The sequence below is a fragment of the Diabrotica virgifera genome, chromosome 2, assembly GCF_917563875.1.
Source record: "Diabrotica virgifera virgifera chromosome 2, PGI_DIABVI_V3a".
Taxonomy (NCBI): Eukaryota; Metazoa; Arthropoda; class Insecta; order Coleoptera; family Chrysomelidae; genus Diabrotica; species Diabrotica virgifera.
Genome location: NC_065444.1, coordinates 39,033,514 through 39,171,676, shown reverse-complemented (window position 1 = coordinate 39,171,676; position 138,163 = coordinate 39,033,514). Strand labels below are relative to the sequence as shown.

The window sequence follows — 138,163 nt, the reverse complement described above, 5'->3', positions numbered from 1 at the left end:
ACAATCTTTCATCATCATCATCATCATCATCATTGGCTTGACAGCCCTTTCTGGGTCTTGGCCTGTTCCAGGATTCTTCTCCACTCTGATCTGTTTCGTGCTTTTTTTGTCCAGTTTTTTATTTTTAAGGTTTTTATATCATTTTCTATTTGTTCTAAATATCTCAGATTCGGTCTTCCTGTTGTCCTTTTTCCTGCTGGTATCTGTTTGAATATTTTGTTTGGCATTTCGCCTTCTTCCATTCTTTCTACATGTCCCATCCAACGTAGCCGTCCTATTTTAATGAATGTTATGATATCCGGATCCTGGTATATTTCGTATAGTTCAAAGTTGTACCTTCTTCGCCAAATTCCATTTTCTTTTGTGCCCTTATATATGGGTCGCAAGATTTTTCTTTCAAAAGTGGCTAGCAATGTTTCCTCTTTTAGTGAGTGTCCAGGTTTCTGAGCCGTATATGAGTACCGGTCTTATTAAGGTTTTGTATATTTGACATTTTGTTTTCCTTGCGACGTTGTCTAATCTTAGTTGCCGAATTAAGCCATGGTAACTTTTATTGGCAATAAATATTCGCCTCTTCACTTCCTCTGCTACGTTATTATAAGATGTGACTAGGGATCCCAAGTATGTAAAGTTTTTTACCCCCTCAATGTTGTATTCTCCTATTGTTATATTTTGTGGCTGCCTTATTTCTGTGTTTTTACTTACCTGCATATATTTTGTTTTGTTCTGGTTGATTTTAAGGCCACTATTTTGTGCAGCTCGTTCTATTTGATTTGATTGCCACAATCTTTCTCTTGGTATAAAAGTAAAAATGATGAGATGTTACGTCTTCTCTGTCTTTTTTATGGTGTTGAATCATGGACCTTGAACGAGGATATGTGCCGAAAATTGGAAGCCTTTGAGATGTGGCTATATCGGCGAATTCTTAAAATCCCATGGACTTATCGGGTCACAAATGAGGAGGTTCTTAGAAGAATGGGGAAGAACCGAGAAGTACTAACCACCATCAAATCTCGAAAGTTGAAATACTTTCCACATTATGCGAAATAAATCCAGATATGCCCTCCTACAAGCCATCCTGCAAGGAAAAATATTTGGAAAGCGAGGTCCAAGAAGAAGAAGAACATCCTGGTTAAAGAACCTCAGAACCTGGTTCAACACAAAATCTGTGCAGCTTTTCCGCGTTGCTTCAGATAAAGTGAAGATTGCCATGATGATCGTCAACATTCGTCACGGATAGGCATATCAAGAAGAAGACCAATGCTAGGTTCACTATAAAGACAGCAAAGATTTAAATTAGAGCGCCTATGCTATAATCACCTTATTCAAAACAACCTAAACGTTCTTCATCGCTTTTTATCATTGCCCTCGTTTCTGATAGGCAAGTGAGTACGAATTTGATAAGAGTTCTGGGACATCTTGGATATTAAAGCACCCTATGTAACGCACAGCCGGCACAGCTGAATGATGCTGATTTTTTATGTTTGTGCGTCGCAGTGTTGCCATGCTGTTTTCTATATATTTCTTTCATAATTTCAATCAATGTTAAATGTACCTACAAGAATAATCTAATAATAATATTTACTTCTCCGTCATTATACTAGGTATAATGACAAATGAGGTGTCAAATTAAAGCTTATAATCCAAGGATAGTACTAAAGGTGAGAAATTAGACCTAGGTTGTCTGTCCGTCTGTCTGTCTGACCGCGGGCCAGTGATCAAGACGGACGGACGGACAGACGGACGTGGACAATTCAATGTTTTCACATTTTTTCAAAATTGGTGAAAACAACAACATAATAAACTTTACTTAATTGGTGTTTCAAAACTACTTACTTTTAACACATTACACAATATTACAAGGTTTCTAGCAAGTTAAACGTCACAATGATTTAAAATAATCAAGTAAAAACCTACATATACATAACATATTAGAATATACCCAAAAATACACAAAAATGATACATTTCACACACAAATATAATGTCACAAAAAATTGTAACGTATGAAAAAATAGAGGATAGGGCAACGGTGTTACATGTGACGGCCGGACCGGGTCGCTCCAATGCCAATATCTTACACAGACATATTAGGGTGCTTTAATAGCCAAAATGTCCGAGTTCTGTATATTTTTGTTCTTTTTGTAGTGCGTTTCTACCTACACTGTCATAAGCACATGTAAAAGCCACAAGCAAATGACGAGTATCAATTCCATACTCATATGTTCTTCCGAGCTTGGCTTACAAGAAGAATTTGATGGATAGTTAATTTTTCCTATTACTTTTTAGTAAGATTTTTTTATGACCACAAGATTTAAGTACCTACTTTGCTGTATATTTGACGTCATTAAAGTCTAAAATATGGATATTTTTATACACAGTGTGTACAGCATTATAGAGTATAATGTACAAATATGTAAATAAATGTTTATTGTAAATAAAAAAAACATTGAAAAAGCTATATGCGCTTAGATCGCTAGAATGAGAATTTTTGTGCCAATAAAAGGATTTAAAAATTTAAACCTATGTGATGATGATTATGATGTGTATCTACAGATCTTACTTGAATAAGAATATGTTACTATTAATCTCTCTCTCTCTCTCTCTCTCTCTCTCTCTCGCTCTCTCTCTCTCTCTCTCTCTCTCTCTCTCTCTCTCTCTCTCTCTCTCTCTCTCTCTCTCTCTCTCTCTCTCTCTCTCTCTCTCTCTCTCTCTCTCTCTCTCTCTCTTGTCGTTTCCCCATTACGGAGGATCGTGATTTCTTCCAATATTCCTAACAATGTTTCTCCATTGGTCTCTATCTTCAGCTGCTCTAAGAGCTTCGCAGAATGAGTTTCCAGCTGAATGATTTATTTGGTCAGACCATCTAGTTGGTGATCGTCCGCATCCTCTTGATCTTCTCCCCGGAACGTTTAAAAAAACAATTATTAATCTCTCCAAACTGTTGTCACCTCTGAGAACTACGTGACCAAAGAATTGCAGAATTCGTTGCAGACATATGGTGGACAGCCTTTTTTTAATATTGAGTTGGTTTAGAATAGAAACGTTTGTCCTATGAGCTGTCCAAGGTATGCGCAGCATTCTTCTCCAGCACCACATACCACATCTCAAAAGCAACAATTTTTTGGCGCTCGCATGCGCGAAGAATCCAAGTCTCTTATCCCTATAGAAATATTGAGAATACAAGGGCATTCATCAGTCTCATCTTGAAATTTTGAGAGATAGATCTGTCTTTCCAAACTTTAGTTAGACGACTCATCGCATTTTTTGCCATACCAATACATCTCCGAACTTCTGCTTCACAGTTAGCATCGTTAGTTATACTAGACCCGAGATAGATAAAGGTGTTTACTATCTGGTATTCCTGTAACATGTTAGTCAGTTGACTAGTGTCGAATCTGTCGACCACCATTATATTTGTCTTAGCTTTATTGATTTTCAGACCAACTTTATTGCTTTCGTACTCAACTCTTCGTAGAAGATCAAACATTTCTTGCTCATTTGCTGCTATAAGTGTGGTGTTATCAGCAAATCTTAAATTGGAGATTTTCCTACCAGCTTTTTCTCCACAGGCCCATTCTTCTAAAACCTTCCTCATGACATGTTCACCATAAATGTTAAATAAGTCAAGTGACAACACGCATCCTTCTCTAACAACTCTCTCGGTCTTGAATTGGTTTGAGAACTTCTGATCTAGTCGTACTGTCGCTATATTAGACTGGTACAGATTTTTAATAGTGTCACCAGGTGCATTGGTGCGCCCATTGCCATTAAAATTGACCACAGATTTATCCAGCTTACACAATCAAATGCCTTTTGGTGGTCAACGAAGCATATAATCATAGGTACTTGAAAATTCTCTAAACTTTTCAATGAGTTATCTCAGGTTCAGGATTTGTTCCCTTGTACCTTTACCCTTTACAAACCCCGCTTGTTCCTGAAGTAGTTGGTAATGTAGATAGGTTTTTAATCTGTTTGTGATGATATTATGCAACAAGATTTATCTAGCTATTATTGCTATTAATAGAAACGTATTTTAACAAAATATCTTAAGGTGAAACAGTAGCGATCAACAGGTAGCGAAAACGCGTTCCAATATTGCGGCTGTAATTTTGAATATTTTTTCGAGATATTTGGCACATGTATTCGTAATATAATAAAGAATGGCGGTACAGAGCCCAATTTGAAAAATATATTAATATGTGGAAAATACTCTGTAATTAAATACAATATTAAAAAAACGAGCCTGTACCGCCATTAAGAAGAACAAAAAATACACTTTTTCAAATAAACTTTTTTATCCGATAACTAGATTTTGTGTCATTTTGGAACTACTAATGAAATAAAAAATTTTAGTCAATACCGCCATTCTTTATTATATTACGTATACGTGTGCCAAATATCTCGAAAAAATATTTAAAATTAGAGCCACAATCTTGGAACGCGTTTTTGCTACCTGTTGATCGCTACTGTTTCCTCTCAAGTTGTGCATTATTTTAATTAGTATAATTTATTAACAAAATGCCAATGCTCTTAACAATATCTACAAAACTATGAATTTAAAAAATGGTACATATATTTGATCGCTGAACAGCGAGGCGTATACTACATAAGAGATTTGCAAAGAGTCATCCAGTGGAAGTTACTATAATTTAGAAGCATCGACAGATTAAATCCATCGTATGATTTAGCAGGAGAAAATTTAAAAAAAAATCAATTTATACAGTCTTGTGCAAATCCTTTTATTGGCTTTAATTTACATTGTAAATAGCACTAAATTATTATGGTAGGGGAGCAAAGTATGCTAAATGTGTAATCACTCGAGCGATATGGGGACCTATTGGGTTGTGAAGAGTAGGTCCTAAATCGAAAAAAGGTTAAGTAAAGTTTTCGATTTTAGTGGGGACTTTCGATTTTAAATTTAATTTTCCATTTCCGACAATCGTTTTTTAGATTATAGCGCCATCTATCCATAATTCGAAAAAATGTCTCGAATAAAAGTTACTTATTTTTACGCAAGGAATCCAAATCTGCATTATAAAATGGGGGCTCCTATTTAAGATTTTAAAATAACCCCCCACCCCACCTCTGTGGGGGGTGGCGTTTGGTACTGCGACAGATGTTTCAAAAATGAATAAGTGTATTTTTCAGTTTTTCGATATGATGTTCATTTCGCAAAATATCGCGGGATTCGTATTTAAAATTTTAAATTTACCCCCCACCCTTCTCGTGGGTGGGGGGTAAATGGCACCATTCGATAGATCTTTGAAAAATATTGAGCACGTATTTTTTAGTTTTTCGATATGTCATTATTTCGCGAAATATTCGCTTTTTTCTTGTGAAACTTTGGGACTGACCAATTTCCTTACGCTCCCGCTCAAATCGTCAGATTTTTGACGTTTGAGTTACACTGTTTCGCATGTACTTAACTTATCTTATCTTAATCTGAAGATTTCGAGTTTTTGTATGGATAGATTTTTTTTTCGGACTCCCCCCTTAACGAACTCCTTTGCATTAAGAGCCAATATATGGTAGAGGTACATTTTCAGGGTGTACAAGGTTTCTGCCCATGTAATAATCTGACGTGGCTGGACTAACTGCAAAAATCCCCGCTTGGGCTCCCCTACCATTACATTATATTTAACAAATTTTATTGTATAAATGTTATATATAGGGGAGGGCATATAGATTTTCACTTCGGAAAAAATCAAACAAGATAGAACTTTTTGTAATTTCATTAAGAAAGTTCTACTCGAGAAGTGGGTCCTTCATTTTTTATTAAACAAATGAACTGCGAAATTAGATGTTTTTTTAAATAACTCAGAAAATATAAACTTTAAAAAAAAACTGACTTGACCATTGAAAAATTCAGAAAATTTTCGAAAAAAACCATGTATAAATATTTTTCTAAAGTTGGATGGATCTGTAGCTTCTATAATTTTTTATTTATAACACTAAAGTAGAGAAGTGCAGGGTTGAGTTATTTTAACGTAATTCTTTAACTAATCGATCAAATGAAATTTTACAAATTGGACATGAAAGAAGAATAATTAAGCTATCTCATGGTTATATCAAAAATAAATAAAATTTATGGGTATAAGTACGGTGTTGGCGGAAAGTGAGACTTATATGAATTTTGTTTAAAAAATATTTAAAAATATGTAACTAATACAATGTTTCTTATAAAACTCTCAATTTTGCAAAACTTACCTTTTAAACATCTTCCTAGAAGATGTTTCATTCAAAAAAAATCTCAAACATTTATTTCAAATGATACGACGTCTCAAAATGTAATTTTTGAAAACTTCGAAGTTTTACGGAATTACCCCCAATTTAAGATAGTATTACTCAAGTTTGAACATATTTATTACAGCTTTATAGGTATTTTTTTAAATCTTAGGATGTGATCTTTCAAATTCACTAAATTATTTTACTTTAGATATGAAATAAACTATTTCTTTTTGAGAAAATTAAGAAAGATAACAAAAATGTGACACAAAAACCGAAAATTACCAGCTAAAAAAATGTTTATACAAAGTGATCAAAACTTTTTTCTGTAAAACTTACTTAAAATACATTTAATAATAAGCTTCAACAATAATAAATGTTCAGCAAAAAAAATTTTTTAGCTCTTATACAGTATGTCTGCTTAACTTGGGACCTATTAATAACTTTTTTTATTATCAGTTTTACGAAAAAAGTTATTCTTTATAAAATACTCTGCATGGAATATAATCTAAGATGCAATCATCAGATATCAAATTTTATTAATCTTATACGAGGTATGTCAAAAAATATGAATTTCACTTAAGAGTAAAGTACCTTTATATTTCACAATATCGAAAGTTGTTATTAAGAAAAGTTGTTTGGAATTAAAAATATGTTTCAGTGTTCAATTACATCCTTCTAATTAAAATATTGTGAACAATAAAGGCACTTAACTCTTAAGAAAAATTTATATTTTTTACATACCTCGTATAAAATTAAAAAAGTTTGATATATGATGGTTGTATCTAAGATTGATCAGTTAGAGCATTTGATGAAGAATAACTTTTTTCGTAAAATTAATAATAAAATAGTTTTTTTTTTCTGAAAAATGGCTTTGGCAGAGCCAATTAGCCAGACTTGTTTCTGATTGATTGCAGATTCATAGTCATAAATTTCTTATAACATAAGTACATTCTACAATTTTATTTTTATAGATACATTGGTACATTGTGTAGCTTAGATAAAATAGTTATCATAATTGTAATAAAATGATGATGGGTATCCGTAATTTGAGAAAAAATTGAAATTTATCTTTTTCGATTAGAATAGTGTAATTGTAACATAGTTTTTAACCCGGCACCTGCCACGTGGCTTTTCAAGGCGTCAACTGCCACGTGGGGTGCTCACAGCACCCCTTAAAAATTTTCTGTGATCTACTTGTTTAAAAAACAAAATAATGTGTTCAGTAACACAAGAATATAAAAAAACATGTTTGATTAACTTATTAGCCACTAACATATTATAAAAGTTAAAAAATAAAATGAAAAAGGTGTTATAAGCAAATCAGCAAGTACCAAGCCATAATAAATAAAGTCAAGTAAAATATCTAAAAAAAATAAGATTTAGTGTGTATAGAGTCGACATTAATAACTTAAATCAGTAATTTCAATAAAAAATGTAAATTTGATCTGTTTATCAAAAATACAAAAAAAATTTAAAACTTAAAGTGCCAGATGATGACACCCAAATTCGACTTTAGAGCTACAAGTTCAGAATAACACTAAATAACCACTTCAAACGCTAACACATCTATGCTATATAATATTATAGAAAGCTACTATGACGCACAGCACGGTTACCAAATTTGAAATACCAAATATTTGATAAGAATGTGTTATGGGGTGCTGGTAGCACCCCACGTGGCAGGTGCCGGGTTAATTTCAAACAACTTTTCATAATAGCATTTTTTGATATTCTGGAATATAAAGGTTCTTTACTTTTTAACGAAATTCATATTTTTGGCATAACTCGTATAAAACTGATAAAATTTGATATCTGATGGTTGAGTTTTAGATTTTTGATTATTCAGAGCATTTTATAAAGAATAACTTTTTTTCGTAAAATTGATAATAAAAAAGTTGTCCATGTGTGTCCTTCCAAACATTTAATCAAAGTAAAATAATGAATTTAACGATATTTTTAAAATAATTTATATAAAACAATTGTTATTGTTTAAACAATTAATAAACAATTAGCTGCCAAATCTGCGAGTAGAACTTTTTACTATAACATGTATATAAACTAACAAAAAAAGTTTTAGAAAAATATAAGCTTGTTTGAATTTTTCCGAAGCAATGCATGTTTTCGTTCTAATTGAACTTCCCTATTATTTGTTTGACGTTTACCTCTAAACAAAGTTTTAAAATATTCTATTATTGATCCGGATAAAAAGAATAATATGTTTTGGATATGATGAAGTTGACGAATTAAGGTAGGTAAGCGCGCATTTGTCCAAATCGGCCTGTGACAGAACGAACCGCTACAGGCTGTAATTAAATGCTGTAACACACATTTATCGGCAAAATCACGTCAGCTCAGTCAGTGGATTTACATATTTCACGGAAGATAGATCCAAAAATGATTATTGGAAATGGATGCTTGACATTTGTAAAAGCTAAATACGGAAAGTGACTTTGCTACATACTGTATTTCCCTATTTAAGTGACCATGAAGGCAAATTTTATCGATACTTTAGAAGAAATTTCGAAAATATCATGTAGCTAGTCGTGTTTTTTAAATTAACTAACTCAAATGTGCGTGACAGACTGATACGCACAGGTAAAGATAAGAAACAAAACATCGCTGCCATTTAGTAACACAATTCAGAATGTCACCAGAATTTTGTTTTCAAATTTCGTTTTCAAGGTAAGAAATCTTTTGGTCTTTGGTTCTTTAGAACTCTTTTTTTTTAAGGGATATCTCTATTGTGTCCATTAGCAAATTATTTTATGTTAATATGCTTATAGACCAGGGCGCATCTGTAAAAATATTAGTAGATTTGGACGTTGAGAGGTGACTCAAATTTTTTTGCAGAAATTGTTTGAAAATAACTCAAATAATAATACTTGAGTTATCCTCCTCAAAAAGGTCCGGAATATTGTTTAAATAATCAAAATGTAAAAAATTGAAGGAAAAATTCGATTTTTTTCTTCGTATTTTTTAATAATTACTTTAAAAGTATTCATTTCCGAGAAAAGTTCTACTGACATAAAAGTTGCGTAATTAAATTCTCTACAATATAGAATTGGTTAAAAATTTAAAAAATAGTCACCCGTGTTGCAAAATAGCAATAATTGCAAAAAGAAACGTACAAAAACAAGTATTCGCATTTTACGTTTTTCAACCATTTATGCTACACTTAGGACCTTCATGTTTTACCCAGAAAAGATTTATGATACAGTAAAACAATACTGTAAATTTCATTAAGATCGGTTCAACAGATTTTGCAAAATAAATTTTGAAATCCAGCTTTCGCAAAAAAAATTCATTTTTTCAAAATATTACAGGAATAAAAATAAAGCAGATAGCAAGTTACAATTTTTTTTCCTTATAGAAGGGCATTGTACCTTTAATTTTCAATTTAAAAAACTGAAATAGATTAACTACCACGGCGTCAGGATTTTTTTTAAATAAACATTAATTATTGGTGCTACGCGCAGGACAGCGGATAGTTTGTTTGCTCTGATTGGGCATTCGAATGACCTTTGATAATGATTGAAACATTATAATTTTTATTACATTTCGATATAAATAAATAAATTTGTTTATTGCAAAATAAAAACACATACTCTATCCTTTGAAATAACACTTTTCTCAGCAAAAACTTTCTTTATTCATATATTTTAACTTAGAGAATAAAAGTTTATTATTTTTAAACATATGCAATTGTTTAAACAATATTTCACAAACAATAATAAAATTAGTTTAATTTTTGTGGAATTAAAATATTAAAATACAAAAAAATATAGAGTCAGAAAATAATATATTAGATAAATATTGGAAGAAATTTTGGTGGAAATCAACAAAGAGAACACCGCTGTCCTGCGCGTAGCACCAAAAATTAAAGTTTATTAAAAAAATTTCGTGACGCCGTGGTAATTAATCGATTTTAATTTTGCAAATTGCAAATGAAAGGCACAGTACACTTCTATAAGCAAAAAAAACTCAACTTTAATTCAAATATTATTATTTGAGTTATTTTCAAGCCATTTCTGCAAAAAAATTTGAGTCACCTCTCAACGTCTATCTCAAAACAGATGCGCTTTGGACTATTACTAAACAGTTGAGTTTCGTTTTGGTTCAGAGCACACCACTGGCCGTTCTGATGAATACAAGAGTAGGAAACATAAGTAAACTAATGGTGTTGATCTCTAAAGCAGAAGAATTAAATCTGAACTTTGTTTCATTTCATTATTATTTATTTATTTCAGTTATTTTTCAGTATCATACACGTTTCAGCAATGATTCTTTCCAAAAGGATTTAACAATGTTACTGAACCACTTTCATATTTGATATCTGCCTAGTACTCTAAATAAAGGTGAAATGAAGACTTTCAAGCATTTGTAAAGTACATGCATTAAAACTTTGATTTTAGAAAACGTTTAAGACAACAAAAAACTCAAAAATTTGTTTAAAAAAATAAATGTAATACCTACACCAGTGTCTATCATGTTTTTTACCAAAATAGTTAAGAAAAACATTGTTGTAAAGAAAATTTAATGTTAACAGATGTAAATTCCTTGTAAATAACACTTTTGAAGTCGAATGTTTGCATAAAAATCTGTAAAATATACATAAACAAAACAACTTAGAATGCTTAGAATGTCACGTTCTTATTTCTACAGAATATGAAAATTGGATGTCACTGATGAAAAAAACCTATTAAGGAACGGAGATAAATGCAAACTTTTGAGGCATGTCAAAATTTTCAATGTGTCTTAAATATAATATTTATTTTTATTTACTCTATCTCGTAAAAGTTTTTAGATTGTGGAAACTGTCATTATAGATAGCAGTGCGTGAAGTATTCAAAGTGTGCGTGAAGTAACAATGTATTTTAAGTGGGATTTACTGTTTCGCAGTGTTTTTTGGCACACTTTCATATAATCAAATATCCTTAATTTACGCGTTGTCATGGTGATGATATATGGGCAATAATTACAACAAAAGTTTTGACAGTTTTGGGGTTTCAAAGAAGTTAGAATTTTTAAATGTAAAAGTTCTAAAAATTGTAGAATAGAAATGAATTCGTAGATAAAATATTGTATGAAACTGTGCGTGAAGTACTTTTTGCGAACTAACGCGATGTATAGCACTCGCTTCGCTGTCGCTCGTGCTCTAAACATCGCGTGTGTTTCCAAAAAGCATACTTCACGAACTGTTTCATAAATAAATATTTTCGAATCTTGAGAATATTTTTGAAAAATTTAAGCGCCGAATGAAAGATTACATTATTACTGAGGGCCTAAAATCCCTGAAAACTTCTATAATGTTTACTTTAATAAGTTACAGGGGTGAAAATAAAATAGAAAATTTAATGTGATTTTAATTGCAAATATTTCATTCAAAAGAAACTTAATACTTATTCTAAGGGATTTTCGGCCCTCAGTCTTTCATTCTGCGTTTAAATTTTTTAAAAATACTAATTAGCTTTAAATGAGACTTTACGAGACTGGAATGATGCCACAGATATGGTTAGAGTCTACATTTATTCCACTCCCAATAAAACCTAATACATCATCATGTAAAGACTTTAGACTAATTAGTCTCATGAGCCACTCTCTCAAGCTACTTCTTAAGATAATTCTTAATAGAATCAAGCAGAAATGTGAAGAGACAATGGGAAACAAACAATTCGGTTTCAGAGAAGGATTGGGAACAAGGGAAGCTTTGTTCTCAATGTTAACATTACTTCAACGATCATGGGAAGTACAGAAACCAATTTACGTCTGCTTTATAGATTTTGAGAAGGCGTTTGATAGAGTTCAACATGATAGGTTGTTTCAATATCTAGAAATGATTGGAATAGATGATAAAGATCTGAGACTTTTACAACATCTATATTGGAATCAATAAGCTTCTATTCTGGTAGGCGGCAAAGAAACAGACAAAATTTGCATTAAAAGAGGTGTTAGATAGGGTTGTGTGTTATCCCCAACTTTGTTTAACGTATACTCAGAAATAATTTTTAATGAAGCCTTGGAAGGACAATGTGGAGTTTGAATCGGGGGAGAAACTATTAACAACATCAGATATGCAGACGACACCGCGATCATGGCTGAAAATATCGAAGATCTTCAATTCCTTATTGATCGAGTCACTAGAGAATGCTCCAATAACGGACTTAACATAAATGCAACAAAGACAAAGTTACTTGTGGTTAGTAAACAAGACGTCGGCCCTATGCAACTAATTGTCAGTGATGAATCAATAACAAAAGTTAACCATTTTAAATACCAAGGATGTTGGATAAACGAGACACTAAATCCGGATGTAGAAATAAAAACTCGTATAGAAATTGCAAGAGGAGCATTTATGAAACTTAGATCTATTCTGAGCAACTCTCAGCTGAACTTACAACTAAGAATCAAGTTCCTAAAATGTTATGTGTATCCTGTATTACTATATGGATGTGAAACCTGGATCATGAAGGTTAACATGATGAACAAATTAGAAGCCTTTGAGATGTGGTCATATCGTAGAATGCTCAGAATATCTTGGGTTCAACGCATTTCTAACAGAGAAGACTTAAACAGAGTAGGTCAAGGCGAAGGTGACTTAATGAAGATGATAAAAAAGAGAAAACTTGAATATCTGGGGCATATAATGAGAGGTAGCAGATACAGGATGCTGCAGTTAATACTCAATGGAAAGATCGACGGAAAAAGAGGAATTGGTCGAAAGAAATATTCATGGCTCCGAAACCTTCGTCAATGGACTGGCTTATCGGCAGATCAATTGTTACATGCCGCACAAGATCGAGAACGATATCGGCAAATTGTTATGGAAGCTACCCACGCCTAAAAATTTGAGCACGGTACTTAAAGAAGAAGAAGCTTTAAAAAATTAATACATTTAAAACACATTGAAAATTTTGACATGCGTCAAAATTTTGCATTTTCCTCCGTTCTTTAATAAAAAAATAAAATAACAGAGAGAACAAATTATAAAAATTCCTAACCAAGCAAAAGTGGAGATACTTACAAAATAAAAATTACCAAAGTATTTTGGGTAGTATTTTTGTAAATATTTATGTTCTACTAACACTCTTAAACTGTAAAGATTACATCGAAAATTGATTAGTTGTATCAAAGACACTCAATGAGTGCAGTAGGTACAGGTACAGTTGCAACCTTTATGAGTTCCTGATATTTCACTAGTGTTTACGTTTGCTAATATTAGTACATATTATATTAGATTACTATTGTTGTATCTGTTTTTTATGTTTTAAAGTCCTTTTTAATGCGCAAAGAGTTGTTTTAAAATCATCTTGTGAACTAAAACGTGACAACTACATAGTTTTACACTTGTTATTGTATTTTTAATTATATTTTTTGTGATATATATGTTTTAATTGTAAAAAAAGAGAAATAAATTTCCTTGCGTTGAAAAAATGGTTTTAATATTTTTTCTACTCGTATATTCTTTATCGATGGTAGCCATAGAAGAAGACATTTGGATAAGACATTTCGAGGAATTATATAAAGCAACAGGTGAGATGACACAGGAAGGGGACATAATAAGGATAAGACAGGACGCGGAGGAATACAACGAACCTACATACGAAGAAGTAGCAGAAAGTATCAAGAAAATCAAGAACAGAAAAGCAGCGGGTTATGACCACATAAACGGAGAACTCATCAAATATGGTGAAGAAGCTCTAATTAGAAAAATACATGAATTCATTTTAACGATTTGGAAAGCGGAAAGAATGCCAGAAGCCTGGAAAACGGGAATAATTATAACGATACCCAAAAATGGAGACCAAAAAATATGCAAAAACTATAGAGGAATCACCTTGCTAAATGTGACATATAAGGTCATGACGGGAATAATAAAGAACAGACTAGCAGAGCATACGGAAAAAATCATAGGAAATTACCAATATGAATTCAGAAAAGAAAAATCGACGATAGACGCTATCTACATAAGACAAATCACGGAAAAAGCATATGAACACAACACGGAACTGCATATGCTTTTTGTGGATTTTAAGCAGACCTTCGATAAACTAAAAAGAGGAGAACTAATACAAGATCTAACACGCATAATAATACCAGGCAAATTAATACAATTAATAAAAATGACAATGAAAGAAGGTCCATGTCACCAGCCCCCCCTTTTTCGATTTGAGGGTCAAAAAAAGCTCATTCGTTTGTATTGGGTTAGTACTGGATTGTATCACCCTTCATTCGTTTGTACTGCCCCCACCCTTTTAAATCTGCCTGGAGGGGCTGGTGACATGCCATCCCCCCCTTTTTCGATTTGAGGGTCAAAAAAAAGCTCATTCGTTTGTATTGCGTTAGTACTGGATTGTATCACCCTTCATTCGTTTGTACTGCCCCCACCCATTTAAATCTGCCTGGAGGGGCTGGTAACATGCCATCCCCCCCTTTTCGATCTGGGGGTCCGGGATGGGTATGTTCGTTTGTACTGCGTTAGTATGGGATTGTATCGCCCTTATTTTGTTTGTACTGCCCCCACCCGTCTAGATTGGCCTGGGGGGGCCAGTGACATGCTACCCTCTACTCTGCACTTTTTGCCTTCTGAATGTCGAAAATAGACTATTTCGTTTGTACTGCGTTAGTACTGGATTGTATCACACTTCATTCGTTTGTACTGCCTCCACCCTTTTAAATCTGCCTGGAGGGGCTGGTGACATGCCATCCCCCCTTTTTCGATATGGGGGTCCGGGATGGGTATGTTCGTTTGTACTACGTTAGTAACGGATTGTATCGCCCTTATTTTGTTTGTACCGCCCCCACCCGTCTAGATTGGCCTGGGGGACCAGTGACATGCTACCCCTCTACTATGCATTCTTTGCCATCTGAATGTCAAAAATAGGCTATTTCGTTTGTACTGCTTTAGTACTGGATTGTACCGCCCTTATTTTGGTTGTGCTACCCCTACCCTTCTACATTTAAAACAGAGAAGGATTAGTGCTAGGATTAAGGACACAAAATCAGCCAAACCTTGCACATAGTAACACCGCAGGTGTAAAATTTGGTAAATTCGTCAAAAATGAAACGAATTAAATTTTGAAACTGAAAAACAGGCTTGCAAGCCACTCTCCACTCTCCATGGGGAATGGAAATTTACCCCCTCAGATGGATCTCGGAGTAGTAGCGATATGAAAAATGGTACATGTATTTGTTGGAGATGTTATGAACACCATTTTCAATCAGAAATCAGAGCAGCGACCTTGTCTTTTCCTACTAGGAAGAAATTTATCCATCCGCTCAATAAATTTTACAGTTTCAGACGCTATCGATATGAAAATCAAAGATCTTATGCGGCGCATTCCGAAATGCACTCTTCGTTGTACAATTTCAACCTCTCTGGATAACTGATTAACTGAAACATACATACGGCAGAATTCATTGGAATCGAAAATTATTAAAAGTATTTGGAAAACTAAATGAAAAATTCCCAAAATCAATATCTTTCTTACCATCTAATGTCAGAGACCAGATAACAATAATTGCCGCTGCTATGCAAATGGTAATTTGTTTTCTAGAAAGGCTTGTATTGTTCGTTTATGACTGCAATAAGATTCAGAATTTCCGTATTTCATTTGTAAAATAAATATAGTGTCAAAAACTTGCTTATACATTTGACGCACTGTCCGTCAACGTGTTAATTGACTCTACAGATTCAGTGCCAAAACGAGACATTTTTATAGAAAAATATTTGCAAGTATATTAAATGCCAAACTAACCTATTAAATAAACAATGACATTGCAATTTTCGATTTCTACCATGGAATTATCGCTGTATAGACCAGGACGGATCTGTTTTGAGGTGGATGTGAGAGGTGGCATTCCGATTTTTGCAGATAAAATTAGGTGACAACTTCAGTAATTATAATTGACTTATGCTCCTTCTCAAATATGTTTGGAACATTATTAAAAAAATTTAAATATTTAAAAATTTCGAAAAACATCGATTTTTTTCAACTTTCATTGCTTGTAACGATTCATTTTGGAACAAAGTCATAGGGAAATAAAATAAAGATAATTGAATTTTGTATGATATACGACACGACTGGTATAAAATATCTTAAATGATTATCCTTTCTGCAAAATAGCAATAAATACAAAATAAGAGGGCAAAATAAGCCTCTTTTTATTCAATGTTTTTCAACCATTTTGGTTGCACTTAGAAACTTCGTATTTTACTTAAAAAATTCTTACAACATACTCAATCCGTCCACCAAATTTCATTGAAATCGACATAATAGATTTTGCATAATAATTTTGCAATCTAAATTTTTTAAGAAAAAGTTCAAATTTTTTAAAAACTTTCTGAACAAAAAGTCGACCTGTTAGAAGTTTGCTAATTTTTTTACATATCGAGAGGTACTTTACCAATCAAATACACTTTACAAAATTAAAATCGGATTATTTAAGCGGCCTCAGCACTGTTTTAAGGATATAAACAATTTTTTTGCTTATAAACAAATATAGTGAGGACGTTTGAGTTGGAATAAATTCATTTTCTCGAGAATGGGCAACTCTGGAGGTAAATCCCTAAACAGGTCGATTTTTATATTTAAATTATAATTTTTGGGATATCTATCATACTACTAACGTCATCCATCTGGGTGTGATGACGTAATCGATGATTTTTTTAAATGAAAATATGGGTCGTGTGCTAGCTTATTTGAAAGATTATTCAATTCTCTATTTATTACATAATTATTTATACAGGGTGCCCAAATTTTTTTTAATTAATTGAAACAAACACAAAAAGTATTTAATTTAGTTAATTCGAGATACATTTTACTGTTGTCCTAAAACAGAAAAAAATGTTTATTTGATAAATAACAGAAAAATGAATTTATTCGTATTTATTAACTCAAACGTCCTCACTGTACTTGTTTATAAGCCAAAAAATTGTGTATAATTTTAAAACATTGCTGAGGCCGATTAAATAAACCAACTTAAGTTCTGTAAAGTGTGTTAGATAGGTAGGGCGTATCTTTATATGTAAAAAATTAGGAAACTTCTAAATAATGGTCTACTTTTTGTTCAGAAAGCTTATAAAAAATTTTAATTTTTTAAAAAAAATTTAGATTGAAAATTTATTATGCAAAATCTATTAAGTGTATTTTATAGTCGTAGGTATATCATAAAAAATTAAATTATCTTTATTTTATTTCCCTACGACTTTTTTCCAAAATGAATCGTTTTAAAAACGATTGAAACGTTGAAGAAAATCGATGTTTTTGGAAATTTTTAAATATCTGAATGTTTTTATTAATATTCCGGACATATTTAAGAAGGAGCATAAGCCAATTATAATTACTGAAGTTGTCACCTAATTTTATCTGCAAAAATCGGAATGCCACCTCTCACATCCACTTCAAAACAGATCCGCCCTGGTCTATACAGCGATAATGCCATAGTAAAAAAATCGAAAATTGCACTGTCATTGTTTATTTAATAGCTTAGTTTGGCATTTCATATATTTGCAAATATTTTTCTATAAAAATGTCTCGTTTTGGCACTGAATCTGTAGAGTCAATTAACACGTTGACGGACAGTGCGTCAAATGTATAAGCAAGTTTTTGACACTATATTTATTTTGCAAATGGAATACGGAAATTCTGAATCTCATTGCAGTCATAAATGAACAATACAAACCTTTCTAGAAAACAAATTACCATAACATAGCAACGGCAATTGTTGTTATCTGGTCTTTCGCATTAGATGGTAGGAAAGACATTGATTGTGGGAATTTTTCATTTAATGTTCCAAATACTTTTAATAATTTTCATTTCCAATGAATTCTGCCGTATGTATGTTTCAGTTAATTAGTTATCCAGAGAGGTTGAAATTGTACAATGAAGAGTGCATTTCGGAATGCGCCGCATGAGATCTTTGATTTTCATATCGATAGCGTGTAAAACTGTAAAATTTATTGAGGGGATGGATAAATTTTTTCCTAGTAGGAAAAGGCAAGGTCGCTCTTCTGATTTCTGATCGAAAATGGTGTTCAAAATATCTCCAACAAATACATGTACCATTTTTCGAATCGGTAGCGTAGAACTACTCCGAGATCCATCTAAGGGTGTAACTTTCCATTCCCCATGGAGAGTGGCTTGCAAGCCTGTTTTTCAGTTTCAAAATGTAATTCGTTACATTTTTGACGAATTTACCAAATTTTACACCCGTGGTGTTACTATAATAGTTTTGGCTAATTTTGTGTCCTTACTGCTAGCATTAATCCTCCCTTGTTTTAAATGTAGAAGGGTAGCATGTCACTGGCCCCCCAGGCCAATCTAGACGGGTGGGGGCGGTACAAACAAAATAAGGGCGATACAATCCGATACTAACGCAGTACAAACGAACATACCCATCCCGGACCACCATATCGAAAAAGGGGGGATGACATGTCACCAGCCCCTCCAGGCAGATTTAAAAGGGTGGAGGCAGTACAAAAGAATGAAGGGTGATACAATCCAGTACTAACGCAGTACAAACGAAATAGCCTATTTTCGACATTCAGAAGGCAAAAAGTGCAGAGTAGAGGGTAGCATGTCACTGCCCCCCCCCCAGGCCAATCTAGACGTGTGGGGGCAGTACAAACAAAATAAGGACGATACAATCCGATACTAACGCAGTACAAACGAACATACCCATCCCGGACCTTCAGATCGAAAAAGGGGGGGATGGCATGTCACCAGCCCCTCCAGGCAGATTTAAAAGGGTGGGGGCAGTACAAACGAATGAAGGTTGATACAATCCAGTACTAACGCAATACAAACGAATGAGCTTTTTTTTGACCCTCAAATCGAAAAAGGGGGGATGGCATGTCACCAGCCCCTCCAGGCAGATTTAAAAGGGTGGGGGCAGTACAAACGAATGAAGGGTGATACAATCCAGTACTAACGCAATACAAACGAATGAGCTTTTTTTGACCCTCAAATTGAAAAAGGGGGGGCTGGTGACATGGACCTAATGAAAGAGGCACAAGCAGTAATAGATTTAGGTCAAAAGACAACAGAGAAGATTAGGGTCCAAAACGGAGTCAGACAAGGGGATGCCCTGTCAACTGAGTTATTCATTACAGCTCTAGATTGTGCAACAAAAGAAGCAACAAATAACGGAATAATTAATAAAAATGCAGTACAAATAGTAGGTTATGCAAATGATATCGTTATAATAGCCCGGGACAAAAGATCATTAATTAAGGCACTCTCTGAAATAGAAAAAGGAGCAAAAAGAAGAGGAATAGATATAAATATGGAAAAAACAAAGTACATGAACGCAAGCAGATTCAAGAAAACAAGACTAACACAAATGGTAATAGATAATTAAAGATTTGAGGAAGTAGTGAAGTAGAGGAAGTAGTAATGAAAGAATAGACCTGAAACAGAAACTACGAGCAGGAAATAGAGCTTACCACAAAAAAAAATAATAAAAGATAAAAAATTAAGCAGAAATACAAAGATGCAAATATATAAGACTACCATAAGGCCAGTGGTAATTTATGCCATAGAAACCAACACCCTAACGTTAGAAGAAGATGAACAGCTGAAAGTATTTGAAAGAAAAATAATACGCAACATTCTGGGACCAAAAGTAATAAATGAAAACGAAAGAAGACCCTGGATGAACCACGAAATATAACAATGGATGGAAGGAGAAAACATAGTGAAAGAAGTAAAATCACGAAGAATAAGGTGGTATGGTCATATAAGTAGAAAAAGTGAAGATGATTCCATTAAAGTTATTACCAACTGGATACCCCAGAGACAAGAGCACGAGGCAGACCAAAAGCAAGATGGAAACAGCAAGTCGAAAACGACTTAAGAGTTATGGGAATTCGAAACTTGAAAAAAAATACTGAGAACCGAAATGAGTGGAGAAAAGTGGTGACGGAAACGAAGACACACCAGAAGCTTTGAGGAGATAGATTAGAAGGATAATGGACTGATCCCCCATGTCTTAACGGATCATTAAAGTGAAAAACAGCTATAACTTTCACGGGAGTGTACAGCTTATATACATATACATATACATATTATTTATACTATCTGTACTCAATTTTATACTGATAGTCCTTTGCTTGACACTTTTAAAAAAAACATAGAAATCCCACCGGAGTTACAACCAAACAATACTAAACCTATACACTCGTCAATTTTTCCATTTAAGAAAGAAACCACACTTGCATCCTACAGTGAAAAAAGAAATGACTGTCATATTACCCTTTACAGAGCATTCTGATGATTTTGTAGATGAAAAAGCATATCAGAAAAAATACTATTTTACAATAAAACAAAAGGGATAATATTTATGTACTCGACCAAATGTGCAGCAATTACACTGTCAGAAGACAAACTAGGCGATGGTCACTGGTAGTGTTTTATGAGCTTCAATGAAGGAATGTATATTACTGGAATAAATTCCAATACCTATTTTATTATTTAACACCGCTAATTGCGATAAGGCCCTAAGTCACAAACATTTTGTAAAACATTTAGTGGTCTTTCTAATGGCAACTTATTCGCAAGAGAAAGCAAATATTACCAACCTATCTGTGGGAATCAAAAGTTACTTATAGACGGAGAGGCAACGCTGAAAAATCTCTTTGAATTTACTAACGCTAAATTTTTCACCGTTAATTACTTTGATTGTGTAGAGTAACATACTGCGGTCGGTCAAGCGAAACGTAGAACACGGTTTACTGAGAGGGTATCAAAGTTGCTTTCCTACGAAGGTAATTAAATTCATTTACTATGGCTGAAAATCAGTACACACATTCTAAATTGAATATAAATAAAAGTTATTATAGTGGGTCAGCTGTATGACGGGACAGAGCCGGTCGGTCGGCCCCAATGAATGTACAGGGTTATTCACTATAATTTGACCCCCTTGTAAACTGCTTTATTTACAGAATTAGAAAAAAAATATGAAATACAAAAGTTATTCGATTTTTAAGTTATGATTTTTTGACAGATATATCGTACTAGTGACGTCATCCATCTGGGCGTGATGACGTAATCGACTATTTTTTTAAATGAGAATAGGTGTCGTCGGCTAGCTCATTTGGAAGGTTATTCAATTCTCTATACAGTACTATAAACATTAAGATCATTATTTATACAGGGTGTCCAAAAACAATTTTTGAATTATTAATTAAACAATTAATTTAATTTAAAAAATGTTTTTTGGACACCTTATATAATTAATCATGTTAATGTATATATTACTAAATATGGAATTAAATAATCTTTCAAATGAGCTAACACTCGACCCCTGTTTTTATTTAAAAAAAATAGTCGATTACGTCATCACGCCCAAATGGATAACGTCACTAGTAAGATGTATATGTCAAAAAATCATAATTAAAAAAAAACGAATACCTTTTGTATTTTACATTTTTTTTTAATTCTGTAAATAAAGCAGTTTACAAGGGGGTCAAAATATAGTGAATAACCCTGTAAATTCACTGACCGAAAAGCTCTGTCCCGTCATACAGCTGACCGACTATAATAACTTTTATTTATATTTAATTTGGAATGTGTGTACTGATTTTCAGCCTTAGTAAATGGATTTACTTACCTTCGTAGGAAAGCAACTTTGATACCCTCTCAGTAACCCCTGTTCTACGTTTTCTTGACCGACCGCAGTATGTTTCTCTACACAATTACAGTAATCAACTGTGAAAAATCTAGCTTTAGTACATTCAAAGAGATTTTTTAGCGCTTCCTCTTGGACTATTAGCTCCATACTAGAGTTCCGATTTGAAGTGAAAACTCCAAAACTACCCGAAACCAAACACAAGATGAACATTTGTTCAGTCTGGTCGAAAAAAAAAATAGAGCAACCACAATAAAGTGCCAAAGATGCAATAAACCAGCATGTAATTACTACAGATATTTGCTTAGAATGTACGCATCAAAAAATCACAGAGAAAGTCCTTAAAAAATTTATTTTTGTATCTTTTTATGTTCATTGAATAATTCTTTTTTATTTTTGTATTTAATACCTTATTAGGTTTTTTACATAAAATATGTGTTTATTTATTCACATATATTTAAAACACGTAGAATGTTAACTTAAATATCCCTATATTTTTGCCTGGCGTAAAAAATACGCTTAGCGGTCGCCGGCTACTTGTGTAAAGCTAGCGAGCACTTATGGCTAGCCACTTAGCGATCACAATTTTAATTGACTGTTTTCTTTCAAAAGTGACTATAAACTCCACTTAAGGTATGATTCCGACAACGACTGCAGACGGCAGACGTCAGTTGCAGTTGTCGCCGTGATAGACGTCACTACTTTGCACTATTAATTTGTAAGAGAATGATTCCGACATCTGACTGCTACTGCTGTCTGGCACAACGTCAGTTGCTAATAATTATATACAAGGTGTCCCAAAAGTAGTGGAACGGTCGAATATTTCGCGAACTAAACATCGGATCGAAAAACTGAAAAATACGTGTTCAATCATTTTCAAAAATCTATCCAATGACACCAAACACTAACCCCCACTACACCCCCTGGAGGTGGGGTGGAGGATAACTTTAAAATCTCAAATAGAAACCCCTAGTTTTTCTTGCAGATTTGGATTATTTACGTAAAAGTAAGCAACTTTTATTCAAGAAATTTTTTCGAACTGTGGATAGATGGCGCTATAATTGGAAAAAACGATTGATCCTGATACCATAGGTAAATTATAGAAACGGTCTAATATCACGAGAAATACACTTCCAAATGAGAAACCAAAAAGAAGGTTTTTATTACTTTTCGAAAACCTATCGAATAACACTAAACATGACCCTCCAACCCACCCCCTGGAGGTGGGGTGGGGGATAACTTTAAAATCTTAAATAGACATTTAAGACCCCCACTTTTTATTACAGATTCGGATTCGTAATGAAAAATTAAGCAATATTTATTCGAAACATTTTTTAGAATTGTTGATAGATGGCGCTTTAATTGGAAAAATACAATTTATTAGCGCCATCTATCAGCAATTTTAAAAAATGTTTCGAATAAATGTTGCTTAATTTTTCATGACGAATTCGAATCTGCAATAAAAAGTGGGGGTTGCTATTTAAGATTTTAAATTTACCCCCCATCCCGTCTCCAGGGGGTGGGTTGGAGGGTCATTTTTGGTGTTTGTTGATAGGTTTTCGAAAAAGATTAAAAATTTGTTTTTTGGTTTCTCATTTGGAAGTGTATTTCTCGAGATATTAGACCGTTTCTATAATTTACCTATGGTATCAGGATAAATCGTTTTTCCCAATTATAGCGCCATCTATCCACAGTTCGAAAAAATGTCTTGAATAAAAGTTGCTTACTTTTACGTAACGAATCGAAATCTGCAAGAAAAACTAGGGGTTTCCATTTGAGATTTTAAAGTTACCCCCCACCCCACCTCCAGGGGGTGTAGTGGGGGTTGGTGTTTGGTGTCGTTGGATAGATTTTTGAAAATGATTGAACACGTATTTTTCAGTTTTTCGATCCGATGTTTAGTTGGCGAAATATTCGACCGTTCCACTACTTTTGGGACACCCTATATAATAATATGTATATTATACAGGGTGTCCCAAAAGGGTTGGTCATAAATTATACCACAGGTTCTGGGGTCAAAAATAGGTTGATTGGACCTCACTTACCTATATACAATAGTGTACACAAAAAAAGTTACAGCCCTTTGAAGTTACAAAATGAAACTCGAATTTTTTTCATATATCGAAAACTCGATAGAGTTCGATAGAATCGATAGAATCGAGATTTTTATTGAAAATGGACATGTGGCATTTTTATGACAGCAACATCTTAAAAAAAAATTAAAGTGAAATTTGTGCACCCCATATAAATTTTATGGGGGTTTTGTTCTTTTAAACCCCCCCAAACTTTTCTGTACGTTCCAATTAAATTATTATTGTGGCACCATTAGTTAAATACAATGGTTTTAAAACTTTTTTGTCTCTTAGTACTTTTTCGATAAACCAGTGTTTATCGACATATTTTGAATATTTGTCGAATCCACCACATATTTGTATGTCTATGGTTAAGTACGATTATAGAGACCTGTTAATAATATGAAAATTTATTTATAATTTACATTTTTAGGTATATTTTGGAAAAGAAGCCATATCTCGATAAAAAGTGACTTGTCAAAAAAAGACTAAGAAGCAAAACAGTTTTAAAAATACTGTGTTTAACTAATGGTACCGCAGTAATAGTTTAATTGGAACGTACACAAACATTTGGGGGGTTTAAAGGAGCAAAACTCCCATAAAAATTTTATGTAAATATATTAAAAAAGAACCGCATCTCGATAAAAACTGGTTTATCGAAAAAATATTTAGAAACAAAAAAGTTTTAAAAACGTTGTGTTTAACTTATGGTACCACAATAATAAATTAATTGGAACTTACACAAAAGTTTGGGGGGCTTTAAGGGAACAAAACTCCCATAAATTTTTTATGGGGTGGACAAACTTCACTATAATTATGTATTTTTTATGGGAAATAAGCCACAATATTACTAAAAAATGAATTTATTAACGTTTCGAAGCCCAAATCGGGTTTCGTTGTCAAAATACAAAATACTATTAAAATAAAACAAACATGTTGTTGCTAAGTAAAAAAATTCTTCTAATAATTTATTTAATCTGACTCATTTATATTGGCAATTCAGACGTATATTATACATTTTAAAGTAGAAGACTTTAAAATGATATCGCCAATATTTATGAGTTGCGTTCCTGGGACGACTTTACTAAAAGATAGTTCATTCGATTATATGAAATCAATCCAACTCAAGAATATCCGTCGCAAAAAAATCATAGCATGTGATCTGTCTTTAAAAAGACAACCAAATGCAACGATGACAGTAAAATTCTCGCGTTAGAGATTCCATAGTAAATCACGAGGGAAAACCAGGAAAAAACCTCGTGATACTATCCCGACATCGTAAGTATTTGGTCTTACATTTAATCTACCTTCAAAAAAAAAACTAATACCAAATTCTGACTTTAATATGTTTAAATTATAAATAATATTAATATTACATAGATATACAATAAGTAATACTAAAATATAAAATTTGTACTAACTCGATATGTTATTGACTTACTAATCGTGGTATTTTCTTTCTATTGACTTCCTCTTTCAGTATGGGTAACCACATCCTACTGCATTCTACCGAGTAATTTGCGACACAATTGGTTTCATTAAGCATAATTAGAGCCGCTTCTTTGATTTTTCTCTTTTTACTATCTGATTCTTTCAAGACTATACTTGAATCCCTCCACTGAACTCTATGTTCATTATCCCATGCGTGTTGACATATCTGAGATCTATCAAATTCTCTGTTTTTAATATAAGACTGATGTTCACTTATTCTAACGTTTAATGGTCTTGATGTTTCACCTAAATAAAATTGTTCGCATTCACAAGGTATTCTATAAATGCAATTCTTTGTTCTTTCTTGTTCATTGTTTGGTTTAGTTTTAGATAGAATAGATCTCAATGTGTTTGTTGTTTTGAATGTTGTTGAAATGTTGAATTTATTTCCTATCGATTGAAGTTTCTCGGATAGTCCTTTTATATATGGTATTGTTATTTTACCAAATACTTACGATGTCGGGATAGTATCACGAGGTTTTTTCCTGGTTTTCCCTCGTGATTTACTATGGAATCTCTAACGCGAGAATTTTACTGTCATCGTTGCATTTGGTTGTCTTTTTAAAGACAGATCACATGCTATGATTTTTTTGCGACGGATATTCTTGAGTTGGATTGATTTCATGTAATCGAATGAACTATCTTTTAGTAAAGTCGTCCCAGGAACGCAACTCATAAATATTGGCGATATCATTTTAAAGTCTTCTACTTTAAAATGTATAATATACGTCTGAATTGCCAATATAAATGAGTCAGATTAAATAAATTATTAGAAGAATTTTTTTACTTAGCAACAACATGTTTGTTTTATTTTAATAGTATTTTGTATTTTGACAACGAAACCCGATTTGGGCTTCGAAACGTTAATAAATTCATTTTTTAGTAATATTGTGGCTTATTTCCCATAAAAAATACATAATTATAAAAATGCCACAAGGAAATAGCTTCAGAACAACTTCACTATAATTTTGTTTTAAGATGTTCCTGTCATATGAATGATACATGTCCATTTTCAATAAAAAATCTCTAACAGTTTTCGATATATTAAAAAAAAATCGATTTTCATTTTGTAACTTCAAAGGGCTATAACTTTTTTTATGAGCACATTTGTACTAAGGTAAGTTACGTTCAATCGAACTATTTTTGACACCAGAATGTGTGGTATAATTTATGACCAATCTTTTCGGGACACCCTGTATAATAATTTGTATACAAATTAATAGCGCAAAGTATAATGACGATTTTCAAGGCTCAAAAACATAAGTAAAAAATATCATTTTTAAAATTACCAAGTACATACCTAAATTCAAGTTCAAACCTTATTCTATCAGTTATTGATAAGTAATTCGGACTTATTTCATCTTAAACATTGTCTTTTAGTTGTTTTTTTTTATTTTTGGCTCAGATTTACCGTCATACTGCTAGACACATAAGGAATAAAAGTTATACAAAACAGGTTTAAAACAAAGGTAACAACTAAAAGGTATTAAGTAACAGTAAGCTTAACGCTAAAACAACTAACTACCAAAGGTAAAAATGGTTAAGGGAATTATAATGATAATTTGTTGTCTTTTAAAAAGTTAATTAAAGAGTTGTATATATCTACAGAGCCAAGTGATAATAAATATAGTATATTCCAAGGTGCTGCTACTTTACATTTTAATAAATCAGGCATTAATTTAGATGAGGTTAGTGCAGCCCGATCGTCCATCGTCCCATAAAGAACATTCCTCAATAAAAATTAAATATTAAAAAAATATATTTTAAAATAAAACATGGCAAAAATTCTTACAGTAACCTGATATAAGAAGGTTTTTTAACTTGAATTTAGGTACTTGATTATTACAAAAATAATATTTTTACTTATGCTTTGAAGTCTTGAAAATAGTCACTTTTCGTTTTTTTTTTTAGTTTAAAATTGATTATAACTCGAAAACCATCTACTTAAGAGAAAATTTATAAAAGACCTTTTTTTAGAATGATCCAAAAAACGTAAAATAATATCTTCTTTGGCCGAAAAAGTTTTTTAATTTATAAAAAAAAATCATGTTTTAATTATTAATTAATTATAGCCAGGACAAAAATATATCGGGCATTCCTTGTTTTTTATAATTTTTAACAAACTTAATTACATATCAAATAATTTTTATAGAATAAACATATCGATGCAAAAAATGGATCTTATGCCATTATTTATTTCCATCAAAAGTCAATGTTATTTGAATTTTCAGCCATCTAATTCATTCATAAAATATTAACTAGAAGAACAATTCCGTATCCCCAAGCGAATAAACAAATAAATAATGAACTCGAAAAATACAGAAACTTATACAAAACATGTTTTTAATCTAACTCTATATACAAAGTTCGCAAAATATTATAATTAAAACAAACTTTAACTTTTTAACGGCAATTTTACCGTCCTTGCCAGCAAACTTATTTGCTTGACGTCATGAAACTACACAATTTTTCTTCAGCTTTGACCAATTACCAGATAGACCCACAGAGCTATAAAATGTTTACACTTCGAGTTTAGTCAGGAGATTGGCTAATTGATAAATTAGCAATTAAGGGATATGCTATTAATTATTCAGTAGGTATTTGCGTTGGGAATATTAGACCAGATCGAGCGATGAATTGAGTGAAGCCACAAATTTTCGTTAATGGCGTGGATGTGGGTAATGCGGATCTCAAATATTACGGTGGGTGATCAGATTTCTTGATGCATCTCTTAAAGTACACGTATTTTGTTTATTTTCTTCTCAAAGTGTTGTACGCACTTAACATTTATTAGATTTTAGTCCTTTTTCTTCTTCTCTTAATATGTCTTTTTTTGGGTCTTCCTATGGATTGCTTGGTGTTGATCTTCTGTGGCTTCACCCATTTCGCCATACGTTCATGATCCAGCCGATAGAATAGAATAGAAATATGCTTTATTGTCACTGAAAATTATACAAATTTTATGGACAAATCTTAATTAAAGTCAGAAAAAATAAATAAATAATATCTAATAATAACAATAACAAATACAATTTTCTGAAATTTGATAAATCGTCAATATAAAAAAAATATACATAAATACAAAATATAAGTTAATAAAGTAAAGAAAAAAAAACAAAATCGATATATTGCAACAATTTATAGAAATTGCAAAATGAACATACAACAAAGTAAACTATTTATATACATAGGAACTAATAAGTTTAAGCTGCTGCATGTGACGCCCAAATATAGATAAGTTTGGTTACTTGTACATTACTGTAATTTCTTAGTTAGTCATTAAGAAACTCTTCTACTGAATAATATGGTCTTTTAGATAGATGAGCTTTTGTCATTTTACGGAACTTGGGGAAAGATGTTGCAGATTTGAGTTGTAAAGGAAGATGGTTGTATAGTTTTCTTGCGGAATATAATATAGATTTCTTTACTAACTCAGAGGACGGAATCGGTAAATAGACATCAAAATTTGAATTTCTGGTAGAGTAGTCATGACGAGGCCTTGCTGGAAAGACATGCATGTGTTTACGAATTAAGCAAACAGTTTCTAAAATATATAAAGATGTAAGGGTTAAAATTCCGTGATCTCTGAAGTAACTTCTGCAATGTGTTGTTCTTCTGAGGCCAAACAGATACCTTATTGCTCTTTTTTGTAATTTAAAAATAACATCTAATTGGGCAGCTGTACTAGAACCCCAAAAAGGAAGACCATATCGAAGATGAGACTCGAACAAGGAAAAATATGTTAGTTTAGAAGATGCTAAATTGAGTTCTTTCGAAACAGATCTTATAGCATAGCAGGCTGAGGCGAGTTTCTTACTTAACAAATCGATATGAAGGGACCATTTGAGGTTGCTGTCTAAAAAAATACCAAGAAATTTTACAGAATCAACGGTAGAGATCTGGCTGTTATTAACAAGCAGGGGTTGAAGGGCACTTTTATAGGATAATGCTACTGTCTTATCCACGTTAAAAGAGAGTAAATTAGAGTCAGAACAGGTTTTTATCTTAAGCAAATCAGAAGTTATAGTTGCATGAAGAGATGCAATAGTTGAGTTGCTCCAAGTGATACTGGTATCATCAGCAAAATGAAAAATTTTTCCATCGATTTTTAAGTTAGTGATGTCATTTATAAAGATAAGGAACAGTAGAGGACCCAATACTGAACCTTGTGGTTCTCCACATACAATGTTTTTGAGACTAGAGTCAGTATCATTTGCTCTAACTAGTTGTTTCCTATTATTCAAGTAAGATTGGAACCAATTCAAAGAAATACCTCGAATCCCATAGAAATTTAGTTTTTTAATCAAAATGCCGTGATTTACACAATCAAAAGTTTTGGCATAGTCACAGAAAACAGTGGCAGTATAAAGATTATTGTTGAGTGCTTGGTAAACCTCATGAAGCACAGAAAACAAGGCATCAGTGGTACATTTATTATTTAAAAAGCCGCTGATTTTGGGATAAGATGTTGTTATCAATGAGAAAGGATATAAGACGGGTTTTTATGAGTCTCTCAATAATTTTTGAAAGTAGCGGTAGTAAGGCAATAGGTCTATAGTTGCAAGCATTAGATTTTTTACCACCCTTATGAAGGGGAATAATAATGGCTATCTTTAGGCACTCTGGGAATTTGCTTCTTTCAAAGGAATCATTAATTAGTGAGACGAGGATTTCCAACACATTTTCTGTGAGATTTGAGAAGATTTTTATGGATAGTCCATCAGTACTACAGGATGATTTGCTTTTGATACTATTGATAGTTTGGATCAATTCAGATGTATCGATTGGTCTTAAAAAAAATGAATTCGAGAACACTCCTGAATTGGGGAGATAGAAAATGGGATCTTTTTGTGGCAAAATAGTAGAAGTTATATTTTTACTCACATTAACGAAATATTCGTTTAGATTTTCCGGGTCTGGAAGGGCAAATGTTTGAACTGCGTGAGTTCTATTTCGAAGATCGTTTATTATGGACCAAGTTTCTTTTGCAACACTTTTAGAGCTTTCCATACGATTTTGATAGTAGGCTTTTTTAGCTGATTTGATGAGTTTTAGATAGGTTACCCTGTATTTGGTGATATATTGAGTGACAGAGACCTTGGTAGCAAATTTCTTGATATACAATAGTGAGCGCATATTTTTGGCTGATATGCGGATACCTTTGGTAGCCCAGGGTTTGTGATGTTTTGGCTTAATTGAAATTAAAGGAAATGCCTTATTGAAGATAGAGACAAGCTTTTCTATAAAAATCGTTGAAATTATAGTCCACGTCCGCAGAAGGAAAATGCCACTCAGAAGTTAAGCATAAATTTTGAAATTTATGAAAATTCCGAGCGGAAAAAATCCTACCTAAACGTCGGGTTTTCGAGGAGGGTTTGCTGAAGATGTTAAACTTCGTAAATACTGCTTCATGATCTGATAATCCCGCATTAATAATTGTAGAGCAGACATCAAGGGGTGAGAAATCTGAGACAATATAGTCAATTATGGTAGATGAAGTTCTTGTAATCCTTGTAGGAGAATTAACGTGCATTGAGAGACCATATGATTCAAATATGTTGACCAAGGACATTTGGGTAGCACAAGCAGCATCATAATTAATGTTGAAGTCCCCGCATAGAATTTTTCTGCTTCTATGAGGCAAGTCATCTAACAAATTTAGCAGGTTCTGAAAAAATAGTTCCACAGGAGAGTCAGGTGATCTATAGATGCAAATAATGTAAAGATTAAGATTTTTATTATAAACTAGGGAAAACTCAAAGAAGTCTTCATTTAACAGAAAGTCATATTTTGTAATCAGAGAAAAATCATTATTTCTAGAAAGAATCAGGGTGCCTCCATGAGCTGAACTTGGACGATCATACCTAGCAATTGTGGTATATTTTTCTACAAAAAAAGGCTCGTTGACTTCAAGCCAGTGCTCTGTAACCGCAACTATTGGGGGAAATCCTAATTCCTCCAGAAACAAAAATAATTCGTCAGTTTTATTTCTTATAGAACGAATATTAATCAGAACCATACTAAAGTTGTCATCACTAAAATTATTCGAGGTTTCTAGTTCCTCAGAACACGTCGTGTTATTTAAAAATTTCGTCTTGAAGAGCTAGTAGAATAATAATTTCGGTGACATTCCCTTGATTTTTGTAGATGTATGCTATAAGCAGCAAGATCAGCTTCCACCTTAGCTGGACCAATTCCATAGGCATCATTAAATTCTAGAAGAATTTTTCTTAGTTCCTCAGTCTTGGTAGGTAGTCCTTCGGAAGCCAAAAATAGTTTTACACTGGTGTTGATATATCCATCACAAAATACTGAGGCAGGCTGGTCGTGTAGGAAAGCAAGATGTAGCTTAATTGCTTTTAATATATCCGGTTCCCTTAATCTTGCTAGAACATATCGACTGTTTGAGTTATTGGTTAATCTAACTCTTGGTGGTGTTAAAGGATCCAAATTTATGGATGGTTCCAAAGTATCTTTCTTAATGAAATTAATTTGGGAACGGAACGGATCTTTAGATTTGCAAATTTCGATGGCCTGCTTGTCAGTAAGTATATTTGTGTTTTGAACTTCATTTTTGTTTTTACTTGGAATGGTAATTGGATTTTCCAAGCTAACTGGGCTTCTGATGTGCTTCGGTTTCATATTTGCCTCAGATGAATTTGTTGGTTCGGAGCGTAAGGATTCTGTAGACCATTTAATGTTTACACCAGGTGGCCAAATTTCCTTATTAAATAATAAGTCAATAGATGTTTTAGACTTAATACCTATTTTGAATGAGGACCCTGTTGTTGTGTTGGCATCTTTAAGAAGGGCATAACATCTTATATATTCCTTGATACCTAGCTTCTCTTTAATGTAGTGAACTACTTGAATAGTAAATTGAGGTTAAGTTGCTAATAACGACAAAGTGGCATTTATCTTCTGTACTTTTTGATTTTGTGACTGGACTAGCTTCGAAATGTTGAGTGTCTTCGGTTTGAATACTTGAAGTGGCATACACAATGTCTCTCTTCGGTACATCTTTCTTCGTTGGTATAGCAGGTAGTTTATTTGAAAGATTACTCATTTGATTAGATATTTCACTTACGTTTGAAGAGAGCCTATCTAGTCCCAATTTTATCTCAGATGAATTTGAATCTTGGACTTGCACCTTAATCGTGTCATTGGAACAGCCGAAAAAAACTGACGATATATTGAAAATATCTTGTTCCATCTGCCTTATCGATTTTAAAAGATATTCAGGATTTAGCAGGTTATTTAATTTATGTAACTCGTCAATTTTTTTTTTCTACTTGGTCTCTCCACGTGTAGAGAACTACAGAAAACATAAATAGGTATATTTATAAAACAGAAATCACTTTTTTTTATTCATATTTGTACTTATTACCTCGAGCTATGATTTAACAATTTATCATCCTCATCATCAGTGGCGTTACAGCTCTTTATGAGCCAAAGCCTACTTCAGAACAATCCTCCATTCGCCCCTGTCTCTGACAACTCTTCTCCAGTCCCTAATTCCGATAGATTTTAAATAATTTTCTAGGTTGTCTTGGTACCTAAGTCTCGGTCTTCCTCTTGCTCGTTGTCCTTTCAGCCCTCTTCGGTCAAAATCTTTTCTGACTATGGCATCTTCCTCTCTCCTGATTACATGACATATCCATCTAAGGCGTGCTACCTTAAAGAATTTTACGTCAGGTTCTCAAAAACCTCTATACAACTCAAAGTTGTAACGCCTGCGCCACAAAGCTTGTTCTTTTAGGCCTCCATATATTCGTCTTAGAATTTTTCGCTCAAAACTTTTAACTCTCCGTTAGTCGCTAGGATAAACGGAGCATCAAAAGTCGCTACGGTGTCAGAGACCGACAATTTAAAAAAATAGTTATTGCTATAAAATTCATACAAATAATTTTATATTGTGTATAGTATAGGAATGACTGAAAAATATTTTGGAAAATGTTTTATTGAGAAAACAACAGATATAAAATGAAAAAACCTACTATAACAGTATACATATTGTTAATTGTAACATTTCCCACAATTCCAACAAACGTTTTTGTTCGGCTTCAAAGGACATCTATAAATAAGATTTGACCAAAACTTACCGATAAAATGCAATAATAAGATGCTAAATCTTTACCTGAACTGCAAGTTATGCCAATAAAGTAATAACCACACCGTTAGTCGCTACGGAATCTTGCACCGAAAATAGCTATAAAACTCGCACAACTGTACCCAAGTAGGTAAAAATGTATACTAACACGTGGTTAGTTGATAGAAAGAGGTGCAGAAAGTGGCGATAGAAAAAACCAGTTATTTTGTAAATCCCGAATGAATAATTCTGTCGTCGGTGTGTGACACCGATAGCGACTAACGGAGGGTTAAGCAGTTCTTGGTCATTCTGTGTAAGTAACCAAGATGCTGGACCATATGTTAGCAGTGGTGTTATTAGTGTTTTGTAGAGTCAATTTAATTTTTCTAGGTATTTTTGAGGCCATCTGTCTTCTTAAGCCATAGTAACACTTATTGGCGAGCACTATTCTTCTTTTAATTTCTTCGCTTAGATTGTTATCTTTAGTTAGCAGTGTAGTGAGCCTAAGTATATGAAGGTGTCGACACCTTCCAGTTTTAGGTCGTCAATTATTATTATTGTAGGTGTCGGGCTGCTTGACCTAGTGCAACACATATGTTTGGTCTTTTGATCATTTATATTTAAACATAAAATCCTTTATAAAAGGTATATTTGTTAAAATCCCTATACAGGGCTACATCAAAGACAGAACTAGTTTTCGATCGGTTGACCGATCATCATCAGTGTAATCCTAAAATGTGCACAACCAGATAAAATGATGCAAAATATTTAAAATGTTGACTAAGGTTATAGAAGATATAGGTTATACTCACTTAGAATCTACATGCTAACCACCAAAGTAAAAATATTTGTGTAAAAACCCTTTACAATTGATCCGTCATAGGAACATATGAAGAAGATGTGATTTATAACATGGATGCGTAAAATATCCAATGTTTTATGCCCGAGGTACCAATGAGCTCAATCTGACAAGTTCACATCATGGCTGTATGGAAGCAAGTGATTTTGATAACGGAAATTCTGAATGGTGACAGAACAGGAATGACATTTCCACAGGAAGTTATAATTTCCCTGTTGTTTTGTGGTATTTATTGTAAAATGTGTTAATTTAATAACAATAAAAACAGTCGTTCCCACTGTGGTAAATAGTCTATTAAAATGGAAATACACTTGATGTAAAGGTTAAAATATTGTAATGAAAGAAGTAGGCAAACCACATTACACATAATACGGAAAACTTAATAAACGTTATCAAACCCTTTATATGTGATATCTAGGGCTTAGAAAAGAAGTTGTATGTTTATGTAAAGTTGTCAGTTATATTAGAATAATTGGAAGTTGTTATAGTATGTTGAAGTACCATAAAAAATCACTGTGTGGGTGACAGAGGTGTAGAACTGTTTTCTGATCTGGGAGGGATATATAATACAAGCTAAGATACATGCGACCATGTCTCAAAATCCCTGCATACCGCCTGGAACTCTAAGGGTTCGACAAAACAAACCAGTGTTTATATTTAGTCCCATTTTCTGTGCAGATGCTCTTAACGACCGAAATGCTTCATTCAGAGTTTCTGTGGGTCTACCTATGATGTCTATGTCATCTGCGTATCCAATAATTTGTACTGCTTTGTTAAAGATATATATATATATATATATATATATATATATATATATATATATATATATATATATATATATATATATATGATTGGTTTAGAACGTCTTGCGGCGTTGTCCGATTCCCAAATTCCATTCCTTCCTATTTTGCCACAGGTCATCCCTGAGGTCTCGCGCGCTCATCGCTTTCCGGATGCCGGTGGTCCAATTAACTTTCGGTCTCCCTCGCTTCCGATGTTCAGGAGGTTGCCATTCCAGACATTGTTTTGGAAGTCTCTCGTCATTCATTCTATTTACGTGTCCATACCAGATCAGTTGTCTTCTCTCTATATCTTTCATTATTGTTCCTTCTATTCCCATTCGATTTTTAATGTCTTCATTTCTGATATGTTCTCTTCTGGATATACGTAATGACCTTCTGATTGCATCCATTTCCACTACTTCAATTTTGTTTTTGTTTTTTTCTGTAAGCCTCCAAGTTTCAGCATCATATAATAAACTACTCTTAATCATAGTCTCGTAGATATTAAATTTTCTCTTATTCGATATTTGAGTACTCCAAAGAATATTATTGAGGCATCGGATTGCTCTTTTTGCTTGTATAATTCTGGAAGTAATTTCTTTGTCATCAGTTCCAGTTCTATCAAATGTTACTCCTAGATATTTATAATCTTGGCAGGCTTTAATTTTTTGATTATTTTCCATAGTAAGATGAATATCGTTCTCTTCTGAACCAACACATAAGTACTTTGTTTTATCTATATTGACGTCCAATCCCCATCTTGAATATTCCTCGACCAACTTACGCATCATGTATTCTATGTCTTCCCTGTCGTTTGCTATTACGACCTGGTCGTCCGCGAACTGGGGCGTGTAGAGGCATGTATTGTTTAGCTCGATGCCCACTCCATTTACTTTCCTCTTCCAACCTTTAAGTGCTGCTGCAACGTAGATTTTAAACAGGGTCGGAATGCAACATCCTTGTCTAAGTCCCTTAGTTACTGGAAAGCTGTTAGTAAGTGAGTTTCCTATCTTTACTCGTGAACGTGATCCTGCATACAGATTTTTTAATGCATTGGTGAGAGTGTAGCTTACTGGTGAAGCATGTAGAACTTCCCACATCTTATTTAAGGGTATGTTATCATAAGCTTTTTGTAAGTCAACGAATGTCAGGTGCACTTCTCTGTTTCTGGCTGTTTTTTTCTCTATAATTTGTTTTAAACTAAATACGTTGTCTGTACAGGAGCGGCCAGCTCTAAAGCCCCCTTGTTCTTCTTCTTCATATTGGCTATATTCGGACTCTATTAGGTCTCTCAGTATTCTACCATACAGTCTACTGAGTGTGCTGGTCACCGAAATTCCCCTGTAGTTTTCGCAATTTCGCTTATCTCCTTTCTTATGGATGGATGAGATATAAGCCATTTTCCATTCATGAGGCACTGGATTTCCATTTAAGAATTCGACGAAGACTTTTGTTAGCATTCGAAATAGCTTAGCTGTTCCATTTTTAAAAGGATATTAAAGGATGTTAAAGAATATTAAAGATACTATTTGTATTAATTTGGGACTCTCGAATTATTTTTTCTAATGCCAGGTTAAATAAGAGACCTTCACCATAGTCCATCACCCTGTCTTAGTCCATTTTTGCAATGGAAAGGTCTTGATAAATCATTTTGGATTTTTACCATTCTCTCTGCTGCTGTGAGTATAAGTTCAGTTAATTGGACAAGATGAAGCGGTATTTGAAATTCTTAAATAACAAGTAGAAATTTACCTCTATTAACTGAGTCGTATGATTTAACAATACAATAAAATAAAAACACATATTTATTGGTTACTATATCGTCATTCCCAAGAATGTGGAAATAAAATTTTCCCGAAGTACTGCAGCTATAAGGGATGAAGTTATGTGTGAGAATAAGGCAGACGGGGCGACGCGTTTTCTAAAAGACGTTTTAATCTTCGAAAATAGAACTTAAGAAAGACATTAGACGCTAGACCCTTTATTGGAGTTGTACTTAGCAGAAATATACGTGACTACGAGACTATTAAGAAAATTAAGGGTTTCCTAGCCGGAAATGGTATATGATATGCGCTTTATTACTCTTTCAACAATTCTCTGCTGAAAGTAATGCCGCCTTTAGATTCGATAAGAATGATTTCTGATTTCTTTTTTTTTATTAAAAAGACAAAGTCGCACCCACCCAAAGGTTATTAGCGACATTTCTGTAACATTTGTAACAATATTAAATCAAAAATTGGTAAAAATGAATTACAATTTGTATACAATTAAACCTTTGGAGCAATAATTGGATTTCACGCACTATCACTTTATTTTTGGAATGAACTTTTAGATCGCTAGCGACACTCCGACACTCTCTTTCTGATGCATCATTAGTGATAGCGTTACGCGCACTAGTATCTGTTTGTTCATATTTCCTTCAATGCCTATGTGGGATGGTATCCACAGGAAGACGATTCTTCTGAAACTTTCTTGAGCTTCCATTAGTTCGGCCTTGGTTCTTTTCTCAATGGGGTGTTTATGGTATATATTTTGCACAGCTTTGACTGTGCTAAGAGAGTCGGAAAGGACTGGGCAACAAGGGAGGTTTTTAATATATACATAGTTTGATGTCTTTAAACAAACCAAAGAGCTCTGTAGTATAGATGCTGGAATTCAGAGAAAGATGTAGGAGCATAACAAGGCGATGAAAAATTCCATCAATATTCTTTTGAAGTAGAAACTTGAATCTTAATGTTGGCTTAATTGAGATGTGTCACTTTCCCAGTCTGACGCCTCACTGCCAAGATAACGATGAATTTTTGAATTTTTTTCTTTGGACGTGAATTTTCGTTTTATGGATCTTTCCTTTAAATGGGGGTAAACTAGGCTGAGCATATGGGACAAAGCTGATAGGTCTGTGGTATATTCTTGAATTGTGGTTATAGGATCTGTTGATCCCGTGATATTCATTAGGAGCATGTTAAGTTGATCAAAGTTTAGAGGGAAAGGTAGAGGGTGATTTTCTATGAAGTTTGTGGCAGGGTCAAGTAAGAGAGAAAATGAGCATTCAGAAGTGCTTGCTGAACTAATTTTAGCTTTTTTAGATTTTGCTTGGACTTTAGGTGATGGAGAAATGTTACAGTCTTTTGAAGATGGATCTGCTTCAGGTGAAATAATTTCATCAAAGTTACGTTTTGGTTGATTAATTATGTGACTGTCCTTATTTGATGCATCTTCTTTGTTCGGTATCTCCGGGACATTGGAAATAGACATTTATTCACACTGAGAAGGGTTTGTATCATTGGATGCGTGCAAAGATTATATATTTGTTGCGCTGGATACCGATGCTTCATTGTTTTGGTTGGGGTTTAGTTGAGCTAGTGGTTCGGAGCACTGTGATGCAATGTGACCTGGCTTCTTGCATCTAAAGCAAACTAAACTGTCTTGAGAGATGAATATTCTATATATCGTGTTGTCAAAAATAAGAGTAAATGACTCTGGTAGTGTTAGACTGTGAGGACTGATATAGATTTGTCTTCGAAAACTAAGTATGTGATTGAACTCAGGCATAGAAGCACTAATTTTGAGGAATGTCATGGGGGAGACAGGAACTATGCCGATTTTTTGTAACTCATTGATTAGCAAGTCGTGCGGTATTGAAGAACATACGCCGGAGAGCACAAGTCGTTCCGCTGGTGTAACTAACCTTCTTGATCTGACAATTTCACCTTGTATTTCTATTTGACCATGATTATTCATAAAATCATCCAGTATTTGTTTATTGGATAAATACATACATATGCGATTATTAGATAATCTAGAAGAGAAGATTATATTTTTCGGTTGAATTATATTTCCAAGTGGGAGAAGGTAGTCTTAAAGTTTGGTGTTTTCTAAGGCACTAAAGATAATTGCTTGGGACTTAAAAGGAAACTGCACTCTCGACGCTGCCAAAGAGTATGACTGTGATGCGTTTACTTGACTTTGATGGTCTTGTATTTTAGAACTGTTGTGGGATTCCATGTTTGAATTCATTTCGATAAACGTTAAGTGAAAAGTAAGTCCGACCCTGTACACCTGCTAAAACAGGTATATCGGTCTTTACTAAAAGCGGTTATTTTGCTGGTAAAACTGTATTTGTGTATTGACAACAATAACAAATAATTGCAATTTGCTGAGTTTAATGCTAATTTTACGGGATATTATGTAAAGGGTTTGTACATTTACAGTTTATTTCAATATATCACTGAGATTCACAATTTATAACTTATATTAAACTTTGTTGATATTAAAAATATTCGGAGCCCACATTGAATACAACATTATAGTTATCGATGCAGGATCGGTCTCCCTTGAATCTGAATTGTATGTATAAATAAATCAATGTATAATATTATATATTAATATTATAAACAATATATTGTAAAAATATAAATATGTATATGTTACGGTAAGTATGATTATTTGGAAATTATTAATAATTACCGGTGACTATTAATACAAACCGAATAGCTAGGTAAAAGTAATAAATATGCCAGAATTAATCATATCGACCGGTAATTATTAATAAATCCCGGATTAGAACGGTAAATGTGATAAATTGCAATACTCTTAAGTGCGTAGATTGGTAGAAGCTTGCGGAGTGTAGGGAGGTTTATTAGTCATTGTGACATACCCAATTTAAATACGGCGCATTGACAGTGTTAGTCAATCTGTAGTCGGAAGCGGCCACTGTGTAATACACTAATCTATTAAGGTTGATATAAACCGTTAATTAATTTGTTTCTGATCCTAGAGATGGCTCTACTGTAGCATGTTACTGTGGTACATACATAAGGCTAAAGTAGGATTAAAACATCCTTACCTCCTGGTACTTCATCCGAAATCAGAAGAAGATTTAGAAGCGACAATAGCAGATCATTCTGATGACGCTGATGATGGAGAAAAGCATCCTGGTGATATGGAACTCAACAGTTTAACCAAGGATTCCCAGTTAGCGAATATTGAAGATACAGATAACACTAACAGTCCAATCGAACTTAATGCGTGTTCGATAATTGCTGTCAATGAGGAAGACAATGCCAGTATTGGCGTTAATGAAAATGAGTAGACGAAGAACATAGCACTGTAATTGACACAATTTCAAAAGCAAGTTCAGAAGACCCGGCATCTTGATAAACAGTCACTTGTAAAAGAATCTGACAGAATGTTAAGGCATTCTATAATAATAGATTCCCTGTTGAAAAAGTAGGTCAAATGTTAGAGTGCGAATTCCAGAAGTTGATAGAGCTAAAGCCGATAGCCGAACGTTATTGCCATTATTATTTCAGTTATCGATGAAAAGCTATACAAGCTAGGCAATAAGCATGGTATTTTAAACCAACTTCAAGCAAGAAACGAATTTACCACCTGCAAGGAAACACTTATTTCAATCAATGAACCGCCTGAAACTCAGAAAAGTCTCAGGGAATGCGTTCGTAAAGATTCGAATTTAGGCAGTCAATGATTCCGTCACTACAATTGTAGTAACCAATGCAATTAAAAATGCTGCAAACGCAAAAAATTAAGCGTTTTTTGTAATTCTAAGTGCCACAACAGCCTTTCCTATAAAAACAAGTAATTATAGTCTAGTAATTTAAAGCCTAATGCGTGTGTATCAGTTTGTTTTTACTTATAAGGTGTCTAGTTGAGTTTTTTATTAATAAATTTTGTTTAAGTGTTTAACTTTATTATCAAATTTTATAAATAACTAGTGAAGCCCAAAATGCGTTTTTATTACATTAACCAGAATTGTTAGGAAAGTATTAATAATAACCGTATTAAGTAACAATATTAATCACATTGACCAGCTGCTACGGTTATTATTAATATTTACCGGTAATTATTAATACAGACAGGATTTATCACATGAACCGTATCATATATATAAAATACTTTAAAATTCTTGCATTTTAAAGTATTAGTCTAAGAGCTAGTGAACTCTCCGAGTAACGGTCTTTCTGTAAGGCTATAAATTTGTATAGTGATAATTCATAACACTCCAATGCTAAAATCCATGACCTGACAGGCATCAGCTCTGCACATGTATCTATCAGGTGAATCGAAAAGTGCATAGTTTAGAGGAAAAATAAACTTTCTCCTGTAAAGTTTAAATTTAAGTATGTGTTTGAGTAAGTCATTTAGAAGAAATGTGTACAATGACAGGCGATTCTGAACAGCATAAGACCTTGCAAGGCGAGGGGAAAAATTAGGGTTTTTTCCTAAAATTATTTTTTTTGCATCGCACAAAGTTTTTTGGGTTTTTTATATCATTCCAAACAGAAAAGGTATTTAGTGACTTTTCTCTTAGGTTAATAGTTTTTGACATATAAGCGATTAAATCGGCGAATTAAATTGCGAAATCGGCCATTTTTAACCCTGAATCGGACATTTACCTGAAAATTTCAATGTTGCCAAGGTAGGTACGTATTCTTTAAACATCTATTGATGAAATCCCGAAGAGTTTTTTGCAATACAATATCGAAATCCCCTTTGTTTTTTAATTGCTATTCAAGCGGGCGCAACACTGTATGAGGATGTTTGAGTCTGCATAAATTTATTATCTCTGACAGGTCGATTTTTATTTTTAAATAAGGGTTAAAACGATTCAGGGTTAAAAATGGCCGATTTCGAAATTTTTTAATTTTTAATCGCTTATAATATGTCAAAAACTTTTAACCTAAGAGAAAAGTCATTAAAGACCTTTTCTGTTTGGAATGATTCAGAAAACCTAAAAACAACTTTGTGCGATGCAAAAAAAATAATTTTAGGGAAACACCCGAATCTTTCCCCTCGTCTGGCAAGGTCTTGTGCTGTTCAGAATTGCCTGTCATTGTACACATTTTTTCTAAGTGACTTACTCAAACACATACATAAATTTAAACTTTACAGGAGAAAGCTTATTTTTCCTCTAAACTATGCACTTTTCGATTCACCTGGTAGATACATGTGCAGAGCTGATGCCTGTCAGGTCAAGGAATTTGGTCTTGGTGTGCTATGAATAATTTTAGGGCCGGCAGACTAAAGCATATAAGTCAAAAAAAACCGATTTTTCTTTTTGTACATGCACATGTCCATATATTTTTTCTCCACGGACTAACTCAAGCACATACGTCATACACGTTTATTTCACATTGATTTTAAGTAGCTTACTTTTTCAACCTTTCAATTACTATAAATCTTTAGACGTTATAAAGAACATAAGTTGACTTATGTGAAAAAGTACAACTGATATGTTCAGTTTTGCCGATTTATAAGCATGACTTAAGTTATTAGGTACATCAAGTACTTGACGTTATCGTCTTCCTTGTTTAAGAATATACAGATATTTAACTTTAGGTACCTACCTAAAACATGGCTAAGAGAGAAGCTATATTCAATGAATATTGGGTAAAGTATATATGTACAAAAAAAGGTCTGCTTAGATGTCATCATTAATAGAGATTGTAGAAAAAGCTTCTCAAAGACAACGCGAAATAGACCCTGAAAACAGAAATTTCGTATGAAGACGTATAAATATTTTGTTGTAATAGATGTTCTTTACACGTATCCAGTAACTGGCGCCAGTCTCACTGGAATGCGAGTGCTTGACTAAGACAGCGCTGGATAGGTTCGTTTACACGTATCCAGTAACTGGCTCCAATCTCTCTGGCACTCTTATTAAAAATCCTAATACGGCCACTGAAACCACAGGTACGACAGCGCCAGCGACTGGAACGCTGTGTTTACACGTGTCTACAACCACTGGCACGGGGTTAGAGGGGACGCGGACGAGTGCCACTGGCACGAAAAATAGACCAGCCTTCTATTCGAGACAGCGCTGGCAGACAGCGCTGGACTGGAACAAAAAAGCGTTTACATGATGCCAGCACTGTCGTTCCAGTGCGACTGGCGCCAGTTACTGGATACATGTAAACGCGCCTTTAAGCTATTTGTAGAGTCGGAAAAATGAAAGAATACCCATGAACGAACATATAAAACACGCTGTATTTTCCTGTCACCGTGTCACAAAGAAAATTGTCCAGTACAAGTACATGTAACAATAATTATTACATGTACTTGCGCTGGCCAATTTTTTGTGTGACACGGTGACAGGAAAATAAAGCGTGTTTTATATGTTCGTTTATTGGTATTCTTTCATTTTTCCTACTGTAGGGGGTGGCAATGAAAGAAACGGTCTTCAGTAGGTGGTACAAAAATTAATGATATGCGTAGAACAACTGTATCTAAAAATAAAATATCAGAGGACAAAAGGAAGGAAATAAAAACCATATCTTGTCTCTTCCGTCGTAAGAAAGTCACTACACCAAAAGAGTACATCAAAGAAGTATTTGCCTTCCCTTCTAACAATCACCAAAATATGTCAACTATTTGTCTATCAAACCTCCTTCAGACCAGATCAAACCAGATCAAGCTTACGAATCTAAAAAAAAAACGACACACAGATGTATCAAAATGATAGTACCGTACAAGTGCATAAAATACATGTGATTTACAACAGTGTTTACCGACTCCATCATTGATTTCTTATGTAGCTTTTTATAAACGTCAATTGTTGACGTTCAATTTGACCGCACATGACAATAAGACTAGAAAAGCTTTATGATAATATGTGTGGTATGAATCTACTACTGCTCGAGGAGCGAATCAGATTGCATCTTGTCTCTTTAAACATCTTCAAACAAACCTACCGAATAACACAAGAAGTATAATATTTTACTCTGATACCTGTGGAGGTCAGAATAGAAATTCTCACGTGGGTTATATGTTTACGTGGGCTGTACATAACTTACAGTAGAGAGAATCAACCATCAATTTATGGTTACCGAACATAGCCATTTAGAAGTTAAACAGTTCATGGAATAATAGAAAGAAAAAAGAAAACAGAAATCCAAATATATCTTCCTCATGACTGGAGGCAACTTATTAGGCCAGCAGTAACAAATTTCAAGTTGTGGAAATACTGACTTTTTGGATTTTTTGACTTTTACTTTGGTATTAAGAAATAAAGATGTAGATGGAAAGCAGTTTAAATGGTTGGACAAAAGGTGGCTCCGCTATGATACGGAATTTATAATGGTATCTTACAAAGACACCTTACAAATGGAATCAAATTTTTACAAGATACATTTAAGACGGAGGGCATCCTTTATGGGTCGCCCCCAAAATCTCAACTATCATCAACACGCCTAATTTCACGCGCAACTTCGATACATCATTGATTCAATTTCTATAATATTCTAAATATTTATTTTTCTTAATATTATGTATCCCAGTTGCTGTGAATATGATAGGTCGTATCCAACTTGGGGCATATGCTTTTTGGATATATCAAAGTTGCACGTGAAGTTAAGCGTGTTGATGACAGTTAATCTTTTGGGCCGCACCCATCCTTTATACCTAATATCATTCCAATTATATCACTATTGCCTTTAACTATATCAAAAGACAAAAAGATGACTTAGTTTCTCTACTAACAATAATACCAAATTAATGTTTTCCATAAATTTTATATAGATTTGCCTAGTAAGGAAAATGTAGCTAATGTGGATTGATGGAAGAAAATATTGTGTTGTAACAAACTAAAATTCCTAGTTGTGCTGTTAGACATAAGTCATATATACTTGTGTTCTTTTTAACATAAGTCAGGAAAAACAATTTTCCATACTTTTTTATAGAGTCATACTTAGCTACAAGTGAGGATGTTATACACACTCTCATAAAATGCAATAAATGTTTTTAAGAAATATTGAATTATTTTTTTATACAGTTTCATTCGATTTCTGAAAATCTATAGTTTTTGATCAAGTATATTCAAATGGGAAATAAGCCACAATTTTACCTAAAAATGATTTTATTAACGTTTCGACGATTTTATTAACGATTTTCTAACGCGAGAATTTCAGTACCATCGTTGCATTTGGTTGTCTTTTTAAAGACAGATCACATGCTATGATTTTTTGTGGCGGATATTCTTGAGTTGGGATTGATTTCATGTAATCGAATGAACTATCTTTTAGTAAAGTCGTCCCAGGAACGCAACTCATCAATATTGGCAATATCATTTTAAAGTCGTCTACTTTAAAATGTATAATACGTGTCTGAATTGCCGATATAAATGAGTCGGATTAAATAAATTATTAGAAGAATTTTTTACTAAGCAACAACATTTTTGTTTATTTAGTATTATTTTGTATTTTGACAACGACACCCGACTTGGGCGTCGAAACGTTAATAAAATCATTTTTAGGTAAAATTGTGGCTTATTTCCCATTTGAATATACTTGATTATAAAAATGCCACAAGAAAATAGCTTCAGAACAACATTATAGTTTTTGACTTATGTGCTTGAGTTTTCCGACCCTATAATTATCACTATACAAATTTATAACCGTACAGGAAAACCGTTACTCGGAGGGTTCACCAGCTCTTAGACTATATGACGTCGTACTCATATAGGTACTTAAAACGTAAACTACAAAATTGTTAAGCACTTCAACAAACTGATTCGACCGGAAAAATTAAAAAATAATAAAAAAAAAAATCCTAGTTAGGCGAGGCAATGAAGCCATAAACCTAAAAATTGTTTTAATTGGATGGATCTCAATAAAACTTGTTGCATTTGATTCGTAATATCGTTACGATATTTCGTGTACCTACTAAAGTAGTCATATCGAAATAAAAATTGCAATATTGATTAATTGTTATTGGGAAATAATTGACGGAAACGGGTTCAATATTACCACTCGGGAGTTTTTCTGCTCGCTGCATACTAATATGATGACAGCCATAGACTCCTCTATGGCGTACCTCTAGCCTAGGAAGGGCTTTGTCTGGAGTTTTATGGAAATTCTATATAAATTCAGTGCAATCTCATTACTCATGGGTTTTGAGGTTTCCAATTACGAATATCATGATCGCGGTAATCTCCGACGTCCAGGAGGAAACTCATCTTCTAGAGTTTTATCGAAATTCGATGTCAAATCAATTCATCCTTGGCACTAGATGCGTCAGAGACCAGCACGGTCATGATACTGGTGGTCAGGGACCCCAAAAACCCCCCAGGTAACGAGCACGAACACGAATATTATGTACCCCGAGTAAACCACCGAGTGACGAATGAACACTAATATCGTGTCGGCGATGATTTTCGAGGCACCTGGTGCTCAAAACGATCCTCGTCTCCTGTAATTTTCAAATCAACATCTATTTCGGGGTTTTTTAGGTTTTCTGAGCACTAAAATCATATCGGCGATGAAATACGAATCACATTGTTCCCAGGACGAGCTGATTTTATATCGAATTTCTATAAATCTCTAGGAAACAATTCCCCTCCCTATTATAATTATCAGATACTAATATTACATATTGTAAATATTAAAATTTAAAAATGTTGTAACATGAAGTCGATGTTAGAGGATTTAATTTAAAGTAAACATACAAATCCCTGTTTGAAAAAAGCACATTATAGACCTACGGACCAAAGCTGCTAACTTAAGAGTTAGCTGCTTTTGTTAAAACTACTCAAAACTGTTTAACCCTTATCCGGGCAAGGTGGGTCCAACTTGCCCGAGGCGCCAATTATTTTATCATAAACTGATAAAAAAATTTTATTGAATTTTATGCATCACTGAATTTGTTTAGAAGTATGTTTCCTTCAACATAGTGATGACCTATTCAAAATATTCATTATCATTTTTTAAATTATTGCGTCGAAAGAATTTTGTCACGTAAAGGGGCAACACGGGCCCATCGGACCCTATTTGTATTTATACCCAAAGTCTAAATCTTTGTACAGAAGTTAATCTGGCAGTCAGGTAATGTTTTTGTGAATTATCTAAACGACTTTTATGATTCCGGAAATCTATTAATAAAGTCTAAACGTGCTGCAAGCAATGTAAACATATCTTTGATGCGAACATCAAAGAGATGCGTACAATATTTGTTATATCTATTCTAAATGAATTTTAAGAACTAATAATCATTGTTGGAATGCAATAATATTGTTAGGTAGGTACTTATACATACTTTGAAATAAATAATGCATCTGCTATCAGTCGTTTGATATCGATGTTAGTGTCGACAACTAAGCTCCTAAAACTATATTGAATTACAGTGAAAGTAGATAGTGTGAATAAAATGTCCCGAAAACTATTATCAGCTGCAGAACTGCAAGATATTGATAATAATTTATTGGATTCCGATGACGAAGAATCTCCTGAAGGAGATTGAAAGTGACTCTGAAATTGAAGATCATCTTTCGGAAGCAAATGAAGAGGATGATCAGCAAGTAGTATTGGGTGATAATGAAGAAAAATGTGTAGCTACAAGTTTTCAGATTTCAGAGTGTGTACTTTTTGAAACTAAGGACTGAATTAACTGGAAGAGTTAACCACAACTGACAGGACGTATGCAATGCTGCGACATAATAAAAAGCAAAGGGCACAAAGTAATTTTCGCCACTGCTCAAAGTGTAGATGATCCTGTTGATTCCATTTGTTCGTTTGTGGTCGAAAAAGTTGTGAACAAAATAGTGAAGTATACAAATAAAGAAGCCGAAAAAGTCCTGGGCATAGAGAGCCGGAAATATTGCGATTCTAGAGAGATATATGCCTTTATTGGACTAGGTACTACTAACTTCAGGTAGATCGCACTCTCGAGGTAGACCGCATACAAGAGTAGCACCTTTTTTAATCTAGACAATTTAAATTTAACTTTAATAAAAAATCAAAAAATAATATTAGAAATATTCTGTAAATATGAATAGTACATTCAATAACAGTGGTGGGCCCAACGGACCCGAGTTGCCCGGATACGTAAGTAAAATCTGTTGCCCGGATAAGGGTTAAAGTCGATCAAAGGACTTGGATATTATATATATTAACTTAACATCGCTATAACGTAATTAATTTCTGGTAAAACTATTAGCGACGTTATGTCATCTCACTAAAAAAACTTCCTGCGAAACATTTTCTTTGACTTGTGTTGTAAATTAAGTCCATATTTAATTTTCCTGGCCTTCCGTGCCTAAGAAATCTTCTATTGCTTTCACTTCTGTGGATGTTGAAGCTTTGTATAGAAAGTCTAGACATTTTGTCCTCATAGACTGCTAGTCTACCTTTTTTATGGTTATGAATCCTTTTAAAGTAGTTTCTTTTATTTCTCTTTTGTTTATATGTTTCAACTTTATGTACGTGGAACACCTTTGATGATTATAGGAATGCATTTTATAAGGACTTCACACTATACATATTATAAAAAAACTAATAACTTATAATAAAATAAATAAATATATTCATTTGTCATTTACAAAAATATAAACACACAATATACACACACTACTCTCAAGCCTTCTGACTTATCCCATTACTATACACATCTTCTCTAACCAAGTTGAAATTTTCATCTATGTCCACAAAAAACGTCTTCAGTTTTCCATGCTTGCCCTTGACTTGAATGTTACCCCTTTCGGTACACTTATATCCAAGCTTCTGTATGACTTCTGCGGTCTGCTCCAACACTTGAATACGGTCTGGAATACCAGTGCTGTCCATTCTGGATGCCATGTTAACTGGGTCGCCCCAAATATCATACAAGGGTTTTTTGCTACCGACCACGCCTGCTGCAATTGGTCCGTGGCTTATACCTGGAATAAAATAATATGTTAGATTATGACGTATCTTTTTTGTTTTGCATACTAGATCAAATTAATATAGATGCTATAAGTCGAAGCTTGTCACAAGTAACCATTGTCAATTTTAGGTCTCAACACATGTGAAAAATTAAATCAGGTTCAAAGAGTATACTGGCTAGGATTTGAATAACCCTTATCAGATCCTAACATAGTCAGACCTGGATCCCGCGTACCAAAAAAAAGTTGATTAATAGCAAGCTGAAAATGTGTTAATAGCTTAACGGTGTCTAGTCGGACAAACTTTAATGTATGGGAACACTGGAACAGGGGAAGTTTTAATTGTGGAATAGGTTAAAAATTTGGAATATCAGACTACGACAGCGATTCTCAACCTGTGGGGCGCGCCCCCTAGGAGGGCGCGCTTTTAGTAATGGGGGGTCGTGAGCATATAAAAAAATACACCAACATCATTAACTAATTTACTAAAATCAAAGCAAAACAAAATTCTGACAAAATAAAAAACACATGAACACTGAATAGGACTTATAATCTTAAAGAGCACTCAATACTAAAAAGTAAAATTTTACTGTTTTTTTGTCAAAATTATTGAACGAGGGGGGGCGCGTTGAAAATAGTTATTAAAGATTGGGTCGCAAAGGGTAAAAGGTTGAGAAACGCTGGACTACGAAAACATTCCATGTTTTTTGTCGCACAGAACTTCCAATTGATTTGTTACCATTTCATTAAACTCACATGCAAAAATTAGACTGGTTTTTATTACCGACTGGGCATTTTAATGAGTGGAACACGAAGAACATGTCAAATGACAGGAATCATGTTAGTTAGTAATATCAGTCTGATTTTTGCATGGGAGCTTAATGAAAGGGTAACAAATCAATTGGATGTTCTGTCCGACAAAATACATGGGACGTTTTCGTAATCTGACGTTCCAAATTTTTAAACTGTTCCACAATTAAAACTTCCCCTGTTCCAGTGTTCCCGTACATCAAAGTTTCTCTGACTAGACACCGTTAAGGTATTAACAAATTTTCGGCTTGCTATTAATCAACTTTTTTTTGGTACGAGGGATCCAGGCCTAAGTCATTCAAAGACAACAAAGTGACTAAATTCTTAAAGAAACCATGGATTTCTGTGAAACTAGCATGTGGTTCAATAATATAAATCAGGACCAGAAACGCAAAACATTTTTCCAGATAAAATATGATCTATTTTGTATTACTACGAAAAAATAATTATTCCAAGGTCGTTAAAATCAATAATTGCCAAAGTCCACAACAGTGCTATTCGTGTTATTGAGAAATATAAGAGAAATCTTCGCCAGGTTTGAGTTCTGATGGTCATTCTGATAGTCTGAAGCCAGGTCATTTTGTTGTTTAGAAGTGTAAAATATGCCTAAAATATCTAGGTAAACCACAGAATACACCTCTCGTTCAGCATGATAGATCAGATATATCTTAAAACGGGTGCTGATACGAGTATTTTAAATTTTGGAAGTTCTGATTATGTACGAAATAACATCACGTCCACTTACAATAACAAAGTTCTAACTGCTTCTTTTCCCAAATTGTAAGTTTTAGCCTAATAAGGTTTTAAGTGTTGTTTTTTATCGAATTTAATAAACCGTAGCTCCATCTAACCACGGGCAAATATTTTAGATTTTAGAAGAATCGCAGACATATATGTGCAGCGATTGTTCGTCAATTTAATTTAACAGAGTTGTATCTTAGCACTTTGTAACTCCCAAACAGTAGTTACACCGTTGTTATGGTATTAATGAAATGATTTCTGTGTGTATTATAATCTTAAATTGATTGCATGTGTAAATATAAAAATTGGGTGCCAATTTATTCAAACTACCATGAATAGAAAAACTAATATTAAAAATGGGTAAGTACCTATCAATTACCTAAAATTATGACTAATATTTTAAGAACTTTATAGACTAAATAATGCTGAAGCCGAATCTATGAAAAAACATACTAAAGAAGAAGAAGCCATGCGAAAATAAAAACAAAATGATAAGAAAAGTGGCATTCCAGTTTTATGTTTTGACTTGGAAAATGTAATAACTTGCCCAAGATCTTCTATTGGTAATTAATTTTATTTACCAAAACTTACTATGTACAATTTAACAGGGCATTTATCCACAACAAATAATGATAGAAACTCTCCAGGGACGAAGTGGAAACTACCTAGCCAGTGCGTACAGAAAAATTATAGAAAAGGTTTAAGAAGAAAATCATCTTAGACAACTTATCACTTGGAGTGACAACTGCGTTCCGCAAAATCGAAAGTCCCACATTTCTTTTTGTGTTCTAAATGTACTTAAAAATAATCTAGACCTGAATGTTTTAACACTGAAGTATTCCATTCTTGAACACGGTGCTGTACAGGAGGTAGACCATATTCATAGCCAAATTGAAAGGCACATATCTAAAACAGAATTTTTCTCACCTCTTGGCTTTATAAGGGAGCTGAAACAAATTAACAAAAAACCCTCTCAAATAATTCAAATGAAAGAGTCAGATTTTAGGGATTATGAACAGTGTTCAAAACAACTAAAATTTGAAAATATTCCATTTACCAAAGTATGTTCTCTAAGATTTTTAAAACATGGCTTAACCGAGGTATGTTTTAAAAAAAGTCACACTGAAGATGAATTTACTAAAGTGTCAATAAGGTCGGCTAATCCAGTACTTTCACGCCAGCGCCGCAGCAAAAAACTGCAGAAGTGAAAGTTCCACCTAATCTTGTACCTAAAATTCTTTCCGCAAAGAAATAAATTTCAAAGGACAAAATCAGTGCCATAAAGAAAATGATGCCGTTCATGCCACAAAATGACCAAGACTATTACAAAGCTCTGTTAAATTTAGATTATTAGATATTATTTAGATATTTCATTTATTTACTTATAGTTAGTTTAGTTAAGGTTTTATATTAGAAATATTTGTTTTGATTTTAAAAAACAAATAAAATCTTTCAAAAATGTTCACTTAGAACTTCGTTTTCATTTCATGGAATATGATGTGAAAATCATCTTATTCTAAAAAAGTTGTAACTGGCAGTTAAAACCATGTTCGATTAAATATTTACGAAATAGTTATTTTCCTAACAAGTGCAGAAAGTCATACTTTTCCGCACGCGACTGCAGTTTGCCGAACGACGCGAAGCAGGAGTTCGGCAAGCAGTCGAGTGGGGAAAAGTGACTTTCTGCAAGCGTTAGGAAAAATATTTTTTCTACGAGTCTTTAAAAAATGACCAAATCTTAATCAATTAATTTAATTAATATGAAAATATATACACAAATTAATTCTTTGACTAGGTTGTCAAAACCAAAGTTTCAGCATAATTGGTTAGCATGACGACGATCTTGGTTTCCATGACGACGATTCAAAACCACTGTTATTGTCTACTGATTTTACTTTCGAATATTATGTCAAAATTATTTTATTTCATCGAATTCTCGCGTTAATTTCATTAAAACATGAACACAATAAGATATATTTGAAATAAATGAGTAAATAATATCTAAATATTAGTTTATTGCATGTATTATAATTACTTTAAGACCATATTAACATATCTAAATTAACACGCGTGCGGAAAAGAAAAACGCGTGCGGAAAAGTAAAACGCGTGCGGAAAAGTAACACGCGTGCGGAAAAGTAAAACTTTCTATGCACGAAAGTAGACATTTTTGCACGCTCGCAGAAAATAGTATATTGTACAACAAGAGAGAAAAAAGGCATATTTCTCACAAGCGCAGAAGTTTGTTGGCACGAGCCGAGGCACGAGGCGAATGCCAACAAATCGAGCGAGAGAGAAATATGTCATTTTCTCTCGTGTTGTACACTGTGCTTTTTCTATAGATGCGTTTTTGTCAAGAGTTAAAACTTCAAAATTAAATAATTTAGGTGATTTTAGGTATATTATATGCCTAAATTGAAATAAAATACATATATACACATAGGTATTTAATATTCTTAATATTTATATACTTTATTTATTTAAAATTATAATCCACAGTTAAACAGTCTTAAAAGGTAATTTTTGATAAGTTTTGGCAAGTTGTTTGACATTTTGTTTGACAAAAATAATAATTGTATTTGTATTGTGCATGTTACCATGGAAATGGCGATCATATGTATGTAAACCAGCGGTGAACCTGTGAGAAAAAATATTTTTCACTGCAATGGCCGACTTTTCTCACTGCCTGAGAAATTGTTCGTTTTGAATGTATGTAAGTAGTGAAAGAAGTTGCACATTTTATAGCATCCATAGAAAAATGTAATTTTACAAGGTTCTATGTTCATTTATGACTTGCCAGTTCTAGATGTAGTTGAAGTTCTCTCTCTAATATTTGTGAATTAAATTTACTAGAAGAATAATATAAAAGAATAAAAATTTTCCGCATCGATATTAATAATTTTACAGTTCATAATTGGTTACGCAAACTTTAACCTTTGTATTCGCCCGAAAGTATAATTTCAACCTGATCATATCCAGTCCAATATATCCACAGTATAAGGTACTAGCAAAGACAGAGCAGTGGAGATATGTAAAAACATGCTTAGAAATGTAATGACTCTGGTAAGGATATACACAATGCATTAATGGAATACAGAATAAATTCTTTGAGCTCCTAAACAACAGGATTCTTACCATACCTGTATCTCAAAAAGTTATATATAAAAAACCCTGCTGCTCTGCTGTATAATATATTGTCTTGTTGTGTTCATATTGATTTTCTGCGTTTAGATTTTCTTCAAAGTACTCTTTCCATCTCCTTATAATTTTTTGCTTTTCTGTTATTAGTTCTTCGTCCTTGTCTATGCAGATGGTCAATTTAGGTAGAAATGACGGTATGCTTTATTTTATTCTTTTATAGGATTTTCTACTTTCGTATCTGTTGTTATGCTCTAAGATTTGTGGTACTTGTTTTTTAAAAGCCTCTGTTTTTTTCTTCTCTCTCCTTTTGGCGGAAGAACACAAACCACAATTTTTACTTGGCTCCCAGACGATTTAATTGGGACTCTTTCGCTGTCTTATATGACCATATCAGGCAACGGTTCACCCATGCATGGAAGTCTGATAGTTAGTGCTGGTGTCGTCAGTACCGGGACTAATTCCCTCCGTCTAGCTATCTAACTGCCAAGCCACTACTGAATATCTTATTTTCACACATCGATGATATTTCTCAATAAAATTCTCCCAGGTGGCCTTTACTAAAGCGTGTGACACACACACGCGAGTAAGTACGCGAACTTATGGCTCGACGACCTTTTTCGCGCGTGTGTCACAGCAGATACGCGTATACCGTCGATCCAAAAAGTTTGAAACCTTACTCTTAACCCGTACGTGTATCACTGCCATAAGCCATGAGCCTCGAGTTATCATGTTATTGCGTTTAAAGTTACACTTATATTTTCACTAATTAAGCAAATTGCCTAGAATTGAATCATTTGTTGTTGAAAGGAGGCAAGTTACATTTTATAAGTTTTGAGAAAACCGTAAAACACTATTTAAGCTATACTAAATTATTTTTGATTACTTATTTGTTTTTGAGTAAACCTAATTATTTATAGGCTGTTCTATCCTCCTGATGAAAATATTACTCTCTTATCTATGATATTTTGTTTGCTTAAGCCTACCTTGTATTAAATTCAAATAGATTGTCTTTTTTTATTAGTATTTAAAATATAATACGATAAAATTTCCAAATAGCACAAAGCATCTTCTCTTGACGACTTAGCAATGAGTTATGAGTAAGTCTGCCGTGTATCACCGACGGCTAGCCGAGTAAGTCCGCGATCTTTAAACCCGCGTACTTAAAGTTTGCGTATGTGTCGCACGCTTAAAAGGCATATGGCTGTACAAACAAACATTTGGAGTGTGTTTATTTTTACTCGAAGAGACACTAAAGCGTTTTTCTTCGAAAATCATTAAGTGTTTCTTCTCTTGAATATTTGTAAGACGCAAATTAAAACCTTATACAAGATGGGAAAAAATCCTATATCATATAAAACTCTAGTTAGTCACTTTACTTACCAATCCTCAATCGTGAATTCTGCATATATTGCCTATTAACATCGTTTAGCTTCTTGAACATATCAGACGCAAAACAGAGCAACGTATGCATGCTGGAGCTAGTTTGGTGTCGTTCAGCATCTGGCGTGTGTCTATCAAACAGCCCACATGCGACCATGTAAGTCCATTTGGCAATTTTTATTTTTTCTATATTATGATATTGTTCTCTGTTAGTGAGCTAAAAAAGTAAAAAATATTTCTCAAATTTTTAAGGGAAATTTTAAGGTTTGCTTTGTGCATGCTCAAATCGGTGTATTCAACTTTAGATAACAGAGAAACGGTTGATTTTATGTGTATAATGGTACTAATAACTTTTGTAGTGCTTGAAAAGGGCTTTGGAATGAGCAGTATTAAATGTCGATTACGTTCAAACCAAGCGAGATATGCTGCAAAAAATTTGATGACTAATGTATTTTAAGAAGAAATGAGAAGTATATTTAACCCCTCATCCATCAGAATTTAAATAAATCGTTTTACTTCTAGCATACTTTTATTATACATAGTGTTATTTCTATTTTCAAAAAGTTAGACTGATTTATCATGAAGGATTTTTAAAAAAAGTAAGATCAAATTATAGAGCGCATTTTTAATTTTTTTTTTTAAATCTCCCTTTTCTCTCTATGTAACTCGAAAATGATAAGAGATACGAAAAAAAGATATGACACAAAAACGTAGAGTTTTTTTATATAAAAATTTCGTTTTTGTTTTTCATTACTGTATCTGTTATCATTTTCAAGTTACATGGAGAAAAAGAAGATTTTTGGGAAAATTTAAAAATGTGCTCTATAATTTTATCTTATTTTTTTTCTAAACCATTTATTTTAAGCTCGTCCAACTTTTTGAACATAGAAATAACACTATAGTAAAAGGTACTGTAGACGGAAAATGATGCATTTACATTCTAGTGGATGGGGGTTAAAATTACTTCTCATTTTTTCTTAAAATACCTTAGTTATCAATTTCGTTTGCAGCATATCTAGCTTAGATTTAATGTAATGGGCCTTTAATTTAGCTCATTTTATAGGTCTTTTCAAGCACTACAAAAGGTATTAGTAGCTTATACACATAAAATCGACTGTTTCTCTGTTATTTCAAGTTGACCAATTTGAGCATGTAGCAAAAAAACAAACTCTTCTCACCTGCCATATCTCTTTTTGTATTATAACTAGAAGATTTATGAAGGCAAGTGTGTTTTTATTTTTTATAACCTACAAAATTGTTTTATACAGTTTTTTAGTTAGATGCATATTTTTTAAAGTATTGAAAAAAAACCGTTCGAAAAGGTGTTATGTTTCAATGAAAATGGCCAATTTTCAACCACGAATAACTCAAAAACTCGAAACAAACACTTTAGTCAGACAAATAAAAAGAGAACACTGGGAGAGTTTCTCAAAACAGATGGAACACGACTTCTACGGAACACAAAAGGAAATATGGGGAATGAACAGAGGACAAAGAAAAAAGATGAACGAACTAATAAAAACGAAACACATTCAGAAGGAAACTTGGGCAGACTATTTTCGATCTCTGTTTGCTAAAGATAAAGATAATGAACCACCAACACCTAAAGTGACAACAAACGAAGAAATAAATATTGAAGAAGCAGAGGTAACGGAAGCATTAAGGAAATTAAAAAATAGAAAATCAGCAGGAGAGGACAGAATATCGAATGAACTCCTAAAGTATGGAGGACAAGACCTGACCAAACAATTATTAAAACTAATCCAAAAAATAATAGAACAAAACAGAATACCACAAGAATGGAGATCAAGCATCCTAATACCTCTCTTCAAAAAGGGAGAAAAATCGGAGCCGGGGAATTACAGAAGAATTTAAATACAACACTAAAATTAACGACCAAAGTGATAACAAACAAACAAACTGAATAAAATTATAACATTAGCAGAAGAACAACAAGGTTTTAGGTCGGGAAAATCATGCACCGACGATATATTTATAATGAGACAGATTCAAGAAAAATCGTTAGAATACAACAAACCGGCATACTTATGTTTCGTGGACCTTAAGAAGGCATTTGACAGGGTCAAATTAAAGGACGTTATCCATTTATTGTACGCAAGAGAGGTACCTCTACGAATAATTAAAACGATCGAAAATATCTACCAGAACAACACAATAAAAGTAAAAGTAGATGAAGAACTAACTGACCCAATTGAAGCTGGCAATGGGATAAGACAGGGAGATTCCCTGAGTCCTCTGTTGTTCAACCTGATCATGGACGAAATAATAAAAAAAGTAAGAACAAAAAAAGGATATCAAATGGGAGAAAAAGAACTTAAAATAATCTCCTATGCAGACGACGCAATACTAATATCTCAAAGTGAAGATGATTTACAACGTATGCGGCACGTATTTAATATAACCGCTAGAAAATTTAACATGTTAATTTCCCCAAAAAAGAATAAATACATGGTTATAACAGCAGATCTATTAAGGTGTAAATTAAAGCTGGAGGGTCAAATAATAGAACAAGTCATGGAGTTTATACTATAAATATCTAGGCATCACACTATGCAGCTACGAAAAGCTCGAAACAGAAGTGGAAGATCAGGTGAATAAAGCAAACAGAGCCGCAGGTTGCCTGAATGAAACAATATGGAGAAATAAAAACATCGGAAAAGAAGTGAAAGGCAGAATTTACAAAACAGTCATCAGACCAATAATGACATACGCGGCAGAAACACGACCTGATACAGAAAGGACAAAAATAATGCTAGATACAGCAGAGATGAAAACATTGCGAAAAATCGACGGTAAGACGCTGTGGGATAGAGTAGAAGTGCAGATATACGAAGGAGATGCAAGGTGGACAACATTAATAACTGGGTGAAAAGCAGAAGAGTAGAATGGAACGACCACATAAGCTGAATGACAACAAATAGAGTAGTAAGAACGGCGAGAGACGGGTCCCCAATAGGAAGACGATCAGTGGGAAGACCACGAAAACGATGGAACGACAACTTACTGGAGGCACATTGAAAAACAGACAGAGTAATGTCTGTATAAAAAGAAGAAGAAGAAGAAGAATAACTCAAAAAGTATTGAGTTTCCAAAAAAAATTATAGAACATTTTTTGCTTAGAATTAGGTTCTCTAGCGAATTCCGTGGTTATCTTACCAAAAAATTTTCCACCCCTAAGAAGGGGTGGGAACCACCCCCAAGATAAAAGCACACATTGGCATAGAGTAGACTTTGAATTAGGAGATAAGTAGAGGCTATTTCCAAAATTTTATTAAAATTCATGCAGTAGGATAGAATTCGGGGGTAATATCCTATTCTTGCTCCTATTGACTGGCGTATATGTAAAAATGAATTTTTTTACTCTCTTCCTACTCTGGTCTGAGTATAATTAAAGCTGAAAACACAATAAAAAAAAGTAAACAAAGGCAGTTATTATCCAGTAGAACATTATTGTTACACTAAATCCTTCTAATGCTACTTGAAATTGTTTTAACTAATAATTGCTGATAAACTAACGAACTTGTGTACTTTCCTAATTAATATACAATAGAAATATACTAACCACGTCGAACTTCAGTATATAAGCATTCATTAACGTTAAAAATTCCTTCTCGTCTAAAATTTGCTGCAATTCATCCTCGGTTATAATTGATGCGAACATAACAGCCACATTATCATGCTCTTCAAAATACAATTCTTTTTGTTCTCGGCTCACATCCAGATACAGATTCGCTGAAACAACAGTAAAGGCTTTTATTTCTGACCGGTGATTTAGTTAATTAAAATTTAGACTACGTAATAGATTTCCTGAGATATTAACATAGATTATATGACTACTCACTAAAGATCAAATGGAAAAATATATATCCAACAAAAAGGAAATGAAGGAAACGCATAATTGTGTCTGTTATATAACCTTCTTGTTAGTGAAGTTGTAAGATTTTATGTTACTAGTTTTTAGAGATAAATGTGACAATATTTGTCAGAATAAGTGTCCGTACAAAACATGAAAAATAGATCATAGACTGGCCCATTTTGAATCTACGACAACGTATCGATCGAAGAATCAAGAAAATATAATGTCCCCATATACCTCTACGAGAAAACATTCGGTAACGTACAACGACATTTACTGACTTATTTTACTTTATTTCATTATCATCTAGGCTTATGCGTCAAAAGTTATTCCATGGGCCTTCCCTAATTGGTTCCTTTACTTGTCCAGTTTAAATAATTAAATTTGGTCCATTTAAAAAAAAAACGATCTGAATGACTGTAGAAGATCTTGCTCATCTCAAGGTTTCTTTAACAGAGGACAATTAAGTAGATTTGTTGAGTCTTGGATCACTCCATATTCACACATTGTATCAGAGTAAGCACGCAACAGTACCCAACTTCATGTTGGTTTTATATTCCGACACTCCGACTCGCAGAAGATTGAAAGTCCACCACACAGGTTAAAGAAGATGGCCACTACCCTAAAGATCCTCTTGAGAATTCAGATATCGAGGAAAAGCTTCTTCGCCTTTGGCAAGACGAATTCTTTCCGGTGTAACTTGCAAATATGGTACTCCGTCTATGTCTCTGTTACGAAGGTACAAGAAACACATCTGAGTTTTCTCGAGGTTTGGCTTAAGATAGTTTGATGCGTAGTATTCTGTCATTGTGTTAAAAGTTTGAGTCTGGAACCTCATTATTTTTCAATATGTGGATGACAGATCAAAAATCAGCATCATTGTAAGGTTTGTACAGCTGACTGATATTGTCCTCTCCTATTTTAAGTTTTTAAGAGTTTGTTAAGAGAATTTTATAAGTGTGATTATCGAGATCCGAGGCCAATTTTTTCCAATTTGTTTGTTTAAAATTAGATATTCTTTTAACTGGTGCTTGTTCTTGTATACAGCGTTTATAGTACAAATTAGTGTTCAATATATTCAAAAAATTAATATTCTTTGGACATACAACACATACTGATAATATGAAGAGACTACTTAGAAGTCCAAACAAAACCAGAGGAAAGAAGAATTCGAGGGCGATCACCAACAGGATATTAAACAGTCCAGAAGTTATTAAAGAAGATCTTGGTGTCAATATTGGATAAGTGTATTTCGCAATTTTTCGATCAGATGTTCATTTCGTGAAATATTGCGGGATTCGTATTTAAAATATTAAATTTACCCCCCACCACTCTCCGTGGGAAGTCGTGTTTGGTATCATTCGATAGATTTTTAAAAAATATTGAGCACATATATTTTAGTTTTTCGATCTGTCATTAATTTCGCGAAATATTCGCTTTTTTCGCGAAACTTTGGGTTTCGTACATTTCCTTACGCCCGGCACAAATCGTGAGATTTTTAAAATATACACTCTTTTCCATGTACTTAACTTACCTTACCTTAATCTGACAATTTCGAGTTTTATTAAGGATAGATTTTTTTTCGGACCCCCCTTAACGAACTCTCTTGTGTTAAGAGCCAATATATGGTAGAGGTACATCTGCAGGGTACCAGGTTTCTCCCCATATGATAATCTGACGCGCTCGAGTAACTGCAAAAATCCCCGCTTGGGCTCCCCTACCATAAAAAGGTATCTATTTTTCACATTATTTACTCTAGGCTCTATTTTTCACATTATTTATGAAAAGCAAGGTACTAAAGGTAAAATATATTCAAATTATCACCCCGTATTTCATTATTTTAACTAATCTAAGTATACTTACCTACGTGCTTTGGCAAAATGTTTACTAACAAATTCTCGTTGACTTTTTGTAGTAAATTTGCCTCGTTTTGTTCGAATTTGAATTTTCTATTTAACAAATAATCCAGTCGATTCATGTAATCAGTCTGTCGATCTACCAAATGCAGAGTGATAATCAGAAAAACCGTTGACATGATATGCGCAACTTGGGGATCGAGAAGGTGGTTGAATGTTTCGCTATCCTAAAACAAAATTAGAGACATAATATTATAGACTACTGGATTATAGTATTAACGTATTAAAGGGAGTATCTTATAAATACTGAGATAAATACAGTAATTCAAAAATATGAGAAGTATCAAAAATAAACTATTATCGCAATAAATATTTTTGTTTTCAATAGAAAACTGGAGTTCACGTATCGGATACAATGAGTACCTTGTTTAATACCATTTCGTTATACTACTATAATATAAGTCAACCTTGTAGAGTCAGAAATTTTGTACGAATATATTTGGCCAACCTTAGTGTTATCAAAGGAAAACGGAGAGCAATCGGGTCACTCAATAGTAAAAGTCAGTCACTCAGTTACGCGTACACTCAACGAAAAAGGTACGTAATATCAATAAAAATGTTAATTCAGACAACAAACGCAATACTTAAAATTTGTCCAATTCTTGGTTTTATTGGGACAACAAAACGATGTTCATCAATTCATTATTTTCGTTCGTTGAGCCAATGTATTACGTTTATTGAATGGACGAACATTCATTATGTATACCATAATATCACTTTATTGGTATTACGAACTCTGTTCACTGAGTCAACGAACACTATTTATTGATATTACGAACTCTGTTCACTGAGTCAACGAACACTATTTATTGAAACAACAACGTCGTTAATTGACCAATGAAGACTATTCTCGTTGTGTCAATAACAGTGTTATTTCTCCTAACGTATTTCGTTTATTTCTACAATTATTTCCGTTTATTGTTACAATTAATTCCGTTAATTCCCGCAATCAATAAGGTTTTTCTTACAATCAATTCTATTAATTTTTACAATCAGTTTTGTTCATTCCTGCTATAAACGTTTTTTTTATTAATAATTACTGAATGCAATAACCCAACGTATAATATTAATTGATTAATAATAATTTTTTAAATCCCCCTTTTTTGTCCTTAACCTAAAGGACTTTACACTGTGTGATTTTTCATATGATTTCACTTATACAGTGTACTGGAATAAGTGTTACACTCCCCCGCCCCCTTATTAACTTATTTATTTTTAGCACATAAGCAAAACGCTCGGACAGGTCGATTTTTAAAATAATCAAAGTATATTATAACATCAATGTTTCGAACTTTACACGATTCCGCTTCAGGTGACAGGCGCGGCGTAACTATGATTTTTTTAATGGGAAAGTACGTCATGTGACAGCTTATTTAAAAGCGTTTGAAACAGTGATTCCAAAAATGTATAACACTTTAATCCTTTTTGAGAGCGCAGGTGCAAAATTTCGATCGAATTCTTTTTATAATCATTCATTTTTTCTGGAATTCTGAGAAAACTAATAATTATTTTTGAAAAATTTAAACGCAGAATAAAATATTACATTATTACCGAGGGCAAAAAGTCCCTTAGAATAAACAAAAAGTTTCTGTTAAATGGTATGCCTATTTGAAATTAAAAATCATACTAAATTTTCTCTTTTTCGCCCCTGTGACTTATTAAAATAATCATTATAGAGGTTCTCAGGGACTTCAGACCTTCGATAATAATGTAATATTTTATTTTGCATTTAAATTTTCAAAAATAATAATTAGTTTTTTCAGGATTCGAAAAAAATGAATACATTTAAAAAGAATTCGGCCGAAATTTCACGATAATAGACACACAAAAACTTCCTTCTACTACGGACTACACTTGAAAACGAAATGCAATTATTATTCGGCACTTCGGTAACACAGAGAAGCCAGGGGTATCACGATAAGGAAAAGCCGGTAAGTTTCAAATGGTCAAGCAAAACATTATTGTCTCAACAACTAGGATTATTGGTCACAATGAACGCATTGATTGTGGGTATTAAATGCAGTTGTAGATTGATTAATGCATTCGTTGTCACAACAATTAATTTACATCTATTCAATAATCATATATTACTCTATATTAACAACATTTGTACATTGTTTTAATGAAATCTGTACGTTGTCACGATAAACCAAGGTAATTGCTTGTCATCTGCGAAATCAAGAACGTGAGTTGCTGCCAGAATTAACAGTATTTATTAAATATACGAAACTAAGTTATTGGCTGAATAAATTGAGTGTTATTGATTAATGTACTCTAGTTATTCTCACAATTATTATTCAATCATTGTGACAATAACCAAATACATTCGTTAATGTCTAAAAGTTCGTTGAAACAACAAATTATATTGTTATGACAACGAAATACTAAAATTCAATAATCACTGTTAATCAATATTACGAACTAAATTTTTTTGAGTGTAGTCAACGACATCACCATGCGGATTCAAGTAAATCGCGGTATATCTCCAATTAAGTACTAAAACAAATCATTAATTATAAATTGTAAATAGTGTGTCAACAATAAAGATGTAAGAAGAGACTATAGGTATTTTCTGACTCTCCGCACCCCAAAGATGAGATTCTGAAATAACAGGAGAATGGCTAATAACGAAGAATGCCTACCTCAGATTTAGTCGACCCACTGTTTCACCATAGAATATGGTTAATAAGTCTACTGTAATTAAAAAGCATTTCATTTTGATATTGTAGACGCTTATATCACAAGTGATTTTATAGAAAAATAATGGAAGATTCACATCATCATCATTCCCATTGAGCCCAGTACTCCTTTATAGTTTCATTTTTTTCTTAGCGACCTTTATCAAGTCACCTTGACGTTGGAGATTAACACTGCGAGACTCTCACTTTCTTGAGCTATTCTGAACAGTTCTTGGAGTCTCCATATCCAGATCCATTCTCTGACATTATTTAACCACGAGGCTTATTTTAAATCGATTACCCCGCATCCTACGATTTGACTATCACAATTGGTCGAGGAATATTATGTATACTGTTTTTCTCGGATTACGAGTATATATCAAAGATATGCCTTTAGTTACTCTTCAAATGAGCAACTTCAGATTCCAGAAAATCCTTTTCCTTTCTGCAGGAATAAAGTTATAATTAGTGTTTATCGACTATGCGACTTATAAACCGTATTTTAGTCGATAAAACCCGCTGATTAGAAAGAGAAGCAAACACTGCTACAATATTTTTCTGTCGTACTGGGGGAAGTTTTAAATTGCAACGTGCAGTCTAGGTATTATACGTCTATGAATTATATACTAGATACCTAGATACATTTAAAAATCACTAATAATATATTGTTACACCAGTCGCCCCAGTAGTCGGGCTGTCGCTACGGACCTCGGCGGCCGTAACGGTAAACGTAAAAACATCGATAGTTCTTACTTAACCTTCGTCGGGCGGCATAGGTACAATTGTAACTTTTAAGTTTTCAAATTGTGATAACTTTTTTTTTCAAATAGGTAGAGACTTGAACTTTTGTGACATCTCTACATTTATCCAGTAGATTATATGAGCCAAATATAACAAAAAAATCTTTATTCAGTTCCCAGAAGGAGGCTTAAATAGTTCCTACCCCCATAAACATTTAGGTTTGTATTTTGCATTTGTATACATTTTGTATTTAAATGATAGCATATTTGGATCAAAATGCAAAAAATGAATGTTAGTGTGGATTTTCGCATCACACACATATCGTTTTAGACAAAGAATGTTCGTCACACACAGCTAGAAAACATAATATTACACAAGTATTTCTCGTTTTACGCTGTTTTTCCGTTCGTTTCGACAAACATGACAACTCCCGGTTACTGGAGTAGATTCACGAATGCTGTGAGATACTTGACGAGGGGTATCTACTGCAAATACATACTCTGTTTCGACCAAGGACCATTTCTTTCTACAACGCTACGAAGAAAATGACTCTTCATCCGGTTTTTACTTTGAGATAGAAATGAAGGCAACCAAATATTTTTAGAATGATCCTTCAAAAATTTCCTGCTCTAGTCTTTTGTTTTTTGTAATGGATTATGCTCTAGATGTATAATGTAGCATGCTAAGCCAGTGACGTCAATCATATTAAAAAAAAAAGGAGAAAATCCAACGCAATGTTTGACATAAAATGCTGGTTGAGTAAACGGTTAAATACTCACCCAGCATTTTATCCATGTTATCAATCCCGCTTTGGTTTTATTGTAATAATGAATTATTTCCGGCTTCGCTACTTCACTCTCTTCTACTTTTACTGTCATATGCACGGACGAGAGTAACACTACTGCTTTGTTCTCCTTTGGCACATAAGAGTATACAGTAGCATCATGATTGTATGCGAAAGTGGAAAAATCAGCTCTTTCCTTGTTTGCTTGCATATTGGTGGGTAGAAATCTCTTTTTTTTAACTGTGCCTACTGGCCTTACTAACGTCATGTGCCATGAATTCAACAATTTAGCGAATTCAAAACTGGTAAAAAGTTATTTGTGGTAACATTCTGCCCATAATCTTTCTAAGACGTGACCATATCCAAAACGTTCACCAACGTTAACTTGTCCGGAACCATTTGCTGTTTTTCGAATATTAAGATGATCTTGTACGAGATAAGCGTTTGATGCATCATAAGCCAAAAATACTTTGATCCCATATTTAGCGAGTTTGGAAGGTATTGTGTAAAATTTGTAAGGCCTCTAAATGGAAACAATTGTTAGTAGGTGGTTATGCATTGGGATTGTTTGGAGCCTTGTTGCAAATTTTTATTCAGCATTCAGATGTCAGATATAAATATTAGCATGGTATTGAAAGGATTACAAGACATTGCTGCGCGTATTAGTGGCAGATAGGTACTCCATAATCCACACCTCACACAAATTTTCTTTGTTATTTCTATGTACACCTCTTTTGTCGCCATTTCGGTAAACTAGATGTATAATCACTATTATTCATGATTATTTTTAGGTATACACGTATTGACAAACACCAAACAACTAAATGGGGATGAGATATATGTTTCCAATTGAAAGAGAATACAATGCTACTCTTTCTAGAATTTGTTTACGACCACTATTTTCAAGATTACTTTGTAGTAATTTCAATTATTTACGATAGATAAGAGCGGTCACGTCATAGCGGTTTGTAATCTTTGTTTGTAAATCCATACAAGAACAAATTACCGAATATTATTATTTATTTCTTGCAATATTCAACAATTTTTTACCAGCTATGCTAGTGATAAATAATGTTATCTTAAAATTAACATATATTTCCCTTTATATTAACGAATTTTTAAGAAAATATACAACAGGTACAATTGTACCTATGCCGTCTGTTAACGGTGTAAAATTATGCCGCTCGACAAAGGTTAAATTCGGAAGGGGGCACCTCGCTGTCTTTAGTTCGAGGATACTCTGGGCTCGTAGAAATATACGTGACAAAGTTATGGGCAGGCCTCGATGATTCCAGGAGCAGGGTAGGACTGTATAAATAAGAGAAATATTCTAAACCGCATTCAGTGATAATCTCGATGTAACAGTGCCCTTTCATAAATTGTAATTGTACAAAATAATTAGATATAAATTATATGTTTTAGTATATGTTTTTAGTATATGTGTTATAAATTTAAGTATTCTTATTTATATAAGTCAGTCAATGAGGGTATTTGGCTCCGAATTCCATCCTACTAGATCGATTTACTTGATATTTTCACAGTAAGAAGGGAATAGCTCAAGAAACAAAGTCTACCCTATGCCGATGTGCGCTTTTATCTTGGGGTGGTAGCCACCCTTTCTCGGAGGTGAAAAATGTTTTGGTTAAAATAGCCACAGAAGAAGCTAGAGAACCTAATTTAAAGCAAAAACTGTTCTATAATTATTTTTTGAAAACTCAATATTTTTTGAGTTATTCGTGGTTGAAAATTGGTCATTTTCATTGAAAAATGACACCTTTTCGGACGGATCTTTGCGAATACCTTAAAAACCATGTGTCTAACAAAAAAAAAATTTATAAATATTTCTGTAGGTTATAAAAAAACAAAGAGATTCGTTTCTTCACAAATCTTCTAGTTAAAATACAAAGAGGGATATGGTAGGTAAGAAGAGTTTGTTTTGTTGATGCATGCTCAAATCGGTGTATTCAACTTGAAATAACAGAGAAACTGTCGATTTTAGGTGTATGATGATACTAATAACTTTTGTAGTGGTTGAAAAGACCTTTAAAATGGGCAATATTAATGGTCCATTACATTGAAACTAAGCGAGATATTCTGCAAAAAATGATGACTAATATATTTTAAGAAGAATTGAGAAGTATATTTAACCCCTCATCCCTCAGAATTTAAATACATCGTTTTCCTTCTACAATACATTTTATTATAATGTTATTTCTATGTTCAAAAAGTTGGACTGGATTAAATGAACGGTTTTTGAAAAAAATAAGATCAAATTTATAGAGCTCATTTTTAAAGTTTCTTAAAAATCTTCCTTTTTCTCCATGTAACTCGACAAAGATAAGAGATACGAGAAATAGATCCCACACAAAAATGTAGGTCTTTTTTAGATAAAAATTTCTTTTTTATTTTTCATTACTGTATCTCTTATTATTTTCAAGTTACATGGAGAAAAAGGAAGATTTTTAAGAAAATTAAAAAATGCTCTCTTGAATTTGATCTTTTTTTTAAACCATTCATTTTAAACCCGTCCAACTTTTTGAACATAGAAATAACACTATAATAAAAGGTATTGTGAAAGGAAAATGATGCATTTACATTTTGGGGGATGCGGGTTAAAATTGCTTAAAATACATTAGTTTTCAATTTTGTTTCCAGCATATCTCGCTTAGTCTTAATGTAATGGACCTTTAATATAGCTCATTTTAAGCACTACAAAAGGTATTAGTAGCATTATTTACCTAAAATTGACCGTTTCTCTGTTATTTCAAGTTGAATACACCAATTTGAGAATGTACCAAAAGAATAAACTATTTTCACCTACCATATCTCTTTTTATATTATAACTAGAAGATTTATTAAGGCAAGAGTCTCTTGTTTTTTTTTTATAACCTACAAAAATGTTTAATGTAGTTTTTTTAGTTAGATGCATAGTTTTTAAGATATTCGCAAAAAACCATTCGAAAAGATATTATGTTTCAATGAAAATGGCCATTTTTCAACCACGAATATCTCAAAAATATTGAGTTTTCAAAAAAAATTATGGAACAGTTTTTGCTTAGAATTCGGTTCTCTAGCGAATTCCGTGGTAATTTTAACCAAAAAATTGTCCAAGCCTAAGAAGGGGTGTGAACCACCCCCAAGATTAAAGCACACATCGGCATAGGGTAGACTTTGAACTAGGAGATAAGTAGAGGCTAGGCCCAAAATTTCATTAAATCCATGAGTAGGATAGAATTCAGAGGTAATATCCTATTCTTGCGCCCATTGACTGGCCCATTAAAATAGAGTTAATACATAAAGTGTTGAAAATAAATAAAGTAAAGAATTTATAAATATATGTTTATTTGTGTACCTTATAATATCCTTTGCTGACACTGAGCACGCAATAGGCATAGAGAGTGATAGTTATCGTTCCTAATAACAGTTTTATCCAAATAAAGATCCTTAGAAATAAAAACGTCATTATCACAGTCATGGCACATGTTTCAGTCATATGCTAAAAATGATCAAAAATATAGGCGTAAATGATGGTTTGGAAATAAATAACAGCACAGCTTTTCTGGCAGAAACTGACACTATTTTCTGAGTTTTCTACAAGGCTTTGTCGAAATAGTTTGAAAATCCCGAAAAACTTCGAATTTAAAAATTTAAATTTAAATTCAACTAAAATAGCAAAAATAATTCAAAAAATTTTGAAATTGTTCGGCATTGGTTTATGAGGTTTCGAATTATCAGTTGCATAATGAGAATTGTGCTATCAATCATTTTCAAATGGAGTTAAGGTAAGTCAAGTGATAGGATTCTATCTTCTTCATTTCTTTTCTAATTATATATTGGAATTTTTTCCCTTTCGAATTTTCTATGCAATGTATTGTCAGTCAAATATATTTACTAAAAACTTCTACTTACCCAAGGAAGCACGCAATTGAGCATACTCAAATTATAAATATCCTTATCTCTATAAATTAATAAATTTAAAAAACTTGTTTTAAAACTAGTGCCATTATGGTCAATTATGTTAATTTCTTCTTCTAAACTATCCCTGCATTCCATCTACAACATTAAAATTCGAATTTAGCAAAATACTAGGACGTGTTTGTCATAAAAAATTGTATAGTAGTGTAAAAATAGCTTAAAATAAGTTTAAATAAATTAAAATAAAAACTAAATAAAATAAGTGTTAAAATTCAATTATAAATTAGAAGTGATAAAATCATCATAATAGGAATAATTAGTTATATAAACAGACTCCTTCATTAAAACCAGTTTATTGAAAGTCTGCAAATAAGATATCAAATGCATATATCTTCTTCTTCTTCTTTTTCTTTTATATAGGCAATACTGCCTATTTTTCTTTAACGGTGCTTTTCATTCTATCCCTAAATTGTCATTCCAACTTTTCCTTGGGCGTCCTATACTTCTGGGTAACGGTGACTCGGTGACTTGTCCCTGGCTATTCTTACTATCCTTGATTCAGATATCCTGCTTATTTGTTTATTTTACTCTTCTTTTCTGTTCTTTACCGACGTATATATATTGTCTACCCCACATATGCGTCTGATTTCTTCACTTCTTACCCTGTCATGTAGTCCTTTTCCAGCAATCTTTAAGACCTTCGTTTCGTTGGTCTTCAGATGTCTTTGTGTTTTGCTGGTATCTGGTCTTTGTTTCGGCCGTGTAAGTCATAACTGGCCTAATAACTGACATATATTCGGGCCTTTGTTTTCACTCTTAGGTGTTAGTTTTTCCAAATTGTGTCATTTAGGCATCCGGCCATTCTACTGGCTTAAATTATTGGTCTTTTACCTCTTCTTCGATATTGTTGTCGGCTGATAGATTAATTCCCAGGTATTTGAAAGTAATTTCGTTGTATAACCTAATTGTCTAACTCCAATTTGCATCTTATTAGTTCTTTGGCATTACTAAGCTTTTGGTTTTTTGGGCGTATATTTTCATATTCATTTCTTTTGCGTTAATGTTGAATTCGTGCAGTAATCTTTGTAGGTGGTCTTCGCACTCTGCTACTAACACGGTGTCATCAGCGTAATAGATTATTTTATCTCTCTATCGCCCATTTTGTACCCTCTTTTTTTCTTCACTTGTTTTATTATTGCATCCAACATCTTGTTAAACAGTAGAGGGCTTAGTGAATCTCCTTGCCTGATTCGTGTGTTTGCTTTTATGAATTCTGCTATTATTCCATTGACTTTCATTTCTATTTTATTTCTTACATATATTTTCTATCAGTTTTATGATATCCAGTGGTAAATTTTTGTCAAATAGTAAGTGTATCGAAGTTCATGTATAATGTGTGTGTAAATGGACATAACAATTTAATAAATAATAAAATGTACTCACCACGTCCCCCATAACGCAGACCAAAAAACTTATGTAGATCATTAAAAAAATGACCAGCCTCACAGCGAAATTGTTGGTCATCACACCCGACATCTTATAGATACACTTCAGTAAGATATTGTTTGGTGTTTCATCGCCATGTGAAGCTATGTATTTGTTATATAGATATTCAGCCCATGATATCGGAAGAAAAATGAAAATAATGGGAACCGCGGTCGCAAGGAATGGCCACGTGGTAACGTCCCATCTGTAAATAAAAAATATTGATTAGTTGTTTTTTGCAAATTTTTTTTGTTTTGTTGATGAATATTATTAACTACAGTGCGGTCTATTTGATTATTAGGCTTAAGCTAAGCCTAAGCTTGCAATAAATGAAGAATTTGGTCTGTCACTAAACATAAAGAAAATGAAATTCATGGTTATACCAAAGAAAAATATTAGAAACATCAATCTACAGGTAAATAATAACACGATGGATTGATTTCCGAATTATAACTATTTAGGGACAAACATTAATGACACAAACGATTATACCAAAGAAATCAGGGTTAGAACAGAAAAGGCTAGAAGTGCATTCAATAATATGAAACAAATTTTATGTAGTAAAGACTTCAGTGTAAATGTTAAAGAACGAGTATTAAAGTGTTATGTGTTTCCTGTTCTTTTGTATGGTGTGGAGATATGGACTCTTAATAAACAATGTTTCAATAGATTGGAAGCATTTGAAATGTGGGCATATCGAAGAATGTTGAGAATCTCTTGGACAGACAGAATAACCCATGAAGAAGTACTGAAAAGATTGATAACAGCAGGAAGGCACTGGATTCCCTTAAAATAATTGCACACCCAAAGGTGAAAACATATATTATGAGAATGCGCAGTTAAATGTTTTTGGTATTTGATCTTCCTGGAGTAAATAACCCCTTTAATCGGCGATCTCGATATCTAAACGTTCCTAAAAACTACCAACATATAGCTGGCGTATATTCAATTTATAGCAACCCTGAACTGACAGTTATCGCATTGCACTTTATTTTTTGTTGACAACATTTCACCACTCGAATAAAACCCAATTAAAAAATGTATGTAGATACGTGTATTTGAGGACACCCTTATATACTTACTGTTTAAGCGTCAGATTCTGAATAATGTACACGCAAATTATTAATGCTGCAGCACTCAACAAATAATATTTGAATAGAGCATCCGGTATTTTCAAATATTCCATCTCTATTTTCCATTTATTGAAAAGAAGAAGAACGTTTATATCTTTTACTTTAACATATTGCCTAAAAAATAAATTAATAATTAGATAGTTCATTTAATCGTTATACTGGAAAAGTCAAACCAAAGTCAGTATTTCAAAATGTTTCCGAAAAATCTTGAATTTATAATATTGCCCACTATAAACCATATTGCCTTTCAACCCTATAACAAAAAGAAACTCCTAGTTAAGTCCTAAATTCATTGTTTCCTGAACTCATCCATATCAAACAGTATGACTCAATCATCTACACAAAAACTTATCTATAGTTGAAACCAGGTCGGTTCTTCTGTCACCATCACCAACGAAGTTATTGCTACCCACCGTGTTCCATATTACTGTAGCATCTAGACAGTCCAACTATATGCTGTAATGATAGCACTCAATTTTTTAACCAACAAAAACAAAACCTTGCAATCTGCACTGACTCACTATCCTCTATCCTAGATAAATAGATTTAAAGAGGTGGCTTTTCGGCCTATTCCATTGCCACTTTTTCAGATCTATTGTAGTCCTCTAGTCCTAGATAAGATTCTCTAGCCTGAGCCTTTTTTAAAAGTCTAATTGCTTCGAGACTAAACCTTCCATGTAGCTATTTGCTGGTGGATTTCCTTCTCCTAATGCAAAGAACCGCACAATTGCCAGACTGTCACACTGACATAGAATGTGCTCTGCTGTTTCTTCTTCCAGGTGACAGAATCTGCGCAGGTCATCATCTGACAATCCCATCAGCTTCAAGTGCATATTCAGCTTACAGTGCGCTGTTAGCAGACCTACTATAGCTTTGACTGTTTTCCTGTCTTTGCTTATTAGGTCTGCCGTTAATTTTGGTGAATGTTCTCTAATGAACTGTTTCGCTTGTCTTTGTACTTGGAAATTCCTCCACCATTCCAAAGATTTGTGAGCTATCCACTTTCTTGTAGCCGTTCTTGTAACTGCCTTTGCGACGCCGCAGAAGGGTTCCGGTCCAACGAATGGCATTGCTGAGCCTTGTTGTTTGGCCATTTCATCTGCTTTTTCATTGCCCTCATGAGACCGTAGTCTCACCAGGGTGATAGGTTTGACTTGAAATCAAACTCCTTCAAACAGTTTTAAGTTTGAATATCAAATTTCGTTCAGTTACGTTCGTTGTAAAGTGTGTGCTTTGTGCGATAATGTCTCAGTTGCGGATGGGAGGAGGGGAAGGATAGAGGAAATGCTCCCCCTCCCCCCAACAAGGCAAAAAGTTTTTTTTTTATTTTAAATAAACATAGAAATGTACTAGCTGATATGATACTTAAACCACAGACAGACAAATAAAGCCCTATAAACGCGCTAGTTTGGGTAATTAAGAAAACGTAATGCATATAGGTTAATATGTTTAAAATTTAAATACAAACATAACATTTGTGGAATGTATCTGAAAAAAAAATTAAATTATAGACATAAAACCAATAACCAATTTTTTAAGCATAACCGGCATAACATAATCTTGAATTTTTAAAAAATACTTTTGTATTGTACGTTTTCGAGCGAACAGACAGCTTGACACCTATGTCGTTTTCGACTTAGCCCTCAGATAAAAGAAATAGCACAAAAACTCTCATCTATCTCAACTATCAATTGACAAATCCAAGTTTATTTTTTTATTGCATCCCTTAACGAGAATTCTGACTAACAAGTGCTTTATTGCTGTTCAAAAGTCAAACGAATATCCGTTTCTGATATAGCGTGCGGTCTACGACACATAATTATAGTGCCGACAAAAAAACATTGAAATTCTACAAAGTGAATAAAACACATAAATTGTGAGAATTATTATTTTAATAATTGTTAATTAAATGTAATATAATTATTACTCTGTCATATTAATTTACTATTTTAGTTTGGAATAAGCCATAAACTTTTCTGCACACTATAATAATTGCACTGTAATAAATATGCGCAGTAGACCGCATACTATAGTAGCACCAAAATTTTTTAGTTACATTTAATTTTATAGCATACTTTCAATATTTAACATTTCAATAGTAATTTTACCATCTTAGAGTAGACAATGACGCGTAAATGAATCATTTTCTTGAATTTACGACTCTATCTTCACTAACAGTCGCTTCCCCTATCAAGTTATTTTTTTATGGGACTCATTGTATTTTTAATTTTGTTATCGGTAACTAACATCTAAGTCGACAAAAAAGTATATCTACTAAATAAATTATTTTTCAAACTTTCAAACTAGTTTGACAAACAGTTTGAATTTTCAAACCTGTAACCATGGACCAGTTTGACTTGACTTGAGTTATTTGTCAGAACGATTGACTTGAGTTTGACTTGAAATTATGTCAAACTCAAGTAAATTTCAAACATTCAAGTCAAACTTGTACAACTCTAGGTACTCAGACTACGGTAACTTTGCTACGGTCTTCCAGTTTATTTAGGATACACACACAATCCCATAATAGCTTACAATTGACCTCTACAGCATTGAGTTCCTTTAGCGCTGCCTGACTATCTGTGAAGATGACAACTGAACGGAGCGTTCTTTACTGCATTTCGATTTCTTCCAGTGATGGATCGCCGCTATTTCCTCCTGTAAAACTGTGACATCCTTAGATAGACTTACCCGGAAGTGTATCCCTTGATTTGTCCCTACTATGCTGGCTCACACACCTTCCGATATTTTTGAGCCATCAATGTACCAGGTAATAGCAGCTTGTACGGGTATGCCCATCCTCCATCCTATATATCAAATACATTTTATTCCCAAAATCCATTAATTCAAAGTATCCACAACGCATGCCTCAAATTAAAAGATAAAAACATATTGGTTAACATTACTTGGACTCCATCGCACGTAGATGTTACAGGAAATGAAAATGCAGATGAAGTGGCTAAAGAGGCATCCACAATAGAAACTATTCAACTTGGTATAGATTTGAAACATACAGTCAATCAAATAAACCTGATTGAGAGCCAACTGCATTTCGATTTCTTCCACGCAGTGATGGATTGCCGCTATTTCTTCCTGGAAAACTGTGACATCCTTAGATAGACTTACCCGGAAGTGTATCCCTTGATTTGTCCCTACTATGCTGGCTCACACACCTTCCGATATTTTTGAGCCATCAGTGTACCAGGTAATAGCAGCTTGTGCGGGTATGCCCATCCTCCATCCTATATATCAAATATATTTTATTCCCAAAATCCATTAATTCAAAGTATCCACAACGCATGCCTCAAATTAAAAGATAAAAACATATTGGTTAACATTACTTGGACTCCATCGCACGTAGATGTTACAAGAAATGAAAATGCAGATGAAGTGGCTAAAGAAGCATCCACAATAGAAACTATACAACTTGGTATAGATTTGAAACATAAAGTCAATCAAATAAACCTGCTTGAGAGCCTGGCAAACCCTTTGGAATAGAACAAGCTCAAAACTTCATGTTATTCAACCCAAAAACCCCGCCTCAAAAATACCAATACTTTGAAGAAGTGTAAAATTGTCATATGACAACTAAGAGTACGACATTGCTGGCTTACGAAATAAAAGTCTTGCGTTTTATAAGGCGTTCGATTCAAAATATTATTAAGAATAGAGAATAAACTTACTGATATTTTGAGAATGAAATCAAATTTATAGATTTCCCCATCTCCTCATTTACATCATTCGTCCTTTCATTATACCTCTTAATATTGTTGTTCATAAAAGCAGTTCTTCTCTTTAAAGTATTCGTACTCCTCCTAGTATCACTTGCTCTTTGGTTTTGAATTTTACTTTTTCTGAACATTCTCTCCTCACTGTGGCGATATTTCTGATCATCTATAAAAATTTTAACACTACTAGTTTTCGGCGAATCTTCTTCTATCACAGAAGGGACTCTTTGAAGCTGCTGTAACAGAGTTAAATTGCTTGGATAGGACCGTTGCTTCTTAAATATGGACGGTCTGCCTGGAGTTGTGGTTGGACTGCTTGGACAACTTTCTGATGTCGGTGATGGAAGTGGGTCCTTTTCTATCTAAAATTATAAATCAATAAAATGCTTGCAAGTATATGAAACCAGTTTATTAAACCTGAAAATGGTATAAATGGAAAGAAAGTAAAAATGAATAATAGAAATCCTTAAAGGACTAAAAAATTAATAACATCAAAAATAAGTAACCCAAAAGAAAGTAATAAGTAACGCAAAAAATTTAACATTGTTCAAAATATTACACAAAAAAAGAAAAAAAAATTTAATTGCCAACAGTTAGCTGTTGTTTAGGTTTAGTATCGGATATTCTTCTTCTTCTACAGCACTACAGCCCAAATTGAGCCTTGGCCTCCTTTATGTCTTGCCTCCACCCTTGCTTGTCTGTGGCTGCTCTTCTCCATATACGGACTCCTAAAAGGGCTTGTGCGTCGCTGCTTACTGTGTCTTCTCAGCGCTTTCTTGGCTTTCCAATCGGTCTCTTTCCCTGCATTCTAGCATTCAGTGCTCTTTTTGGTAGCCTATCCTCTCCCATTCTTATCACATGTCCGGCCTATTGCAATCTTTGCATTCTAACGAAGTCTGACAGGGGTGTTTCCTTATAAAGTTGATAAAGCTTGTTGTTGTATCGGCTTCTGAAGATTCCGTTTTCCCTCACAGGTCCTAGTATTCTTCTCAGTACTTTCCTTTCGCATGTGTCGAGTTTGTTTTTGGATGTTTCTTTCAGGACCCAGGCTTCACTGCCATAGCATGTTATTGGTCGAATTAAAGTTTTATAGATTCTCATCTTTGTATTTCGGTGGACACTTTTAGACCGAAATATGTGGGAGAGGGTAAAATAAGCTCTGTTTGCTGCGTTATTCTCTTCCGTAATTCTTCATCTTCTGATCCGTCGGCATATATTTCTACTCCCAGGTATGTAAACTTTTCAACCGTTTCAATGTCATCTTCATGTGTAATGTTTTGTGGAACTATATTTTTTTCTTTTCGTCTGAGTTATTATTTTTGTTTTCTCTGTGTTAATTTCCAGAGCTAGCAATTTTGTTTGTGTTTTTAACTCGGATATTGCCTACCCTACATCTGCGGAGGGTTTCAATATGCCTAGGTATGTAGGACCTATTTTCAGCTCTTGAATGGTTTCTGGCAATGGTTGTCTCTTTTTCCCTAAATGTCTCATAAATATTCGAATGGATTCATGTCAGGATAACCAGTGAACTATTCGAAAACGGGACTTCCGACAGTATTTGAGTAGTTCACAATGACTCACACAGTTTGTGGACACACATTATCCTACTTAAAAAAATTACCCCCAACGAAAGCGACATAAAGGACACTGTACTCCAGATACTGTCGTACGTATCTGTCTGCTGTTAGAGTTCCATGTTCGATGAAAATTAATTCGGTGCGTCCATTGAAAGAAATACCCGCCCATACTATAATACCTGGTCACCAAACGGCGTTCTGGGTGAAACATAGCAAGGTGCAAATATTTCTTCGGGTCTCCTCCATACACGTTTGCATCCAACTTGAAATCATAAGCCAAAACGGAACTCGTCACAAAATATTACAACACTCCATTGCAAGAACAGTCCAGTCAATATACACGAGCGGGACCCCTCAAAAAAGCGCTTAGTTTTCGAGATACTGGCCACGGAGGGTGAACGGCTAATTTTATTCCTACTTTATATTTTCGAGGGTGCTGGAAACGAAAATGAAGTTTATTTTGAATTTTATGTGGGGTAACATTGTCAAAATCGCAATGTCAACCTAAAAATAAAAAAAAATTAATCACGTTTTTTGCGTTTACCTCGCTACAATTCTGTTCCATTTTAATATTTTCTTCTGAAATTTTTCCAGTATATGGCTCTAACATTTCTGAAGACAACGGTATCTGCTTCAAGCTTACATTCTTATCCTGATAAAGGTTATGAACTTTTCAAACGAAAAGGTGCGGATTTGTGCATTGCAAAGTTTAATCGCAAAAGTTGTGTGACGAAGTTTAAAATTTAGCTTCCTATTCACATTTATGTTAAAGTAGAGAGTACAAAGAAGTTTTCTAATAAGTTTTATATCACAATGTTTAAAAAAAAAATAGTGCAACTTTTAATGTCGACGTTAGAAATCCCCAATATAACGCTTATTTTACGAGATCCTGACCATGGGTGGTGAATGGCTAATTTTGGTCTTAGATTATATTTTTGACCGTGACAAAAATGAAAATGAAATTTATTTTAAATTTTAGTTGGGGGAATATTGTCAAAATTGCAATTGTATCCTAAAAATAAAACAAAAATGAAATCACGTTTTTTTGCGTTTAGCTCGTTACAACTCTGCTCCGTTTTAATATTGTTTTCTAAACTTTGTACACTATATATCGCTCACATTTCTGAAGACACTGGTTTCTGCTTTAAGCTTTTAGTCTTATTCTATTAAAAGTTATGAATATTTTAAACTACAAGGTGCAGATTCGTGAATTGCAAAGTTTAATCGCAAAATTTAACAGACAAAATTTGAGGTATCGATTTTAAAATAAATTCAAAAATAAACCATGAGTACAAAGAAGTTTTCTGGAAAGTTTTGGATCAAAATGTTTTATAGAAAACAAATGGTGCATCGTTTAACATTTACGTTATAAATCCCCAAAATAACGCAAATTTTTCGAGATACTGATCATTGGTGGTGAATGGCTAATTTTGATCTTACTTTATGTTTTTGAGGGTGCTGAAAACGAAAATCAAGTTTATTTTGAATTTTAGGTGGGAGAACATTGTCAAAATGGCAATTGTGCTCTAAAAATAAAAAAAAAAGTTAAACCACGTTTTTCTTAAAATTAAAAGTTGCACCATATTTTTTCTGTAACACATCAAGACCTAAAACTCCTCATAAAACTTCTTTGAACTCTATGGTTTAACATGAATGAAATCAAATATATAAATTTTAAATTTTTTCACTTAATTTTTGCGATTTAACTCTGCAATTCACGAATCTGTACCTTTTATTTTTTAAAATTCATATATATATTATCGGTTTACAACGTTCTCCGTCTTCCGATACCCGTTCGCCATTCCTCTCTGTCCGCACATTGATCTACTTGCAGACCTCTTTCATCCATGGCTTTGGTTATTCCTGCCTGCCAACTATTCCTCGGTCTACCTCTTCTTCTTTTACCTTGCGGTCTCCAGTTTTGTATTTGTTTTGGGATTCTGTCTTCGTGCATTCTTTGTACGTGGCCAAACCATCGCAGTTGTATTTCATTGATTTCGTCATTTATTGTGTGCGTGACCTTCATTATTTCTCGTATTCGTTCATTGGTGACATGTTCTCTTCTTGACCTTCCTGCAGCTCTTCTCCAGAAATCCATTTCGGTGACCTCTAACATTTGTTTTGCTTTTTCCTTCATAGGCCATACTTCGCAGCTGTATGTTATGATGCTTTTCACTACGGCGTTATGGATCATTTTCTTGTTTTGGTTTTTTATCTGCTTGTCCCAGAGTACTGAGTTTAGAAGCGTAATTGCTTTCCTGCCTTAAGTATTTCGTTCTTTAATAGCTCCGTCCAGTGTTCCATCATTCGTGATTTTCATACCCAGGTATTTATATTCGTTATATTTACTGATTGTTTCTCCTCCTTCTAGTATTAAATCCTGCTGCATTCCACCGATATTCATGTATTTGGTTTTTCTTATGTTGATCTCTAGTCCCCATTTCCTGTATTTCTCTATTAGGTTTCTTGTCATGTAACATATATCATCGTAGTTTTGTGCTATTAATATTTGGTCATCTGCGAAACAAAGAGTATATAGAGTATGGTCATTTAGTAGAGTCCCATATTCTTGCATTTCAGTTTCCACTTTTTTTTTAAATTCTTCTTCTTCTTCTTTGAGTGCCTCTCCTATCGGAGATTGGATATCATTAGGGCGATTCTAATTTTATTTACTGCTGTTTTGAACAATTCGTTAGTGGTACAGCCAAACCACTCTCTCAAATTTCTCATCCAGGGCATTCTTCTACGGCCTGGATTTCTTCGTCCTTGGATTTTTCCTTGCATTATATTTTGTAGGAATGTGTACTTTTGTCCTCTCATCAGGTGGCCTAAGTATTCAAGTTTTCTCTTTTTTATACTCCGTAGAACTTCTGGCTCGTTATTTATTCTGCGTATTACTTCTTCATTTGTAATTTTATCCACCCAACTTATTCGTAGTATACGGCGGTAGCACCACATCTCAAAGCTTTCAAGATTTTTAATATTCCTCTGTTTAAGAGTCCATGACTCAACACCGTAGAGCAAAGTACTGAATACATAGCATTTTAACATTCTAGTTCGTAGATGAATACTAATATCACGATTACAAAATTTTTAAATTCATAACCTTTATAAAGAAAAAGACTGAAAGACTACAGTTATTTTCATAGTCTTTACAAAGGTAAGAAATATATGCTGCAGAAATGTTAGAAAAATATATTAAAATGGAACAGAGTTGTAGTGAGTTAAACGTAAAAATTCGTGACTTCACTTTTTTTTCATTTTTAGGTTAAAATTGCGAATTTGACAATGTTTCCTCACATAAAATTCAAAATAAACCACTTTTTCATTGTCAGCACCATCTAAAACATAAAATAAGACCAAAATTAGCCATTCACCTCCCATGGTCAGTATCTCAAAAAATAAGTGTTATTTTGTGAATGTATAACGTCTATTCTCCTTTTCATGAACATTTTTCAGTGCGTCACAAATTATAGAAAAAAAGGTAAGTCCGTGATAATACATATTTATGACATTTATTCTAACGTGACATTTTAGTTAAATCTGACAGTTGTCAAATTTTATTTTCAATTTGGAATAAAACCAAATCAATTGTGTCTATTGCATTTATAAAATGGTATTTTCTTTCATTTGTATAGTCTTATAAATTGTACAGATTATATTGATAATATTATTATTTTATTTAATAAATAATTCTTTTTTGATTATGGCGCCATCTATCGACAACTAGAATAATCACCGAACTAGAATAATTACCGAAGTATTCCCAGACGTGCCTTTTTTTCTGTCACATACAATTTAATGCGTTAGAGAGAAATCGAAAAACTGTGACGCACTGAAAGATGATCATGAGAAAAAGAATATATTAAAAGTTACGCCATTTTTTTTCTAATAAACATTTGTTAAAACTTACCAGAAAACTTCTTTGTCCACTATATTTTAACATCAATGTGATTAATAAGATAAATTTTTAATTTTGCTTCTCAACTTTTGCGATGAAACTTTACAATTCACGAATCTGCACCTTGTACTTTAAAAAATTCATAAATTTTACTAGAATAAGACTAAAATCTTAAACAGATACTGTTGTCTTAAAAAAAGTGAGCAACAAATAGTGTACAAACCTTAGAAAAAAATATTAAAATCGACCCGAGTTGTAGCGAGTTAAACGCAAAAAATCGTGATTTCACTTTTTTCTATTTTTATGCTAAAATTGCCATTTTGACAATATTCCCCCACCTAAAATTTAAAATAAATTTCATTTTCGTTTTCAGCGCCGTCGGAAACATAATCTAAGACCAAAATTAGTCATTCACTACCCATGGTCAGTATCTCGAAAAATAACCGTTATATCGGGATTTCTAATGCCGATAATAAAAGTTGCACTATTTTTTGTTCTATAAAACATTTTGATCTAAAACTTTCCAAAAACTTCTTTGTATTCTATACTTTAACATACATGTGAATAAAAAGCTAAATTTGAAACTTCGTCGCTCAACTTTTGCGATTAAGCTTTGGAATTCAGAAATCTGCACCGCTCACTTTAAAAAATTCATAACTTTTATTACAATAAGACTGAAAGCTTCAGGTAAGTACCATTTTCTTAAAAAAGGTGAGAAATATATACTGTAAAAATTTCAGAAAAAAAATATTAAAAAAGAACAGAGTTGTAACGAGGTAAACCCAAGAAAACGTGATTTCTTTTTTTTATTATTTTTAGGTTAAAATTGCGATTTTGACAATGTTCCCCCACATAAAATTCAAAATAAACCTCATTTTCGTTTTCAGCACCTTCCAAAAAATATAAAGTATGAATAAAACTAGCCATTCACCTCTCCGTGGTCAGTACCTGGTCATTTTAGGGGTATCTCCCGCTCGCCTAATAGGAAATGCTATTGCTTGCTATTACCTTATGATTTTGATATTTGACGTTAAAGATCGGTTCCGTAATGCGGAAATCTTGAAAAGAACGTTTATAACAACGATGATCAAACGTTTTTTATTATTAGTTTTTACTTCCTCCCCATTAAAACCACTATACACTGACAAAATTTAAAAAACATACAAAATGCATGATCGGAGTTTTTTGAGCAGGAGTGTATTTTTAAATTCTAGGAAGGTTTTTGATAATATTCTTCCCATAATTTTTCAGAATAATTTCTTTTCCTTTTTTGAGAACGATTTCTGGAGTGGAAATCAAAACTTCAAACATAAATTAATTAAAATTTTAATTTTCATTACACCAGTAATTGTGGCTCAAGCTCATATAAATATAATACTTAAATTAGATATGCCACAGGGAAAGAGTTTCAAAACCTTGCTAGTGTTTACTTATTTTCTATTATTCATTTTTAATAAAAAGCATTAATTTTAAAAACAATTCTTACGTTAGGTCTAATCAAAAATGTTTTAAGTCCGCAATTTTTGAACTGTGGTACAGTTTCCCCCTTGTCAGTTGGCTCAATTAAATATTTTTTTGTTAGTAAGTCCTTTGTTATGTTGGTAATGTGGACCATCCTGAAAAAGTCAAGGTTATATTAAACACAGCAATTCATCAATTGTGATCGTTAATTAATAGCATGGTTATAACAGAACAAAATGCAAGAGTATAACACTAATTTTATTAAGATTAGTAGAGCTGGAGAGTCAGATAAATAGAAAAAGTAATGGAGTTTAAATACCTAGGCATCACACTATCTAGTTAAGGAAAGCTCGAAACAGAAGTGGAAGAGCAAGTGAATAGAGCAAACAGAGCCGCAGGTTGTCTTAATAAAACCATGTGGAAAAATACAAGCATAAAAAAGGCAGAATTTACAAAACAGTCATTAGACCAATAATGACATATGCCGCAGAAACACGACCTGGCGCAGAGATGACAAAAAGAATGCTAGAATAGTAGGGATAAAAACCCTTAGAAAAATCGATGGTAAGACACAATGGGACAGAGCTAGTAGTAAAGATAAAAGACAGAGACATAAGACAGAGATGTAAGGAGAAGAACGGAAAATAATGCTTAAAAAATAGAGGAGTAAACTGGAACAATCAAGCCAAATGACAACAAATAAAGTAGTAAAGATGACGAGAAATGGTTCCCCAAAAGGAAGACGATCAGTGGGAAGCCAACCAAAAAGATTGAATGACAATTTACTGGAGGCACATTGCAAAACAGACAGAGTCATCTCCAGATACAAAAAGAAAAAGAATAAAAAGAAGATTTATTAGATCTAGTAACCTTAGGTATAACAAGAGGACTTTTAAGTTTCATTTTTGTTTGGTTTGATCCCTGCACAAACCAAATATTATTATTTAAACATATACTAGTGTACACTTCAATTTAATTTACCCTGCTCGTCCTTCACTTTCCATTTTATTGGCGATATCAACGTCCTTGGACCATATATCAAACTGATATTTGACAGTTCCTATGATTCCGCTAAGTATTTTCCCGCTATGAATCCCAATCCGCATGTTGACATTGAGATTGCGCTTTTTCCTAAAAAATGCTATAATGAAGTACATACATAAGAAGTTATATTAGTATGTGGTATAAGAATTAACATTTTACCAAAAATTTTATGAAATGACAATTTTATTTAATTCGGTGTTTTATAAGTACTTTTCATTTTTACGGATATTCGAGTTTCGTATGTCGCGTTTTATAAGTAAATATTGAGTTACCCATTTAACAGAAATAAATAATTAACAACTAGCTGACCCAGCACACTTCGTACTGCCTCAGTAGATAAAAACAAACTTTTGTATACAATAAAAGGTTTTATTATTATTTTTAATTAATTACACATGATGTTGGAAGTAATAAAGTTTAGTTAGAAGTAACAAAATAAAGTTTGTATTGCAACAGTTACAATCTTAAATTTGTTTATCTTATAATGAATATTACAGCTTTATTTAATCTACATTCAAAACAACCCTGTATTTATAATTGGGTTCGGAGTTGTCCAAATATATAGGTGTTGATTAATCAAAATAAAATTAAATAAAAATAAAAAAACTGAATAAAATCAAATAAAATTAATAAATAAATAAAATAAATAAAATAAAATAAAAGCAAATAGAATCTAATACAAATAAATAAAATTTAATAAAATGAAATAAAATTAAAAAATAAATGGAATTACAAATGAAATAAAATAAACGAAAATAAATAAAATACCTAAATTAAATAAAATTAAACAAAACTAATTAAAATTAAATAAAATTTTATAATTTGTTGCTTGTTTTTTTCGTGTGCTCAAAACTTTTCTCCTGATTGCCGTTTGTCAGAAAAATTCGGTTCAGAGATATTTTTTGAAAATTTCGAAAAATTAAAAAATTCATATTTTGCCCAATTTAAGACCAAAAGTTAAACAGTTGCACTTTTCTTCGATATAATTTGTTGCTAGTTCTTCTTCTGTCCTCAGAATATTTCTACAGCTTAAGATATTGTATTTCGGACACAGATTGCGCTAGAGAAAAAATTTTAGTACGTTTCTGCTCGGAGCAAGGAGTACACTTGCTTAATTTTGTATTTTTAACGTCATTATTGTGAGAGTTATGACGTCATACGCAACCCCCTTATGTATGAAATATAGATAACAATCTACTCCGAGTCCGGTCGAATATATCTGCCAAATTTCATAAAAATCGGTCAAGTCGTTTCGGAGGAGTATGGCAACAAACGCTGCGATCGGAGAATTTTATACATTTATACAGGGTGTCCAGAAACTCCACCGACAAACAAAGACAGGAGATTCCTCATATAATTTTAAGACATTTTAACCCAATTCATCTAGTCCGAAAATGCTTCCTGGGGGAGCTAGAGCTCTTTGAAGATGGCGTCTTGCTCTAGTTTTTCTTAAATACCTCCAAAATGCTTCCATTTAGAATAACAAAAATTTGTACGCATATTTATCTTCCAGAGATAAATCGATTTCATCCATTGTGAATTTCTAGTACCGGTCATAGCGGTCCGTTTTGGGTAGTGCAACGGTTATTCTATCGCATAACTTTTTTATCTTTAACTTTTAAGCATTTTTGATACTGAATTATTATATTGTGAGATATTCTAGTACTAAAATGAACTCTTGATTTAAGTCGGTAGGACACACCGGTTTCTAGAAAAATAGATTTGAAAATTTTTCGTTTTTTGAATTTGAAAAAAAATTGTAAAATTTTCAAAAAAATCGGTGTATTTTACCAACTTATACCAAGAGTAACTTTTACTACTAGAATACCTCATAATTTAATAATCTTCTTCTTCTTCTTCTTCTTTTTATATAGACAATACTCTGTCTGTTTTTCAATGTGCCTCCAGTAAGTTGTCATTCCATCTTTTTCGTGGTCTTCCCACTGATCGTCTTCCTATTGGGGAACCGTCTCTCGCCGTCCTTACTACTCTATTTGTTGTCATTCGGCTTATGCGGTCGTTCTATTCTACTCTTCTGCTTTTCACCCAGTTATTAATGTTGTGCACATTGCATCTCCTTCGTATATCTGCACTTCTAGCTCTATCCCACATCATCTTACCATCGATTTTGTGACAATTTTTTCATCTCTGCTGTTTCTAGCATTATTTTTGTCCTTTCTGTATCAGGTCGTGTTTCTGCCGCTTATGTCATTATTGGTCTGATGACTGTTTTGTAAATTCTGCCTTTCACTTCTTTTCCGATGTTTTTATTTCTCCATATTGTTTCATTCAGGCAACCTGCGGCTCTGTTTGCTTTATTTACCTGATATTCCACTTCTGTTTTGAGCTTTCCGTAGCTGCATAATGTGATGCCCAGATATTTAAACTCCATGAGTAGTTCTATTATTTGACCCTCCAGCTCTAATTTACACCTTATTAGATCTGTTGTTATAACCACGCATTTAGTCTTTTTTGGGGAAATTAACATGTTAAATTTTCTAGCGGTTATATTAAATTCGTGCAGCATACGTTGTAAATAATCTTCACTTTGAGATATTAGTATTGCGTCGTCTGCATAGCAGATTATTTTCAGTTGTTTTTCTCCCATTTGGTATCCTTTTTTTGTTCTTACTTTTTTTATTATTTCGTCCATGATCAGGTTGAACAACAGAGGACTCAGGGAATCTCCCTGTCTTATCCCATTGCCAGCTTCAATTGGGTCAGTTAGTTCTTCATCTACTTTTACTTTTATTGTGTTGTTCTGGTAGATATTTTCGATCGTTTTAATTATTCCTATAAGTACCTCTCTTGCGTATAATACATGGATAACGTCCTTTAATATGACCCTGTCGAATGCCTTCTTAAGGTATACGAAACATAAGTATGCCCGTCTGTTGTATTCTAACGATTTTCTTGAATCTGCCTCATTATAAATATAGCGTCGGTGCATGATTTTCCCCACCTAAAACCTTGTTGTTCTTCTGCTAATGTTATAATTTTATTCAGTTTGTTTGTTATCATTTTGGTCGTTAATTTTAGTGTTGTGTTTAATAAATTAATTCCTCTGTAATTTAATAATCTAAAGTCACAAATTCTTAAAAATTAAAGACAAAAATATTATGCGATAAAATAACTTTTGACCTACCCAAAACGGACGCATATGACCGGTACTAGAAATTCGCAATTAATGAAATTGATTCATCTCTGGAATATAAATAAACGTACCAATTTTTGTTTTCCTGGTTTTTTTTTTAATTTTTTTTTTTGGAAATTCAAAAATCGAAAAATTTTCAAATCGATTTTTCTAGAAAACGGTGTGTTCTACCGAGTTAAAGCAAGAGTAACTTTTAGAATTAGTATACCTCATAATTTAATAATCCAGTCTCAAAAATATTTAAATAATAAAGATATAAAAGTTACGCGATAAAATAACCGTAGCCCTACCCAAGACAGACGCCTATGACCGGTACTAGAAGTTCACAATAAATGTAATCGATTTATCTCTGAAAGAAAAATATGCGTACCAATTCTCATTTTTCTAAATAAAAGCGTTCTGGAGTTATTTAAGCAAAACTAATTACAAGACGCCATCTTCAAAGAGCTCTAGCTCCCTTAGGAAGCATTTTCGGACTACAAGAATTGGGTTAAAATGTCTTACATTTATCTGAGGAATCTCCTGTCTTCGTTTGTCGGTAGAGTTTCTGGACACCCTGTATATTATATGTTAAATATATAAATGACTATTAAAAAATAACGGTTGAAGTTAAAAAGTGAAAATTTGGGTTTGTATGTATCTTTTGGTTCTACATCGTATAAAATTAAAAAAGAAAAGTTTGTCCAATAAAATAAAAAATAATTGTGAAAATTAATTCTCACTTAGTTTACTCGTACCAACTCAGAAACCTTCCCGGGTTAATGTACAACAACTTTGATTAAGGTCATCATAATATGATGAAATGCATAGTTTGCGAGTCTATAAGGTACATACATACATACAAACATTCATTTTTATTTATATAGATATGTATAGCATATAATTAGCAAACACGTTAAAATAATAATTATACCACTTAATTTAATACTTCCTAAGTACTTTTTGCATAACCCCGACTTAAAGATATATAAAGCAAATCACATTTGAGGACCTAATTTTCATAACCCCACATGTCCAAAAATATTTTTTTTAGAGGAGAGATGTTTCTAATTCCTTATTTTAAAACGCATTGCCTGTCATGTTTATTGCTGATCAAAAACTCATATTTCCAGTTGTTAATATCTAATATTTAATGCAAAAAAAATGTTTAAAGCAAAACCCCACATCTGATATGTGACGGTTATAGCAAAACCCCACATTTTCTAGTCATCCATAGAGAAGTAGGTATTCCAATCACGTGACTTAAATACATGGTTTTGATTTGATTTTACATGGTTGACAGTACACAATCTTAGGTTAGTTTCAGAGGAAGGTTATAATTTAATGTTGGTTTGTGCTTAATTGAGTAAAATTATGAGTTTAAATGAAAGTAATTTAGATAGTGAATTAATATTAGTTGGAAGAGCAAGTTCTGGATCACGAAAAAGACAAAAAACAGTTCCAAAGCGTCAACTTTTTAAGGAAAAGAGATACGCTGCTCCTGCTGGTGGTTGTGTGTTCATAGGTTGCTTACATAAAGATAAAGCTTTTAAATGTGTAGTTCGGCCTAGTGATGCCCGTGCATTTCGGAAGACTCTTTATTCGAAAGCCGAAAAACTTTTTTAGGACCAATTAGTTGGTAGGTTCATAATAACAAATAACGTTCAACGTCGGAGGTCCCGTTATGCTAAACTATAGTAAATTGATTTGATCAAAACACCACATATCCAAACCTGTTATGTTCATAACCCCACATGTGACATGTGTTTCATGCATAACCCCACATCTAACAACTTTTATATCAAATTTTTAATTTGTTATACCACTTTCTACACAAGTAAGTAGTTTTCTTAGCTCATAAAACAATACTGAATTATAATTATACTACATAAATATGTTGTGGTGAAATAATATAGGTGAATCGGTTTTTTACTCTCCTGAAAAAATAGCCACTGTGGACATGTGGGGTTATGAAAATTAGCTCCTCATTTGTTGGTGCCATCAGCTGCACCGTCCGAAGGACGTCCAGCAAACTCTGCAGTGTGGCTGGCTCGTTTATCTATTTCGCCCGGCGCGTTCGCCAATCTTTAAAAAAGTAGTTTAGTATGTTTCCTGGAGCGTTCACCAAACTTTTGAAAATGAAAATACACTAATAATATAATTATTATTATCAGATTAACTCATGCATAAATTAATCTATTGTGGAAAATTTTTTATTTCAACATAAAGATCTCCATAAATACGCATACATATAGCGGTTGAACAATGTGAAAACCGAGTAGATTGAAGAATAACTTATTTTAAAGTTCGTGGGGTCAGTTTGATTCTTAATAATATATATGCTTATGTAGGAAATATACCTAAAAGCTTGAAAGAAGGATGGGTTAAGCCGATTCATAAAAAATGAGATAAGGCAGAGGCATAAATGAGATACTGCAAAATTATCGCTGCATCTCGACGTGAGCGAAAAAAAAGGAGGAAGACCGAAAACAAAATGGTTGATGGACTCCAAAAGGCAAAGTCAGAGAAAAATATTCAACAGGAGACTGGGCCGATAGATGTGAATAGAGACTGGGAACAGAAAGGTGCAGGACGCTATAAACTGTTTGGGGCTATTTTGATACAGAAATTGTAAAAAATATATAGCATAAAAGCTCCTATCACTTATAAATCATCAAAAATTATTACAGGTATGAAATTGAATTTTTCCTAGCGCCTTCGTAAAACTTTTAACAATTGTGAATAGAGTGACACTAAAATTTTGAGTACACTGTCCTGGCGCATTCGCCAAACTTTTAAAAATTTGCTGAATTTAAAGTGAAAGTTAAGTCGCATTACAATTTGAAGTATGTCTGTAGTCCACAGTACATAGTCCTTTTTAGAAGATGATTACAAATGTCTTAAAAATCGTCTTAACTGCTTCGTTTGAGCGAGTCTACCACTTTCTGAAAAATTTCAGAGTGCAGGTTGAACACGTTTCCGCGTCCCGCGATATTAACATATTTACGTTGCCGGACTAACGAGACGCGGCTGTAAATTTGTCGTACAAGAGATCGACAATCTTTATTAATTAAATATAAGTACTTTAAATTGAAAATTAAGAATAAAAAAAAATTAAGAATAAATAATACCGCGCTGAGCAGATGGGACGTGAATTGTAAATTGTAGAATTCCCTCATCTTCCTTAGTCTCAGCATCCGTATGGCTTGCAAATTGTAGAAGCCTCGGAGGTGTAACCAGAGAAGGTTCCCATTGTTTTCATTCTGGTGGGATGTAGAATAGCATTATGTTGTTTTATATGCCATTAGAGTGAAAACTTAGTCTTTTTGAAAATTAAGAATTTTGTAATAACAAAATCGTAGAGTCCGACACCAGCAAGCTGTCACTCTAGCGCGGTAGATTTGTTATTACAAAACTCTTAATGTTCAATTTAAAGTGGGTACTGATATTTAATTAATAAAGATTGTCGATCCCTTTTCCGACAAATCTACAGCCGCGTTTCGTTAGTCCGACAACGTAAATATGTTAATGACACGAGATGCGGAAACACGTACAACCTGCACTCTAAATGTTTCAGTAACTGGTAGACTTGCTCAAACGAAGCAGTTATGACCATTTTTAAGACTTTTGTAATCATCTTCCAAAAAGGACGATGTACTGTGGAATAATACAAACGTACGCATTTTATAGCGATAGATATCATCATCATCAGGGCTTTTCATTTCGGGTGGAATGTTTGCCGCTCTTACTTAGAGCTCTCTGATTCGCTTATTGCGGTGAATCACTCCTCATTCCACATGTATGTTGTCAAATTTTGTTGTATGGCTTGGTTTTCTTCACAACTTTCTTCCACTCACTTCGATATGTGCATAGTTCCCTCCAGTTTCTCACTTCCAGAATTTTGATATCTCTCATGACCTGGACCTCCCATCTCTCTCTGGATCTTCCCCTTGGTCTTTCAGTTTCTGGTTTCCATCTTGTGATCTTCTTAATCAGTAGGCCGTTTTTCCTTCTCTTTATGTGTCCCAAACATCTCAGCCTCTGTGCTTTAATAAATCTAACTATATCTTCTCCCTTCATTATGTCTCTTAGTCCATGATTCATTCTTCTTCTCATTTCTCCGTTGTCCATTCTTATCGGACCCATAATCCATCTGAGGATTTTTCTTTCGAATATTCTCAATTAATTTTTCTTCATGTTTTTTCGTGAGGCACATTGTCTCAGCTGCGTTGATTATAATTTAGTTCACTAATTGCAAATGGTAAACAATAATTCGGGCAATTGCATATTTAATTTGATGATCGAATATATTTCTTTATTCTCAATATTTTGTAAATATTCCCAGCGCGTGGCCTGATACCAATACTAGTGCCACTGCTGAGAAAGAGTATACAGTTAGAATCATTCACTAGAGTCAATTCAACCAGGCAAGATGTGCCTTTAAAATCATTCCTTCCAGTCACCTCCTACAATCAACATGTAGCATCATAGTAGTCTCAGTTTAAATTTTATACGAAGCATATCGGTAAAGCAACTTCTCCCAGGGTTTAACCTAGCGTAATTATATATTAATAAATCATCTACGTACATTTGGGTTTCATTAAAAGGCGAAAGATCACCAGCTGAACCCGAAGATTATACATGGTGATATATATATAGCGATAGATGTAGATCTGTCAACTTCTTATATAAAAATCTTACCGTACTGATGCAATTATAGCGATCATATCTAATCCTAAATCGACACATGCCTCTGCTGAATTTGTAGCAGCGTCTGGAGGAAGGCCAGCGACGCAATAATAGCAGTCACCTAAGAATTTTATCCTCGTCACCTGCCGCTTCTACAAAGACAAAAATATTATGGTAGAAGATATCGTGAAGGAAGTTAAATTTTTATTAATAGTAAATATAGTATTAGTGAACTAAAAAGACTTACATACTCATCTTATTACATACAAAAGTGGACAACATCAATCTCAAATAGACTATTTCATGATAAGGAAAGAAGACATGCTTGAATGCAAGGACTTCAAGGTAATAGTTAGTGAGACAGTAAGCCAACAACATAATAAACTGCTTGTTCTGGACATTGAAGTAAAAAGTGAAGCTAAACCAAAATATCGGAGAGGACCACAAAAAATCAAGTGGTGGATGCTAAAAGATGAGAAAGAAGGTCTATTCAGGGAAAAAATAGTAGACAAAATATGTTGGAACATAAAAGGATGCCCTAATACAATTTAGAGAAAAATGGCCAGTAGTATTAGAAAGACTGCTATTGAAATATTTGGAAAAACGTCAGTAAAAAAGTTTGAGAATAAAGAGACTTGGTGGTGGTCAAACGAATTATAAGGAAAAATAAAAGAGAAGGGAAAATTATATAAAAAGTGGCAAGAAACCAGATCCGACACAGACCTATAAAACTATATGGTGGCAAAAAAGGAAGCAAAAGTAGCAGTAGCAAAAGCCAAAGCAGAAGCGTTATTCAAACCTATTTGATCAACTTGATACCAGGGAAGGCGAAACGAAGATATATAAAATAGCCAAACAGAGAGCAAAGAAAGCAAAAGATTTTAATCAGATTAGATGTATCCGAGATGAAAATAATAAAATACTAGTTCACGAAAAGGATGTCAAAAAGAGATGGAGAAAGTACTTTGACAGCTTATTAAATGAAGAATTTGACAGACAGCCTGTAGAGTCAACGGAGACAGTAGCAGCAATGGTTACCAAAATAACAAACGTGGAAGTGGTTCAAGCGCTTCAAAAAATAAAGAAATGAAAAGCGGTAGGACCAGATGATATTCCTGGGGAAGTATGAAGAGCATTGGGAGAGACATGAACAAGGTGGCTAGCAGGTTTATTTAATAGAATTATGGAAGTTTGACAAATGCCAGATGAATGGAGAAGCAGTATACTAGTACCTGTCTACAAAAACAAAGGAGATATACAACAATGTACAAACTACAGGGCTATAAAACTGCTTAGCCACACCACGAAAATATGAGAAAGAATAATTGATGGACGGATACGTGAAGAGACCGAAATATCCGAGAATCAGTTTAGCTTTATGCAGGGCACATCAACAACAGATGCAATTTTCATTATAAGGCAGTTGATGGAAAAATACAGGAGTAAACAAACAAATGCTCATATGGTATTCATTGATTTTGAGAAAGTATATGATAGAGTTCCTCGAGAGATTCTGTGGTGAGCACTCAATAAGAAAATAGTCCCTGGTGAATATGTAAATATTGTGAGGGGTATGTATGAGGCAGTAACGACTAGTGTTAGGACAGGTGTGGGAGAGACTGATAAATTTCATGTAAAAGTAGGATTGCACCAAGGCTCGGTGCTTAGTCCATATTTATTCTCATTAATTTTGGACCAGATAACAGCAAAACTACAGGGTAACATTCCATGGTGCTTAATGTATGCTGATGATGTCGTGTTAGTAGGAAATAGTGAAAGAGAACAAAAACTGGAACAGGGGAGACAAGCTATGGAGGACAAAGGTTTAAAACTTAGTAGGACAAAGACAGAGTATTTGCAATGTTCATTTAAAGATGGAAGTACTACAAATAAAATGGTATCTTTTGATGGTGAACTGATTGTAAAAAGCAATAGTTTTAAGTACCTGGGATCGGTATTACAGAGAAATGGAGAAATAGATGGAGATGCATGCAGTAGAATTAGGGCTGGATGGATGAAGTGGATGGAAACGAGTGGTGTGCTGTGTGACCGGAAAATTCTAATAAAGTTGAAGGGAAAATTCTATAAAACAGCCATAAGACCCGCTATGATTTACGGAACTGAATATTGGACAGTGAAAAAGAAATAGGAACAACGAATGCATGTGGCAGAAAGGAGAATGCTTAGATGGATAAGTGGAGTGACAAAAAAGGATAAAATTAAATGCCAAGAAATTGATGCCAAAATGAGAGAACATAGGTTGAGATGGTTTGGTCACGTTCAACGTCGAGACGCTAATCACCCAATACGAAGAATTGTTGAAGTGCAGATTTCTGGAAGGAGTAGGAGAGGAAGACGAAAGAAGACGTGGGGGGAGACGATTAGGCAGGACATGTTGGTAAAGGGGATTAATATTGGTATGACCCAAAATAGAATTGTATGGAGAAATGCAATTAGGGAAGCCAACCCCGCATAGCGATAGGGCAAAGAGAATGATTATGAGTAAATATAGTATTAGTAAAGAGTAGTAAAGATAATATGAACTTCGGCATCTTATTTATAACGTACAAAGAGCGAGTGAAAAAAGCACTTAACCTCATCATAAATAAAACAAAATGGATGTTTATGAGCAAATCTTAAAAATCTGCCAGACAATTGAAGATAAAAAAACCTATTAATTCAACACGTAGACTCATATGACGTATAACTTGGAAGAGTCGTAAACTCTAAATGGGATCAAATAACCCAAATAAAATCTAGAGCTGAAAAGGCCAGAGCAACATTTAACAACATGAGAAATATATTCGCCCTTTGCGACATATCACTCCCACTATAAATACAGCTGCTAAAATACTATGTATTCCAGTCTTGCTGTATGACACAGAGGCCTGGACAATAACGGAAACACTAACGAAAAAGCTAAAGGCATTCGAAATATGGGTGTATCGACGTATCTTCAAAATATCCTGGACGACTCACACTACTAATGTTGACGCATTGTGCCGAATGGGAAAACAAAAGGAAATCGCTTTCACAATTAAGAAACGGAACCTTGAACACCTCGGTCATTTTATGAGACATGATAAATATCGTATCCTACAACTGATAATAATAACTGGTAAAATAGAGAGCAAACGCGGACCTGGAACAAGAGGGCATTCATGGCTTTAAAACTTACGCCAATGGTTTGGACTAACATCGATCGATTTATTCAGAAACGCAGCAAACAAAATTAAAATTGATATGATGATAACCAACGTCCGCAACGCACGAGACACATGAAGAAGAAGTATTACCTTTAGAACTCTTCTAAGATTTGAACAGTTCAGACATCGTCAAAAAAATATCTGAAAGGGTTGCTCTTACATAGGCTAAGATTACGTTAAACTACTGAGCAGTGAAGGTATCCCTATTACGTATCAATAAAAAAGTGAATGCTCAGTGTAGTGCTTGAGCAAGTAAATAGGATAATAGAGTAAAACTCTAGGCGTTAAAAACAAAACGAAAAAAATCTGGTGAAAGTAGTTGTTCGTTAAATTTCTAAGTAGAGCTGTAAGCCCCCAATTAATGTGTTTAATTAAAAAGAAGGAAGAACAACAAAAAATAAAAAAATTAAGACGTATTTATTAAGTTAAATCTAGATCCAGCATCAATTGAAGCCAAAGGTAAAAAGCATAGACTACGCTGACTCCAGCTCCTTTAAATAAAAGATTATAATTAAAAAACATAAAATATTTGTAATGGAAATAAAGAAACCGAAAAGTAGATGACTATAAAAGTTCAAATAAAAAATCTCTGTCAATGAGTTTCATATTGATATGATCTAATATAACCATTTATTAATAAAAATAAAGATAATAAATAACTTTTGGATTCGTACGTATCATGGTAAAATAAATAGTGCAGTACGTTATACATATCAAAATGTTTACCTACATCTGAACAATCATCGAATAGTCCAAATAGTTCGTTCAAAGTATCTAACAGCTCAGTTATTTTCAATGTGCCAGTCATTTCTGTGTAATTTACTATATCGGCAAATAGAATCGATACGTTTTCATGTTCGTCAAGCAAGGAGTTGCTAAAAGATAATAAAAAAGTTTAAAAAAATAATACTTAAATCAATGTAATAATTGTTAACCACTTATTTAATAACACTTGCCTAAACTCGTTTTTAAGGAGGGCTGCACCCTTTTTTGTGGTACGTAGATATACAACGATGACGCTTTTCCGACGCGCGAATCATGATTCCTGCGCGAAACATGGAAGTCCAAGTTAATTCCGAGAACTTCTATCGATTGCCCTTACAATTTGTTTCTCGCTATTGCAAAAGCCAAGATTAAAACGCGGTATACGCGAGACCAAGACATCCTCTTTTTGTATTTTTCCTTGATGATCGTTTTCTCACTGATATTATTCGTTAGCCTTTTCAGTCAGTCTCTTTCCATTGAACAGTTGAGGTTGATTAATGTTACGCAGCAAGATGATAACTTATCCTTGTTTTAAAGAAAATGACGTCAACCTTGCAAAGTAACAAGACACTTACTCAACACACACACTACACATTACACTAGGTACCTAATGGGAAAAATCCACTCTACCATGCCAATGGCCATTAGTTAAAGGCATTAGCTAAAAAAAATTGTAAATTATAAGGTTTGAGTCCAGCGATTCTAATGAATTCAAAAATTCTGTAGCATAGTTGACTAATGCCTGGTTGCACCAACAGATCTTAAGCTCCAGCTTAGCTAAGCTCTACTTATAGATAGGGCCTCCTTGAGTATCACTTAGATAGCAGTATAATATTAGATTCTTACCTTATTATCAATCACTTATATCTATTATTATATTATGGTATTCTTATGCCTGGTTGCACCAACAGATCTTAAGCTCCAGCTTAGCTAAGCTCTACTTATAGATAGGGCCTCCTTGAGTATCACTTACGTTGCACCATAATTTTAGATTCTTACCTTATTATCAATTATATCTATTATTATATTGTGGTATTCTTATTGTAATATATTATAATTATATTATATTAATTCTTATGATATTCTCGACTTAAGCTTAAGATCTGTTAGTGCAACTGGGCATTAATGTAATATATTATACTTATATCATATTAATTCTTATGATATTCTCGACTTAAGCTTAAGATCTGTTGGTGCAACCGGGCATTAGTCATTTGTACAAAAACTTTCTTGGAAGTAACTGGATGGTTACTATAAGTCACTGACATCTGTATTTTTGTTTGTTCTATGTGTTTGCTGAACCAATAATGGTTATTGAACTTTTGTGTTAAAATGTCTGCAAATCACGCTAAACAAGCTCCATTTTCTAGTCTGCTTCTAGGCTTTGTCTAAGTTCTGTTTCTATTTTTTTAAGTTTTTCAACGTCTCTCAGCGTGTTGAGGAATTTTATTGATTCAAATGCCTTTTTAATGCTTTATGGATACTTCTTGCGCCCTTTCCAATAACATGTTTACTCCTTCTAACTTTATTAATGATATTTTAACAATTTTGATGATTTTGTATGAATTTTTTAAAAATTGTTGTAAACGGTTGTAAAACCGGAAAAACTGTGTAATTCATTAACGGCATTTTACCTTATACAGGGTGTTTAGAAACTCTACCGACAAACAAAGACAGGAGATTCCTCAGATAATTTTAGGATATTTTAACTCAATTCACCTAGTCCGTTTTGGGTAGGGCAACAATTATTTTATCGAATAACTTTTTTATCTTTAACTTTTAAACATTTTTGACTCTGGATTATTAAATTGTGAGGTATTCTACAACTAAAAGTACTCTTGTTTTAGGTCGATAGGATACACCGTTTCCTAAAAAAATCGATTTGAAATTTTTTTTTGAATTTCCAAAAAAAATTTAAAAAAAAAACTATTTAGAAATCTGAAAACTGGTACGTTTATTTATATTTCAGAGATGAATCGATTTCATTAACTGCGAATTTCTAGTACGGGTCATATGCGTCCGTTTTGGGTAGGTCAACGGTTATTTTATCGCATAACATTTTTGTCTTTCATTTTTAAGCATTTTTGACTCTAGATTATTAAGTTATGAGGTATTCTAGTACTAAAAGATACTCTTGCTTTAAGTTGATAAAATACACCGTTTTTTTTTGAAATTTTTTTTCAATTTTTATTTAAATTCAAAAAACGAAAAATTTTCAATTAATTTTTTCTAGAAAACCGTGTGTCCTACGGACTTAAACCAAGAGTACCTTTTAGTACTAGAATACCTCACAATTTAATAATCCAGTGTCAAAGATTCTTAAAAGTTAAAGACAAAACAGTTATGTGATAAAATAACCGTTGCCGTATCCAAAACGAACGACTATGATCGGTGCTAGAAATTGACAATGGATGGAATAGATTTATCTCTGGAAGATAAATATACGTACCTATTTTAGTTTTTCTAAATTGAAGCGTTCTGGAGGTATTTAAGAAAAACTAATTACAAGAAGCCATCTTCAAAGAGCCCTAGCTCCTTTAGAAAGCATTTTCGGACTAGGCGAATTGAGCTAAATTGTCTTAAAATTATCTGAAGAATCTCCTGTCTTCGTTTGTCGGTAGAGTTTTTGGACACAATGTATAGTGCGTTTTAAATTTTACTACTTACTCAAAAGGATTTTGCAAGACGTGTCCCGTTTTTATAAAATGCTTCGTAGTCTCTATATACCTCTCCTTCACTTTGTTTATCACATATTCAGGTATAATACTCTGCATAAGATGGTCCTAAAACAGAAAATATATAAAGACTTATTTATAAATTTTAATTTCTATAGGAAAATAAACACTTACCACCTGCTTTTTTTCATGTTTTAATAAAAATGTTGACATAATGCTATCCCTTCTATCTAGGAAACTCCTCCTTATCACAATTTCATTCATGTATCTGTAGTAAACACCTAAGCAATTCATAAAAAATGCAAATATGGCGTCAGAAGTTATCTAAAAATGTTTGTGTTATTGAGAAATAGTCAATATTTGTTATTGATTTCATAGATGTGGATCAAAGGGTTATTAGTTGATGAATTCGAAAGAAATTTCATTTATTGTGTAAATAAGATACAAAAATTAGTAAGAAGTTTACAACACTTTCAACATATTTATTTCTTAATTGGTTTACCCCCCTTCTCTTTAGTTAATAAATATAATTAGAATTTTACACATCTATAATATTCTGCAACAATATTTTTTGGCACATATAAGTTTTTCCGATAGAATTTGTGACCGAGAGGTTGTCTACCTTCCAGCCACACCCTAGTTGGAAGTTTTTACGTTGGCATGAAGTGAATCTCTGTAAAATTTTAACGTTCTATAAAATTATTAACAACAATTTATTATAATACCAATTTTATAACATTTAAAAGGTTTTCACTTTTCAGCGTAATCTAGAATATAAGTAGGTACGCATCAGTTTTAATAGATTAAACCAAGAGTACATGATATATTCTACGATCCGAATAGGAGGTAAAAATGTACCCATCTGCTTGCCGGATGAAACATTTTTTTTTATTAACCCTTAAGTACTAACACCCCGTCTCTTAGACGGCATCGCTTGTCGAAAGTGAGATAGTTCCATTCCTAGAAAATTTTGAAGGTCACCCATTTATGACTTTTCAAGTTGGGTTGTTCTTTAGTAGTACTGAATTTGGCAATTTGCGGCAGGTTGTTATTCGCAAGATATTTAGGCTCAAAGTGTAATTTCCGTCTAATAGACGGGGTGTTAGTGTTTGTGCCCAGTTCGTCATTACACATAATGTGCCCCAGTTCGTCAAAAAACATCAAATAAGGGAATAAAGACCCTGAGGAAACTCTTTTGAAATGGTATAATGAGGTAGAAGACGACATAATCGAAGTGGAATCAATTTGTGATTAAAATGTTGCCACTGACTACCATTGCTACACTGTACTAAATATAGTACCTGTCAGTATTTTTTTTTTGTTTCAACATTTTTTGAAAACCTTTTTATTTTCATTTTTCTAACTCTTTGTTTAACTTGATTATAAATTTCTATTAAGATTCTTTAATTTGTTTAATTTTTATAACACGTTTTTAGGAGTAAAAAGGTACACAAACAATCCTTCCATTCTTGTTATAATGTTTTTTATTTTAATAAATACAGAAAAACTAGATTAACTGCTGTGTTTTTTAGATAATCAATACTTTCAGTAAGTCACCGAGATATTTTTTTGCATTAAAATATTTAACAAAAAAATATTATCAGTAGTAATTGCACAAGAGCTCTAAAATTATTTAATTTTTCCCGAGTGTCACTTTGGCAGTTTTAATTTCACGAGCCGAAAGCGAGTGAAATTATGTCAAAGTGTCACCAGGGCAAAAATTCTATATTAATTTTAGAGTTCGAGTGCAATTTGTTGCGATTATTTCATGTAAATAATTTATGGATTCGACCGTTACTTGATAGAAGTTCATTTTATCTAACAATAAAACACTGAAAACGTTTGTTTTCTATACTTCCACAAAATTTATTATATCTAAGTGACTACAGCTGTTTCGGCGGAGTGCCTTTCTCAAGTAATATAGTTTACAATGTGTTTGCCTTTTTAATCTTCAACTGAAGAGGTTGAGGAGTGGGGAGCTGTTTGTCTCGAGTTGGTCATTCAGAATTACATCTGTATTTTTCAGTTTATTAATTTCCATAGATTCTAAAAAAGATAGCTTAAGGCCTTTATTTTGAATATGTAGAATTTGAAACTCTTCACTGAAAGAATGATTATGAACTAGAAGGTGAAGTGCGTATGTAGAAGTGTCTGTTTTTCTATTGTTGAATGCCCTTTTGTGTTCTGCTATCCGTTTGTCAAAAGTTCTGCCAGTTTGACCGATGTACGTTTTCGGACAGTCACCACAAGTTAGTTTGTACACACCACTCTGTAGTTGCTTTCTCTTTCGGCTTTTATTGTTCTTAATATATTTGCTTAAGTTGTTGTTAGTTCTGAAAGCTGGTGTTATTCCTTTCTTTTTTATGTATCTGGCTATTGTTGTTGTTATCTTGCCAGTATATGTGAGAGAGCAGAAGGTACTGGGTTCTTTCTGTGGTGGTGGATACACTAATTTCAGGGCTTTCTTATGGAGTTTTTGGTTTAAAATTTTGTTAACTGTTTGTTCGTTATAGCCGTTGTTTACTGCTATTTGTTTAATGATATTTAGTTCTATTTCGAAGTTATTTTTTGTCATGGGAATTTCTGTCAGTCTATGTATCATGCTATGGTAGGCTGCTAATTTGTGTTGTGTAGGATGGGATGATGAATTGTGTATAGTTGTGTCAGTATGGGTAGGTTTATGATATACGGAGAACTCATGTTTGTTGTGTAGTCTGGAAATCGTTACATCTAGAAAGTTTATAGAGTTATTCTGTTCTGTTTCTACTGTAAACTCAATATTATTATGAAGTGAATTAATATATGATAGAAATTGGTCAAGTTGTCTGTTAGTTCCTGTAAAGCATACTAGTATATCATCCACGTATCTCCACCAATATAAGAACTGTTTAAATACGGGATGTTTAGAAATTGTTGTTTCAAGTTGGTTCATAAATATATCTGATAGCAATGGGCTTAGAGGATTACCCATAATAAAATTTCAAAAAAACTGTCAGATATTATTACAGAATACACTAAATTTTCACCTAAATTCACCGTAAAAAAAATACACTAGAACTAGTTAATAAAATACAACATTTTCAATTGCCCAAAAACTCCAGACTAATTTCATTTGACGTAAAAAATCTTTTTCCTAGTGTTCCTCCTACAGAAACTTTTGTTTTAGTTAAGAATCTTTTAGACCATAATAGTACAAATCCGATCATTGCATCTGAAATTTTACACCTTCTTGAAATTTGCATAAATCAAGACTATTTTGAATTCAATAATCAAATATACACAAACAACAGTGCAGGACTTATTATGGGTAATCCTCTAAGCCCATTGCTATCAGATATATTTATGAACCAACTTGAAACAACAATTTCTAAACATCCCGTATTTAAACAGTTCTTATATTGGTGGAAATACGTGGATGATATACTAGTATGCTTTACAGGAACTAACAGACAACTTGACCAATTTCTATCATATATTAATTCACTTCATAATAATATTGAGTTTACAGTAGAAACAGAACAGAATAACTCTATAAACTTTCTAGATGTAACGATTTCCAGACTACACAACAAACATGAGTTCTCCGTATATCATAAACCTACCCATACTGACACAACTATACACAATTCATCATCCCATCCTACACAACACAAATTAGCAGCCTACCATAGCATGATACATAGACTGACAGAAATTCCCATGACAAAAAATAACTTCGAAATAGAACTAAACATCATTAAACAAATAGCAGTAAACAACGGCTATAACGAACAAACAGTTAACAAAATTTTAAACCAAAAACTCCATAAGAAAGCCCTGAAATTAGTGTATCCACCACCACAGAAAGAACCCAGTACCTTCTGCTCTCTCACATATACTGGCAAGATAACAACAACAATAGCCAGATACATAAAAAAGAAAGGAATAACACCAGCTTTCAGAACTAACAACAACTTAAGCAAATATATTAAGAACAATAAAAGCCGAAAGAGAAAGCAACTACAGAGTGGTGTGTACAAACTAACTTGTGGTGACTGTCCGAAAACGTACATCGGTCAAACTGGCAGAGCTTTTGACAAACGGATAGCAGAACACAAAAGGGCATTCAACAATAGAAAAACAGACACTTCTACATACGCACTTCACCTTCTAGATCATAATCATTCTTTCAGTGAAGAGTTTCAAATTCTACATATTCAAAATAAAGGCCTTAAGCTATCTTTTTTAGAATCTATGGAAATTAATAAACTGAAAAATACAGATGTAATTCTGAATGACCAACTCGAGACAAAGAGCTCCCCACTCCTCAACCTCTTCAGTTGAAGATTAAAAAGGCAAACACATTGTAAACTATATTACTTGAGAAAGGCACTCCGCCGAAACAGCTGTAGTCACTTAGATATAATAAATTTTGTGGAAGTATAGAAAACAAACGTTTTCAGTGTTTTATTGTTAGATTATTTCATGAATAAAACTGGTCAAAACCAAAATTTTATTGTAATTTATATATGTAAGTACCAATTAGTGAAATTAAACACACAGTTGTTATAAATACAGACGGAAAAATGAAAGAATACCCATGAACGAACTATAAAACACGCTGTATTTTCCTGTCACCGTGTCACAAAGAAAATTGCCCAGCTCAAGTACATGTAATAATAATTATTACATGTACTTGCGCTGGCCAATTTTTTGTATGACACGGTGACAGGAAAATACAGCGTGTTTTATATGTTCGTTCATGGGGATTCTTTCATTTTTCCTACTGTATGTATTTGACGGTTGAAAGTCATCACTTTTATAATTTTTAAAACATTTGTCATTAATGTCACTGAATGTATTTTTTCGTAGCAACGAAGGGCATCTGGCGTAATATGCTTAACGACGGGAGATTATCAAAAATTATCAGTAGTAATAACCCAAGGACATTGATAATTGTTCGAAAAAATTGTATAACAGATATCGAAAGCGTGTTGCTTGGAAACAGACCGACGCCGTAGGCGGAGGTCTGTTGCCTGTAAGCAACAAGCTTGAGAAAGTTGTTAAAAAATGTTTGAGCATTTATCAATGTTCGAGGGTTATTCGGATAGAAAATTTTTTGCTGGTTATGAAAAAAAAATACATAGCAGAAACAATTTATTTAAATGTGCAATTAACAAAGGGACAATTAGAAAAATTTAATGAAGATCCAGACATGTTAGTTTCTATAACTGATGAAGATGTATTTCCACTACGCATGCTGTTAATAATTTTATTATGATGTTCTTCGTCAATGTTCAAGTACGGTTTTATTGAGTTGGGATTGTTATGCCCCGTAATTTTTATAAGCTCTTGCTCTTGAACACCACTTTTGGCCAACCAACTGTCCGCGGTCGATCTATTGGAGTGAAATCGATAATTTCATTAATATTCTCATCAGTATTACAACCAAATCGTGACATTTTGAAATATTGAATATTTGAAATGTCAAAATCGAAATGAAACGAAATGTAGGTATCCATAGCTACATGATTGAGTGAAAACAGCCCATGGGATCTGTTTTCAGTATAATGTTGGTTTTATTGGTTGTATTCAATCAGATGACCACAAATTAATTGATTTCATTAGATTTCTAATTGAGCAAAAAATTTTCACCTTGTTTTGCATGTCTGTAGCTTTCTATTGGTCAGAATCTCCTATGAATGAAATAATCACTAAAATATTAAACCGTCTGTCAGGCAGTTAGTTAGTGTTTACGTCATTGATTTAAGATGTTAGTACTTAAGGGTTAAATTTCATACATAGACAAATATTTTTAGCATGGGTTGCCTATCAACATCGTGTCATAGCTATCCTTAAGGGGGGAGAAAAAATTCAAGGAACATACTAAAAATAAGCTAACGGTGGCTAATTTTTAAAAGCCAACTCAAAATATAATGGATTTTCTGGTGGACATAAGAACTCATCATTGAATCATGGTAAACAAATAATTCAAAAAATTTTATTAGCTTATCAGTTTCTGGAGGTAACTCTGTCAAGTTTTTTAGTTTTATCTAATTTTGACTTTTCGGTACCACTCAGAAGACAAACCAACGAATTTATTTTGTAAAAAAGGGTGAAAATTAACAGCTTTATTATTGCTTAATAAAAATAAACATACAACAAAAAATATCTAGACAGCTTTACCTCAAGGAATGTCTAAAGAAAATATGTACAAAATTCCAGGTGGATCAGTCAAGTAGTTTTTTAGTTACAATGTCTACAGCCTTTGAAAAAAGGAGTTTTGAGGAAAACGCGTTTAAAGTATTGCCAACTTTTATTTTCAATTTATTTTTTGTCTTTTTCAAATCGTAAAATGATGCACACCGGAATATCTTTTTGATTCGCGGAGTAATTTACAAAAGAAAATAAAAATATCTGTTGACCGTTGTTTACTACGTTCAAGCTGCTGGCGCGAACCTGCTGCAAATTGAGTCGAAGCTAGGGCTATTTAACACTATCTCCCTACCTCCCTACCTTCGACTCATTTTATATCAAGTTCGTGCCAACGTGCTTTAACGTAGTGAGAAAAGGTCAACAGCTGTTTTTATTTTCTTTTGTAAATTACTCCGCGATTTAAAAACATATTTCGGTCTGCATCACTTTACCATTTGACAGACAAAAAATAAATTGAAGTTTAAAGTTGGCAATAGGTAGGTACTTTAAACGCGTTTTTCTCAAAACTGCTTCTTTCAGGCTGTAGACATTGACTCTCAAAAACTACTTGACCAACTCACCTGGAATTTTGTATATATTTTCTTTAGACTATCCTTGAGATAACGCTGTCAAGATATTTTTGTTTTATGCTTATTTTTTGTTTAACAATAATAAATATGTTGAATTTCACCCTTTTTTGCAAAAAAACTCTTTGGTTAGATTTCTGAGTGATATCAAAAAGTCAAAATTAGATAAAAGTAAAAAAATTGACAGTGTTACCTCGAGAAACTCATAAGTTAATAAAATCTTTTTAAATTTTTTATTTACCATGATTCAATGATGAGTTCTGATGTCCATCGCAAAATTCATTACATTTTGAGGTGTCTTTTAAAAATTTACCACCGTTGGCTTATTTTTCAGTATTTTTCCTTGTATTTTTTCTTGAGTAATCTATGAATTATATTGAATATGCCTATTTAATTTAAAAATAAAATAATTCTACCTTACTTTCAAAAAAAATGTGTTTGGAATATTGATTTCAACTCCTTCGCCCTCCCACCCTTAAGGATAGCTATGACACGATTTTGATAGGCAACCCATGCTATAAACATTTGTCTATGGTCCTTTTCATGATCATTTTCAGTGCGTAACAAATGATAGGAAAAAGGGTAAGTCCGTGATAATACACATTTATGACATTTATTCTAACATTACATTTTAGTTAAATCTGACAGTTGTCACATTTTATTTTCAATTTGGAATAAAAACAAATCAAATGTGTTTCTTGCATTTATAAAATAGTATTTTCTTTAATTTGTATAGTCTTATAAATTATACAGATTATATTTGTAATATTATTATCTAATTAAAAAAAATATTTTTTTATTATGGCGCCATCTATCGACAACTAGAATAACTAGAATAAATGTTATAAAATTGTCACCGACGAAATGTAATCACCGACGTGCCTTTTTTCTGTCACATACAATTTAATGCGTTAGAAAGAAATCGAAAAACTGTGACGCACTGAAAGATGATCATGAGAAATACTGTAGGTATGTATGAAATTTAATAAAAAACAATGTTTCATCCGGCAAGCAGATGGATACATTTTGACCTCCTATTCGGATCTCGTACTATAACTGCTTCTTCTTTTTTCAGTACCCTGTCCAATTGTCGAACGTTAGCGATCATATTGGCAATAATAACTTTTTGTTTACGGTAGCTCGAGACAGATTAAAGGTGGACCCTTAATACCAATCGGGGCCAGCATGTTCTCCTCAGCGCACATGGATCGCTCCCAACCCCTATAAAACCACTTTTATTGTACACGAGTTGGCTCCGAAACTCATACCCGAAAGTTAAGTTATGACCGAAGGGTTAGGTCTTCCTACCTGAACCTGGGAGCGAATCAATGTGCAGCTGTTCTCCTTATTCCTAGGACCATTCTTCCAGCGATATTGCCGTATTGCCGTGTATTTTGAGGTGTAGAAGGTTGTACCTCTGTAAAGATCTCATAACATGACCAAAATAATGTAATTTTCGAATTTTTATTCTGTTTGTAGTTGCTGTGTTATTTTTCATTCGATGTTGTTTTATGTGGTATTAGATTGAAAACTTACTTTTTTTTATTTTTTTTTTATTAGTGTCTCTGTAAGGGTCCAGCTCCTCATGGCATACAGCAAGGTGGAGAATATACTGGGTTGGAGTAAAGTATGGAACCAAGCAAATATCTTTGAAACGAAAAGAACAATATTTATGAAACTTTGCATGCAAGTACAGTGACGCAAAAGGCATCTGTTGCCATATTTTTTGTTACTACTGCACTTCCGGTTTCACCGAAAATATCCTTAACTTATTTGATTTAAATGGGACACTCTGTATATTTTTGGGGATTTTAAAAGGACTTGTCATTTTTGATTCATACATACCAAATTTTGGTAGAAAAAATTTGTTAAAATGTGTCTGTAGATAATTTTTTGTATTAATACAACGTAGTAGGAAATAAGCGAGTACCATCTACATATACTGTTGACTAAAATTGTTATTTACATGCACTGCATGACTTATTTGAGTTTAGTATAGTAGGTAAAACTGTCACTGAACTAATTGATAGAAATAAGTTGCATTAAAAATGGTTCATTTAAGTGAAAAAGATCGTATTGTAATATTAATGATAATCGGTTATGATGAATTTTCATTTTTTGGAAGTGAATTTTCCAAATCGATGGATTGGACGTAGAGGATTCATAGAGTGGCCCCCTCGTTCTCCGGACCTCAACCCGGTAGATTTTTTTCTTCGGGGTTTTCTAAAATCCCGTGTTCGTTAGGCGACCAACATGCTTGCAGGATTTGAAACAAAGAATAATAATTGATGAATGTGAACTAATACGTGGAGAAATCTTGCAAAAAGTGACTCACGAATTTATTTATAGGCGTGAACTTTGTCAGGAGGTGAACAGCAAACATTTTCAACATTTGAAATTATTTTTTTTATTTTTAATATCATTGGTCTAACGCAAATAAATTAACCCGTTTTTCAACCGTAAAGAAATTTATTTCTTGTTTTAATAGTTTTTTCTTCCAAACGTGGTATGTATGAATTAAAAATAACAAGTTCTTTTAAAATCTGCAAAAATACACAGGGTGTCCCATTTAAGTAAATAAGTTAAGGGTATTTCCGGTGAAACCGGAAGTGGAATACTAACAAAAAATATGGCATCAGATGCATTTTGCGTCACTGTACTTGCATGCAAAGTTTCATAAATATAGTTCTTTTCGTTTCAAAGATTTTTGCTTGGTTCCATACTTTATCCCAACTCTGCATGTAGCAGCGGATCAATTTGATTTTAAGGTTAAATGTGATATCTCTATTAATACGAATTTTCTTTAGCTTATAGATGGCGACTCTAGCTTTTCCTATGCGTATTCTTATTTCTTTTTTATATTCCAGTTATTGTTAATTTTGGCGCCTTAATAAGTAATATTGTTGACTCTTTCTAACTTATTCCTTACGCTTTGATGTTCACTGGTTGTAACTCCGTTTGGCTGGCAACTGTCAACCATAAATATTGTCTTAAAAGTATTAAATTTTATCTCATATTCATCACGTGTTTCGGTCACCCTGTTTACAAGTCGTTCGACTTCACGGAATCTTCTGAAGTCGATATACCAACGAACTTTATCAACTTTATACGGAAGCACCCCTGTCAGACTTCATTAGAATACAAAGATTGCAATGGGCCGGACATGTGATAAAAATGGGAGAGGATAGGCTCCCAAAAAGAGCAGTGAATGCTAGAATGCAGGGAAAGAGACCGGTTGGAAAGCCAAGAAATCGCTGGGAAGACACAGTAAACAGCGACACACAAGCCCGTTTAGGAGTCCGTGTATGGAGAAGAGCAGCCACAAACAAGCAAGGGTGGAGGCAAAAAATAAACGAGGCCAAGGCTCAATTTGGGCTCTAGTGTCGTAGAAGAAGAAGAAGTTTACAAGTCGTTGTAAACAGGGTGACAAAACAAAGTCGTTTTAAACATGCATCGTCTGCGGATCTGAGATTTTTGACATTAATTCGGTTGATTTTAATGCCTTCACCTTCATCTAAGGCTTCTTTGAATGTAAATTCGCAGTACCTATATATTAAAAAGTAAGGCGATAATTATACCCTTGCCTCACTCCACGTTGTATTTCCACTGCTTTCATATTCTGACCAATGCGTATGTTTGCACAATAATGCAAATACAGATTTTTGACAATACAGAGGTGTTAATCATTAACTTCCACCTGTTGCAAGACACCTATCAGTTTATAGTAGGTGACACAGTTAAAGGCCTTTTCGAAGTCGATTTAATACTGGCTTTTCTATATCCCTACATATTTGAATTATGACCTGCAATTTAAATAATGTATCTCTGATTCCAAGGTTGTTTCTGAAACCAAACTGTATTTTGCTTAGTAGTCCAGTCGGGTTGGACGAATAACAGGCCTAACCTTGCATTAGGAGCTGCCCCAAATTTTATTTTTCTAATCTTTAGGGAGGGTCAATAGTAGTTTAAATTTAAAATCTCGACTGAATTCCGCCGTTGCGTTAGCCGCCATCTTGATTTTAAACGAGAACCGTTTTTTCTCAATATCTCCGCCATTCTCAACTTTCCGACAAAAAGTATAACAACTAAAATTGTTGAAAATGTGATTTTCTATCATTTCTATTGTTTCAATTTTTTCGTGCCGGCCATAGTTTCCGAGCTATGGCGGAAAATAGTGACAGTTAGAGCAAAATTATTGAATTATCTCGTTTATTGTTAGTTTTATGACAAAAATGTTCTTATACGAAAATAGAGAGAATTAAATTCTACACAATTTTACTTTCTTTCATTTTTTTGCTAAAGTTAATATTTAAGGTAGTACGTATGCGATAATGCCGCGAGCCTAAGACCTGATTGATTTTGTAGCAATTGTTTTTGTTAAATATCTACGCCATTTTCCACTAAGATTGTTCCAAATATGATTTCCTACAATTTCTTTTTAACAATTTTTTTCATGCGGTTGATATTTTCCGAGTTAAGTGGGAAAATAGTAAAAAGTGGTGGGGGGAGCATAATTACTGTATTGGATCTTGTTTCCGAGCTGTCTCAAATCTAATAATTCTATCCTTTAGGGGAGATCAATAGTAGTGTAAATTTAAAATCTCGACTGAATTCCGCGGTTGCATTAGCCGCCATATTGATTTTAAAGGAGAACTGTTGTTGCTTAATATCTCCGCCATTTTCAACTTTTCGACAAAAACGGTAAGAACTAAAATTTTTGGAAACGCAATTTCCTACAATTTATTTTCCACAATTTTTTTATGCGATCAATATTCCCCGAGTTAAGGGGGAAAATAGTGGAAGCGGAGGGGAAGCATAATTATTGAATTGTCTCATTTATTATTAACTGTTAGACATAATTTTACATGAAAAAAATAAAGAGAATTATGTTTTATACAATTTTTGAAACTTCCAATGAAACACTAACCAAACTAAGTACATAAAAGACATAAATAATAACTTATATGCATTAAGTTCACTTAATTTTATTAACTAGCGGATTTTATTGGTTAATTTTTCTGTCGATAATTAAGTTTCATGTCAGCTAACATATTTTAATATTTCAACAATTTATTTTTTTTTAATTTTGGGCCCTGTTGGGGGGAATTTTCCCATTCCCCCCTCTTAGACCCGCCACTGGTTCTCCCGAAAAATTGTAGTAAATAGTAATTGCAACAATTTCAGTTCTTACACTTTTTGTCGAAAAGTTGAAAATGGCGGAGATATTGAACAAAAACAATTGCTCTAAAATCAATCGGGTCTTACGCTCGCGCTTTAATCGCATACGTACTACCTTAAATATTGATTTTGTCAAAAAAATGAAAGAAATCAAAATTGTACAAAATTTAATTCTCTTTATTTTTGTATAAATTAAAATTTGTTGTAATACTAATAATAAACGAGATAATTCCCCTAACTCGGAAAATATGGACCGCACGAAAAAAATTGTAATAAACGAAATTATAGACAATCGTATTTTCAACAATTTCAGTCTGTATATTTTCTGTCGAAAAGTTGAAAATGGCGGAGATATTGAGCAAAAACGGTTCTTGTTTAAAATCAAGATGGCGGCTAACGCAACGGTCAAATTCAGTCGATATTTTTAATTTCTACTACTATTGACACCCTCTCAAGATTAGAAAAATAAAATTTGGGGCAGCTCGTAATGCAAGGTCATATGCTATCCCGACTGGGCTATAGTTGCACTTATATTTTGTTGTAAATTCTCGAGTGCAATATTCTTAAAAAAAATGTTTAGTACATGGACTCATCAGACTGATAGTGCGATGATCGCTACGTTATCTCGAGTTTATTTTTTTCGGTATTATTACAAATGTTGACAGTATAGTATAGTCTGTTGGTATATGGTCTGTTTCGTATATTTTAGTGAATAGGCATAGAAGGGAATGTTTGCCCTTCTAAGCTTCTTATCGTCGAGTAGTTTAATTATTTCGCTGGGAAAATCTTTTCATTTCATGGAAGGTTATGTTTGGACCAGTCATATATTTTCGTTTTGAATTTCTGTTCTATTGTCATCAAATAGTTCTTCAATATATTATTTCCACCTCCAGTCTGTCTTGTCCATTGATATTCTCTTATTTGTCAAGTAAACAGTTGACTTATATGGTTCACTTATTTCTTTCACCTTTTTGTACCTACATATGACAAACTAAACTAATAACATTTTTTAAATAGCGAAAAACTACGTAAACAGCAATTAGCAATCCCTAATTTGTATCATATGGAATACCTTACCTTTTTCCAAATCATGTGGTCTAAATTCGAGTAAGTCACAAAATATAATGTTGCAATATGAAAAGCAGACACCGACACCCCCATCATAACTGCCATCGTCAAATTATTTATGGCAAAGAAGAGATAGCAGGCGATGATGAGGTACGGCGAATAAGCCGGCCGGAAGTGTTCATGTCCCCTATAATAGTACGGTATGAATCCATTGACGAAAAATATAAGGCAGAAAGCTGCTCCGGTGGCGTACTGTAGTCTGTTGTATTTCTCTGCCACTCTGTCTATTATATACAAACATATTAGAGATAGTAATATCGTACTTATATAGAGAATAATATCTGGGAGAACGGGTAGAGGGTCGTCCTGAAAAAGAGAAAAAGTTAGTTGTTTAGTCAATAGAATACAATTTTATAGATTGTATCTAGAACATAACCTAGTATAGGATACCCGAGAATTGCAACTCTCAACGTAAAGCTCGAGCTTAGCTTGGCTTGGCTCGAGGCTCGGCTCATTTGATGAGGCGAGCTTTGAGCTCAAGCCGGTTTGTTTCTTGCGAGCCGAGCTTTGAGCCGAATCAAATTTTTTCGAGCCGAGCCGAGTTGAATTCGAAACGAGCCGAGCTTTTCTTAACGAGCTTGTCAATGTTTAGCTAATACTCTAATACTTTTTCTAATTATTCATTTATTTCTGCTACGACTGACACTTTTGTTTGAAAATAAGTAATTTAGACTACAAATATGTATTTTCAATATACAATGTGTCCGTAAATATAGAGTAAATTGAATATTTCCTAAACTAAAAGCCGTTCGAGTTCGGCTCACCTCGGCTCGAACTATTCTAGTCGAGCCGTTATGAGCCGTTATGAGCCACAAGCTTAACCTACAGCTCGAAGTTCAAGCCAAGCTTCTATCCCTAGCTCGGTTCGAAATTTCGAGCCAAGCCCAAGCTTGTCAAAAGCTCGGCTAAGCTAGGCTCGAGTCCATCCCTAGACAGGCAAAGGAAAAGAGCATGCCAATTTCAAAAATATTAGAAGGATTGGTATATTTTTTGTACAAGGAACTCGTTGGAAAGATAAAAAGTCGAGAGATATTCAATATGGATGCAAATTAATATATAGCAGAAAAAGTAGAGATAGCAGCCTATGCATTCTCTGAAGAGCCTCTAACAAGAGGTGAAATCGTCGATAAGAGTGCTGGTTGTGCTCTCTAACCTAATTAAAAATTATTGTCCAGTCGGGTTAGACGAATAACAGGCCTAACCTTGCATTAGGAGCTGCCCCAAATTTTATTTTTCTAATCTTTAGGAGGGATCAATAGTAGTGTATATTTAAAATCTCGACTGAATTCCGCCGTTGCGTTAGCCCGCCATCTTGATTTTAAACGAGAACGGTTTTTGCTCAATATCTCCGCCATTTTCAACTTTTCGACAAATAGTATATGAACCAAAATTGATAAAAATGTGATTTCCTATCATTTCTATTATTATAATTTTTTTGTGCGGACAGTTAGAGCATAGGTATTGAATTATTTCGTTTATTATTAGTTCTACGACAAAAATGTTCCTATACAAAAATAGAGAGAATTAAATTTTACACAATTTTGATCTTTAATTTTTTTGCCTAAATTAATATTTAAGGTAGTACGTATGCGGTAACATCGCTAGCGTAAGACCTGATTGATTTTATAGCAATTGTTTTTGTTCAATATCTACGCCATTTTCAACTAAAATTGTTCAAAATATAATTTCCTACAATTTCTTTTTAGCAATTTTTTTCATGCGGTTGGTATTTTCCGAGTTACATGGGAAAATAGTAAAAAGTGGTGGGGGAGCATAATTATTGAATTAAATCTTGTTTCCGAGCTGCCCCAAATTTTATAATTATATCCTTTAGGAGAGGTCAGTAGTAGTGTAAATTTAAAATCTCGACTGAATTCCGCTGTTGCATTAGCCGCCATATTGATTTTAAATGAGAACTGTTGTTGCTTAATATCTCCGTCATTTTCAACTTTTCGACAAAAATGGTGGGAGAGAAAATGGCTGGAAATGCAATTTCCTACAATTTCTTTGGCACAATTTTTTATGCGATCAATATTCTCCGAGTTAAGGGGGAAAATAGTGGAAGCGGAGGGGAAGCATAATTATTGATTTTTCTCATTTATTATTAACTTTACGACATAATTATACATAAACAAAAGTAAAGAGAATTTATTTTATACAATTTTGGAAATTTCCAATGAAACATCAACCAAACTAAGTATATAAAAGACATAAATAATAACTTATGTGGATTAAATTCACTTAATTTTATTAACTAGCGGGTTTTATTGGTTGAATTTTTCTGTCGATATTTTAAGTTTCATGTTAGCTAATATATTTTAATATTTCAACAATTTTTTTTTAATTTTGGACCCTGTTGGGGGGAATTTTCCCATTCCCCCCTTGTAGACCCGCCACTGGTTCTCTCGAAAAATTGTAGTAAATCCTAATTGCAACAATTTCAGTTCTTACATTTTTTGTCGAAAAGTTGAAAATGGCAGAGATATTGAACAAAAACCATTGCTATAAAATCAATCAGGTCTTATGCTCGCACCTTTACCGCAAACGTACTACCTTAAATATTGATTTTATCAAAAAAATAAACGATAACAAAATTGTACAAAATTTCATTCTCTTCATTTTTGTATAGGTACATATTTGTGGTAAAACTAATAATAAACGAGATAATTCAATAATTCAATAATTATGCTCCAACTGTCACTATTTTCCCCTCATAACTCGGAAAATATCGACCGCACGAAAAAAATTATAACAAATGAAATTATGTAAACTCGCATTTTAAACAATTTCAATTTCTACACTTTTTGTCGAAAAATTGAAAATGGCTGAGATATTAAGCAAAAACGGTTCTCGTTTAAAATCAAGATGGCGGCTAACGCAATGGTAGAATTCAGTCGATATTTTAAATTTATACTAATATTGACCCTCCCTAAAGATTAGACAAATAAAATTTGGGGCAGCTCGTAATGCAAGGTCAAATGCTATCCCTACTGGGCTATTAAGACAGTTTTGGCTTCGCATTTCATTTTTATTTTATATTAGTATATTCCATTTTCCGTTGGAACTTTACCAAGCTGTAGACGGGGTTGTGAATTGCAACTTTTTAGAATTCCCTCTTGTCTTCAGTGCAGCATTCATCTGGCTTGCATTTTTTAAAAGCCATGGAGGTTGTCACCAGAAAAATGGTCCAATAAGTCTTTCAATTAAAAATATTTTAAAAATATTTTACTTTACAAATATTTTTATTAGGTTGAAAAACTTAGACTTTAATATATAGTAGTTCGAACGGTCATGACAGAAATGGAGTAGGTATTATTTTGAACAAAAAGTACAAGGAATATCTTATAAGGGTAATCAGAAGAAGTGATAGGATAATAAGTGTCCAACTGTGACAGTGGATATGGAGGTAAGGAGAGGTGGAAAGGAAAGAAAGTACAGGACACCAGAAAGTAAAGTGGTGAAAGTTAAAGAATAAAGATTTGACAAGAGAGTTTAAGCATAGAGTACTAGAAGAGTTTTAGGAAAAGGAGACGATTCATTACTGGTGGAAAGCTACCAGCAAAGTTGTGCTACAAAAACATCTAGTAAAGAGTCTCCTAGGGACAAAGAAGCTTGGTGGTGTAACCATGAAATACAACAGACGGTTAGAGAGAAGAAAGACGGTAGAAAAAGGTAGGACAGGTCTGCTAGCTAAATTACTCGTAAAAGAGCTGTCGACTGCTCCTAGCGCAATTAGCAGTTTAAGCAGTCAGTGTATGCCCTGCAACTTCTCTCAAGCTGTCGAAGCACGATGGAATTTCATCGTACTGTTGACAGTTTGAAGTGGTTGCGACTCTTCAGGCCATCGTGAATATGGCAGCGAATATAGGATTATAGTTCACCTCGCGGTCGTTGCTTCAAGCAGTCGATCTTCACTGCTTGAAGCTGTTCTTGTCGCCTTAATTTAGTCAATTCTCTTAAAACATGCTGTTTTAATGGTATTTTTAAGTGATTTCAGCTTTTTTGTTTTTGTGATTCTTTAGCGATTTTGCTACATACTGGCAATATTTTCTTCTCTTTATTGAGGCTTTTTATATCGAGGCTTTTGCAATTTTGCAATTTATTTATTATTTTTCTATTTTAGATGCTTTTTCGATGCTTTCTTTATGCTTTGAATAATTTTTCAAATTTTTAATATTGCTATATTTTTATTGTAACGCATTTTCAGCATTTTGGCGCATATAATAAAAATACTTAAAGTATGTATTAAATGGTTGGTTAACGCAACAAATGAGAAAAAATTAACATTGTTCCATCATATAACACGGATGGACAGTTACAGGTAAGTGAAAAGAGTGTGAGAAGCTAAACCAATAGAGAAAAACAGAAGAATGGTGCAATGAAGGAGTGGAACAGCAATGTGGGTAAATATTGCCACGAAGTAACACAAATGACAAAAAAGAAACACAAATGGCAAAGGAAAAAATATGAAGTACTTATTGAAATTATGTATGGAGATTGTGTATTATTGTGTTTCAATTTATCGATCAAAGATAGAATAAAAATTTTTATTTTTTTTAATATAACGCGGGCACATAAATTTGATACACCCTGTATATTGATTTGTAAATATTTATTAGAAGTTAGCTTATACGCAAGGTGGTTTCTCCTTAATGAATTTTTCCATGAAGAATATTAAAAACATTTATAAATAAAAGTGAAGAGAAAGTTATTTTGGGATTATTATTTTAAACCGATTGTTTATTACGGGAAAGGTAGAAGCCATAGGTAATTAGTTCTTAGAAAATTAAGGTAAGGAATGTTTGGAATTTTAATCTCTTTTTGTTTAACCTCGAGTAAATTTTGTAGAATTTCCCGAAAGTAATTATTATGATGGTAGGAATATTTTTGAAAGTATGAGTGGGTGTTTCGAATGAAAAAAAGAATGGGGAAGAAGAAATGTATCTGATTGGTTTGGCAATTTGGAATGGGAAGGAGTGAAGGTTGAATTTTCAGATAGTTTTGGAAAGAGGGATTATTGTGTTACCGGCATTCGAGAAGAGCAATCAAAAGTTTTCGTGAGTAGTTCAGAAGCAAGTTCTAGTAGTTGTTTTGATAGTGAGAGTAGCTGAAAAGTGGAACGAGAGACAAATCAAATCGAGAAGAAATACCTCTTTGATTCTGTAAAGTCCAAGAGAGTAAGTTACAAGAATTACCGTTATTAAAATTATTTGTGACACCAAGTAAAAAAGATACTTGGGTCTCAGGAGATTATGGTTGAGAGAAAGAGAGGAGAGAGTTTTGGAGTTTATTGAACGAGTACTGGCAAAAAGAGGCCTGGCTTGTGTTTTGGAGAAATAGTTGCTGGTATCCTGCTGGATTGTTTGCTGAGAACGGAGAGGGCTTTGATTGGTAGCCTAACATAATCAACAAGGAGGAGCTGTTTGGGTCAAGAGGAGACATCATTGTGTGTGAATCAAAAAGGTCAGTCAATAACCTATGTGATAGATTTTCTTTATAATCAGAAGTTAAATTTTGTTACGTAAAGGCATATGCAGTTAAGATTCCAACATTTCAAAAATTTAATAGGATGTATAAGTAATTTGCGAATACCAAATTTGTTTGTTTAGCTTGTTTTTTATTAAGGGTATCAAGATCAAAGCGGTAAATATTTGTTTGAATTAGATTAATTTATAGGGTAACAGTTTCTTTTGAACAGTTATGCCCAGAGGATTTAATTGATAAATTTATAGAGCATTGCTTTTGATAATAAAGGTATTTGTATGTGTTTATTTATGATTTTTCTATTTATTTCCTTTTCATATTTTATCCCGATAAGGATCAACTAAGAGATACTGAAGCGACGAGAAAGGATAAGTATAACCTAAGAGAATTTAATTAATTTTTTTTTGACAAAAGGCACCCTGAGATTTTTTCTTAATATTTTTATGTATGATTATAATAGAAAGCAGATCATAACAGTATATACTTACCACATTCTTACTCAATACAAACGAGAAATGCGTAATAGTTAAAAGCGTTTGCAATATTAAATATAATGAGAAATATCCATGATTCACTTTCTTTGTGTACAGTTTAAAAAGATCTTGTAACTGATAAGATTCAAATTGACTCTAAAACAAAACAAAAAAAATATTTAGTACATATTCGTCGCCATGAAATCAAACCGGCGTAAGTGCAAAAATTCGAATTTTGAGATATTGGTATCAAAATATTTCCCATATAGTCTAAGAGCTAGTGAACCCTCCGACTAACGGTCGTCTTGTAAGGCTAGAAATTTGAATAGTGATAATTCATAGCACACCAAGGCTAAAAACCATGACCTGGCAGGCATCAGCCGTGCACGTGTATCTACCAGGTGAATCGAAAAGTGCATAGTTTAGGGGAAAAATAAACTTTTTCCTGTAAAGTTTAAATTTAAGTATGTGTTTGAGTAAGTCATTTAGAAGAAATGACAGGCGATTCTGAAGAGCACAAGACCTTGCCAGGCGAGGGGAAAGATTAGGGGTTTTTCCTAAAATTATTGTTTTTTGCATGGAAAAAAGTTTTCTTAGGTTTTTTGAAACATTCCAAACAGAAAAGGTCTCTAGTGATTTTTCTCTTAGGTTAAGAGTGTTCGTTATATAAGCGATTAAAAATTATTTTAAAAAAATCGTCGATTACGTCATCACGCCCAGATGGATGACGTCACTAGTATTATATATATGCCAAAAAGGCCTAATTTAAAAATAAAACTCGACCGGTCTGAGGATTTCTCTTCAAATTTGCCCATTCTCGACATAATGAATTTATGCAAACTCAAACGTCCCCACTTATACTACAGTGTGATCGCCCGCTTGATTAGCAATTAAAAAATAAAGGGGTTTCCGATATTGTATTGCAAAAAACTCTTCGGGATTTCATCAATCAATCTTTAAAGAATATCTAGCTACCTTGGTAATATTGAAATTTTGAGTTAAATGTTCGATTTAGGGTTCAAAATGGCCGATTTCGCAATTTTCAAAATTTTTACTCGCTTATAAAACAAAAACTATTAACCTAAGAGAAAAATCACTAGAGGCCTTTTCCGTTTGGACTGTCTCAAAAAACATAAAAAAAAATTTTTCGATGCAAAAAGAATACTTTTAGGAAAAACCCTTAATCTTTCCCCTCGCCTGGCAAGGTCTTGTGCTCTTCAGAATCGCCTGTCATTGTACACATTTCTTCTAAGGGCCGGTATTTCAACAGCTACTTAAGCTTTTGCTGAGCTAAGCCTCTGTCACAAGTTAAGGAGAAGCTTAAGTTGGGTGCCGTATTTCCATCATTTCCTTAACTAAACTCGTCCTCAACTGTCAAGTTAATTGGTTTGGTACCTCTGAATACGTCAAAATGCCAGATCTAACTGTTCTGAGGTAAAAACCACTACTGTTGACATTTAATTTTATCTTGTCATCTGTGTCAGTCTTATTTTTACTTCACTAAATTTTGTGTACATGGTAAATGTGTTGTTAGTATATTTTGTGTACCTACAGACCTACATATGTTTTTTCAGGTTATATTTTTTATTAGTATTCTGCATAAGCAATATATAAATAAATACATAAATAAATACATAAATAAAATAGATCAAATCCGTCTTTGTAATTTTGTTTATTGGATTTATATTCCTTAAAATGTCAAATGTGAATGTAAGTTTACCTTTTTGAAATAACTATACCAAACATTGTAGAAATAAATAGTTTTCATGTACCTACATCTTCCAAGTGGAGTAAGAATTATATTTTAATAATCGAAATAACCTCAAAAAAGAGAAAACAAATTTTAAGCAAAAGCTTAATCCAACTACCTCGCGGGCTTAACATTATTTGGATTAAGCCTATGCTTAAGCCTCAAATTGAAGTGTAAATACAGGCATCTAGGCTTAAGCTAGGGCTTAAAGTCAGCTTTTAGCTTAAGTGCAGTTGGAAATACCGGCCCTTAGTGACTTACTCAAAAAAACTTTGTGCTATGCAAAAAAAATAATTTTAGGAAAAACCCTAATCTTTCCCCTCGCCTGGCAACGTCTTATGCTGTTCAGAATCGCCTGTCATTGTACACATTTCTTCTAAATGACTTACTCAAACACATACTTAAATTTAAACTTTACAGGAGAAAGTTTATTTTTCCCTTAAACTATGCACTTTTCGATTCACCTGATAGATACACGTGCCGGGCTAATGCCTGCCAGGTCATGGTTTTTAGCCTTGGTACGCTATGAATTATCACTATACAAATTTCTAGCCTTACAGGACGACCGTTAGTCGGAGGGTTCACTAGCTCTTAGACTAATAGTTTTGTCTATTTTTATGTTAAACCGCCAAAAAATTAGGTAAAAAAGTCCGTCAAATGGCGTTAGGCCAGTTTTGCATGTTTTAATCACAACTTTGCTTAAGAGAGGGCGGACCTATTGTCCAATGCGTCAGTCGCTTCCTAAACTTTAAGACGAAAGGTTACGCGTCATATAAGTAAAACTGAATTATCCCACATCCCATTAGATCTGATTTATTGACAGATATAATCAGTTGTCACTACGGCTTAAGTGCAAACAGTAATCAGATTTTGAAGTCATAGTGACATATCCTAGTGTGAATTAAACGGTAGTAAGCGATAAAAAATTAAGTACAAAATATTTGAAAGATTATGGAGAAAAATGTCTCTCTTGAATTTATGCCGGTTTGATTTAACAGCGCCGATATGTAGAAGATCGTCTTTTTATGCACCTGGTATATAAACCGGGAGGTATTAACAGAACTTCAACCACGATTTTCTAAGTCCTGCCCTTTGCAATACTGGAAGGTTAGAGAAGGTACTTACAATTTGTGGAAAAATCCACGGGTTTCCTGTGACATTTTCCTGTGAAAATTAGATTTTCCATGAGGAAAAAAATAGGGAGTTGCGATAAATATCTGGGTCATGCCATATCCATAGAATGACAGGATACTATCAATTTTATGAAGAAAATTTTTTGGGCAGGAGGGTTGCAAAAGGACTAAGGGAGTATATAGATATACAAATATGTAATAAAAATATTGAAATTTTCATAATTTTCTGATTCCTGCCAACTTAAGAAAATAAACATAATTATTTGAAAATTATCGAAAAAAAAAATGTTGGCATGACGTCTCCTAATGTTTAACTGCACTTGCCCCTTGTTAAATTCTGTGGAAAATTTTCACCCTGGCTCCGTGATTTTCTGAGTCATAAAATAAATTTTATTATGAAATAAATAATTTAAGTAGACATTATTCAAAATGGCAGGATGTTTAGTTACACCTTTTTTACTATACATAATTAAAAAATGTGTAAGAAAATTCGTGGAAAGTTACACGCTTTTCTGAGTCATGCCATTTTGCACATATATCTCAAGAATATTAATATAAAGCTATTTACAAAGAGGCAGGATGGTTGTGTAGTTATTTCGTAATATAAAAATAAAGTTTTAAGTCTGTAAAATTATTTCAGGTTGTTATACAAACATATTCATATCACCACAATTTTCTGAGTCATGCCATGTCAAGTATGCTTAAAAACACTAATCTAAAACCATTTACAACGTGGCAGGATAACCGCAAAGATAATTAATACATAAAAATTAATTTTTTATTGTTAAAACAATCGTACGGTATTAAATATTATTTTCCTGAGTAATTTCTCGGATTTTTACACACCTTTCAAATCTAATACCAAACTGTAACATCTTTATTTAAAGCGATTAGATCATATTTGTATCTAAGTAAACGTAAAAAAAGTAATAGGAAGAAAAATCAATAATTTTACAACTAATTGGTTATAGTAGGGATTGTACCTATTTTATACAGGGTGTCCAGAAACTCTTCTAACAAACGAAGCCCGGAGATTCCTCGGATAATTTTAATAAAATTTAACTCAATTCACATATTCCGAAAATGCTTCCTAAGGAAGCTAAACCTTTTTTTGAAGATGGCGTATTGTAATTAGTTTTTTTAAATAGCTCCCGAACACTTCTATTTAGAAAAACGAAAACTGGTTCCAAAATGGTCGATTCCATCAATTGTCAATTTTTAGTACCGGTCATAGGAGTCCGTTTAGGGTAGGGAATATTTTATCCGGATATTTTATCGCATAACTTTTCTGTATTTAACTTTTAAACATTTTTGACACTGGATTATTAATCTATAGGGTATTCATGTACTAAAAGGTACTCTTGCTAAGTCCGTAGGATACGCTGTGTTCTAGAAAAATAGATTTAAAAAATTTTTCGGTTTTTGAATTTGAAAAAAAAAATAAAAAAACTATTTAGAAAAACGAAAACTGGTAAGTGCGTTTATTTCTCTTCCAGAGATGAATCAATTTTATCAATTGTGAATTTCTAGTATCGGTCATAGGCGTCCGTCTTGGGTAGATCAACGAAATCTCACAACTTGCTTTAATTTGTAAGCATTCTTGACAGTAGATTATTAAATTATGAGGTATTCTAATACTAAAAGTTACTCTTGCTATAAGTCGGTAAATACACCGTTTTTTTTTTATTTTTTTTTCAAATTTTTCTTAACATCAAAATACGAAAAATTTTAAAATTGATTTTTCTAGAAAACGGTACATCCTACCGACTTAAAGCAATAGTACCTTTTAATACTAGAATACCTCACAATTTAATAATTATATAGTGTCAAAAATGCTTAAAAATTAAAGACAAAAAAGTTATGCAATAAAATAACCGTTGCCCTACCCAAAATGGACTCCTATGACCAGTACTAGAGATTCGCAATTGATGGAATCGATTTATCTCTGGAACATTAAAACGCGGATTAGTTTTTGTCTATCGAAATGGAAGCGTTCTGGAGATATAAAAAAAATTAATTACAAGGCGCCATCTTCAAAGAGCTCTAGCTCCCTTAGTAAACATTTTTGAATAAAATGAATTGTGTTAAATTGTCTTAAAATTAGCTTAGGAATCTTAAAATTATATACAGGGTGTTCAATTAAAAAACATAAATTTGTGTCACCCTGTCAATACGGGTAGCCCTGTATATTAGAAAATATTTTTAAATTATGATCATATCTTTGCCCCACGTTTTACCTAAATAACGTTTTTGAAGTTAGACTTCTTTAGGCACTAGGGTGAATTTTTACATTCCCCGGCGCATGCGCACACGGACAGTATGGTATTAAATAGTCGCTACATCTTTTAAGTTATGTAGCGCAAATAAGGTGTGCGTGAAAAGAATATATTATTAGTGTTTTTAGTAAATATATTTATTATATTTTTTATGTCTGTGGATTTGTCTTCCTCCTAATAAGTATTATTGAAAATGTTTATTTTCATTTAAAGTATCTGTCACTGTGATTGTAATTATGTTCGAAAAATGTTTCACTGAATACAAAAGCCGTGATAGCTGATCGGTAGAGCATTCGCTTATGGATCGAGAGGTCCCCTTTTCAAATCCTGACAAAAGTCATATCCTTTTTTTTTATTTATCCTAATTTTTGGTATTCTTTTTGTTCTTTCTAAAATTAATTTAACATTTAAATACAATATAAAAAAACTGTTTAAAGTAGATAGTTATATTGATTTGATCAATGATGAAGTGTAACTTCTTACGTGCGTACAAAGTACACATACACATTATTTTTCGTATCTCTTACGACAAACGAGTAATTGGACTTTGTCACACTAATACTCCACCCCGTATATGAAATAACTATAAAACCATCCAGAACATCGTGGAATTTTTCACGAATTTTCTTTCAAATCTAGACTACTATCGTGTTACAAGAACCGTTTAATCTTCCTGCCGAGTCCGGAAAAAGTATTGATTGCATTTGACTATTATAACTTTTTAATGGCAGGACTCAGAAAATCAAGGAATCAGGTTGAAAATTTTCCGCAGAATTTTCCAAGGGACAAGTATACTTAAACAGTAGGGGACGTCATGCCAAAATTTTTTATTGATCATTTTGAAATAAATATGTTTAATTTATTTAGTTGGCAAGACCCAGAAAATCATGAAAATTTCATTATGTTCCTTACATGTTTGTATACATATATACTCCGTTGACCCGTTTGCAACCCTCCTGCCCAAAAAATTTTTTCACAAAATCCATAGTATCCTGTAATTCTATGGATATGGTAGGACTCAGAAATTCATCGTAAAACCCTATTTTTGTGTTTTGGGAAAATCTAATTTTTACAGGAAAATGTCACAGGAAATTTGTGGATATTTCCACAAATTGTAAGTACCTCGTCTACCCTTCCACTATTGCAAAAGGCAGGACTCAGAAAATCGTGGCTGAACTTCGGTATAATATCTCCCGGTCTAATAGGGATTTGTCTGTTATTAAGCCCTTAGTATAAGGTAGTAAGTATTTAATAACTACTTAAGGACTGATACTAATCGTAGGTCGTAGAAGTATAAGTGTTTACACAAATAAAAAATTGTATTACCAAATCTTTAAATTACATAAATTAAAAATGAAATTACATATACCTATTACAGGTGACTTCAACGCAAAAATCAAAGAAGATGTGTTCTGATTAATATATTATATACAGGGTGAGGCAGATAACTGGCATATTAGAAATATCTCGAGAACTAAAGGCAACAGAATCATGAAAATTGGAATACAGGGGTTTTGAAGGATGATCTATTAAATTAAAATATTTTCATCTCTTTGAAACTTCCGGTTATACCGGAAGTTGCTTATAACTTCGTTTTTTTAATGGGACACCCTGTATATTTTTACATTTTTGGATTCTCTTCGATGTCTTCTTTCTTAAAATATGAGGATTTGTAATGTTATACAGGGTATTTTAAAAGATAATTACGTTTTTTATCAATTTCGTAGCACTATTCACACCCTGTAGAATTGTAGTAGTTTGACAACTAAAACTTTACTTACGTTCAAATGATTTTTAATATAGTCTACTATTGTTAAGAATCATTAATATAGCTAAATTATTAATTTTAGTATACAGGGTTGGTCGAAACTCGGAATGAGTATTTTCTGAGTTTTCTTAAATGGAACACCCTGTATTTTAGTATTGTAATGAAGTGATATTTTATGGTACTTTTTTATTTCTTAAGCATTCCCTATACCTAACTGCTTTAATTTGTGCTTAATTGTTAGTCGCACCAACAATCTTAACTACGTAGGTATTTTTATAGCTAAACCATTATTGGTAATTTTAAGGATCAGTCTGGATTAATACGTATTTATTTCTGAAAAATTATTTGTGATTGAATATTTTCACGGCCAACCTAATAAAATTTTACGTATTTTTTGTTGAAATTAATATTTAGCTTTAATCACCAATAACTCACAAATTAAAGCAGTTAGGTATAGGGAATACTTATAAAATAAAAAACTACTATGAAATATCATTTCATTGCAATACTAAAATACAGGGTGTTCTATTTAAGAAAACTCAGAAAATATTCATTCCGAGTTTCGACCAACCCTGTATACTAAAATTTCAAAATTAGCTATACTAATGATTCTTAACAATAATAGACTATATTAAAAATCACTTGAACGTAAGCAGAGTTTTTAATGTCAAACTATTACAATTCTACAGGGTGTGAATGTTGCTACGAAATTAATAAAAAAACGTAAATATCTTTTAAAATACCCTGTATAATATTACAATATAATATATTTTAAGAAAGAAAATATTAAGGAGAATTCAAAAATGTAAAAATATAAAGGGTGTCCCATTTAAAAAAACCAAATTATAAGCAACTTCCGGTATAAACGGAAGTTGCAAAGAGATGAAAATATTTTCATTTAGTAGGTCATCCCTCAAAACCCCTATATTCCAATTTTCATGATTCTGTTGCCTTTAGTTCTCGAGATATTTCTAATAGGCCAGTTATCTGCCTCACCCTATATATAATCGGTTCATAACGTTCTACGACGTCTTCCGATTCCCAATCGCCATTGTTCTCTATCGTAACACATGTCTTCGTTCTAGCCTCTTTCTCTAATTTCCCTATGAATTCCTTCTATCCAACTTTTCCTAGGTCTTCCTCTTTTCCGCCGTCCTTTAGTTGCCCATCGTAGTACTTGTTTGGGTAATCTGTCGTCTTCCATATGTTGTATGTGACCAAACCATCTCAACTGCTTTGTTTATATAATATCATCAATTATTGTATGCTTTACATCCATTATCTCCAATATTCTTGTATTTCTGATTTTATGTATTCTTGATATACAAGCAGATCTTCTCCAGAAGTCCATTTCAGTTATTCTGCGCATATTTTCGGATTTTTCTTTAAGAGGCCAAACTTCGCTGCTCTATATTATAATGCTCTTAACAATGCTGTTATAGATATTATGTTTATTTTCTTTAGAGATATTTTGGTCCCATAGGATTTTGTTCAATAATGCGATAGCTTCCCTTCCTTGTGTGCACCTTTCTTGGATATTCTTGTTCAATATTCCATCTTCTGTAATTTTAGGACTCAAGTATTTATATTCCTAACAGTTATTTAATTTTCTAAAGCTAGATTCTGCTGTATACCTCTACATATATTCCGTTTTCTTGGTATTCACTTCTAAACCCGAGTTCCGGTACTCTTCTATGATTTTTGGGTCATATATTCAATATCGTGATAATCCTGGGCCATAAGAATCTGATCATCCGCAAAACATAGAGTGTATAAATAGCATATTATCATCATTTAGTGGTATACCTACTTACATTTCCTTTTCCAGGATTTCAAAAGTTGCTCCAAATATATTTTAAATAGCGTCGGCGATAGACAGCAGCCCTGTTTAAGACACTTATTCACTTCAAATCCTGACGAGATTTCCTTGCTAGCTTAACTTTTGCTATATTGTGGAGGTATAGATTTTTTAGAGTTTTAATGAGGTTCCGACTGATGTTAGTTTTGTCGAGGGCTTCCCAGAGTTTACTTTGTGGTACAGTATCGTATGCTTTTTTTTTAGTCTATGTACACTAAATGAAGTTCTTGATTGTAGGCTATTCGTTTGTCTATTAATTGTGTTACACAATATAAGTGGTCTATATCAATATTTCTATTATTTAAGGGCAACAATTGATTTAATGCAAGTATTGTAGATATTGAATGAAGAATTCTACTCACCCTTAAATAGGAAAGCCTCCATTTTCTTTCGTCGTTAACTACAATACTTTTTCTCTGTGCTCTATCGAGAGGATCGTCATCACTTACCGTAGATATTTCTTTAAGGCTAATCCTAGATAGAATTACGTGATCTACGTTTTCAACGTCATCAGCATACATAATGGTTTAGACCTGTAATAAAAAAATCCTATTACATAATAATTTATAAGTACCCAAGTGCAAAAATTCAGTTTTATACAGGGTGTCCAGAAACTCTACCGACAAACGAAGACAGGAGATTCGTCAGATAATTTTAAGACAATTTAGCTCAATTCGCCTAGTTCAAAAAGGCTTTCTAATGGAGCTCGAGCTCTTTGAAAATGGCGTCTTGTAATTAGTTTTTCTTAAATACCTCCAGAATGCTTTAATTTAGAAGAACGAAAGTCGGTACGTATATTAATCTTCCAGAAAATAATTGATTTCATCCATTGCCAATTTCTAGTACCGATCATAGGCGTCCGTTTTGGGTAGGGCAACGGTTATTTTATCACATAACTTTTTTGTCTTTGACTTTTAACCATTTTTGACACTAAATTATTAAATTGTGAGATATTCTAGTACTAAAAGTTACTCTTGGTTTAAGTCGGTAGGACACACAGTTTTCTAGAAAAATCCAATTGAAAATTTTTCGTTTTTTGAATTTGAATATAAATTTTTAAAAAATATCAAAAAAAAGGTGCATTTTACCAACTTAAAGCAAGAGTAACTTTAAGTACTGGAATACCTCATAACTAATAATCGAGAGTCAAAAATGCTTAAAAATTTAAGACAAAAATATTATGAGATATAATAACGTTGACCTACCCAAAACGGACGTATATGACCCGTACTAGAAATTCGCAATTAATGAAATCGATTCATCTCTGAAATATAAATAAACGTACCAGTTTTCGGATTTCTAAATAGTTTTTTCTTGAATTAAGAAAAATCGATTTGGAAAAAGAAGAATTTTCAAATCGATTTTTCTAGAAAATGGTGTATCCTATCGACCTAAAACAAGAATACCTTTCAGTTGTAGAATACCTCACAATTTAATAATCCAGAGTCAAAAATGCTTAAGAATTAAAGATAAAAAAGTTGTGCGATAAAATATCTGTTGCCCTACCCAAAGCGGACGCCTATGACCGGTACTGGAAATTCACAATGCATGGAGTCGATATATCTCTGAAAGATAAATATGTGTACCAATGTTCATTTTTCTGAGTAGGAGTGTTCTGGAGTTATTTAAGAAAAACTAATTACAAAACGCCATATTCAAAGAGCTCTAGCTCCCTTAAGAAGCATTTTCGGACAAGGTGAATTGGCTTAAAATAACTTAAAATTTTATTAGGAATCTCCTGTCTTCATTTTTCGGTACCTAGAGTTTCTTTACACCCTGTATAAAATGTCCAACACAGGACAACCACTACCATTATCTTTGCATTTATCCCTATGGGAGGTCAGCTTCCCAAATTACACTTCTTTATATAGTGGTTCATAAAAATATAAACCCCTTTTACCGACATGTCCTGCCTAAGCGTCTCCCCAGCTAATTTTTGGTCTTTCTCTTCTACGTGGATCTCACAGATCAATAATTCTTCGTATTGATTAATTATGCTCTCTCATATTGGCATCAATTGCTGCCATCCCTAAACTTCCCCTAACATACTCATTCTTAATTTTATCTTTTTAAAGTTATACTTCTTTAGGCACGAGGGTGAATTTTTACATTTCCTGGCGCATGCGCACACCGACAGTATGTTGTTAGTTGCTAAATCATCCAATTTATGTATGTGTCAGCGCAACTAAGGTTTGAAAATAATATATTAGTGTTTTTAGTATATATATTTATTATAGTTTTTGTGTCTTTGGATTTGTCTTCCTTGGGAGTAAGATAATAAGTATTTTAAACATTTTTATATTTAATACTTCACTTGATCTATTTGTCACCGTCGTTTGTAATTACGTCCCAGAAGACGTAAAAACAAAACCCTGATGGGTTATTTGTAGAGCATTCGACTACATAACGCGAAGGTCCCGGGTTCAAATCCTGACACGGACGATTGTTATCCTTTTTTTTAATTTTTGGTGTTGTTTTATTAAAAAATTTTTGAAAGTGTTAATATCAAAATTAGGTAATTAATTAAATATAATACATATAAACTTTTAAGTATATTTATTTCGTTGAAATCATATAATAGAAGTATAACTTCTTACCTGAGTACAAAGTACACACACATTCATTTTTTTTGCATCCACTCCTTTCACTCCTATTTTACTTTAACTATCCAGCATTTAGTTCTGTATATAATAGCTGGTGTTATGGCTAGTTTATATAATTTTCCCTTAAGTCTCATTGAAATTTTTCTGTCATACAATACACCACTCGTTTCCTTCCAATTCATTCATCTATTCCTAGTTCTACTACATATTTTATAATACCAAGCTAAGTACTTAGAACTATTACTTTCACAATCATTTCACTATCCAAAGATATTATTTGATTTGTAGTAACTCTATCTTTAAATAAAGATTCCAAATAATCTGTTTTTGTCCTACTAAGTTTTAAAGTTCTTCCTTAAAAGTTGAGGAAGAGCTGTCTTTTATTGCTATTATTAAATTTTTATGCCACTTATATCCACATATAGTCTATTTGGTGACAAATAACTCATTCAGGGTATCTGCTGATGGTCTCTAGTGTTTTCAGTTTGAATATTGTATTTCTGATCATTAGTTCTCTGGCATACAATGTAGCATATTCTAAAAGAAATGGGCATTCTCAAACATCTAATACACCTAATCAAACTACTTATGTCAACAACGCAGTAAACGTAAATTTAACAACACATATTATACTAACTGAAACATATTGTGAATAGACTAGGGTAGGTACTAATATAAGTGATGAATATGGGTTTAAAATTAATGCACAAAAGACCAAGATAATGATCATCGATCACGCTAGAAATAACCAGCCAGAAATAAGAAACATAGCGGGATATAAAGTGATAAGTCGTTTCAATTAATTGGGCTCTGTGATTAAAAACAATGAAGGAGGCAAAGAAGAAATACGTCGACGCTTTACATTGGCCAGATCATAAACGGTCAATCTTACTACAACCTAGAAAGATGCAGCCATAACTATGAACACCAAACTACGCCTGGTACGGGTGTTTATCTTTTCTGTCGCTAACTTCGCTTCAGAACCCTGTATCATCAAAAAGTCTGACTCACAACGTATAACAAACTTTAAAATGTGGATCTATCTAGGAATAATGTCCATATTCTGGACAGCATACCGCACAAATATCTCAATATTAACAGAACAGGACTCGACATCACCAGTAGGTTTACCACAGCAATCAACCAAAATATATGGAGATATTTTGGACACATAGCCAGTCGAAGGGATGGTATGGAGAGATCAATAGTTGAAGAAAAAGTAGTTTGTAAATAAATTCAAGGCAAATCGCCAATTCGATGATCAAACCAAATTTGGGGCACCATCGATTATTTTCTTTCTCTCTGAGGTAGCAAACCATGCGCAGAAGAGAGAAAAATGAATAGCAAATTCTTACGTCGAATACCACAATGTCACCACATCCTTGGGAAGGATAAAGGACATAGGACGAGAAGTTTTCTAAGCAGAATGATCATGCTTTCCCAATATATCCCATTCAATACATGTTAAAGTCGTCAAAAGCCATTTTCTTATCAATAAAACAACTATAAAACATAAAATTATATAAAATTGCAGCTGTAAGCTAGTACTAGATAATCTTTCATTAGTATTGAATATAGTAACCAACAAGCATTTTCCGCTATAGGTAACACCTGTAGCAGGTTTGTTTATTTTATCGCAACACTTTTTGGAAATTTCCACAAATGTTTATTCTAGAAATTTAGAAAAAAATTGTCGGTCTATTTAATCTAAAAGTGTGTAACTCTGTGACGTTATTGTATTGTAGTAAATCATTTCGTAATCTTTTTACTGTCGTTATCCGGTTATTATTATTTAAAATTATATTTTTTTATTATTAAAGGGAGTCCCCTGGTAAAGAGATTGATGAGCGGGAAAGATTATCGCCCTTTAATGATATTTTTTAATCTGAATGTCACACCTATAATATGTATAAGTAATGTACACACTTTATTGAAATATTTCTAGATTCTTATTTATTTTTTGTATTTTTATATTTTTGTAATTACCTATGTTTTTTCTGCATATTTTCTTCTAGTCGTTATTTTTCTTTTATAGATTTCAGTTCAGATAATTCTTCCTAAGATATAAATAAATAAAAAAGCAGTTCATTTAGCTATTTATTTTCACTTCATGATTTACATATTTTTTTCTTCTTCGAGTGGAGTCCCAATTAACGAAAATTACCAATTACCATGCAAAATTTTCTCAGGCATTTATTATAATAGTTCGGATAGAATTTTTAGTCGATTGATAAGCTTCTGCTTTTCTACAATTTTTTGCATATACATATATACTATCTAATTTTAATCATCTACTTTCAATGGTTGAAGTCCAAGCAAGCAAGCAATTTGATTTAAACCAGCGTGTGAGATGTATTCACCCCTTGAAAAATGACATTTGGGTGTAAAAATTCATTGGAGCGGGGTGTATTTACCCGTGTATTACAGGAGTCACTTCACCTCACTCCAATGCTCCAGGCCATCCCTTTCCCCTATAGCACTCTGATGTGCGATAGAGGCACAACTATCAGCCCAATGCTCTTTATGTGTGAGTCCTGGGTAATATAACTCCAACATAATACCCAAACCGATTTCAAAATTCATAATGACTTATCCTCGAACTAAAATTGCTTGCTTGGGCCCCAAGCCACTACTCCGAGCTAGGCCCGGTTCAGTGACTTATTGCTTAAGTTTTTGGGCCCTACGTGCCCAGGTTTTTGTGATTTTTGGTGTTTTGTTTAGCTTGCGCCGGATTTTTGTAAGTTTTTTTTTTGGCCGAGGCCGTTTTTTATATTTTTTTTTTTTTTGTTTTTTTTTGGTATGGCAGCATTTCCTGAACCGTCAGATGTAGGTAATAAACATTCCAAATCTCACGCGGGGTCTTACTAGTTTCCCATCGAGCGACTAATTTCAAGTATTGTTTAATTATTGTCTATTTTTCACTTGATGATTATTTTCGCATAACCTTCAAAGTAAGGCTAATTGTTTAAGATTTGTTTCTACTTGATTTATTCGAAATATTGATATTAGTTTTTCGTTAACTTGATATTAGTTTTAATGAGGAATTTTATTAACACACCCTAGATACCTATAATTAGTATTGTTTGATATAACAGACATTTTATCAATTTACGAAACAATCTCGTCAATTTTAATCCTAGTTAAGTTGATTGTAGCTCTTTTTTAGAAAATCCTGAAATGCATATTTTTTATGCCAAAAATTCGAACGGAATGTTTTTATCTTATATTTATGATATGTTATCTAGATTTATCGATCTAGAATACGCCGATGATATCTGCCTCTTAGGACAAAAGTTCCAAGATGTAACTGACCAACTAGAAACGCTTTCCAGTGAGGCCAATAAAATGGTAACCGGTCAAATGCTCGAATGCAATTGCTCGAAATGAAAATGACTCAACATACAAACTGCTCGAATAAAAAATAAAATTATATATCTATATATTATTTTTATTCATAATAATACAGAATATAGACATAAGATGTTTTCAATAGGACAAATTATGTGATATTCTACGTATATAATCGTATATTAATTTATGCTAAAAAATATTTATTACAAATCTAAAATATCTTTGAATTTTGGAAATAAAAAGTAAAATAACGATTTTGATTTAGTCTCATTATGATATTATAGGAAATGTGATAATTTCCAGGTATTAGGGAAGGAGTAAAAACATTACCTTAATTTTACCGAAGATTTGCATCGCGGATTCCAAAACGCAAATAAGTGCTGATAGGTTCTTGCGTAATTATTATTGCATAATTACGTTACTGCCTAATTATTGTGAACATGAAAAAATAATATTTATGTGATTATGTAATACATGGAATATTACATAATTTGCCATATTAAAAGTATCTTTCTTATGTATATTTAGGTCTACATTTTGCATTATTTTGAATAAATACTTGGATAAATATACATATAATTTTTTACTTTATTCGAGCAATTTGTATTTCGAGCAATTTTCTTGTCGTGCAATTTGTTTTCGAGCAATTGATTTCGCGCCATTTATTTCTAGCAATTGCATTCGATCAATTGACCTAGAATCCAATAAAATAGCTTTGAAGATCAATATTAATAAATAATAATAAATAAAACTTAATGGCGAATTATTACTGAAGCTCTATAATTCACTTAGGATTTCAAGTTTTTGTACGTATTTCACCTAGTAGTCTTTTTCTTATTTTCTTATTCCTTGTGTTACTTTTTCTTATTTACTTTGTTCTTACGCTATCCTAAGCTATTTTTGTTTCTAATATATTGAAAATTGTTTAAAAAACTGTCTGAAAGGTTGTGTGTGTATTCACTACTGATGTGAATGTATATCGATGGTTAAAACACAACCTTTGAAACATTTGAAACTTTGAAACAACCAACGAAAACAGATCCAATGAAAGAAGTTCTATCTGATGATGTCAAAAGACTGAAATACTTATAATGCAGTCGCAGGTAAATGAGATAGAAATATCTATTTTCCATTAGTATAAATAGGTCAGTTAAATTATCTAGGGTGTTGCCCAGGTTTCGATAAGATAAAGACACTGAGGGAAAATTGAAAGGTTTACGATTATATTAGGAACTATTTACAGAATATTTAACAAATTAGTCAAGAACCGATACAATAATAATAGCAAAGAAAAACATTTCAAGGCTAATGGTACATAAGATATAAAAGAGTGAACCGACCAATGATAATTTGAGATACTGAAAGACAAGATCACAAATGAAGATATTGCACAATAGCACTAACGTTACAAATGTCATATAAGTGATGTGAAAACTACAGTGTAAGTGGGCTAACCATGTGGAAAGGATAAAAGCTCGAATATGAACTTCAAACTATTGGAAAGAAGAACTTCTCCTTCTTTATGTGCCGTGCTCGATTATTGAACGCTATGAAATTGGCTATAGTAATTTTGTTAGCGGCAGCTCGGAAAAGGGATGCAGAGGATCTGTTATACCCTTCTCTCAGTTTTTTAAGCCATGAAGTTCTTCTTCGATCTGGCCCTCTTCTTCTGTCTACCTTGCCTTGTATTATTAAATAGAGTATAATATATCTCTCTGGGTGTCGCATAACATGGCCAAAATATTCAAGTTGAAAGAAGACCAATGACACATCAGCTAAACACGTCAATACAACCTCTACAATAACAGGATACGCTTAGGAAGATAATCAAAATAGTCCGTTCTTTAACGGTAAAATATTGCAAAACCTCTAAATTTTAAAGAACCGCTTGGATTGACATAAAATTTGGCATACACATAGCTAACAAGTCAAAGAAAAAAAGTGATATTGTGCCGATATTTGCTTTTGCCCTGGGGGTGGTTTTCACCCCCTCTTGGGGGTGAAAAAATATTCGTCCAAAGAAAGTCAGGAAATGGATAAACTGACTAATTTTAAGTAACTTTTGTTCTATAGAGTTTTTTCCCTAAGTCAATACTTTTCGATTATTTGGCAGTGAATATGTTCATTTTTTCAACAAAATAACCACGCTTTTAGACGGTTTTTCGCAAATAACTCAAATAGTAAGTAATTTCTCGAAAAAACATTCTTAGCAAAAATATAGCCTGTAAAAAAATTTAAAAAAATGGTGTATATATCACGTCTCTACACTTAGTACAAGCAGCGTTATAGCTAATGAAAAATAGGTTCATATTCGTCAAATTCCAAATGAAATACTTTAACGTGAAATAACCAAAAATGAAGCACATTTCGGGTAAAACTCGTTACAACTTATTTAAAGTGTTAAAAAAAAGCTTCATTTTTGTCTTATAAAAAAATTTCTAGCATCAAAATTAAACAAGTTACGCTCAAAATAAAGTTAGTCCCTTTTGGTATTGGTAAAGAAATCGAGAAAATCACCCCCTAATTAGTATCTTAAATGAACTTAATCGTTACGACTTCACAAGTTTCTTGACTCGTGTATATATTGTTTATATGATCTGTAAGTTTCATTGGTTCAAAGTCCTTATTATTGAAAGGGCTGTAGTTGAAAGGGGTTGAACGAGTCACTGATCACGAATGTATGCAAATTTCGAAACACCAAATCTTAATCAATTTTTGTCTAAGAGAAAAACAAAAAGTACATGATATTCAGAAAAGCAAATCTGACTTTTTTTGTTTTTCGAGATTTTTGTTATCTCTAACAATTTTTAAGTTATTTTGAAAAAAACATATTTTTCAAAATTTAGCTTTTTAAAAATTTTACTTTGAAACCAATTTTTTTTACAAGTAAGTACTTTGAATCGATGAAACTTACATATCATATAAACACAACATAAGTAAAATAATTTTTGGAGCCGTAACGATTAATTTCATTTAAGTTGCTAATTAGGGGATGGTCTTCCCAATTTTTTTTGCAAAAACAAAAGGGATCAATTTTATTTTGAGCGTAACTTGCTTAAATTTAACGCTAGAAGCTTTTTGTAGAAACAAAAATAAAGCTTTTTTTAAACACTTTAAAAAAGTTATAATTGGTTTTCCCCAAAAAGTGCTTAATTTTTTGGATATTTCACGTCGAAATATTCTATTTGAAATTTGGTGAATATGAATCTATGTTTCATTGGCTATAACTCTGGTTCTACGAGATCCAGAGACCTAACGCGTACACCATTTTTTTTACTTTTTTTATAGGCTATATTTTTGCTAAGAACGTTTTTTCGACAAAATACTTACTTTTTGAGTTATTTGAGAAAAACCGTCTAAAAATGTGGTTATTTTGTTGAAAAATGAACATATTCACTCGCAAATAACTCGAAAAGTGTTTACTTGGCGAAAAAGCTCTATGGAACAAAAGTTACTTAAAATTAGTCAGTTTACCCATTTCCGGACTTATTTTGGACATATATTTTTCACCCCCAAAAGGGGGTGAAAGTCACCCCCAGGGCAAAAGCACACATCGGCACAATATCACTTTTTCCTTTGACATGTAAGCTATACATTTGCCAAATTTCATGTCAATCCAAGCGGTTCTTTAAAATTTAGAGCCAAAACCGTGAAAGAATGGACTAAAAACAGTTTACAAACAGTACATGACCGAGAACTTTCGACCAAGCAGAGAGGACGTATGCACAGCGGTAGACTCAAAAGAGGTTGTTGATGATGATACTACTATTAACACATCAATTAATAACCATTATTATCAACTAGAATTCTAACTCAAGCTTATGCAGATAAAGATAGATTACCTGTTTTTAATTAGCATTATTATATAAAATTAGTAATCGAGAAAACTTTAATGCCTGAATATGCCTTTTGCACAGAAGATTTTTCTTCAATTTTTATAATTAAAAGTATGCAGCCAGCTACAGGAAATTTTTCTTTGTGAATTTTAATGCCTGGTTGTACCAACAGATCTTAAGCTTAAGACGTGCATTAAGCTCAGCTTACGAAACATACGCGTGCACCATTGAGTCTTAGAACAATTTTTAGCTTTCCACGGTGGATTTCCACGTGCAGTACTTAGATAAGAATCGAAAATTATGGTGCAACATAAGTGAGACTTACAGTGGCCCTATCTATAAGTGAGCTGGGCTAAGCTGGAGCTTAAAATTTGTTGGTGCAACCAGGCATTAGAGTTAGCATAACTCTAGCTATACTGGTTGCCTGGGCAACCAGTAACATACAAGATATAGTACGGTGGGGAAAACAGAGACGACGAGAGTGGAATTAGCATGTGACGAGAATGGACAGCGAGAGAATAGCCCATATAGCCAAGGATTCGAAGCCAACAGGCAAGAGACCAATAGGAAGGCCCTTTAAAAGGTGGCGAGATAGCTGGCAGTCAACATCACAGCTACGAATACAAGCTAAAAATCGGTTAAGAATAAGCCAAACGGCCTAATATAAGAAGAAGAGAGATAGTTTAGGTAAGTTACAGCGAAATAAGTTTAATATAATATCAACGAACTGATAGATACTATAATCGTGATTGTTATCGATGGTTTTGCTAATTGATATTTTATCATGCATTGTTGCATCTTAATTAGTTGAAACACAAAATCACGTAGACTACTAATATGTGCATTATCATGACTCAAATAGATAAAGTACTTAATATATATATTGGGTGGTGAATCATCAAACGGGCCATAAGGAACTTCTAGCCTGTTGAATTCCTGATTCCCTAATTATTTTACATCAAAAGTCAAGAAAAACTATATGTACAAGACTGAAATCTGTATGTTGTTAAAGACCAACTTTAACAAATGCTAAAGTTGTTTTACGAATTTAACAAATTCCAAAATTTTGGAATTTGCCAAAAAAAGCTAGAGTATTATTGCAGTTGTGCTAGACAACACGTATTGAGGAATATGCACTACATGTGGCCTATTTTAGGCCGCATACGTTTCCTTTAGGTCCGGCTTATCCAAACTTTAAATAGAGAATTTAAAGATACTGTGTCGTAGACCTTTTTGATATCTATGAACAGAAGATGGGTGACAAGATTAATGCGTGTCTCTATTTCTTGTTGCAGAATAAAAATATTGTCCATATAGGACTGTTCTGCACTGAAGCCGCCCTGTCCCCGTGTGTTGGACATTATTCACACAGACTTCTGCTTATCGTAAAAACCGACTAAAAGCTGATTTAGGTTAGGACGGGACGTGTTCGACACGGTCCGTGTAACAACCGAGCTCCGCACGGGGTTTTGATTTATGTTACGACGTGTCGCTTTCGGCTTCTGCACAGTTTGTTTTAGACAAGTCGAAAACGGCGGGTTCGTTGGAAAAAATAGTCCCATGAGATTTTTTTGCATAATTTACTTTGCGATCTTCCTATGCCCCATGCCTCGTATATATGTGTTCTTAATCGCCATTGCATTATTATCTTTGCCAAAATTTCTTCGTTTTCTCTTGCCACATACCCTGCCCATTTCAATTTAGATTTTGAGCTAGCTTCGATAACATCTTTGACTTCTTAAATATTCGTTTCTCATAATATGATCTATTAAGCTTACATTTCTCATTACAAGTCTCTCAAAGCAGCCCTTTGAGTTGTTCTATGTTGATTGACAGAGTCAGGACAGAAGAAATGAGAATGAAGAAATAGGCGAGTATATCTATCGAGATTTGGGATCAAAAAGAGGAGTACCTATTGCTGTCCTCACGAAGCTTAGAGAAAAAACATTAAAAGCTCGGAGGAAGTAAACGAGAAAATTATAACAATGGCCATTTACACAAAAAAGCAAACGTTATAGGAGCATAGAAAAACTTACAGTTTTGCCGGAAAATATAAAAAAAACTCATCCACTTCCACTTTCTAACCTCAGATCGCCACTGAATAATTTTTCCTTTAATTGCTGTTATGTTTTCTTCCTTGAAAAATGGGTTCCATGATGTTACTATTTTGTTTTTTACTTTTTACGATTTTTGAAGGTTTCGGCTCTGGTATAACTATATACATCTTATTTTTATTATATAAATTATTCAAAAAAAATGTTTTGCTCACCTGAAAATATTGAGATGTCTCTTGTTAAATATATTAAAAAATCACCTATTAATATTGTCCAAATAACGCACAAAAATTACGTAAATTCATCATCATCACTTTAAATTTTGTCCAAATTTACTGCAATTATGCACTTGTCCAAATTGTCCAAATTCATTGTTCAAATTCACTGTGGTCTATTTAATTTACTATTTCGAAAAATCCAGATTTTTACGTACAAACATCGTATTTGTACCGAACATTTAGTTCTCACTACCATATCTGATTGATCCGTTACAAAAATCTCGATATAATTATCTTATCCATTAAGTATACACTTTGCCTTATCTCGTTATCGATAACTGTAATTAATTGTGTGATAACTGTTCAAAGAATTTTTCCATTTTATTGTTATTTTTTTGAGAGTACTGAATGACGCGATTGTATTATTTTTTATTTAGGCATATCCTGTAAAGTAAGTACTCATATACGTTAGATATTAACTCTCGTACATTGAGAAAAGTTTTAAATGTATCTTTTTGTTGATAATATAATGTCTCCAGTTTATTAAAATTATTAAGAAGTTAAGGTAAAACTCGTACAAATAAAACAAAATGTATAAATACTTAAAAAAATTTCCCAAATTACACAGTAATAGTACATTATTACAGGCTATACATTCATCGCCCTACCCAAAAGACACATGCGAAATTCTGCAATGACCACCAACTAATAA

At 33.1% G+C, this 138,163-nt stretch overlaps 1 protein-coding gene across 4 annotated transcripts; it reads right to left on the bottom strand.

Moving 5' to 3' along the window:
- Positions 1-48,441: 48,441 nt before the first annotated feature.
- Positions 48,442-137,734, bottom strand: LOC114327672 (adenylyl cyclase X E). Of its 4 annotated transcripts, XM_050642543.1 has the most exons (20): positions 137,449-137,720; positions 137,216-137,393; positions 125,752-125,922; positions 116,620-116,760; positions 110,597-110,953; positions 97,755-97,904; positions 97,573-97,688; positions 94,871-95,015; positions 90,947-91,086; positions 83,050-83,199; positions 82,094-82,223; positions 75,085-75,491; positions 71,351-71,515; positions 70,227-70,473; positions 68,778-68,921; positions 68,221-68,364; positions 60,613-60,832; positions 58,456-58,625; positions 54,873-55,089; positions 48,442-48,816 (listed from the first exon to the last, which is right to left on the bottom strand). In XM_050642543.1, the coding sequence occupies exons 3-20, from the start codon at positions 125,908-125,910 to the stop codon at positions 48,515-48,517; spliced, it is 3,504 nt and encodes a 1,167-aa protein (XP_050498500.1). In that variant the 5' UTR covers positions 125,911-125,922; positions 137,216-137,393; positions 137,449-137,720; the 3' UTR covers positions 48,442-48,514. The 4 variants fall into 4 exon arrangements, with proteins under 4 accessions (XP_050498500.1, XP_028132154.1, XP_028132156.1 ...); XM_028276353.2 differs by lacking the exon at positions 137,216-137,393 and having other exon boundaries at positions 137,449-137,734; XM_028276355.2 differs by lacking the exons at positions 68,221-68,364; positions 137,216-137,393 and having other exon boundaries at positions 137,449-137,734.
- Positions 137,735-138,163: the final 429 nt, after the last annotated feature.

Bases quoted from the DNA above. Each gene is read 5' to 3' on its own strand.
- LOC114327672 (XM_028276353.2), bottom strand. From the start codon at position 125,910: ATGTATGCTGATGACGTTGAAAACGTAGATCACGTAATTCTATCTAGG. The intron at 91,087-94,870 runs GTAGGTAAACAT...TTGTCTTTGTAG, and splicing joins TATTCGATGATTGTTCAGAT to AAGCGGCAGGTGACGAGGAT. The intron at 68,365-68,777 runs GTAAGTAGAAGT...GATCATTTTTAG, and splicing joins TCAATTGCGTGCTTCCTTGG to CATATGACTGAAACATGTGC.